The 115170-nt window shown below is 41.5% G+C and overlaps 6 protein-coding genes and 1 long non-coding RNA gene across 11 annotated transcripts; 5 read left to right on the top strand and 2 right to left on the bottom strand.

Annotated features, from left to right (window-relative positions):
* Positions 1-13276: 13276 nt before the first annotated feature.
* LOC103709134 (zinc finger protein ZAT10) lies at positions 13277-14320 on the bottom strand. Its single transcript, XM_008794342.4, has one exon. The coding sequence runs from the start codon at positions 14197-14199 to the stop codon at positions 13462-13464; it is 738 nt and encodes a 245-aa protein (XP_008792564.1). The 5' UTR covers positions 14200-14320; the 3' UTR covers positions 13277-13461.
* A 14915-nt stretch (positions 14321-29235) lies between these two features.
* On the top strand, positions 29236-41445 carry LOC103709135 (adenine phosphoribosyltransferase 1-like). The gene is made up of 6 exons (XM_008794343.4): positions 29236-29536; positions 29660-29770; positions 33087-33179; positions 33297-33446; positions 34666-34724; positions 41074-41445. Exons 1-6 carry the CDS (start codon positions 29326-29328, stop codon positions 41122-41124), a joined length of 675 nt encoding a protein of 224 aa, XP_008792565.2. The 5' UTR covers positions 29236-29325; the 3' UTR covers positions 41125-41445.
* Positions 41446-53986: 12541 nt separating this feature from the next.
* On the top strand, positions 53987-55617 carry LOC103709176 (transcription factor bHLH84-like). Its single transcript, XM_008794406.2, has 5 exons — positions 53987-54577; positions 54697-54957; positions 55099-55164; positions 55283-55348; positions 55522-55617. The coding sequence occupies exons 1-5, from the start codon at positions 53987-53989 to the stop codon at positions 55615-55617; spliced, it is 1080 nt and encodes a 359-aa protein (XP_008792628.2).
* Positions 55618-57220: 1603 nt separating this feature from the next.
* On the top strand, positions 57221-63665 carry LOC113462858. 2 transcript variants are annotated; one of them, XR_005506464.1, is made up of 6 exons: positions 57221-57690; positions 61133-62051; positions 62683-62734; positions 62833-62939; positions 63084-63148; positions 63376-63665. It is a non-coding gene; the product is annotated as an uncharacterized LOC113462858 (long non-coding RNA). The 2 variants fall into 2 exon arrangements; XR_003386095.2 differs by lacking the exon at positions 61133-62051 and having other exon boundaries at positions 62833-63148.
* Positions 63666-64405: 740 nt separating this feature from the next.
* On the top strand, positions 64406-87107 carry LOC103709136. 3 transcript variants are annotated; one of them, XR_604404.4, is made up of 9 exons: positions 64406-64977; positions 68232-68968; positions 71391-73273; positions 74710-75047; positions 75134-75785; positions 75870-75951; positions 77291-77338; positions 84637-84751; positions 86702-86833. XR_604404.4 is itself a non-coding variant. In XM_026805433.2 (8 exons), the coding sequence occupies exons 1-8, from the start codon at positions 64674-64676 to the stop codon at positions 78287-78289; spliced, it is 4053 nt and encodes a 1350-aa protein (XP_026661234.2). In that variant the 5' UTR covers positions 64406-64673; the 3' UTR covers positions 78290-80911. The 3 variants fall into 3 exon arrangements, 2 of the variants coding, with proteins under 2 accessions (XP_026661234.2, XP_008792566.2); XM_026805433.2 differs by lacking the exons at positions 84637-84751; positions 86702-86833 and adding an exon at positions 78281-80911; XM_008794344.4 differs by lacking the exon at positions 84637-84751 and having other exon boundaries at positions 64415-64977; positions 86702-87107.
* Positions 87108-89020: 1913 nt separating this feature from the next.
* LOC103709137 (glucan endo-1,3-beta-glucosidase 4-like) lies at positions 89021-93590 on the bottom strand. Of its 2 annotated transcripts, none has more exons than XM_008794345.3 (3): positions 93475-93590; positions 92216-93385; positions 89021-89237 (listed from the first exon to the last, which is right to left on the bottom strand). In XM_008794345.3, exons 1-3 carry the CDS (start codon positions 93536-93538, stop codon positions 89206-89208), a joined length of 1266 nt encoding a protein of 421 aa, XP_008792567.2. In that variant the 5' UTR covers positions 93539-93590; the 3' UTR covers positions 89021-89205. The 2 variants fall into 2 exon arrangements, with proteins under 2 accessions (XP_008792567.2, XP_038970290.1); XM_039114362.1 differs by having other exon boundaries at positions 92216-93379.
* A 14621-nt stretch (positions 93591-108211) lies between these two features.
* LOC120104132 lies at positions 108212-112046 on the top strand. The gene is made up of 2 exons (XM_039114670.1): positions 108212-111940; positions 112035-112046. Exons 1-2 carry the CDS (start codon positions 108212-108214, stop codon positions 112044-112046), a joined length of 3741 nt encoding a protein of 1246 aa, XP_038970598.1.
* Positions 112047-115170: the final 3124 nt, after the last annotated feature.

Raw genomic sequence — 115170 nt, 5'->3', positions numbered from 1 at the left:
ACCTTAATGGGGGACATGAAATCATGGAAAACAGTGGAACAAAATCCAAACGGTGGGATATCCCGTGGGAGGCTACAAACAGTCCAATATCCTCCACATGGATTCCTCCAGCCCCATCTCCGGAAACTCAGCTTATGAACTCTAATATTGATTCATTTGAGGGACCCTCGTTTTGGGCATATATCCATATCTCATCATAGATTCGAGTCTCATGGATGGAACTCCAAAGCTTTATAAAAAGGGGGAAATAATAGAGAAAACAAGAGTCCAAACAAGAAGGGACCGGGTTGGATTGGGGCAATCCAATGTATGTGGCCCATTCTGGGTGGGGATTTATACCTTCGTGTACCAGCCATGGCTCATGAGAGGGACTTGGCACGAAAAGGAAGGAGGCAAAGCGCCATGCTTGGATGAACTCTCGATCACAACTAAATTGGGTAGGTGGATGTAAGGTAAAAAGTATTATTTCATTCATTGCATCTAGACAATGGAGGACCCTGGATCTATGGTCCCATGAGTCCCATTCTTCCAGCCTACGTGGGCATGAGTCGGGTGAAATTGGACCCCTTAGACTAGACGCTACCTAATTTCATAAATTGTGCTCGAAGTGACTCGAGCACAGATCCTCTACAATGCATGAGCCACACTGCAGAATGTTGTGCAGTCTTGGATGGCCACCATCAGGAGATGGATGGTCGTTAAACTATAGCAGCATCATGAGATCGATGGTCGGTTATCAGAAGATGCACAGGCTACACTGTAGAATGCTGTGCAACCCTGGAGGACCTTGGCCTGATCTATAGACCCCATGAGTCCCATTCTTCCAGCCTGGGTGGGCATGGGTGGTGATATTGGACCCATTAAACTAGATGCTACCTAATTTCATAAAGTGTGCTCAAAGTAAGTCCGACATGGATCCTTTGTAATGCACAGGCTGCATTGCAAAATACTATGCAACCTTGGATGGATGGCGGCCATCCAGCATTCTGTAGTGTGGCCTACATACCGTAGAGGAACCTGGTTGAAGAATCAAAGTAACTTCGATTTTAAGCAATCTAGAACAGATCCAATCATGTAATAATGTCAAAGAAGATAACTACAAGTTGGATCTATATAGTTGATGCTGCTGTAGTTTTCAAAGAAGCGCTTGTGTACGTTGCAATCCTTTTTCTCCAACTAATCAACAGATGAGTATTAATGAGTCGACCAAATGAATGGCACAAGCTTTTAAACTGACCCAGCTGTTGGGTGAGCTCTCCTTTTATATTGGTTCATCTTCTTAATGAATTCGATGGCTTACCATTTTTTTTTCTTTCAACAGGAGAACTTGGTACGTAAGCCATCCATAGTCACATATGCCTGTGTGCAAACACAAACAAATAGGAAAAGAAGAATAAAAGGGGTGCAAGAACTTGACCCCAGTCATGATGATCAAAAATCTTCAATAGGAAAATTCTATGGCACCTGCAGTAATGATAGTTGGGTTATGCAAGCAAGGTTACTTTGGGGCTCAAAAGCAAGGCTATTTGTTCAACGCAGCTTTAATTGCAATACCAAAAGCTAGTTGTATCCGACTGTACTCCCTCCTTAAGTTAAGGCAACAATGGTGAAGTTGGAAATATTTAGCCAAGGAAAAGCTCCTGTAGGCTCCCTGCCGTAACTGGAAGTCTGGAACCGGCAAATCTACAGCTTATTTCATAACATCGATGAACCAATCAATGGATGCCAAATTCTGAGATAAGGGATGCGAAGATCTGCTAACGTGAAGTGGATTCAACACCTCGGATTTAATAATTTTCAAGTGGAGGTGTGATGGATCCCATACAGAGAATTCACTGGTCCTAGACCGTTATTAATTTGATACGTGATCTCTGTTATATAACTAAACAACTAAGCACCTTGGAAGCTGCTCCTCAGGATGAAAGAAACAAACAAAAAACAAATAGTGGCCGGTTTCAGTTAGGCCCGACCAACTTTATTTTTTTTTTCTTTTTTTTTTTCTTTTTTTTTTTTTTTTGCACCAACGTCCCACTGCATTCAGCCGTGAGTACGCCCAAAGTAATCATAGCACAAAATATGCTCTAGTGCCACCAGCACGTGCTCCAAACCTCCCATGAGACGGCCCCAGAGTGGTGTGCTGCAAAAGAGGCGACTCGGTCCACCGCACTGTTCGCCTCGACTTGGAATGAGTCCAACTCCCTCATAAGATGACAGATGTTATAGACTAAAGGGTGCAAATCTGGCCTGGCACACTAGCTCTAGATTCAGTCAACCACTATAACAGAGTCTCTCTCGAGAAGGACCGGGCTCCATCAACTTTACCTGCCCTCAGTAATTGACTAATTGTCTACCCAAGGACAGACCTATAAAATCTTCATAGGATGCCATGATGCATGGGATTAGATACGCTGACACCATGTGCAATGGGATTATTTTTAAGCAGAGCCTTCCCCTTGGCAGGTTGAGTGCCCAACAAGCCCGTTCCCGGCGCCTCGAGGCACATGGTTGCCGGCGGGGACAAGGCGGCATCGAATCGCACGGTTCGATGATGATTCCTCGCCTTTTCTTTTTCTTTTTCTGAATGAACGAGCTCTAAATCCCGACTAGATGATGAACCGGAGACAATGCACCTGCTATGTATGATCTTAAGCAATGCAAGTGTGACTCGAAAATCTCAGTAACTCAATAATGTGGGACTTTTCTATTGCAAACCTTCATCTTGCATTGTACGATTTGTTGGATGGCATGTCGGATAAAGGAGTAATGGAAGAGCCCCACAGCAGCAGAGTAATTTGATAGAGCCAGATTTCCACGTTGATTATTTTTTGATGGATCTTTGGATTGGGTACTAATTCTAGTCTGTGGATCTTGAAAATAAAACTGGGGTTGGTGCATGAGAAAGATTCACAATTAATGCCAAGAGGAGTTGAGTGGTTTAAAGGCGATGCACCTCAAGGGTTGTGGAAATAAAAAATGCAAATATTAATATACCGTGGGCATTCGTTGGATTGCTTCCTACGGTGCTGTATGGTAAAACGTTCAAATGCAGTGATGGTGGTACGTCGCAAAGTGTGGGAGTATGTTCAAGTGGAAATGAGCCCAACTTGGCTGGGCTACAAGTCACCTAGCCATAGTAACTATCAAGGAATAATAGTTCTATATCGGATAAATTAAAATTTTTTATAGTACTTATTTATTCTTTGAATTATTCTAGTATTATTGGTTTTATTAGTCAAAAAATATTCAAAAGTTCATAATTTTGTAATTTATACTTTAATTATTTGTAAATTATATTAGGAATGCTTATGATCTAGGAGGACCCCTCGATATGGACTATTTTGGCCATTAAGAAGAGAACTAGATAGAATCCAGAGGCAAAATTCTCCACATCGAGATGTCAATTGCATACTAAGCATTCGGAGACCATAATTTGCCTATGACCAATTGAGGTGCTTTTTTTTTTATTTGAAATCCGGCAATTTTCAAGAGCTCTTGACATGGCACGCGTCTTAAAGGATGGTGCACCCGAGCGATCAGGGCCAAATTCCATTATTTCGATTCCAAAATGGACCAGCTAATTCAAAAATTTTACGTATCTCCTAATCTAGGAAGGATTTAATGTATTGACCAAAAAAAAATCGATATAGAAGTCAAGATTTATCTTCAATAAGATTTTAGCTTTTTCATAATTATTTTATTAGTCATGTTTATTTCGAAAAAGTTGCATCCTCTTTTAATTAGAAGATAAATTCGACCAAAATTATATAAATATATACCTTATTAGTATAAATAGAAACTACATAACTCAATTTATTATTCATTAATAAAAAATAAAAAAGAGAGCTAGATTCTACTTTCACAATTTTTTTTTATTTTCCTAAATTTTTTTAGGAAATTTCAGTCGAGTAGGTTGAGAAAATTACTTCCCCCTCTTCAATTAGATAAGCTCATGCATGATGTATTAGGAATAATTGATACCATCTATTATTTAGCAGTTGTACTTATCACTCTTGTTTATTGTTTTTATGTCCTCTAATATTTCTTTTCACATGAATGTATACTTAAATATATCAATAATTAATCTTATATCATTGTATCTTAAGTCTTTCTTGATTATTAGTTATCTATTTTTTTCACAAACTTCTGGTTGTATTAAGATTCTCTTCTGGAATAAATTACAAAATTTTTTTTGAGATTAGAGGCAAATTACACTTACACCCAATAGTATGATAATCTTATGGTTACCTTTCTGGCATTTATTTTTATCCAATACTTCAACTCATAACTTAATAGAATGTTAGTCAAACCGTTAACTTTTAATAGGATCCAAATACCACATAAGAAATTTTTTTTGAAAATGACCAAAAAAACTTTACAAAAACCTTCCTGAGATTTATGTTTATTACACTTACACCTAATATTTTGTAAAAACCTATACTTACACCTATTCTCTATAAGAAAATATGGCACTTCTTTCACTTTTTCAACTCTCGAAACTTTTTGAAGTATTACATCTTCAAAAGTTTTCTTCTCTTCGAGATTAAATGTCTAGGGGTTCTTTTCCACTTCGCCAACCCACCACGAGTGTCCCTTCACAATGAGCGACCAACGACAAGCTTCCTTTCCAACTGACATCCGACGACGAGCATTTTTTCCGACCAGCCTCTGTCCTTCCCGGTCAAGTTTTGTTCTCACTTCCGGCCCACCACATTATAGAGATCGAGATGCCAATGCATTATTTGTTTGAGTTCTACTTGTCAAATACTGTAGATATGATTTTTTAATATTGTCGCTGTGAATAAAGATTCCTATATCTACTTATAGAGCTATAATAGCTCTGGCAGCCTATCATCAAAAGAATCTAAATCAATACGTGCGTGAGAACTCTTCTTTTTGGATGGCGCATCAGTTGTGGTTCCATAGCCTGGCTTAGACCATGGACAAGCTAGCTCAAGCGATAAAACTCTTAATATTAGTTCCCTACAACAGAAATTTTAGAGGCATTCACTTACTTGTGAAACCTAGATTGCTTTTTTTCTTGGTACATGGTTCTTTTCTGATAATTCATTGAGATCAAGCTCAGACCCATGGCACATCACTCCTGATATCCTCCTTGGACGGATGTTATATCACTTAAGGCTAATTTGGTCATTTTTCAAATTTTTTCTTATGTGGCATTTAGGTCCCATTTAAATTAATGGTTTGGCTAATATTCTGTTAAATTATGGGTTAAAGTGTTGGATAAAAACAATTTCAGAGGGATAAGTGCGAATTTTTCAAACTCTTAGATGTAAATATAACTTACCCCTAATCTTAGGTACTTTTTGTAATTTACTCATCACTTAGGAGCAATTTTAACTTTTTATATGAAGTAAATGGATTCACTTACACCATTAATTTAACTGGGTGTAAGTATAAGTTTTACAAACTAATGGGTATAACTATAATATACGTAAACCTCAAGGAGATTTTTGTAATTTACTCTCTTTTTTAGTTATCCATTTTTTTCACAAACTTCAGGAGGATTCTCAATCTCTCTTCTATATTTCAAAATTTTGCCCCTTGTTGAAATTGATCTACAATGATGAACTTATGACTAATGACCCACTTAAGCTAGTAGGGCTGGAAGTGGGCCGGGCCATACACCCAACCCGAAGCCAGCCCAAATTTTTTTTTTGGGCTTCGGGCTAGGCTTAGGCTCGAAAATTTTTAGATAATACAAGCCCGAGGTCCGACTCGAGCCTAGACCCCAACTTGATTGGGCCTGCCCAAATTACCCATTTAGGACAAAAATATATTTGGCTCGAATCCGATTAAAGTTTAATATTTCATAATATTGCTTAATAAGTAAATAAGCTAGTTAAAAATTATGTTCTTTTCTATAACACAAGTAAATTATACATCATACATTACTTTCAGCTAAACCCATTTTAATTTGTCCTTTACTTCCTTATTATTCTCTCTAAACAACAATATACAAAAACAAATTAATTTTGCCCTAAATTTGGGCTCCGTGTCAGGCCTTATTTGGGCTCAGGGTTGGGCCAAGCTCGGTCTGGTCCAATGACATACTCGAGCCCATCCTGAAAAACAAATGAGTCTATATTCAAGCCTAAATCCGATCTAAACTCTTTCGGGCGTAGCCCGAAGCCCAACTCGAAGTCAGCCGAGCCTAATGGGCTTCAGGTCGGTCCAAGCCCATTTTCAGCCCTGTAAGCTAGAGAATTGATTGGAATTCCTTTTTTTCTTTATTTACTTTTCTTGAACAGCAATACATATAGGTCCATATAAACAATTTCTCCACTAGGCATGAACAATGGCCTGGTGTCAGCCAGCCCATCTTATTTGCACCCAGGTTTGTGATGCCAACCGAATTTGAGCCACGGCAGCTCCACTTCATGGCATGTTATTTGAAACCGAGGTCAATTTGAATCAATGCAAGTTGGCTCAGCCAATAAACATTCCCACGTTTACTTATGGTGGGGAAACATTGTTCCTTAATTTCAGAAAATATCTCCAATGCAGCCTCAGGTAATGGTATTAAATAGCAAGTAGCGAGGCTGAATTTATGCTCTAAACCTTGTTGCTGTATTAACTATTTGAATATTTCCAATTGGAGCCAGTTAGGCTGCTCAAGTGGGTTGAGTTTGGCCAGAGCCCACTCTTCAAATAAGAAGGCCCAGGACCGAGATATGTCTGTAACTTTTAATTCTAGGTCTGCTTTAAATTAGATGGTGCGACCAATCTGAAGCGTAGTGAACTAAGTGAAGCTCATAGGAGGTTTTCATGGATCATGCAGGCCAAAAAAATTAAAAAAAAAAAAAATCTCAACCTAATTCTCGATCCATGCAAGATCTTCGGTTGCTCGCCCGAAGATTCAAAAAGATACTCAATCGGTCCAACAGAATCAAGTAATTCATGATCTTTATAGCCAATTTTTACAGCAACAGTTGGAGTGGATATCGTGAGTTTACCAGATACAACTCTTTTAAGTTTGGTCCCTATCAAAAGCTTCTTTAAGTTCTCACCGGACAAAGGGCTCAATCAAGTAGGACCAATCCATAGGGCGGGCACGCTATAGTTCTACTTGGAAAAAGAGTCCAATCCGATTGGGCTCATTGGATCTAGTTAAATACGTTTTTCTTCACCAAAGCCAAAGCTTTAGTCTCCACCATCTCGATGCTTAAAATTTTTTGTTGGGCTCTCCTTTTACAGCAAGGCTCTTCTTTTGTAGCTGTAATTTTTTGGTTGAGAGGACGTGGGTATACTTTAATAGCGTTTATGGCAGTAACAATGCTCTCGAAGAAATAGAGCCCACTTAATTGTAACCCTTCATACCCAGCATTTGCATCTTAACGTGTCGCATAGCTGTTTGTCTTTTAAGGGGAGAGTATCATATCTTTCTATAATGTCTGGTAATGTTTGCAATGGACTAGGCCGGGAGCTGATTTAGGACTTATCTCAATGGTTAAGCAATTAAGCAAGTGACTAGGTAGCCGGGACATCCAAACCCAAGGCTAGAAAGAAATTCTTGGAAATAAACGCAAGAAGGAGGCTGTTACCAAAATAAAAAAAAATTAAGAAAGTTGTAACCACCTATGATCTCACTCAAAATGGCTAGCCAGAAGGTATTATTTAGGCTCCTTAGTCCTGTATAAGTACCCCAAGATCTCCTCGACGAATAACCGATATGGGACTAAATACACGTCTACACGGATCCTCACATACTTCCCTCTTTCAAGCCCTGACATCCTTTAGATTTCTCATAAATCTATCCCATTTTTCTTGGGTTAACAAAAACAAAAGAAGTTAATTACATTAAGTTTCAAACTCTTATTTTGATCAATAATTAGTTTTCGTCAGGCCAAGAATTCAAATCTATTCAAATCTAATCACATGCACCATAATAGGCCTGTGGTCAGCCTTCATGAACCCAGCTGCAATATCTCCTAGTCCATATAGACTAGGAGCCGAATTTGCTCTGATAACATTTGTAACAATTTAAAACTTCACACAAAATAACTAACCGGAAGGCATTATTTAGGCTTCTTAGTTCTGTACAGGGCCGGCCCAACCCTTAGGCAACTGAGGCGGTCGCCTAAGGCCCCGGCCCAAAGAAGGCCCACTGCAGGAAATGCCTCAAAGATAAAATGGAAAAAAAAGGCCCCCTGTGAATTCGCCTTAGGCCGGCCCACTGTAGAGAAGGCCTCAAAGACAAAACGGCTTTAGGCCCCCAAATATATTGGGCCGCTCCTGGTTCTGTATAAGTACTCAATATCTCCTCGATGAATAATTAATGTGGAACTAAACATACGTCTGCACGAGTTCTCGAAGTGACTACTCACCACCCTGGCCAGAATTCCTGCTCTCATTTGCTTAGCCAAGGGCTTAGCAAAACAGAAAAGTCATCAAATAAATATTAGAGTTTACCTTTGTTACAAAAGAAATCACTAAATAATTAAATAAAAAAAGAAAAATGATAGATTTTTTACCAAATGGCTTAGGTCAGCTCCCAGTAGGCCTCTTGAATTCTGCTGCCTGAGTCTGGACTTTTCCGTGTGCGGAGCTGCGGTCTCTCCAGTTCAAAGCAAGCTTTTCCAAATCCACGACCCGGCGGCCGCGGAGGTTCGGACCACCGACTGCCATCCATCGGACTTGGAACGCGCTGACCAAAGAGGGTCAAGTTCCATGAACCTTTCTTTTTGTTTTTTTTTCCTCTCTTTTTTTCTTTTTTTGGTTGACTCCACGCAAGATCGACGTGTACAAAATATGAGATTTTATTACAAGGCCTTTTACAAAAATTGTTATCTTTAAAGCAAACGAACTATTTATCTTCTTTTATGATATCAATCGGTTGGATCCATAAAATTTATTTTGATGTCGCGAAAAATAATGAATTATTCTTTTGGGCAAAAGATGTTACAATACTTTCGGAGGTTGCACCCGATTTTATATAAAAATAAAATAATATTTTTAAGTTAGATTATGTATTAACTGAAAATTTATTTTTATTAGATATATAGTTATTTGACCAAATAACATTGTCACCTTTTTATTATTCTATACAGTTTTCTTGCTATAATGACAAAAAAAATAGATCTACAATAACCGCTAATTCATTACCAAATTAGTGCAATAAATTGATGAATTGTTGAGTAATGAGCATTATATAGCGCTGCTATCTATACATGTTAAATTAAATAACATTTGCTACTTGTCTAATCTACTCCTTGTTGAAATTTTTTGGGAGTAAAATGTTACCAATAATGGTTTTGATAGCAAAATATTTAGTTATACCAACAAATGCAGTTTGGAAAGTTCTCGGAAATCGTTACCAAGGATCTGGGTTTGAATCCACCCATCATCCAGATTTCAGCCAAAATCTTTCTAATCATTTTTCTCAAAAAAAAAAGATAAATCTAATTGGATCAAATTATAATTAGATTAATGCTAAATATATCAAATTACGTCCGCTACATCATTATTACGCATATATAAGATTTGGTCAGGATGAAATTAGATTAGTCCCGGTTACAAGTTATCGCAAGGGCTAGGGCTTGGTTTCAATTTAAATTCATGGAAACCTTTTCTTTAGGCCTAGGCCAAGGGGTCGGAAAACCTGAATATGAATCGAACCAATCCATTACGTTAGTTTGTTTTTTGAATGTTTGCCGGGATTTTAGGTGTCATTATCATCTTGTTGAATTTATTTTATTGAATGCATGCATCATAAACCAGTTTCATTTTTTTATTGTTAATTCTCATAAATACGCTCACGATTTGCCTTTTTGTGTAATATTTCAACTTTTTGCTTTTTGTAATTTATAATATACAATTAATAAGTATTTGCTTGGATGGTATCATCTTTTGTCATTTGAGCAACCGATGGGGATTTCGATTCCACTTGGAACCAAGGGTGTCTCCAAATCCAAAGAAGCTTCCAAGAAACAGCGATGCAATTAGCAAGACTAATCCAATATCGCCCTGGCTCGTCCTTATGCCATGCTCCAACGTCCAAGCCACGCGGCCCAGGCCGGTTACGTGCCGCACCTTCCTTCATTTGGGAATGCACCCATCCGAGAGGGACGGCCATCTTTCTTTAAAGGTGTTGGAAAAGAAGAATAAAAAAAGAAAATTATATTCTACCTGTCATTATAATATATAGAAACAATCTTTATATAGAATTAGAAGGCTAACGAAATTTGGTAAGGTAGACTATATTTAGTACAATCAATCACAAACCAATTAAGATAAAGTTTAGTAAGGCCAACTAAGTTTGGCACAATTAGGTTTTTATGGAGACAAGCGTTTGGCATAATCAATCACAAATCAATCAATAGTTCTACAATGATTCTAACAACAAAAAAAAAAAAAAAAAAAAAAAAATCTATCACATGAATTTAGGAGCTCTAATAGCTAGAGTCGGGACGGTTTTGCAGCTGATAGCTAGTGTAGTTGGCTATTTTAGTTCATTTGCCAATTGGCATCATGCAAAATGATAAATATTATATATACAAGTGAGTCTGGATGGATTTGGTTGAGGTTGCTATCAGCTTCTCTGGATTCTGCTTGTACCAATTTATGAGTTTGGTGGTCGAACTCCAAAATACTAGAATAATCTAGGATACGAAGTTGGCAGGGTCAAGTTTAATCTCTAGCCAAGTTCAAGTTGGAATTTATCTATCAGTTCGGTCCAACTGTTTGCTGTTTTTGTTCTTTCTTAATTATCCATCTTTATAAACAAATCAAGAGGCAATGACAATTACATGCCGATGCACATACGTAATATAAGAATTATCTAATGTATATGGTATGCCACTCTATGGAAGCTGGTAACAAATAATTGCACTGTCATTCTAAGAAAGAATCTAGCATGATGATATGCATCAATATATCTTGAACTCCCAATTTTTTCACAAAAAATATATCTTGATTCATTAGCATGATCCTACAAGCCTTTGAATACTAGGTTTTTCATAAAGAAAACTTTATATAACATAAATACATAGGATATGGATATATAAAAGTCCTTGAGTAATTGCAAAGACTTCCTGAAGAGTTATTTATTTGCCTACAATTCAATCGCATGCAATTCAATTATAGATTGCAATTTAATTGTCTCTAATAGGAATTGCAGTTGTAGAAGACGTCTAGTTTGATTGCGCATAACTAAAACTATAAATTCAAAACAGTTGTTTGTTGTTTCATTTGGAAAGAGGTATGGATATCTTGTAATTTAGATGGTTACCTTCCTGGGAAATATCGAGCTATTTACATTTTTCATTACAGCATAATATTCATCATATTATTTTATAACAATAAAAAAATTCTAATAAATTATTATTGTATTTGTATAACAATAGTTACAATAGTGCAGCAACAATTACATGCTCGATCGAAAAGGATTTTCTAGATTATAAGAAATATTGTAATTGGAACTACAACTGATTTTGATTGCAATTCTAGTTACAAGTTTCAGGCCTCTTTTTGTTAATGAATTGTGGTTTCCATCTATAATTATAAACATTCAAACAACATATAATCAGTTGCCGATTGCAAGCAAACAAACAACTCCTAATTAGCTGAATCAACAATTGACCTCATAACTTGATTAAGTTTCTAAGTCAAAAGCGCCAACTTACCTACTGGGATTACATTGATCTAGTGAAAAAACTTACATCCAAATCAATTGTCACCAAAATGATTCCTCGCAAATGCCACATTTTTTCGCATGCGCACCGAGCATTTATGTGCATCCTAAAATTGTTATCATCTAATTACAGATAACCAACTAATTTTGGCTAATAAATAGTGCATCCCTGATTAGTTAAAGTAGTTGAGATGCCTTGCCACTTTTATGATAGGGCTTTCATTGGGAAGACCCAACCAATACATGGCTGCAATGAAGTAGTGTTTGCAAGCCTAACTCCCTAGTTAGAACTTAGAAGGCATGCAGCTCGTTTTTATTTAGTGTGTTTAGTGGGAAGGTTGACTGGAATTGGTGCTATACAAGTTGTATGAAAGGGATTTAACGTTTACAAAATCTCCTTAAAATCACTTTTCTTATTGTTGTAAAGCTGTTGCTTGGGATTAAGTAGGTTGAAACCATATACGTTGAATCTTCCTAACCTACAATAGTAGCCATGGAAGCCCCAAGTCAAGCCAGCCAAGCCTGACACGGAAGATATGAAGCTCCGTCAACTAAACCGAGCTCGTTAGGCATCAGGCAATTAAAGCGCGTCTTCCGTGCCAACTTGCTTGAGAAAAAAAAATCCATCATTTTCTCGCAAAACAGGCAAAATAATAATTTAAAAAAAACATCTTTTTCTAGCACCAATAGTTCTTTTCTTTTTTAATAAGATAGATGGTTCATGCATATCTAGCTAGCATGATGCATCCCATCTAGTCAGAAAATAGAATATCATCTGACAAGTCGGTCCAAAGTACTTCTTTAGAATGCTTCACTACAAAAAAGGTAACTCAGTCGAAAGCACTGTTCGCTTTAGGATAGATATGCCTGACCATCTAGGAGGTATAGTACTCTCTCGAGCTCCTCCAATAATCCAGTAAGAGTGAGTCCCCCCAAACCAATCCGACTCTGGATCGAGCTAATCACTGTCGCTGAGTCCCTCTCAGACCGCCCTCAACTCTGCTTCTGGAATTGAGACATCAAAAATCAATGATCCGCCCGCTGCGATCAACCTCGAGTCCGAGTTTCGGATCATGAACCAGCTCCATTTCTATTGCCTCTGCTTATCATACTATCTTCAAAACCGACCTTAAAAAAGCTCGAGGATAAGATCTCCTAGATGATATAAATCAACTGGGACACTATAGGAGCAGAAAGAAAGTCCTAGATGCCCCAATCTATATTAGTCTCTTTGGCCGTGAAGGAAAGGAAACCTCAGTAGCCTGCACCATCGCCCTCTCCATAGCAAACCTGTGTCCTCTATAAGTTGCCCCCAAAGATGAGTGATATAGACGGCCCTAATTCCCCACACTCTAGAGAACTCGCTGCCGTCACTCCCCTGTAGATATTTTTAGAAATATCTAGACGGATATCGAAGGTTGAACAAATATCGGAAAGAGATACGCATGGCTCCAAACACAAACCGCCCTCCGGCGCTAAAACAGAGCATTGTCAATAGTCTCCACCGTTGGGTGACGGCGAGGGCAAATCGAGAGATGTTCATACCTCGACCACTCGACACTATCCTGATAGGCAGATGACCGCAAGCTAATAGTTAATACTACAACAGCGATAATAAGTGTAGGATTTCCAGAAAAAAAACCCAATTCTAATTAATTTCCAACTAACAAAAACAAAATAATAAAAAACACAATGAAAACTGATCATGCCAGTGACAACGAATGAAAAATTCTCTGTACACAAACAAATAAAAAATAACTGAAGAAAAAAAAAAACAAATTAACGTCGCGATAACTTCGAAGGTGTTGCCTCTAAGCCGGTATGAGGAAGCGAGGCTTCTTGAAGGCCAGAGGGCTCTGCACCTCCTCCTCCTCCGCCGCCACGCACCGCCTCGCTGCATCGAAGGCGAATTCCGGCACCGGTGGCAGGTTCAAGTCGAATCCCCTATCACTCGATCCTGCCCCTTCCGACATCGACGCCGCACCGCCGGCGCCGGCGGAGGCGGCTCCCCCGCCGAGGTTTCCTTCATAGTGGCGCCTCTTATGCCCCCCGAGAGCCTGCCCGGACGGGAAAGTCTTCAGGCACACCGAGCACTGATGGACCCTCCCGCTGCTGGAGGCGGCAGCTGCCGACGACCCGCACGCCGACGCCGCCGGCGAGGTGGTTGAATCCTCGCCGGTGGTGAGCTTCCGGTGGCTCGCCTTGTGCCCGCCGAGCGCCTGGTAGGAAGCGAATGCCTTGCCGCAGACCGAACACTTGTACGAAAGCTTCTCCTCCAGTCCTGAAGCGGCGGCCGTCGTCGTCGCAGTCCCCGAGCCAGAATTCAGAAGCGGATGACGGTGACCGGAACCACCGCGAGCAAGCATGACGAGACAGAGAGCGAGATATTCCTCCTCAGTCGGCGGGTGGTCGAAGAAGCGGTGGTGGCGCTTGGAGCGCTTCCTTTTCGCCCATCCTTCCAAATGAGGAATCTCCTCGTCGCTCATCTCATGAGTCGTCGTCGGGTGAATCGGTGCCGCCGCCGTAGTCTCGAGAGCATCCACAGCCATCGGAGCAACAAAATCAAGATCAACTAGAAAGAGATTCAAAGAGAGAAGGAGAGAAGAGAGAGAGGTTTTTTTCAGGGGCTCTTGGGTTGTAGATTGGGAGTGAGGAGTGAAGGGGTAAGGGGGAGTGTTTCATATATATAGAAGGTAGTAGGGAGTGGAAGGTGGGAAGTTGCGTCAGAGTTGGGTAGCTAAAGGTGGGGTCAGAGTAGGATAAGCATTGCGAGCCACGTTAAAAGGGTAAAGACTAGAGAGAGAGGTGTGAGGAGTAGCGGCAGTTGTTGAGAGGGTGGAAGGAAGCAAAGAAGAGGCATGGGTCAACGAGGAAGCGTGGAGTGAGTGGTGGAAAGGGGTGACTTGGTGGAGAAGGCTGGTGACCGATTCCATAGTCAAAACAATGCAAAGCCGGACTCTTCCTTCAAAGAGTCCATGGACTTGAATAACTTGTTTGTTAACCTGCACCACTTCAATAAGGACACGATTTGGAGGTCGCGAGCGATGACGTAATATGGGATGGATTGGGGTTCAAGCGTCGGCCCTTGGTCCTGGCTACTAGATTCGCGGAAATGACATGCCGCGTCGACGGTATCAGTTGGAGGCGGTGGGCGTGTAGGTGGACTTTCTAGAACGGCACTTGGCATCTTCGTCGGAAGCAACGACGTGGAAACCACGTGTTTCTCGCCTTGCAGCTGCTTTTTACTGGTACTTTTAGTATGTTTATCCACACGCTTTCGCAAATGAGACAATCGTAGGTTCGTGGATGGCTGCTTACCATGTGCTTTTATTCGGAATTTTCTAAGTTTAGATTTTTTTTTTTTCCCTCAAGATATTTAATTTTGTAAACCTAAATTTATCATTAAAACTAGTAGGTCCAACTAAGATGAGGAATTTAGACTACCTTTTTCTCTAAATTAAAAAAGTTAGACCATATTTTAGGATCAATTAGTTTTAATTTTTGTAATCGAATGATACCTTATCTTATTAGCGTGAACAGTATGTATCCAATAATCAACATTTATATTCTATACCAAGTACATTAATTAGTATGAAAATAAACATTTTTTGAGTTGCACTAGGGTTGCAAATGAGCAAGGTTGGGACCATGACTGCTTAACTCTAATCTGACTTGATTTTATTTTTGGTTTTTTTTGATTTTGGACCGTATAACCTATTAACTAATTGGATTGGTTTTACGGAAAAATTTTCGACCCAACATGTTATTCAAGTTGTGTCATGAGATCAGGTTCAATTGTCATTCATATCCAACTTGAAATGTTGGGTTCCGATCTCAGATTGGGTTAGAACAGGTTTGTAGGTAGGATCAATCATTTAGCTTTTTTTTTAAAAAAAATGTAAACCACATAACTAATAAATAAAATATAAAATTACTGAATTTTTATGAAAAATTAAAAAATTGTCTTAAATATCGATTATCATTTAAAATTTTTAGTTTCACTTAAGGTATAAGTTTATAAAATACAATTTTTAAAAATATATCCCGAAATACTTGAGAACATTATATATAAATAAGAATATATGAAATGTAACAAATGTTTCAATATAATTAAATGAAGCTAGGTGAGAGGAGATGGGATTATTGTGATGAACAAAATCTTCAGTTTATATGAGGATTCATTCAATAAATTGGAAAATATATTTAAGATGGGAGAAGAGGCTATATGATTCAAGTTTCAAAATGGATTGGGCACATTATTGGTTAACCTAAATTAGACTCTAATGATATAAGGATAGAGTTAGATCGAGTCGATCAGGAATACAAAAACATATTTGACCAAGTTTTCAAATCGAGTCTAATTTTTAACTCCAGCCTGACCTATGGGTCTTCGAAATGGAATGGGTAGAGTTTAATATATTAGGTAATAAGCCAATCTGACCAATTTGCAGCTCTAAGTTGTATGTAATGATATATATTCATGTGTCTTAATAAATTTGTGCAGGGCTACCAACTATTATAGTTGGTAAAGTCTTTAGGGTTTGAGAAGGACTTAGGTTCGGCTCTTGCCCTACCCCAGTTCCTGCCATGATTTCTCTTATCCCAAATCTCAACAAAAAAAAAAAGTGCATTTGTTACTCCTAAATGAATTTATCATAGTAGGAATAAACCCATTTATCTAAATGTGTGTGGCATAGACTGCCTACTTGTTTATTTATGTGTACTAGATAGTTTAAATGTGTTCAGCTAGTCCTTTTCGATATGAGCAATTTGTTAAACATACTTGATCTGATAGTCTGCATTAATTAATTTAAACATGTTAGGTGCAAAATACTTGAGGAAGTCTCCTTAAGTTTGTGCATCGCATAATATGGAATCGACAATAACTCAGTCAAAACCATTGAAAAAAGACCATTTTCACAAATTTGAAAATATGAACAACTATTGATGCAAATTATTTCTTAAATATTTATAGTATTTTAATTCGACAATTGATTCAAACACAAGATGTAGTATCCGAGTTGAACTTAAACTTGAATGTGACTGTATTGGATCTACTTGAGAGAAAAGGTTATTGCAAGACTAGTGCCCCAATAAAACTAAAAAAGCAATGGCATGTGGCTGCCAGTGGGTTGGATGATTGGATCAACTGGTGCATGAAACTTGCAATTTGTGACTATCACATGCTTGTGATTCTAGGCCTCTTTTGTTGCATTTCTAGCTTAATGATTCATGAATAAACTAAAGCATACCGGAACAAAATACACTTGTTTAGCTTTGTGCTGCCAAGCAATCTCTTGGGTGTAAGAATATAATTAGTTAAAGAATGGTAACTAAGTAATTTCCAAAAAAAAAGAGAAAAATTGAAAAACTACCTTATTCCCCATTTAATTCAAACTAGCACCTGTTGCATTTGATTTGTTGCAATCATGCTAAACACATTAGCGTGATTAGGTATCATGTCTAGTAGCTTATCATAGGGATCCTTCGTTACTGGATTTTCTGTTGTTGAAATCTCCATCATATAATCTTGTAGCGACGGAACCTCCAAGCTGCCCAGAGCAAACCCTAATACGTCTGCTCGAAAAATCTTGATCTTCTTCCCTTGCTTGAAACCCACTCTAATGCGCCTACCGACATCATTTTATTAAGTTTTGAGTTATCGCTTCCAACAATATGTCTTTGGGTACCTATTGCAAGCACATCCACAAGCTTTGTATCCTCAAGCTACCATCAACACCATGCACACTGATACCTATAGCCCCATAAGATGCAATTACCAAGTAGAATTGTGCAGCCTCCTCGAACCCATACAGCATTGTGCATCAGGATAATTCACGCATTTTAAATGGGCAACCCTTAGTTGGAAAAAAAATACATTGACGTAAATGTAAACATAAAAATCATGGTTCTTCACTCCTGCTGCATGATTCATTCGAAACTCATGATAATTAGGAGTTATATGTGAAAAAAATTTTACGAGATGAGAGTAGGGTTGTTTCGATAGTGAAATTAAGGACTTTAGCATTTATTGAGATATTTCTGAGATATTAGATGAAAACTGAATGGATATCTAATTTTATCCATCTTTCTTCAAAATCCGAGATTTTCATGGAAGTAACCCGAGGATTTACTGATGATTGAAAAATCTCAACTGACCTCAGATTTTAACGTTTAAGACTTTTTGTGGGATGGTTGTTAAGTACATGTGGAGTGGTGGGCTATGCAGACAAGGGCGGCCCAATGCATTTGGGGGCCTAAGGCGGACTCATTGAGAGAAGCCTTTAATTTTTTTGAAATTTTTTTTTAATAAATACAAAATACTTTAAAAAGTCTACTAAGATTGGTAGGCATAAGCAGCAAATTAACAAACATCTAGTGCGCCAACAGTAGACTGCTATATAACAATTTCAATTTTCAAGTCTCCACCGGCAACAAAAAACAAGAGATGCAGCCGATCTAACCCATACAAAGAGCCAAGAGAGGAGAATGGGAAATTACTTTAATGACAGAGATGATTCTTTCTGAAACAAAAGGCTTTTGATTTTTGCTATCAAAAAAAAAAATTCTTGAGACGAGAGAGAAGTCGTGATATCTGATTTTTACCTTACTTGCTTACCAGCTTTACAGCCATGGCGATGCCGCGATGGGATTGAGAGGCTACAGTTACAGCTATTCAACTATTTCTCAGCGATAGGTCGAGGTCTTTCTTTGGCCTCGGGCCTTAGGCGACCGCCTCGGTCGCCTAACGGTCGGGCCGGCCCTGTCTGTATGCAGTGAGTCTTAGTAGATTAGTTTCTAAATTACCAACAAATATATCAAGAAAGATATTAAACAAATCAGTGAGCGAGGGAAAAGAAGGAATATTGGAGTGCATATCAAACCAGAAATATGTAGTAGGTCAACCATTAAGAGTTTTAAATATTTTAATTATTAATGATATTTTCAAAGAAAATGTACTTTAATTATTTATTGCAAGTATATTTTTGGAAAAAGAGTATCTTGAGAATGAAAAAAATGAAACTAAACATTGGTATATTTATAAAGTTTTAGGGCAACTTTTATTTAATCAAAATTTGGTGAATGGTCAACATTTTATTTAGATTAATTCAAGCCCAGTCACACTAAATAACAGTTAAATAGCTTATGTGATCCAATTAGGAAGAAGAAAGAACTTGCTCAATCCACTCAACTTTAATCTCTTTAAAAAAATTTAGAAAAATATCAAAAAATTGACGAAAATAGGTTTAGATTTTTTTTTCATTGAATAATTGATAATACAAAAATTGAAGTATATAACCTGTATTTATAATGGTGAGATCCGCCTTTACATAATTTGGATTGGATTCCTCTCATAATTCAAATAGGACTATATTTCAAAAAAATAGATATAACTAGTAGAAATAAACACGAAAATTTATAATTCTACAGGAGGTAGATTTTGACTCTTACATAAGAATGCAAATGGGTCGGGTTGACTCGTGACCCGACTCGTTTTGGAGGACCCGTGAGGCTGGTGGGGTCCTAAAATTGGACCCATTCCATTTTTTGGATCGGGTCTAGGTTTACTGATTCAGACCCGATCCGACCCGACCCCATTTGAAATTTGAGTAATTTTGAATTTTCAATCCTACGACCCGACTTAACCTGAATTTATAAAATTATTTAGGCCCGCGGGCTGCATCTCGCAGGAGTGCAAACAAAAGTTTTGCAGCCATGGATGAGTTGACACGAATTGGACCCGACCCGGACCCGAACCAAACTCGATTTTTTTTGGTTAGGTTCGGGTTATACATGGACTCGATCCGAATAACTCGTTGAGTCAAAAATTATAGCAGTGGATCCGACCTGAGGTCTGGGTCCAAAATTAGGACCCGAACAAAACATCGGGTTGGGTTGAGGTCACTCATGACCCGATCCGACCTGACCCATTTGTAACCCTACTCTTATATCAATTTTGTTTTCTGTTTCTCAGCTAAATTCTTTCGAGATTCGAAAATATGCCCGGTCAAATTCCCCCCTCCCCCAACCCACTTTAGGGTTCAATTGATGGATTTTGGAACTGATTGCTAGGGACACAATCCCCTTTAGGAGTAGGAGCCACACCGTAGATCTCGAAAGTTATTGGATTAGAAAAAAATTATCTCAATCAAATATTATATAACCAAGTTATGGCTTTCAAAATTTCACTGTTATTCGGCTTTTCGATATAGCAGATTTTTTTTTCCTGATCCTATCTAGCTCTATACATAGTAACAAGATAATCCACATCGAATCTGATGATCTTTTTTGATCATTATAGGAGTCTTGTAGACTACAAAACCTTGTGAGCACAGTGTATCAGTAGCCAAGTAGTAACAATGATGGCCATTGGCCAGTCTCCTGCCACATAATTTCATATAAGGTGTGGGCTCGTGCAAAGGAGTGCACCATATTTTGCAGTTCAGCTGTTACTTGAGTTCTATGTACTCGGGACCAATCGCACATAAGAATCTATTTTGAGCAAAATTCACATAAAAATAAGGGACCTTTTTCTAGTCGGATGCCAAAAAAAAAAGTTAGAAGGAAAAAAAAGCACTCCCACGTTTATTTCATTTGGACAAATTGGACTTGGTCGCCGTAGTGTCGTGCTCGCCACCTAAATAAAGCACTTCAAAAGAAGGAATGCCAATGACAGCCCTTTGGACCAACCAGCTTCCTCTATTTTAGGGTTTTAAAAAAAAATCGTCAATCACTCACATTCATTGTGCTATTTCTTGAGAGCAATTGACATGAATGGTATGATACATACGACAGTGTTCAAATTTTCCTTCTCTTTCTTATAGACAAGATGCTGTTCAATCTTAACCCCTTCATTGACTGTCTATGCCACCTGTTTTAATTTCGCAAGCAGGCAACCTAAAAAGATAGGTGGGATCCATTTGGATGGGACGATGGTCCAATGTTGTGGTTTACAGTGAGGGGTTCGAGTTGTGTCTTTTTCATGAAAGAATTATTCATCCTTTTTCACAACATCAACTATTGGATCATGCAACGCTCATTTGAAAATCCATACAGATGGATTGAAAAAATTCCAGTGCTTTGAGATCTATGCGATGCATGATCTAATGGTTGATGCCGAAAAATAAAAAATCAATCATTCTTTTGCACGAAAGAAACAATCCGGACCCTACAACAAGCACAAATGTTATTCTGTAAATCTATCGGCATCTCGAATGTTTTGCGGTGAGCTACCATGCTTCATGAGATAGATTAGGCTTGGGTTGTTGGTGAACCACCGGCCTACTGTGCACATGTGGAGATTATTCCTAGCTTTTCTGGTAACGTGAGAAAGTCTGGTGCCCACTTAAGAAGATTATTAGCTTCTAGTGGGAAAAGACTATGCATCACAGCTAATTAAATGCTTTGGCTCTTGGCGAAAATAATACGCAAGTCTTTTATATTAGCAGCAGACAAAATGGCTGACATCTACGGGATTACAATGTAACTAATACAATGTAAAAGTGATACACAAGTCATGCAAGCTATGTTCGTGAGTGCTTCATCAAGTGCAGGATAAGTGTTGGGTGTCTATACTGATGCACTGGTATGGAGCCTGGACTAGTAGTCTTTGTTGAGCAATGCTATGGTAACATACAAGTCCGGACATGAAGGTCACATAATAGATGTAGAGCCTTTTTCTTTTATTGATCCTATTGCCGCTGAGAACCGGCCTGTCCAAGTGTTGAGCAGAAGAGATGCTGGAGTGCTCGATGACGAGCCGTTCGGGTCGTTCAAAATTGCGATTCGAAGTAAAAATTTGCAGTTGGGGTCCTGGTCTGCGATCTAGCTTTGATCTAAAACAATAAAAACCGAAGAAGTTCTCTTACCAAAGTGTATCCGGTGGAAAACCCTCCGATGCCTAAGTCAGAACGATGCTCAAAGAACAGAGAAGGTTCTCAATAGTCTGTTAGGACATGTGAGCACTTATCTGGAAGGTCCCTTGAGAGTGGATTGAATAGGCAAGGGCAAGCACCTGTCGCCTCATAATTCGAGCACGTGGGTCAACTGGGATTGGCAAGCCTCCTCATATTTCGAGAATCAAGCACACGACGTTTTACACGCGGATCACGTCCTGCCTGTTTGGCGGGCATGATTTCAGAAACTGCTTGAGATTACGGCCAAGGTATTACCAGCTATAGAAAGTTTTTGAAATTTGAAATTAGTCGTACGTTTCAGGGCTTGTCACATGGCGGGTTTTAATTGTCAATTCAAAGACTTCGTGGCGGACTTTGATTGGTTGGCCCTTCGTATAAAGTGTGATCGATTCCGAGACACATTAGATCTATTTATCAGTATACTAGTGCGATACTAATACAGTCAGTAACCAGATCATCTAGAAAATACTGATCAATTATAAAAGTTTTTTAATTAAAAGGTGAAATTATGATTCTACTCCAGTATTTCTTGTCTCGAATTCATCAGGGGGTGGAGATAAGTGTCTCTGGTTCTCATCTATTACTTGGTAGACATGTTTTGAGCCATATATCCAAACTAGTGTGCACTTACGAGTGTCTTAACACTTTTATTATCCACTTGTGTGATTCATCATTTGAGTATTATTATTGTTATTGTGGGATGGGTGCTCCAGTTTAGTCCCACATCGGCTAATCAGCGGAAAGGTCTGTGCCTTATAATGAGGAGGTGCAAACCTTTCCTCCAGAGGGCCCTTTTGTGGGACAAAACTGTGCGGGCACGGAGATACTCATCGGGCGAGCCTCCGGAACGGGGATACTCATCGGGCGAGCCCCCGGGACCCAGAGCGGACAATACCTCTGGAAGGGACACGGATGCTTTCCCTGCTCGGCCGGTGTGCGGGCTGGTGCCGGGGTGCAAACCCCGCATCAGATGGCGCTAGAGGAAGGGCCCCGCCCATGCAGAGACCTTCCCACTGGGGGGGCTGTGTTGTGGGATGGGTGCTCCAGTTTAGTCCCACATCGGCTAATCAGCGGAAAGGTCTGTGCCTTATAATGAGGAGGTGCAAACCTTTCCTCCAGAGGGCCCTTTTGTGGGACAAAACCGTGCGGGCACGGAGATACTCATCGGGCGAGCCTCCGGAACGGGGATACTCATCGGGCGAGCCCCCGGGACCCAGAGCAGACAATACCTCTGGAAGGAACACGGATGCTTTCCCTGCTCGGCCGGTGTGCGGGCTGGTGCCGGGGTGCAAACCCCGCATCAATTGTTGGATGCAATTAATGTCAAAGAAAAACAAACAATTATTTGATATTTGATATCGCTAGAACCCAAGGCTTCTAAATGACATTTTATCCCAATTAATGGATGGTTCTTGTATTTGAAAAAAGGGATAGTTCTTGCATGCCAATGATAAAATGTGAGGTAGATATTTATCCAAAGTGGGTGCATTAAGCACACTTTTTTGAAATTGGCCATACATTTCGAGACATATTTGCATGACTTTTCTTTATACAACATATATTTGTTCTATATATTTATATATATTGAGTACTAACAACTGACCCATATAATGCAATTTATAAAAAAATAAATTAGGCATACAAGCGGCAAGGTGCATCGTACAATGAGATGGATCGTGACATATTGCACATACCAAATCAAGATATATTTGCATGACTTTTATTTATACAATATATATTTGTTGCATATATTCAATATATATGTGTAAATTCGTTGGAAATTAAAGCAGAATAAACAATTATTTGATATTTTCTATCCCTAAACCCCATAGCTTCTAAGTGACGTGATTCCCAAACAGGATGATTCTTGCATGCTAATGGCATCCTGTGAGCTAAGAATTTGTCTAGAATAACTATATTGAGCAGATTATCAGAAAATTTGATCATCCTGCAGCAGAGCATGTCCTGTACCAAGATGTGTATATATGTATAGTATGCCATATCGAGACGTATCGATCGATGAATAGATACAAAGATCGATGTAGGGGATACTTACCGTTTTGGTATGAGCAGGATGCGCCTGCATCGCTATAATTCAAAACATGATAAATATAGAAACATGCAAGAGAACCCAAAAGAAGTTTCTTACTGGATTCTTTTCTCCTGTATATTCTTGCAAAATTATTCTAATTTTTTTTTTAAGGATGTTGTTGCCGCTATATTCGGACCGAGGTAGGAGCGCGACTCGGACAACCCTGAGGTTGGCAAGAGACGAGCTGAGCGGCAGGCGTTGAGCGCTGAACTCCTCCGTTGGGTGGTCTGCAAAAAGTCCATTTGTCGGAAGATTTTCTGCAGGGACCCTCCGATACCTAAGTCAGAATAGCAAGGCAACAGTATGGAAGGGATAGATTTTAGTAAAGTGCGCACCATAGGTTCTTTGGTTGTTCTTCTTATATAGGGGAGCCAACCTTGTTGTTAGCTAGACTGACGTGATGTGAATTAATGCTAGGTGGCGGTTGGTGGTATGGCCGTAGCATGGGGGTCAGTCGTGTGGGCAGAAGTGATGTAGGTCTGATGCGGGTCGTGGGGCTACCATGATCATAGACTATCAGGACTATCGGTTGTTGGGGCTGTCAGCCCTTGTCAACACGTGTTGATTATTTTTTGTGGATGGCGACTCCTCGATTGGAGCCGAAGTCGTTTACCTTGGTTTATATTCGAGGACTGAAAGTCGGTCAGGTCCGAGGTCGAGGTGTCCAGTATTTTCCTCACCAGATGCTATCATAATTGTCACAACAGTAAAGGCTGACACCCTCTTCTCCTTAAGCAACTTTTAAGCAAAGCATGGTTAGATAGATGTTTTTTTTCAATCCTATGCTAATGTTAATTTAATTTAATGTGTCTATGCATCATTTACACACCTAAGAAACTTGTTGGTAGAACTTTCACTAACAACAACTTAGATTATTGTACTATATCTTTGGTGGTTTGTGCGTGGCAATGACACGTCTCTTATTAAGCCCATACATCAAGCTTACACGACTAGCTAATTAAAAAAGAAAGAAAGAAAGAAACGACAAGGCAAGGCCTTATTCAAGCTTCCAAATGCCTCTGAAGTCATTGCTTACATAATGTCTTCATTGCCTCCAAAGTCCAAAGCTAGAGATAACGAAGCAAAACTTTGAATAACAAGTTAATGACCTGGGGCCATTCTAAATTAACTTCAAACTGGTCTTCCAACGAATAGTATATCCTTGTAAGAAAGAAGGATCAAATTCTTTGAGCTCGAACAAACTTTAAAGGAGCAGCCAACTAGTTAATTACTTGGTTTTGTGGGTGCTTGGCGCTCATGGAAGGTTAGCTGAAAGATTAATACGGAATAAATTTTTAGGTGAAGCTACCAGATGCTAGCTCGTGGAATTGCGTAATGCATACGACTAAGCAAAGAGCATGCAGTATCAGATGGTTGATCAAAATTTAAGATTGCTTGTAATCATATTAATTCTTCCAAATCATCTTTTTTTAGAGTGTAGATGGAGGAAGTAAGTCACTTCCAAACAATTATTTGTTGCAACCAAGGGGCTCCCGAACGTTTGATAAGTTTCCATGCCCACTTTGCTAAAAAGGCAAGATTCATTTGCCTGATGCTTCTAATGCCCAAACTATCTTCTTCTTCTTCTTCTAACTGAAGCGGATATATCATACATATCGGGTACAAATACGCTCACAAAAATCAAAAGATAACAAGTCTCAAAGTACACTGAGTAATTCATCCTCCCCTAGCCGCAGGGTCTCTTCCGAATGGTTAGCCACATATGAAGCTACCCAATTTGCTGCCCCGTTGGCCCTCGATACACATGCTTTGCCTGCAAGGCCATCTCACTATTAATCATAGTCTGGATATTTTTGAGCAGCCGGTGGTACTTGCCCACCCCTTCTTCTTCTTTGGAATGATAAACACTGTCCCAGTTAACTAAGCTATGAAGTTCACCAGCGCTATCCTTTCTTTTCACTTGAACTTTAGTTCGACTCTTAGCTTATAAACGGAAGGCCTAGGTTTGAGTTCTAAGAAGTGTTTCCTGTGGCTGCCAGTTGTTTGATACATCGGTCTCCGGAGCAGAGTTGCGTGAAGCCTGGGCAGGCCTTCGTCATGCACGGATTGTGCTGCGGGCCAGCTCGATTATGTTAGAGGGTGACTCGGCCACTGTCATCGGGTGGATTCAAATTTCAAAGGGGGTTGAGGGGTGGGGGCACAGACCACCCCTTGATCCGCAATATTGTGGTGATGATGAGAGATGGGATGGCCATCCAGGCCAAGCATGTATTCAGGGAGGCCAACGGGGCAGCCGATTGGGTAGCTGCCTACGTGGCCCACCATTCGGGGTATGCTCTTTGGTCGGGGGAGGGGGAGTTGCCATTGGCACTCCGTGAGTTACTGTATTTTGATCTTATTGGATGTATTCACACACGTACTGTATGAAGCACCTGTTTTAAGCAAAAAAGAAGTGTTTCCTGCGATCTTTCCCGGGTAATGTAGTACTCCCGTGTTGTACTTCCTCCTATTTTCAGAAAGAATATGCTTTCATGTTTACGCACAGAAGTGGTCATAGGGAAATATATATATATATATAGAAATTGCAGCTCTCATATAAAAAAAGGGATGTGAAAGAATTAAACTTAGAAAAACGGTTCTGGAAGTATCCCCTGATCTTAATCTTTCATTGTAATTGATTGGAAGGAGACTCATTGTGAAGCAATCTTTATGTGACCCGGCCCTCACTCCGACAAGTCTCCATGCTCTAACACCGAAGGTTACCGTCCAATCCCTCTAATTTTTTAAATAAAAATAGCAAAACAACAAATTACATATAAAAAAAAGGGGTATTAAAGAATTAAACATAGAAAAACCGTTACGTAAGCTCTAATTCATTTACTGATAAATTTTCATCCTCTAACTGTAACAACTCAAAACTTCATCCGAAAAAAGCTACCCGAAAGATATTATTTGAATTTCTTGATCCTATATAAGTATTCAAGATTTACCCACCAATTAACCGATGCGAAACTAAACACACACACGTACGAATCCTCGCATATTCCTCTCATTTAAGTCCTGACGTCCTTGTCAGGCTAAGAATTCAAATCATTCAAATATATTCAAATTTAATCACAAACATCATGATCGGTCCGTGGTCGTCCTCAATAGATTCGTGTTGCAGTATTCCTTAATCCACATAAGTTATAATTCGGGTCTGCTCTAATACTGTTTGTAATAATCCAGAATCTCACCAAAAAAAAAAAGTTAGCTGGAAGATATTATTTGAATTACTTGATCCTATATAAATGTTCAAGATCTATCTGAAAAATAACTGATATGTAACTAAACACACGCTCACACATGTCTTCACCCTAACACTAAAGATTACCTTTCAATTCCTCTAATTTTTTAAATAAAAATATCAAAACCCAGATCCCATGTAAAAAAAAGGGAGATGTGAATGAGTTAAATTAGAAAAACAGTTCTGTTACAAAGAAATATCCCCTGATTTTTTTTTTTTTTTATAATTGTTTGGAGGGAGACGCATGGTGATGCCATTTTTATGCAATCCAGCCCTCACTCATTTAGTGATAGGTCTCCATGCCCTGACGCCAAAGGCTACCATCCGATCCCTCTATTTTTTAAAAAAAATAAAATTAGCAAAACTATTCAAATCTTTCTCTCTATCTTCATCCATCCATGCATCCATGTTTGGTAGGCTGCTTCTATTTGTCAAACCGCTTTAGAAAAAATAGTTTGTAGATATTTTAAGGATAAACTATTCCATTTCTTTGATATAAAAATTAGCAGTTTTATTTTGATGCTGCGGGCTTTAGAAAATAATAACAGATAATCAGACCAAATCTCCATGTTGCTAGGCTTCCCCTAACTTAGGGGTGGCAATCGGGTCGGATCATAAACAGGTCGGGTCACATACAGATCGAGTCAAAAAATCATAAACATGAACCCGTCCTATTTATTAAATATGTCAGAAATTACAATCTGAACCTGTCATTTTTAATAAACAGGTAACCCACCGACTCGTTTAACCTGTTTAATTAAAAGGTAGTTTGTTTATCCAACCCGACCCGACCTATTTAACCTGTTTACCTAATCTGACCCGTTTAACCTGTTTAGACTTGTTTAACCTGACCAACCAAATCTTTTTAACCTGCCCAACTCGATCTGTATAGACCTGTTTAGACCCATTTAACATGTTTAACCCGTTAACCTGTTTAGACTTGTTTAATCTGCCCAACAGTTAAACGGGTTCAATGGTTTAAATGGGTCAGACATCTAAAACTCGTATCCGATCCAATTAATAAACAAGTTAAATGGATCGATCTGTTTACGATCCGAATTTATTTAGGCCAAACCCAAATCTGTTTATGGCGAGTTGAACACGAGTTGGATTGGCGGGTCGGATCATATTTTGCCACTCCTATCCTAACTATATATTTCACCATGCTGTCCAGTTCAAGTACTGCAAGTAAATCAACTTGCTGACATACTATGGCTGGCCCTCCAAGAAATGTTATTCTCTTGTGCATCACACCATCGCAGCCCTCGCCAACCTAAGTCCAATTGTCTCCCTCCCAGAATAATTTCCACCGCTTGTTTTATCCGCCCCAAGTCGCAATACATGCTGTCCAAATGAAGAGAATCCGCCGAATCAAGGGTCCTTGATTGGTGACCTCATCCCCACCATGCCGCCAGGACTGCTAAAAGGCTGGTCTCCTCATGGCCGATGAAATAGGGAGACAGCTGTAAGCACTTGATATACTTTTTCTATTAAAATTTTTTATTATTAGAAGTTGGGAGCCCTTGCAAGACATCTAAAAATTAGCCACCTCTTTTTATGTCACTTACATGCCCATCATGCGATGAATAAAGTTGAGGATTAGATTGTTTCTTGCATGGTGTAGCATTTAGGTAGAGTTCCATGAGCTTTTTTTTCATTATTTTGTATTTTTATCGGATGCATCCAAATTAAGATATTACGACTCTTTTTTTTTTATAATAATTTATTTTTTAATTTTGTTGAATATATTAACAAAAGAGAGACAGCTTGAGAGATCTTTGAGATTGTGCATGCCTTTTTTGCTTGAGAGATCTTTGAGATTGTGCATGCCTCTTTTTTTTTTTAGAAAATAGGAGGAGAGAGAAAGAGGCAGAACTCCATCTGCATAGCAGCCCCCATTCGACTCTCCTTCCACTAAAAAATATTCGATACAGGTCGCAAGTTTTCGCGTGCCCTTTCCAATTTGCGAAAAATTCTACTGGGTTATCCATGCGTGAGTACGTTACCCAGCGCTGCTTCAGTACTGATAGAAGGAAAGCATATTCACACAAAGCCATTCGAACATGGGGCATGTGGTTTTCTGATTTAATCGACGTTTGCATATTTCGAATTTGGACAACTTAGATGGAGTCCAAGCCTTCTTATCATCGAGCCTTGGTGGCAATTGTGCATGCTTCTGTTCCTCCACTATTATATAGCTTTTTTTTCATTGATTTATGTTCTCGTGCGGGATTAGTGCGAGTAGTTAATAATAAAAAAAGAAAACAGCTTAGAGAGAGCAACGGATAAAGACAAACAGGTTAAGAAAAATAAAAACGCCACTGGGTTCAGAGCACCGTGGGAGCCAAAGTCGGAGCCACTTGAACGCTGCTGGCCTTCAAAAACAGCGACGCCTTCAAAACCCAATCGCCTTTTAAGCATGCCTTCTCCCCTCTCCATCATTTTCCAAGCCCCTTCTTCGCCCCGTCTTCCCTCTTTCTTCCTCCCCGTCTTTTCTCCCCCTCCTCCAAACCCTGTTCTGCGCCCTCGCTTCGTCTCGTTGAAGGCCATGGCGTCGGAGGACGGCAAGGACCATCGCCTCGCGAGGATCTCCTCTTCGATCCGCGTCATTCCCGACTTCCCCAAGCCTGGTAATCCCTCTTCCCCTGATTATGGGGCGTAAATTTCTAGGGTTTTGAGAACTGCTTTGGTTCCGGGGGTCTTGATTTGGTGTCAGGTTTGGATTGTGATTCGTTGCGTTGGGTTGGGTGCAGGGATCATGTTTCAGGACATCACGACGCTGCTTCTCGATCACAAGGCGTTCAGGGACACCATTGATATATTCGTGGAGAGATATAGAGAGAAAAACATCTCTATTGTCGCGGGTAGATCTCATCCACTGTTCTCTGAATTTGTTTGATGTTGGATTTTTAGGTTCTGTCATGATGTTTTTCTTTCTAAAGTAACTCTCTTACTTTAGGTAAGAACTGGTTTGGAAATCTACGTGTTCTACCAAGGGAATCTAAATAGAGAGAAAGAGTGGGTGTTTCTACGCTTTAACAACAAGCAGTCTCATTTAAAAAAAAGCAAATGTAATTCAGTTGTACAGTGTGAAAGTTACATTTTGGTCGTGATTACTTTGATGCATGAAGGTATGCAAGTTATTCTGAACCGATGTCTTACTAATATAGAAGCTTTTTTGAGTAACCATGCAATTCATCTGCATAAAAGATAACTTTGGGCGCTGAGCAGCTTATTGTTGTGATCTGAGCATCTGAGGTGAAGATGCTACGCTAATGGGGTAGGATTGCAATAAGAAGACTGAAGGTGCAAAGAATACAATGTGAGGAGAGGAACCTGAGTGGAACGAAAAAAAAAAACTACTGCAAAGCAACTAATCAGACACAGAAAACCCTTGTTTTAATCTGCAGGTGGTTGGCTTCACGGATCATGGCACATTCTGTCAAATTTGAGAAATTGTAGCTAACTATGCAAAATAATGATTCTCATCTGTTGCATATCATGGAGATGGTCCTTGCGACACATTGAGGTTACTAGAACCCTAAAACATCAATTCAATTTTGATCCCTAATGAAAACATTTGATTCAAGTTTATTTTACACAAAAGCAACTTCGAATGTGTTTACAGCATCTCAAATCCCTAGATTGGTCCTTTGTTTGGACTTTGAGCATTAGGAACATTTTTTTGCCCCTGTAATGGCTATTATTAGAAAATATTAAATTGGAAGCCTTATGTCCAAAATTAGCCTTTCAACAAACAACCACATTACATAAACTATTGAAATTTATTGAGCTATAGTTGTGAACAGGTAGCTTACTCATGATATCTGAAAATTTTGTGAACTTTATCATGCATCAGTCAATCATTGCTTGGAGCTTCTCGATGACAGTATTGAGGACTCTAGATATAGAGATCTAAACCTTAAAGAAAAATAGAGAATACAATATATGAAATAGTTTATATTTGTCTGCAACACCGGTACTGAGAATCATACCAATATAGTACAGTGTGCATCTCATAATGACATAGGCTCCCAACACTCTTCTCACTCCCACTCATGGTATTGCTAGAAACTAGCCGGTACGAGTTGGTGCTGAGCAATGTAGAGCAGTTCTGCTTGGTCAGACCACATGATCAGCCATTCCAATTTTGCACTGGTAGGGTATGGTATGCTCCCACACGAGCGGTTTGGGACAGTTCGGTAGACCATGGTCTCTAATACAAATAAGTAGTCCTCTTGGCTATAGAGGATGGTTTAGATTGCTTCATGTGGCTTGGTTATGGAGTTTGCTAGTTCTATCCTCAATTGAAGATTTTGCATGCCCTGATACTAACTTTGTATTGAAGCCACTTTTATGAATCACTTGTAACCCTGAATCAGGTTGTAAATGTATTCCTTTCTACCTCAAGCAACATGCATTTGAACAAAAGTCTCACCTATCTTCCCCTTATTTGGAGATAAACCGGAATCAATCAATATGCAGAATGCATTCAAACCCATCCTTTTCTATCTAAAATCATCACTTATCTAGTAGACCGATTATCCTAGCCATTGGGAACCCTAGAAGATTTACTAACTATGCTCTTGCCCTTGATTTTGAACTTCTATCCTCAGTTTGTGCACAAAAAGAACTGGACATCCAGCATGCAGAATGCACCTAATCTTAGTTATCCTTAAGTATATCCTTACACATACCTTGATTGTTAGGCAAGTGGATATCGAAATACATTTATACATAATGTATTGAAAATGTTGGACTAAGGGAAACTTTGTCACATTCCTCTGGCAAACATATGGATTCTTTTAATTTTCTATGGGTATCTACTGTAAACATCATATTCATCTTGTGAAAGCAATTCAAAATCTGCCAGAAAGGTATCTGATTAACTTGAGCAGGCCTGCTCTTCATGTTAGATTGGGTCTGCATGATCTATTGATCATTTTCAACGTTGAATATGTTACATTAGCAATTCAAAGGAGTCGATGGTATACCCAATTAGGGTATTGGAAGGATGCTTGCAGATTTGTCATACCCCTTTCAAACTATCTTTCATGTCATGCTACTAAATAAAATTGTGGTATATGATATTGAGCTGATGAGCTACACATTGCTTGTTCATGGTTGTTATGTTTGTTAGGGGTACAGAAGAGCTATTCCTTCTTTACTTGGTTAATTGGACCTTCTATGAACCCCTCACTTATTACTTGAATGTTTTACTGAATTTTCTTTTTCAATAACCATCAACTAATGTCAATTACTATCTCTATGAATCACCCAACATATTAAAGCTATTATGTGTTTATTTATTTAAGTGTCATGAAGGTGGGCAATAGTTCTGAGCACTAATTATTTCCCGAGCACAATATATTGTCCACAATTAGATTAAAACAGCTTTTAATTGCCTGAAATGCACCATTTGTGATTAGAGTTCGTTGTATCATAATAGACCATGCATATCAACTTTGTTATTTTGTATGACCTATGAGATTCAGTTATGTGCTAAGTGTGAGACCATTTTATTGTTTTTTGGTCATTTGGTTGATTAATTTTTTATTCTTTCTAGAACTGTGCCTTGTCAGTTTTAACTTTACAATGATATATTACAGATTTACTTACAACACTTTATACAATTATACAACCAGCCTTATCTCAGCTGGTTGGCCTTCCTCTCCCCATGTGAGAGGTCTAGGGTTCCATTCCTCTCCCCACCGTGTTTCTCAAAAAAGAGATTGAATTTTCTCCCAAATATATTTATAAGTATCCAATTGGAATTGTTAATATGTTCTGTATAACATCACTTGGAAGATTTTTTTTTTAAGCAATAGAAATTTTTTTTCTTTTAATGTTCCAAGGAAATTTATAAATCCTAAGCAAATAGACTTGTAAGTTTTGTTTTTCCCCAGTGATGTGGTATGTGTTCTCTTTCCCCATTTTATCCCTTTTTAATCAAACTTTATTAGATGATTTAAATTTTGGAGGTAAATTAGTTTTGAATTTGGAAAACGTTCAATTTCCATGTTGAAAGTGGGACCATGTGGGACTATGTTTGAAGATGGAATATCAATCTCCGTTCAATTCTTTGATTGAAACTGTTTATCATGAACCTTAACACTGTTATACTTCTAGTAAGAATATGTTTGTGTATTTTCCTAATTGTGAATTTTGTGGTACATAAAGGTATTGAAGCAAGAGGCTTTATATTCGGTCCCCCCATTGCCTTAGCTATTGGAGCAAAGTTTGTCCCTATGAGAAAGCCAAAGAAGTTGCCTGGTATCATTTCTTTTACCATTCTTTTCTTTGTTCCTGTTTTACCAAGTCTTTTTGTTTCTATCTGACAATGGTAACTGATGCTATACTTAGTAACTAATGATCTTTGATGACTATTAGGTGAAGTCATTTCGGAAGAATATGCTCTAGAATATGGCACGGACAAAATGGAGATGCATGTAGGAGCTGTCCAGCCAGGAGATCGGGCACTTGTCATTGATGATCTTATTGCAACAGGAGGGACCTTATGTGCTGCAGTCAGACTTATTGGTGAATTGCTAGTGCTTGGTTTTAAATTTGTGAATATTTTGAATACTATAGCCAAAAGGTCACTATTAAGGTCGCTATAGATTCTTCCCCCAATTTCATTAGTTATTTTTGTTCTGTGTGAAGGTGTGAAGGCATGCTAAATAGTAGAACAATGACAAAAGTGTTATGATTGTCATTGAATTTTGAACATGTATGGATGTTCTGTAGCCTGTTTTGCCTATCTCTGCAATTTCTATTGCTTGTTGATGCCATCCCATTTTTATTCTGAGTCAATCATTTTGCTTCCGGGATGAGTATTAAAAGTTTTTGCTTTCAGAATGTAAGGTCAGTGATTGTGCTTGGTTTCCTTTCTCTCTCTCTCTCTCTCTCCCCCTCCCTCCCTCTCTCTCTGTGGGTGTGTGTGTGACTGACTGAATAGTCCATATTTGATGGTCGGTGGACCATAGATAGTTTAACCATTGTGGTTGTGTTTCCGGGGGTGGAAAAGTTCTTTCTTAGAATTGGTTAAAACTAATAGTCAAATATAAATAAATATGTTTTCCTTGATGTAACGGAATTCTATATCTTGGATGTTTGATCTTTATTCACAACAAATTGTATATGTAACTGGGAGTTCTGATCCCTATAGATATCAGCTACTATTTATGTCCTGGTGTTGCTGCACATTGTGCTACTGCCATGTTAGTTTTTAATGTTTGAGGTACCCCTCGAACTTCCATTGAAACCTTATTGCTTTGATAGAGAAATTAGAAAAGAATGAGGATTGCTGAATTTATGAATTTAGCAATTAGCACAAGAAAGTTTTTAGATGTGTTTGCCTATTGCAAAGTTTGCATGGTATAAGGTTTACATATTTTGGTCATCTGGTCTAAATTTCTGAGTTTAGAAATTTGGACCACTGCTACTTGGATGTACTTCCATGTTTTTCTGATTCTGTGGTATTTAATTCTGGTATTAAATTTTCCGAATGTGCTATATTAGTCAATTTATGGTGCATGCCATACTTTATTTTGAGGCATTACTGGGAGGTCGTGGGGCATAAAAGAGTGGATTGCTTATAAAAGGGATGCAAACACTTGGTGGAACATGTAAACCTGAATGCATGTCTTATTTCTTCCATGTGTATCAGTTTTTGGTTTCTTAATAAGGTTGATGTACACTCTATACGAATCCTAGTTACCATTGTCAATCTTACTACTATTTTATTCTTTTTCTGCAGAACGAGCTGGAGCAGAGGTGGTTGAATGTGCTTGTGTTATTGAGTTGCCAGAGCTAAAGGTGGAATAACTACTCTTATCTTACAAAAATGCATTACTATTCTCATGTCAGCTGCACGGCTGAAATTATAGTGATAAAATTTGAAATTGGAAATTTTTGAAGGACAAAACTTCAAAAGATGTAGTTCTTTTTTTTTCTTTTTATTGATTTGGATTGGCTAATCCCCACATTCCACCCTATACCCATCCCACCCCTCGAGGACCAAACGCAGCTGGATTTTAACCCCCATCCCCTGGCTCAAGTGGCAAAAAGTGATACTATCCTTGCAAGTGCAAGGTGGTAAAAAGTTTCAGTATATTCAGAAGAATCTAAATTGATAGGTAGAGTTGCAATAATTCATGAATGTGGGCAAATGGTTGTCAAAAGTTTCCAAGAAAATTCACTGCATGTGTTTTCCTTTTTATCAAGTTGGGGTCATCTTTAGGGGAAAACAACTTTCATCAATTTTTTTACAATGAATAGAGAATTTTCAAGAGGCCTCTTATGTCTTAATTATATTTCACGACTTGAGCTTGGAAATTGTTGTCCAGAAAATGTGTCTTTATTTTTGGTTTATATGGTATGTATGCAATTTAATTAAATAAATGTAGTTGACCAGAAAATGTTTGTTGATATGACATATGATATGAAAACAACAGTAGTATTTTTAACTAAAGTTTGTCACTATTTTGCTATGAACATAGGGATATCTGGATAATGGAACATAGCGATCACGGTTGAAACCATAAAGCACTATTTATTGTCTTAAAGATTGACTATTAGCTATAACATTGCATCTTTCGTCTCATCATCATAGAATTGTAATTGTTTTGCTCGCTTATCGAAGTTAAGAGTTAAGATCTTGCTTGTTTGGTTTTATCCTCTATGGTCATGGATCTTACATAAATTTGTGTCAGAATTTTTAGGCAACCAATATAAGAAAGGCAAGAACACATCCATGATATTGCTTCTATATTTCACTTTAGGGTTTTTTGCATATTCACACCAATATTTTGCCAATATTGTGTTGAAACTTCTCCTTATCCCTATTTGCAAATCAACAATAGTTATACATATTTGCAATATGCCCCTTCTATTAGCCTATTGTCTCCCCTATGAACTACAATCTCTGGTTAACCATGAGTGGTAGTTGACCATTTTGTCCCTGGTCAGCTTCAGCTATGTTCTAGATCAAGGTTCGCTGTTTCGGTATCAGACCCCGTACCGGTGCCATGCTAGCACTATATCGGTATAGTATGGTATAAGATCTTTTTGGCATACCGACGGTCAATACGCCTCTTGTACCGGGTACTGATATCGAAACAGTATGCTTTGTATCGCCTGGTTCGGACTAGTACGACGAACCATGTTCTAGATCATATGAAAGTAAAAGAGAAATGGGCAACCATGATAATTGAGAAAAGAGAGTGGTAGATTGATTTATAGTATGACGGAAATATTAACCAGCAACCATGGCCTCCACCTCCTGTTCATATTTGGTTCCATCTCTTCTTTCTCCACCCAACACCCTCCTAAAGCTCACCACTATTTTCCCTACAAACCAAAACCTCTTCCCTTTATCATCACGTCCTCCCCTGGAAAACCCCCTCCACCAAGACCGAGCCCTCAAGCCACCTCCTTTTCAACCTTTCTGCCATGCTCGATGAACCACCCCTCAACCTCATCGCTGACATATTCCTTGACCGGACCATCCATGTCACCTGCTTCCTTGGCGTGTTGCATGTCCTCCAAACCTCCGGCCCTTCACCATGTCCATTTATAACTATATTTGTAGCTAGCTACCCCATGTTGCTTTAGATGCCGACAAGTTCCTCTTCTTGGACCTCCTCAGTGTAGCCGTCCACATGTCCTAGCTCTCCTACAATATGCTCTCTGTCATGTCTCCTGACCACCACAACTCCGTTTTTTGTCCATGGGCAAGTTGTCTGCTGCTGCTTCGATGCCACCCTCTCAAACACCATCGACATTCTCAAGAAGCCCTTCCTCGTCCCAAATGAATTGGCTTTTCCGTCTTTGTGGCATGCCCCCTTTTTGCTGCCTCCCCAAAGCCTCTTGCCAAATGTTATATAAAGGATGGAGGAGCCCCAACTCGATGACCGGGTTCTGGGCATGGCTAGACCACCACCCACCAGGGTTGATGGTGTATGTGTCGTTTGAGTTGCAGAACCAACTGCCAAGCAGTGATGCTCATAGTGGTGCTGGAGGGGCAAGGGCGATCGTTCTTTTAGTTTTTGCCAATGATAGACTAGATGCTAGAGGAAGTTGGAGATGGGGTGGGAAAGCTGTGAGAGGGTGGTAGATCAAGCTCTTGGTGTAGCAGCGACAAGGGCGTTCATGAGCCACCATGGGTGGAACTTGGCATCATAAGGCATGCAGCATGGGTTATCAGTGGTGGGTTGGTCGTTGGAAAGCAATGTGGAGCTGATGGTGGAGGAGCTCAAGGTGTGCGTGGCAATGGGGAGTGCTATTGAGGTGGTGCTGGTGAAGGTGATGGGGAAGGGTAGAGGGGGAGGAAGATATAGGCGAAGGCGAAGGAAATGGAGACAAAGTTGGAGGTGATGGTGTGAGAGGGTCGAAGAAGAGAGTCTTGAATGGCTTGAATATGGAGCAAAATATGCCATGGCATTGAGGAAAATGGAATGTCTGGGATGAGGAAATGGAGCGAGAAGAAAGAAAGAGAAGGGTAGGGTAAACTTAATTTTATCCCATAAATTACAATGGTCCCATCCTTAAACAAATGCCCACTTGTAATCTGTTAAACTTAATTCAAGTTGGTCACTGCAAAATAAATATAAATTATCTAGGTCGATTTGTAAATAGTGATAAGGAGAGGCTTTATATACAATATTGATAAAATATTAGGTATGAAATGCAAAAAAAATTCTTAGCTTTATTTATGTTCTTCGGTAACTAGAAATGATTAGATCCATTAGTGGGTTGGGTACTTGAGTCGGGCCTAGGCTTGAAGAAGCATGACATTGAAAGCTCATGCCTATGCATGACCCAACACGGACTAGGCCAAGGGGTATCTGGTAGGGGTGTACAAAAACCGACTGAACTGTGAACTAGAGCTGATCACGAGCCGGGCCTTGGGCCTAAACTCTATTCATTTTTAATCGAGTTTTGGATCGGGCCATTGTAAAATTTGATATTTTCTGTGCCCAAGCCTAGCCCATGATCAGCTTTACCGTGAATCTGACCCGAACCAGTCTCTTTGGTTTTGTTTATACCTGTTTTTTAGAATCCGCTTTGGTGTTGATTTGAGAAAGGCTCAAACCAGAAAAGTTCAATTTTTGGTTTGAGTTTTTAGAAAACCAATTCAAACCGAACTAACCCAACCCGATATATATATAGTATATATTTTTTATTTTTTAATTTTTTTTATTATTGTCTTTTATATATAAAATAGAATTTTTATATTTAGACTTAGCTCAGTCCATTGAACATCAATCCTATAAAATGGAATTTTTGTGTTAGACTTAGTTTAACCCATTTATCCCAACTAATTGAACATCAACCCGATAAGACGAACTGAACTGAATCAAATTGCTTGGGTCAGTTTCAAATGATTTTTGTAGATGATTGGTTTGATTTCGATTTTAGAAAACTAATTTAAATTGGTTTGGTTTTAGATATATTTACAAATCGATCCGATCTGTCCCGACTCGTGCACACTTCTAGTCAAGGTTCAACGTCTCGATACCGGACCCTGTACCGGTGCCACACTAGCACAGTGTCGGTATGGTAGGATACGTAATTTTTTGGGTATACTGGATATCGGTACTAAATCGGTACAGTACGGTACGCTCTGTACGATCCGATTTGGACTGGTACGACATACCATGCCTCTAGTATTAAGCCTGAGCTTGTCCTGACCTAATATACCCTTTCAGGCTAGAACAGACTCAAGCTTTGGAGTTTATACATTTTCTTATTAAACTTGCAAGCAAGGCCTGAACCGAAAATTATTTGGGCATGTCTCTAGGCTTGAGCCTGGTGCCCTAAAGTCTAAGCCTGAGCTTATATTTCTTTGGCTATTTGTGCTGGCTCCACCCAGTGATAGCCCTAGAAATGATAAATACTATATTAACTTTTTGAAAAAAATGTGTTGACAAAAATTCTGTATCATCCCATTAAAGAAATGGCTGGGCATTTGGGCCGTTTCTTTTGTTCTCTTTATTTTTTGGTTGGACGTTTCTTTTGCACTCCACATCTTATGTTGTTGATAAATAATTGTTCAACTCTTATACCCCTATCTCATACAAATCCAATCGATTGGATTTCAAGTTGGACTCGGTCAGGTGAAATGATATGATAGCGGTCTAACACTAATGATTTAAAATGTGATCTACTGCTTCTAAACTGCTTGCAAACTAATGTTCGTGAAATTTTGGAGACCCTTAACCTATACATCATGTGGTAAAAAAATAGTTATCATATAATTTTATTTAAAATTTGCCTATTTTTGGCTATTGTATGTATAGGCTAGAAGTCTCCAAATTATATGATTTTTGGTCTATAAGCAATTTAGAGTAGTTAATGACATTCAATAGCTTGGATCGTAGGTGTTGGATCCCCATCTTTCGATTTCACCTGACTAGATCTGACTTGTAATATGGTCAATTGGATCTTAGTTCACCTTCGATGTGCGCGCGCGCGCGCGCAGAGAGAGAGAGAGAGAGAGAGAGAGAGAGAGAATATATTCGAACGAACTTCATCTTCACCAATGGCCAAAATGTACAAGTGACTATGCAAGATTGGCTTTATTTGCATCATTTTTTGGATGCATTTAATATTTAGTTTGTGGATAGCCAACTTTTCAAAAAAATAAAATAAAATTTAAGTAACTTATGCATGCTAACAATTGCAGATGCTGGCACAATTCTAAGTTTATTTTACCTGGACAGACTTCAATGGCATTGGCAAGAGTACTAAATCATGGGAGTAGTAAATACACATCCTTTGTCATAGAATGATCCTCACCTAACCTGTAGACATCCTTTATATAAATTTATCTATATCTTAGCTTTGCATCTGGTGGCTCCTAGTTATCCATCCCTTGTATCACATTTGCATGGTCTTTGGTTCAAGGAAATTGATCTCTCTTGTTCTCCCCTGCTTCCAGGATTTGATACATTTTTAAAAATATGACTTCGTGTGCAGTTGATAGTTGTGTTACCGCTTAGTACAAACTGAATATGGAGTATGTTAAAATGAATTAAGTTTCTCTACCACGAGTTGATTCCAGTAGCCTCTTGATCATTGGGAAATTTAAGTTGGAGATGAAGATGACAATATTGATTAATGTTAATAATTGCTATACTGTTGCTTTCTATGTGCTGCCACTGAAAGATGGAGCTGAGTATTATGAATTATGGCTCTGATTGGATTTGGGGAATTTAAATGAGATGGAATGAAATGAGAAATGGGAGTTTACTGTACATGGATTGAGGGAAAAAAATCCACCAGACTTATTTCGGCTTCCAATTTTGTTTTTAGATGTGGTCTTATGCGTGTTTGTTCTTGTTTATCTACTCCTTTCTACACTTTCTGTGCTCTAAAAACCAAGGTCCTTGCTTATTGTCTTTTGTTTTTAAGACATAGCAAACATGACCTTTTTTAGCACTTGAGAAGATAATTCTGAGTTTTCATCCTTGCAATTAACAGGTATTAGCAAAAAGTATGCCTTAATTTTGGTATTTTAACATGTAAAATAGTGAAACGTCTGCCCCTGCCCCCACCCCCAAAAACGAGAAAATAAAGAGAGCAGAGAAAAGGAAAATACTGGGTGTAATTGACCTTTATTGTTCAGTGTTGTTTCCAAGGTGTCTAAGTTTGGAAATTCTTTGTTTCTATTTTTAGAAGAATTATCAATTTTTGGATGTTTGTACTCTATCTCAACATACAGTCCTGTTATTTAATAATGTAGGGCCTGTTTGTCATTGTCGTGTATCGTCTCTGTGTCTTTGTTTCTTAACGGACTAATGGAATGCCACAGGGATATTGATGTTGAAAATAGCTGCTATTCCTTGCTTTTACCTTCACTCTTTTTTTGAAAGCAATAGATCCTTGCTTCCAAAAGCCCGAAAAATTTTACAATTTTTGTGCATTCGTATATTTCCTTTTTTTTCCTGGTGTACACCATGTGTCACACCATATGACTTGTTTGCCCATCAGCTAGAGGTCTATTCTACAGTATATTGTATTCTTCTTAGTCAGCTAGAGGTCTATTGTAAATATATTGTATTCTTCTTAGGATAATCATTCATATTGTAAGATATCATGCTAATCTTCCATTATGCATTTCCTGTTTCCAGTACTTGTAAACTAATGAATTTTGCTGGTTCAGGGCCGAGAAAGACTAGGTGACAGACCAGTGTTTGTACTTGTGAAGGGCTAAAACCAGTCTGGTACATGCTTATTTATTTCAAGGTTCTTCATTTTGCTTCCTCGGATAATATATGCTACAACTTTTGCTGGATCACCTGAGCTAAATAATCTGAAATGTCATTATTGACATTTTTCAGAAGGGCTTGGTAATACTAGTTGCTTCTTTAATTTGACCAGAGCGTTCTATGGCTTTTGTAAGTTGTCTGAAGTATGGTATCTTTTTTCTTCTTTTTTTTTTTTGTTAAGGAAGTATTGTACCGTTTACAATCATGAACTAAAAATTTTATTGGATATCTCCAAACGAAATAGAAATTTCTGCTGGTAGCTGAAGTCTGGTATTTGCATATTTGTATGCCTGGTTTGGCCAAAAACTAGTTCAAGTGATGTTTGATGAGAGGATCCTTTTCCTTTTCTTTTTTTTTTTTGGTGGCTTTTGTAAGATGCAAGCTTCTTGGTTAGTAATGTGTCTCATGTCGGCGCGCGGCAGATGGGAATATGTATTACTTTAGATATTCTGTTAATTGTAGTACTCTTCAGCATCGTTGCGAAACCTAATTCTACCAGTCCTCCCATCTCCATTGTTTAGAAGCCTCTGGGAACCCTTGTATGCGCGGAACTGATGGATATGGCATCCCACATGTTTGAGATCATGGCATCTTTGTATGTGTGATATGAAAAATCTCTGATGCTTTGTGCTCCTGGAAATAGATGGGGTTTGGCAGCACGTCGTTTGCTGCTGACTAGCTGTGATGCGTGGGGCTCATATGGTGGGTTTTTTTTTTTTTATTATTATTATTATTATTTAAACAACGGTGGTATCATATATAACGTATATGGATACAACCAAGAAAATCAAAAAGTAAAATATCACGAAGAGCACTACGTAATTCCACCTCGTCCACCCATATATGGGCCCTTGAGCGGTTAGCAATAAAGGAGGCCATCCAATTCGTAGCCCTATTTGTTTCATGGAATATATGCTTCGCCCGAATGACCATCTTACCACGAACCAAGGCTTAGATTTTCTTCAGCAGTGGGTATTAGTCGCTGACCTCTCTGTCACTTACAGAATCCGTCCAATGATCGTCATGGAGTCATCCTTCAAAAGGACCCTTTTAGCCCACAGAGCACGCATGACATAACCCAGTCCAAATCAGGTCGCTCGCAACTTGTTCCCGGCACCGAGGTGTCAAACAACTAGGATCTCTCAGCAGCAATCACCCTCGAATCTGGGCCTCTAATAATAAAGTATGCATCTTCCCTCATGCTGTCCTGCAGGATGCAATCATCAAAGTTGACCTTGAGGAAACTCGGGGGTGGGGGCTTTCAGGTAAAAATCGCCATGCGGGGTGCTCTACGAGCAGAGGTAGAGTCCTAAATGTCTTAAACTGTCAAAGGTCTATCCTAAGGAGCAAGGTGGCCACAGTAGAAAATTTTGACGTGCGACCTCCGCTGCAGCCTTGCCCTCTCTGCCACCATCTCCGGAGGGGGGGCTCGTCTTCCCAAAGGTCCAAGCATTCCTCACAAGCCAGATCTGGTAGGCAGTGTAGATCGCCTATACCGCGGTGGCTTATATGTTGAGGAAGTAAAATTGTGAGAGTAAATTTATCTTTCAAGCTTTGGTCATGCTTAGCAGGTTTACAGAAGCAAAGTAGCAATCTCACCGGTAAAGATGCAATCGGGAGTAAGTCTCTGACTTCTGCAGTAACGTTAGATCTTTCATTCTCCTCTGCCCTCAAACTAGCTCGGTTCAAAGTAATGCTTGACCTAGTGAAAGTGCCATGACAATAACCGGTGAATGCAAGGCAGTCTGTAAGGTACCGCCACCTCTACTGGAAAATAAATGAACTTTGGGCGACAGTGACCACCACAAACTTTGGACTAGTCCACTGGACCTGGTCCATCCGTAAGGCCTGAAAATGGGAAGCAAGAGTGAGCTGAAACAGCAGCAGGTCTATGCTGCAATGATGGACAATGCTGCAACGCTGGTTGGCTATTTCGCATAATGGAATAAAACTGGGCGAGGGTTACTGAAACTTGGATAGCTTCTCAATGGACTATGATCTGGAATATATGTATATATATTTTCTGATGGATAAATGATGTGGAATATCGTTACTTTAGATATCTTACCTGATAGAGTCTTTTCTTGTTGATGCCATCCCATACGCTCACACATCCATCGCAACCTCCAGTGGCAAATGTCATGTTGTTGCGACATCCAAATTTTTAGCTAAATGGATCCAAGAAAGACGGCAGACGCGCAAATTACTCAATTCTGACACGAGAAGATAGTGATGATAAATAACAATATCGAGCTCATCCAGTCTGGTAACTGGAATGAGTACAATCTAAATTCCTTAATGAGAATCTATTGAAGGGCAAGTCTGGTGCCAGCAGCCATGGTAAATCCAACTGTCAGGGCCAAGCGGGGGAGAGAGAGAGAGAGAGAGAGAGAGAGAGTTTATGTCTTGCCTCAAGAGGCAGTGCCTTCTCCTAAGACGAGACAAGAAGGAGATCGGTGGGGTTGGAGAAAGGGAGGGTCATACATTTGCCTAATTGAAATTTGCTTAATTTATGGGCACAAGCATCCAACAATTGCATAAGATTTGATTCTACCAGGGAAGAGTAGGGTCATACATTTTATCTGATGAATTGTCATTAATCCTCCATTGTCAAGAAGTGCAATTTTCCAAGTCATGTTATGTGCAGCATGGTGTGCTCTCTGTCCCATTTTGATATAATCTGTTCAACTTGGATATGGGACCTTGCAGAAACAAGTCAATCGAGAATTAAGATGCCAACATATGAAAAAAACAATATTCTATATCAAAGGAGACATCTAAGCTCTCACAATAAGAAAAGATTTCCCCTCCCTTGGCTCCATTTGAATATTTTTAATTTCAAAATCATGGTATGAACATTTTCATGAATTCAAAATCTTGATTTCGTTTGAAAGAAAATTGAAATTCAAGATTTTTAATGTTCATATGGTCTGCATTAGCATAACGCGAATCCTTCGAAACACTAGAGTAATTGGTTCGTACATTTTTTAAAATATTTTGAACATGGAGAATAAGTAAGACAATGAGGAGGGAAAATGCAAATTATACAAAGTATATAATTTCAAATTCATGATTTTGGACTTATATGTGATTTTGTTGCAAAATGACACCCGATGATGCAAAATCATGACCAAAAGTTTCAAAAATTCATGAAATCAATTTTTCAACATAATTAATATCCTTAATAAGAAAACCATTTCAAAAAATTGTTATTTTTTGTTAGTGGCAGTCATTTCCTAGCAGAGGCAAATAGATGTTATAGCAGCCACTATAAGCTACTGTGACAGAAAAATAATAGATGATAACTAAGAAATGGCAATGTTACTTGATCATCTTACTGCTTATAAAATAAAAGAAATTTTCTTTCCAAATGGCAATTGTGGCTGCTATTTTTATTATATAACAGCCAGTACAACATAACAGCGACCATTATTTTAAAGCCCAAGACGACTTGATGTAATGCCTCCAATCCAATATAATGGTTGTTACCACAAACCCTTTTGTTGGGCCTAATCGGATTAGATTAGACTGGTTTACTCCAATACTACAAAATGATGAGTAATGTAAGAGGGCACCATTTTTTTAGCACACAAAAGAGACTTTTGTCCCATGTCCAGGAGATTGGTGTAATGTGGAGCCAAATATTAATTACCAAGCTAGCATTAGTAAATGCATATAATGGAATCCCAAGTCCATATGATGTAGGTTTAATCACAATCCTATTTTACTGATCTGAGAAGTCTATTAAGAGCCTAATTAAGATATAGTTAAATTATTATGATATGAATCTAATATAAGTATAACGAGTATATAACCCAAACGATGCATGAGGTACTTTTTTTTATTTTAAAATATAGTATGCAAAAAAATATATTTTAATTAAGTATATAATTATTTAGAAAATAATATTTTTATTAATTTATATAATATTTTTTAACAAATACTTCGATTAGTTTTTAATAGAAATATAATTTTACTAATAATTTAATATATTATTCAAATTATTAATTCCTTAAAATATTATTAGTAAAAATATCATTTTTTACTAAAATATTTTTGCAAAAATATTATTAGTATTATTTCTCAACCATATACTAAAATATTTACATTAATAACCATCCTTTTCTCATGTATGAGCTTGGCCATCGTCCAATCTCTCCTGCACTGAGGGCCCGGATTCAATGACAGTCGAATTATACCAAAAAATAAAGGCAAATGTAAAAGAATTAAAAAAAATTATTGTGGCATCAAACCCCACCACTACGAATCCTTGCACGAATCCTACCCATCGAATGTATGGGATTATTAGAAATACTATTGAAATAAACATCTTGTAAATATAAAAAGCTAATATTAAAGAAAAAAAATACATTAAATGACCTAAAATGTGGCACATTTTCAGATTACTAGTTTAAAAACATGCATTGAAGAGGACATGAATGCAAATATACAATAAAGATGAGGATATAAATGAGTACAAGTAATAAAGGCAGCGGACATGTGGGGTGGTTCTATATACACCCCCACCCCCCCCCCCCCCCCCCCCCCCCCGCCCCGCCCCGTTGCTAAGGACACCCCCCAAAAACCAAAAAAAAAATACCCAAACTAACCTTTAGTGTAATTACCATATTGCCCTTGAAATTTTCTTAGTACACCCCCCTTCCTCCTCCTCCGTTTCGTTTTGAAAAGAAAAAAAAAAAACATCCCTCAAACCCCCCCTTAAACCCCTCGATCCATTTACATCGTTTAGGCGATCTTTGAAGGAGATTTAAGCCCCATTCGAAGCATGGACAAGCAACTAGTGATTTGGGACGAAGAATCGGCCGCAAAGGTACGTGTTCCACCTTGTTTCGAAATTTTTTTTTTTCACGGTTCGTGCTCCGTTCGGCACTGGATCGCCGAACAAAAGGCTTCTGTTCGGCTGAACAGTGCCGAACAGAAGCCTTCTGTTCGGCAACCCTCAACCGAACAGAAGCCTTCTGTTCGGCTGCACAGTGCCAGAAGCCTTCAGAAGGCTTCTGTTCGGTTGAGGGTTGCCGAACAGAAGGCTTCTGTTCGGCACTGTTCAGCCGAACAGAAGCCTTTTGTTCGGTGATCCAGTGCCGAACGGAGCACGAACCGTGAAAAAAAAATGCCGGCGGGGGGAGGGGGGGGAGCTACCTCGAGGTGGTCGTGGAGGCGCCGGCGAGGTGCTCGTTGCTCGGGAGATGGCCGGGGAGGTGGTTCCGGGAGAAGCCGGCGAGGTGGTCGGAGATCGCGAGAATGCCGGCGACGAGAGGGAGAAGGGGGAACGGGGGGGTTTTGGGCGTTGCCGAGGTGCTTTGGGCGGAACAGTTCAAAGGGAGACGGAGGGGGTTTGGCCGCCGGCGAGGTGCTTGAGGCGAGGTTTTTTGGGCGGAAGGGAGAAGCCGGCGGGTGTTTTGGAGGGGAAGAACGGGGTGGGGGGGGGTTTGGGGGGTGTAGAGAGCAATTTAGGTGAGGGGGTGGGGAGGGTGGGGGGTAATTTATGAATTTTTAATTTTTTAGGGGTGTCCTTAGCAAATGGGGGGGTGTAGAGAGTATTTAATTTTTTTTTAATTTTTGGGGGTGTCCTGAGCAATAGGGGGGGTGTATATAGAACCACCCGGACATGTGGCTTGGGAATGATCAAAGCGGGTACAGATGATGGAGCATTCATTTATATATATATATATATATATATATATATATATATATATATATATATATATATATATATATATATATATATATATATATATATATATATGGGGAGTGATAACTTACTTCCGTTATGGTAAGTTATTAATCTACCAGATTTTTATTGAACAAAAATATCTTTACTTTTTATAACTTTTAAGAGTATTTTATGTCTTATTAAAATCCCATATTAACTCACCCGCTCAGCCCCCCAATGAATACTCACACACACACTCTCTCTCATGTATATATATTTGGGTTCCTTGATTCTGTATAAATACTCAAGAGATCTATCCAGCGAATAACTGATGTGGGACTAAATACACGCGTGCACAGATCCTTACAGTATAAGTGGTCTTAGAATTCATACTTTCCAAAGTTTGGATATCTGTATCTCTAATTATGGAAAGTTTTGGCACTTTTTCTATTTCTACCTTTAGACTAGAAAGAGTATTCCGGCAACTTTTTTGTAGCTTCTCCAGCCATATGCTTGATGCATTTGATTGCTATCTATTGTTCATGTTAGCCGGTGCATTGTATTAGTTGAATCTTCACATCACTGAAAAACGCTTATATGCTGTAATGGGGGAAAAAAAAGAGAAACACTTGCGTACCAATATATAATTGGATATTAGGAGACCTGATGACCACTATTTTATCATCCCTAGTTTTTTAACTCTGGCTTCAGTTACATTTGGAAGAGCTAATACATGCTTAGGAAACTTGTGAATGGGACTAGGAACCTGTGCATCTCAGAATGCATAAAATTGAAGAGCACAGATCGAAGAATATCAGTTTATCCATAACCACCGTAATGTTCTATTTGTCTTCAATTCCTGGTACACCTGCACTGCAGTGCAGTCAGCAAGTGTTGAAATCGCCTAAATTCTTCAGCTATCTGTGTGAAGTATCTATAACTGCACCTGATACAGATGATAGATACCAAAAGAAATTTAAATTTTACATCTCAAGTTTTTACTGCCTGAGATGGCACATGTTTCTTGTTTATACATAGCGGTTAGAACATGATTGTTGCTTCGTAAAAAACATTTTACTTCTCAAATTATCAGTGCATGACCTGTCCCATTATTGTTTATACCTTCGCCCTGGAACATGCGCAATAGCTTATAGAGAATCAAATTATATATCTGAATTTATCACTGCTTGACCTGGCATGTGTTGCTCATTATTTCTTCAGTGTTCAATGAAAATCATGTTTTTGTGTAGAGGAATATTATGACGGTGCACAATATGATGAATCCTGATGTCAAACCATGTTATTGCCCGAGTAATTTACATTAGGAATGAAAGGCCTTGTGCCTGGGTGGCAGGCATCCATCCTGAGGACATTTGCAGCAGGGAATGAGCCTTTCATGTTCTCATAGCATTGGTGTTTCATACCATACACATCTATAGATTGCTATTGTTATGGTAGTTAACAACAGGATATTACGATGATGCAATTTTTTTTCATCCGGCATCAAAGTTTTTGCATTTGTGATGGTCTTAGTGGTATATATGAAATTATACTGGGAAAATTTGTGCAGTCATTCTTCTTTGGGAGGTCAGTGTTGATGTGCAGGAATGTTTGATGACAATCTGCATACTATCGAATGGCACAAAGCATCCTCGGTGTAAACGTGCATGAAGATGAGCCTCAGTAAGTGCTTTTTTTATTTTCCATGCACATGTAACTTTCTTTTGTATAGGTGCAGTTTCTGGTCGGATTACAGGAGCTATCGAAAGAACTACTAATGCCTTCTTAAACATGGTCAGATCATCTCAAGCCATTTTCCTCAATTCTTGTTGCCACATGCAATTTACGTCTGATATGAAGCTTACGGACGATCCTCGAATTGCTTCGATCTGTAATCTGCGTGCATTGCAATCTTCATGTCGTGGTTTTGACCATGAAGTAAAAGAGTTCTAGGAGCTATATAGATACATATTTGATCATGTTCTACTGTTCGAGAAGGGGCCAGGATTCAGGTTATTTCAACAACTTGACCGTGTCTTGTATGGGTTGGTGATGTCGACATAGCTGCAGGCTCGAGGCTTTACAGCAGAGGCACTGAAGATTCTCTGAAAAAACTAAAACCATGGAATGGGAAACGAGCTGTTCGGTCAAAAGAACACGGCCTACCAGCTTGCAGCATTTAAACAATAGCTCAGTTGAGTTCTTTGTAGTGGATCACAAAGATTGTTTGCTTTTTTTTTTGTCAAGGCTGGATCAAAGATGCTTTGCTGGTCCTACTTTCTGAAAGTAGTGTGGTGAAAAGAAACCGTGCACTGATTTTGCTTTGTTTTGACTTGCATCTTCTCTATATATATCTTCTCTATTTTGTGGCTTTTCCGGCGTTTTATAAGGTTCTTTCGTTTTTTTTAGGTGGGGATCATGGAGTCCTGCAGCGTGGGCCTGCATTAATAGCTCTTATGTAATCTTTTGAGGTCAACAGGCTTCAGTTTTGCAACTCGGGGAACGTTTCCTTAATCAGGGTGCAGTCTCTGAGCCCAGGACCGATACATAATTTTGGCTTTGGAGATCCTTCCTGATGAGGCAAAATTTTCAGTTCGTTGGATGACTACTTTGTTGAAGTGAGTTTCCTGGTCAACAGGAGAAAGTCGAACATTTTTTTGCAAATAAAAATAAAAGAAAACATAAGTCGGACATTTTTAATTGAATCAAACATTTTTCTTTCTCAAATAAAAAGAGAAAAAAATGAAAGTCAAACATTTATATTTGCTCAAAGAGAGAGAGAGAGAGAGAGAGAGAGAGAGAGAGAGAGAGAGAGAGTCACATTTTTAATTAGAACGTGCCTGTCAAAAATAAGTGAACATAATTTTGAATATTCCTGGATGCAACTCAGCCTAATTTGTGACCTTAAACATTTCATACTCCAACAGCTGCCTTATTGCATTGTCTGCATGGGCGAGTTACATATTTAAGTGCCACTAACACTGGTTACAAAAATAGATTAAGTTGCCATAATTCTTGAAATGGCACGACTAAAAGCACGAATGGAGTATTCTTTGAGAAAGGAAGGAAAATCGATGATACAACAAAATGTGCTTATTAATTTCTTCTTGCTAAATAAACTATTTTTCTTAGGAGTACAACATATTGATAGGGTTGGTAGTTTGATGCGTGGCTTCAAACTCATTTGAATCCACATGAAACAAATGGGGTAACATGGAGGTTTCTGATATCGGTTTGTTTCATGCCTATGCTTGTTACTGAAAAATGGTTTTGGTTTAGGTCCACTTGTTTTAACCTAATGGCATGGTTTTAGGTTCGGGTTTAAAAGATATTAGAAAGGGGAAGGTCAGCAGCCCACTCAGATTTGATTAAGTAGATGAAATCAGGTACAAAGGAAAAGTGTAGGAAAAAAATAAGTTGAAGTAAGGAATGTATTGAGGATACAGTATCTCCTTTTCAGGTCCTTTTCTTTTGGTTGTCTAAAACAACTGATGTCTCATAAAGCCAAGAATAGCAGGTTGGTTATGCAAGAAAAGCTTAATAAGCTAGGTAGTACATGATATGTTTTCTAATAATTTATGATGATTAATTCAACAAAACTCCTGTTTTACAAATTTTAATAAAAAAAGTTACTTTTTGATAGAACAGCCATTATGACATACTTGCAAAGACCTCTCATTATTTTTGGAAAATGATCAGGAAAATTTTAATATTTAAAATAAAACATCCTCTACTCTAGCCCTATCTCTAATTATACAGAGCTTTGCAGACTTGTTTACATATTTACTATTGGTGCGAAAAGGCAGATTTATCCCTTCTCTAATTTATGTAACCTTTTTTATTTAGAAAAATGTAAATAAACCTTACATTTTCATAAAATTCCGTAGAGGGTTAAGTTTACACAAATAAATAAACCTAAGCTAGTTTGTCTAAGTGAGGGAAGGTGTATTTTTTTTCACATCCACAGTTAAACTGTAGCATGCAATTAAATTCATCTAACTCAAAATGTAGCTAAGGATGGTGCAGTGTTTCAACTGTTCTGATTTTTTGTTTGGGTTATTATGTAAATATGAATAATAATAAAAAAAAAGTAGTTCTGCCAATATGTGATAAGGTAGGGGGTTATATATATGACTATACGACTGTATGTTATATATACAAGGAGAATGCTTCGCGGCATTTTTTGTGAGTTTTTGGTCATTTTAAAGCAAGAATATAAATTGATGTTGAACTTAATAAACTTACATGTACCCCACGTCACAAAGGAAGGGCGTAAGTTTTGTGTGTTGTTAGAGATAATTGAAGTATATTCTTATTGTTTTGCGCTAGATCTAGTCATTAGTATCATAAATAGGTAGAAGAATTCTGTAATTCCATTATTAAAGTTACAGTGTTCTTAGCCATTCGTTCCTATCAAGGGATACCTCTAGTAGGTTATAAATGTCTCTCTCCTCTAGTAGGTTATAAATGCATCTCTCTTTCATTATCTTCAATTTCCATCATCTTCAACCCACTACTCTTTGCATCAGTTCCTTTATAAAACTAATGCACAAGCTAATCTCATGTATATTGGCCCACATCTACCGTCATTAATTGTTTGGACCATTATAGCTTCAATAATGCTGTCAACATTCTCATAAGTGAAACACCATAAGCCTATTGAAACTACTGATACATTGCAAATGTCAATAGTGAGAGTTTCAAGATAAGCATGAGGTTTTGCAGAAAACATGTTCTATATCTAATGGCAAATGTGACATGTAATACTTGCTCAGGGATAACTATGCTAATATTCTAATCTAGATTGTGAACGCTAAGAGTTGATTATGAAGATCTTTATGTCATGTTACTTGTTAAAGATCGATAGACTCTAATACTATATTAAGATTCTACCTACCTATCCAAACATTTAGATAGATATATAGGCCTAAGACTATAAGCACCGCGAGAGTTCTTAACCTATTCGATGTGGAACTATTATTTTTCGACATTACTAATTGATTAATGTACAAGGCACAAGATGCAGTAAGAGCTTGATTTTGTTATTGATTTTCCACTAATAGACTTCTCTCACCACATGATACATAATTAAACCAATCTTAAATTTTGCAACTGCAAGTCAAGAAGAAAACAGTAGTCCTCCATGTATCTACCACCAAAATGGAAAGGGCAGTTATGAGAATCCACTGTTAAGATATATGGACAATCTCCATTGAGCAAAATCATGAGTCCCCAAGTGTCGACTTGCAAGGGAGGCCAACAATCATCATCTATAAAAGCAAACACTCCAACTTAATAATTTAACATTGTAGTTGGATTAAAGTAATGCCTTCCATATTGTTTAAGATATAAAAGCTCTTCAAAAATCTCATTCCAATGAGAAGTTGTCCTTTGGTTCATTGTTTGAGGAGCTGCCAAGCGGGTGACAGCTCTCAAATTCTGTCATTCCAACAGTCGTGCGAGCCGGCCGGCCGGCCGGCCGGTATCAACCTCAACTTCTGAGCCCCATTCTAATGGTGCTGGAGAGGCAAAAAAAAAAAAATCATAAAGAAGGACTTTGATTCGCATCCTGCTGTGTTTGAGTTTCTAATGCCATCGGATTGTGCTCTTGTTTTGTATTCTAAATAAACGTCGTGCTGCTCACCATTTGAACCTTCCTCGATTCTCTCTCTCTATCTCTCTGTCTCTGTCTCTCTAACACACAGCTAATTCTCTCTCTCTCTCTCTCTGTGTCTCTGTCTCTCTAACACACGGCTAAAATGTAAGAAAGATGGACCAATCTTATCCAAGTAAATCACGCGGAAATCAGCCCGGAGAAATCGCTGGCATGGCATCTTAGTTTATCTTCCTTCTATTCTCTCTAGCCTTTTATCCAACCTCGAAAGGGATACATATAGGGTGATGAACCTTTGAGTACTGTAAGTTAACTTGACTATTAGTGCCTGTACAAGGATCGCATTCGGCGTATACGCTATCCTGTCCCCTTTCATCTACTTAGGAATGTCAAGAACCCCTCTCCACGATCATGCTGACCTCTCTCCTATCCTTTCTTAATTTATTCCTTCGAGCAAAGAACCTTCACGTTCTACCAATTGCCATATCCTGGACTTCTCACTCCGTACTATCTCATTCTCTCCCAATAGTTTTTGTTCACGCCATGCTAATCCCAAATCGATCGTCCTCTGATGATGTAACCTGCCTTCAGAATCCCCTAATCAGCTTCTTAACCAGGATCTTTGGATAAGTGATCAGTGTATCTACCCACAGGGAGATCCAGTTTTTGCCAAGCTTTGGTGCAATGCTGGGCACCTTGGATTCGAAATATAAAACTAGCCTCTCTTTTTTTTCCCACTAAAGCGGATGATTCATATAGTTTGAGTACAGATACATCCAATAAGATCAGAAAGCAACAAGTCTCGGGGCACTCTAAGCAACTTTCCCTCCCCATCCCATAAGGGGATTCTAGAGTAACTGGCCACATACAAAATCACTCAGTCTGCGGCCCCATTTGCCTTTCTGAACATATACATGCTGAGCCTAAAAGGCCACAATAATACTCATTATAGCCTAAATATTCCAAAGCTGGGGTGGCTCCCTCCACGACCACTAGAGCCACTCTGGATCCAGCTAATTACGATGGTCAAGTCGTCCTCCAATATGACTAAACTGGCCTGCAGCACACACCGAGTATAGCTCAGAGTGGCCCTTGCTGCCTTCAGCTCTATTTTAGAATTAAGGTGTCGAAAATCTAGTAGCCACTAAGAACCACTATCTTGGAGTTAAAAAAAAAAAAAAAGATAGCCTATTTGTATGGGGCAGCCCTGCAGTGCCACGGGCTTTGTGCATTGGGATGGTCGTTTTTAGGAGCCCCAATTTTTCTAACCTCATAATTGTCCTTGTCTGAGGTGTATTCCTTGGTCGACCCCACCAAGGGCTCATAATTGTTGATGATCATGGACTTTAAAAAAGCTTTAACTGAAGTCAATTCTACGTTGTTCGCATTCTTTCCAGACCCTCCCATACATATATATGAACACGTTTCAAGCTTTGCTATGCCTCGCCAAGTTACACTCAATTTCTCCTCCGGCCAAAAACTCCCTCCTCTTCGTATCTACCACCAAGTCCTAACAACAATGGAGCCTGCAGAAGTGGTTCCAGAGGCGAGTTGGAGCTCATTCAATTCAACCATGCCAATTAAGGAGTCTGAGATAATGGCACATTTGCTCGGTACCTACAACTTCCCAATCGAGCATGATCATCATGACCCAAGCTTTGGAAATCCATCAATATCTTGGTCTTCTGATCATGTTTCTGATTTGTACTATTGTCTGGATAGTGTTAATGCCGACGCTAACACCAGCTCTTACTACTGGCCTCAAGGGGATGATAGTAGTATGAGTACTAGTAGCTTCTTTGCTCCCCCTTCTGGATATGAGGGCTGCTATCTTAGTGGATCCAATGAGGTCCCTGGGATCAATGCTAGCTCTGCATCCATGGATTATTACTTGGTGGGGGAGAAACTACCTACCTCATCAGTTCAGGTGGCTTCCATTAACCCTCCAAATGTAGATCCCATAAGCTTGAATGACATGACTAACAGTGATGATATGGGAGACTCCGGCATGAATATCTCAGAATTCACTATTCCTGATCATTTGTCACAACCCAAAAGAAGGCTCCATGTGAGCGAGGATGATAAGCCTGCTGAAAGTCCTAAGAAGAAGGTCCGGGCTTCTGTTCGACTGAGTAGAAGCTCTTGTAACTAGTTCTAAGATTTTTTTGGATTGGTAACTATATAGAGATGCACTTGCTTTACATTCTGATTGATATAACTCAAATGCAGGTCCCTAAGACTTCCAAGAAGGTGCAATCAAAGAGAGCTGAGAAGAGTACTAAAAGTGGCGATGAGGAAGAGAGCAATGTTGTTGTGAATGGGCAGAGTTCCAGTTGCTGCAGCTCCGAGGACAACTGGAATGCTTCCCAGGAACCCAATGGAGGGGGCTGCACAAGTCCCAGCTCAAAAGGTCCTCCTGCTCTTAACTTGAATGGCAAAACAAGAGCTAGCCGGGGGGCGGCGACCGACCCCCAAAGCCTCTATGCAAGGGTAACGTATATATTTATTACTCCAGTAGACCTATTGACTCGATCCAAATCTACTTGAAAGCAACTCTCATCAATCCCTCGGAAAAAAAAAAGAAGACAACAACATCATCATCAGTCTAACAAATTTGTTGCTTGATTACAGAAAAGGAGGGAGAGAATCAATGAGAGGCTGAGGATATTACAGAAACTTGTACCTAATGGAACAAAAGTGAGCGTTTTGATGGCAATGCTTGTTTTCATCTATTGCATGTTTCCTTCTTTTTGTGAAAAAATCCTTAGGAACAAACTGCTGATAGCTAAAGTGTCTTATTGCCATCATCTGACAGGTAGACATAAGCACAATGCTGGAAGAGGCTGTTCAGTATGTGAAGTTCTTGCAGCTCCAGATCAAGGTAAGATTCGCATCTGAAGAACAACTCAATTGAATGGGTGTTGGTTGGATCTAGATCTGCACCAAATTGTATAATTCAGTGCAGTTACTCTGCAATATACCAGTATTCCTATTGAACACTCACCTTTGGCACATGATTAATAATATTTCTCTCTTTTTGGTTAATGTGTGCAGCTTTTGAGCTCGGATGAACTGTGGATGTACGCTCCCATAGCTTACAATGGGATGAGCATTGGCCTCGATTTAAGGATCTCTCCTCAGCAGCAATGATGGCAGATATATATGACTCAGATATCAGTTGCTACTAACACTTGAAAGAGAGTTGGTGCTGGAGTTTGCTGTTAATTCCAATTATTTATTTCAAGAATTCATTACTATCATGTATTGGTTTGTTAATTCTAATAAGCCACTGGGATGGTGATCCTCATAAGATTATATCAATGGATATTATGTTCCGAACAGCTTTTCTTTCTTTCCATAAAAATTTGCGGAAGGAATTGGTTTGTAACCAAGCCATAGTGTATAGAACATACATGGGATGAAGTCCCAAATTTACCAAAAAAAAAGAAGAGAAAAAGGGATAAAAGAAAAATATAAATGAGCTTCCTTGAATTAGAATTTTCTCCTTGAATGTTCTAAGAATTATATATTTTGTTTCCAAACTTTCCATGTTAAAGAATAACTATTCTATCCAAACTGCCTTCTAATTCTATGTGCCCTCTGTTTTTTTTTTTTTTCCTCAATGTTGCCACTACCCAAGTGTGATTTGGTGATTCACATGCTAACCAAAACGGTGTAGGCCAAATTATCATCCTCATTAAAGACTCAAGGTATTGTAATCTAGTCAACTTTGGGAAAGTTGAATGGCCATCTATAACTAACCGAGAGGTTAATTATGCTAATTATGCTAGACTGACAGTGTTGTTAACCAAAGCATTATTGTTATTGACTAATGCATGCATTATCCATGCATGTGTACCTTGAGATAACTTTCTTGTCAGAGCCTAGAGGTGAGTCAAAATCATGGATTGAAAGAATGTGCCTTGTTCATGCTCTCTATAATTTAGAGATAGAACAATTGGTTATATATTGCTTAAATTATAGCTCAAATCTCAAGTATTCTTACAACTAAGATAGAAACTAGATTTTGTACCAAGATATTGGAAAGCTACAGCTAAAGGAAAAATAAGCACTAATCCGAATAAATAACCTAGATAAAAGATTGTGCTGCGCCGATGCATCAAGGACTCTTAATTTGCTTCCTCAATATGTCTGCAGCATTTCATTTCATGATCATAGCAAGCTTTAGCATCTAAGTTGATACAAAAAATTTTATAGTTCAATCTTGCTAGCACTTTGATATTCTGTCGGGCTTTCAGCTATCCTAGTTCTCAATAAAAAGAAGGAAGAATCTAAATGCTTATGTAGAGCTGTAAAGCAAACCGAGCTACTCATTGAATTAATTGACTTGGCTACAGCTTGTTCAAGCTCTAGTCGATCAGCAAAAATGCAAGTCCGAACGTGAGCCAGCAGCCAAACTACAGGAAACTCGGCTTGCCTCAATAAAACCCGAGCTTAGGGCTCATATAACCGAAGCTTGAATAACTCAAGCTCAGCTCGAGCTTGAGCCAAGCTGGTGCATCCTAAGCGGATACCAAGCTAAGCGTTTTCAAATCCATCTTATTTTGTTGGTTCCTTCTCTTTAGACATAAATATAAATTATCCATTTGTCATCCATTTCAACCTCAGTTGAAGACAAGGTATACGTGCTATCTCTTGTTTTTCATCTTGGAAATAGACGATTGTGGCCCATTTCTCAATCGATCATGCTTGGTTTGGGAACTCACACTAATCATAAGTATGGCCAATAAAATCAAAAAAAACAAAAACAAAAAAAAAAAACTGATTTGTGATTCTTCTAAAGAACTCTACTTAAATATTGGGCGCCAAAAAAGATGACCTATTGCAATCCTGTTTGCTTTTTGGTAGACATAAGTGGCCCGAAAGTAGCTACATTATTTTGAAAGATTATCCCGTAGCAGCGGTTGCCTGTCGTTATTTCTGTATTGGCTTTGAATCTATTCGAACATGGCAAAATTTTTTTCAAGATAATTACAATTCACAGCCAGGACAGACCTAGCATAAATTAGATTTTTCTAAACAGATCCCAGCTCTGCTGTGATGTGATGGTAGTAGCGTCGAAAATATGTCGTCCAAAACATATCTCAGCTATGTGGCTTCTACGTATCTCGCTCGCTTGGCGTCCTCATCTCCATTTTGTAACCGCGAATCCAGGCAGGCCGCGGCAGATACACTTAAAGTTGACGGAGTCCACTTCTTTAGGTGCCTCTTCTCTTTTCCATCTCTCATTATGGGGTGTTTCACTGCTGCCTGCCTTTCACGTGTTCGATTATTTATCCCTTTGAGGGCTTACTCTTTTTATTTCATCGGTGCATGAATTATATGCTCTCATGATTAAATTTTCTTCTCTACTTTGCTTAGATAAGCATCTCTCTCACACAAACACACACAACCTTTGTTTTTAGTAAGGTCTTTATTACTACTATTAGTAATACCATACTCCTCTCTATTCTTCAACAAGATATCACCAATGTTTCATATGCAGAATTTTTCTTTGAGTTCCTTTTCTGAAAAAGCTGAAATGGTTCAGTTCCGCCTCTTTGTTTGCAATGAACTAATCATACTTTACAACCATGGCTTTACTGCAATGGATAGTTCAAGAATAATTTTAAAATTAATTACATGAGAGGACCTCAAGCTTGTTCAAGTGGTCATACCGCTTTGTCCAGCAACCAGAGATTCCGAATTTGAATTTTTGAATGGTGCATTCTCAAGTATTGGGACCTAAATAATTACAGTAAGGATGATCTCTCAAAAAGAAAATAATTTCATGAGAGAGGTCATAGTAAACAATCACATATGGAATGGAACAAAATGCAATCATATTCAGCATGACACCACCCATCCCTTGCACGTTCCTCAACCTATCAGGTGGCGCATCAATGTCGTTTTTGTATGAAGCGGGAGATTGTTATTGGGTAGCAGAGAAGTCTTCTTGTTGATGAAAAAGAGCCTTTTGCATACTTTTCAGTATTAACTTGTTGCATGTTGATCCTTCAAAATCACTATTTGTATATATTTCTCAAATCTTCCTCCTTTTGCAAGGATGCACCTCCTGTTAAATTTGTAACTGGTAGTCTTCATGAATACTTAATTTATGTACAAAATAATTTTATTACTTTTTTGCATTAATATCCATGAAAAATTTATACAAAAAAATATAGCTCTTGCAGTATAACTTAAATAATAAATTTTTCAAGAGCATTCTTGAAAAAGTGTAATAGGGTCCTTTTATACTTGAAAGTTGAAAATGATATTTACTAACACTGTTGATCAAAAATCTGACCAAAGGTGTCATTGCAAAAACAGGATGATGTGAGGCCTGAGGGGTATATATGCAAATAATGATTCTCGGAGAGTAAATATGCAATAAGTCATATATACAAAAATCCCTAAAAAATTAGAAAGGCATACCATTAGAACTGCTATGTAGGCTTTTGTTTATTGAGGGCTTGAATCCTTTCTTTCCATTTATGTTAGTTCACCAAGATTACCAACTAGAATGTATCAAATCAAATTACTGTGGTACAAAAAATACGAATATTGGAAAGAGCAAAAAAGGAAAAGAAAAAAAAATTACTGCCGATATGTTTGTGATATATGAATGGAAAAAACATGGCTTACATGAATGAGAAAAATGCGGATCAAGGCCCTTAGATTGATTTACTTTGTCAAAAAGAGGGAAAAATTCTACTTACCTTTCTTTGTCATTTTCATGAGGTTCAAGTCTGGTGGGACTGCTGTGGAAAGAAAAAGGGAAAGAAAATATGTTAAACTATGATTAGAATAAGTGAGTACACTGGATTATAAAGCTAGTTAAGTGATACTTATGAAACAGAGCACTTGGAGTTTGCAAGCGCCAACTGAAATACTGAAGAACTAATGTTCACCTATAAAATTTCAAAGATTGATGCTCTGCCTTACCACCTGATCATGAGATGGTAACTTGTTTCGCAGAGGCCTAAAGAAAATTAATCCTGGTATTTTTTTGGCAAGGAGTGTTTAAGACTGATGCTCTGTGTTAGTACCTATCATGAGATGGTAGGTTGTTTCTTGGAGGCTTGTAGAAAATAAATATGGTCAATGTTGAATGGTTTTTTATTTTGGATCATATCTTGGAGTAAATAAATGTGCACGTGATGTTTTCAATCCATGGCACATGGTATTTGTTGCAAATAGACATACCAGGCCCATGAAAGGAGGTTTCTCTTAAGATTAAGTTGCTTCAATGAACAACCAGAATTTTTTTTCCCATTTTGAAGGTAATGCAGAGAGGGTTACATCAACCATGTGAGAGTTAAGTACATGTAACTATTGAATTGGCACATGGCCTAACAGTAAAATCCGTAATTCATGTCAAAACCAATTCCCTATTTCTGTATGAATTTTTAACAACAAGCCATGCTTGTCATTGCCTTTTAGTTTGAATGCCTACATGCACCCAACAATCCTGTGAAAGGTTAGTGACAGTATTAATGATGAAGTATATCATATTCTCCACATCTTCCTCCTCTTCCTCTCTTTCTTCTTCTTGCTTTCTGTGAGCAAAAAGGGGAGGGTTCTTGTACAGATGAATGCAAGGACCCCTGGCTTCAGCTGAAACCAAATGAAGTTCATCAGGGAAGTCTATTCTTTTATTCATTTCATTGCATCAAAAAGGCTGAAAGACTGTCTCATCGTACGAGAGAAAGTTAAACATGTATTGTTTTGAGAAAAAAATTAAACAAGGTTGAAATAAGGAAATATGGAGGTATAGGGTGTTTAAAGATGATAACAACTTTGAAGAGAAAATAATTAGATCTTTTGATTTAATGATTATTATTTGGGTAGGTGAGATGATCTAACTTGTTTCAACCATTTAACCCGTTTAAGTTGTTTCAACCTGTTGTCGATCGGGATAGATTACCTGTTCTACAAAATGGTTAGGTTCGGGTTTGGATATTTAAGCCATTTAATAAACTTGTGGGGTTTGGGTTGACAGACTTTTGATCTATCATGCATCCAACCTGACATGATTGTCACCCCTACTAATTTGGCATATCAAGAGAAATGCCAGATATAGCTATTAGGTACTTCTTTTTGGCTAGCAAAAAACCTCAAGGCATTACATTATACCATCACATACTTTACAACGTAATCTTCCCTTCTCAGGACTTCCAGATCCCATCTTAGCTAATCAAACATGTACCAAGTTTGCTGCCATCTCTCTAGAAATCCTACATTAGGGCAGCAATTGCCTATGTACTTGTTAGTAGCAAGAAGACTCTCAACATACCATGGTGGTTTAGCCCTGGTCCTAGAAAGTCCAGTAACCAAATGGTGAATATACATCTGCAGGGCACATATTTGACCCTTTCATAAGTGAGTTTACTTCAGCTTCCAGCATATACTTTGCCCAGTGTAGTTTCTGAGCAAGCAGATAGTAAGTGACCTCTATCTTACTGCACAAGCCCGCTAATTCCTTCTTTATAAGTTGTGGATAAGGATCCATACAATTTAACTTCGCAGTGCTCTTCCTTCCTTGGAAGCAGCCATGTTATGGGCTGCATCATATTTTACTGGATAACCATCTGTTGAATTCTCATTTTCCTTGCAAATTTGGCATCAGAAGCATCAGTCTTTACCTACTTGTCTTTGTGTTCAGGAACTCCCGAAGAAGACTTAATGCGGGCAACGAATTCAACTACTTGGTAAGAGGGCATTCCGGTGCACAAGGGTCTTGTTGCTACAGGGTCTAGGAAGGTTCCGATGTACTCAGCCTTGCCTCCGGTATGGAGAGGCTATTTCTATATTTCAAACTTATGACACCTTGGTCACAATGGAGCAAGTTTACCATGGCACTAAAGCCTGCCCTCTAATGATTTTAACTATTAAGTACATGACAAAATACAATGGAGCCTATATAAAGGTCAAAATCAAGTCAACATATTGAATTAGACTGAACACATGCTAGATAAACTTGTATGGTAGATATGTGGTCACAACAAAGAAGTACATCTTCATGGAAAATTCTACGTTGGAATTTTGACCACTCCTAATGTGATCTCATACACAAAAGGCTAAATGGGTTTATAAGTATCTTGGTAGCCACACCATCAATTTAAGTTGGTTTGTCGACACCTGTGCTCTTTTATCTCTATGGTGAATTTGTAACACCAGCAAAAGATCTTTTGAATTTGAGTTGACAATACTGAATCCTGACGAAGCTTTGAACCGTGTATGGCATCTCTATGATAATGAGTTGCATGGTATTGATTGCTTAACTAGAATTTCAGTCGCTTTTGATAAAGAATACAACCTCAGTGATTTCCAGCTCCAAGGAGAGCAGTTCAAGGGTCATTGACAAGCTGTTGAATCAGTTTGAGTACCGCCGAAGAAGGGAATGGACTGCGATTGTTGCGCGGCTGCGGAACTAACCACATTTTCAATGATAAGCAGATGCCCATGAGGCTGGTTCTTCACTTGGCTGTGCAGTTGGCTAAGGAATGGGCTGCAAGTGCCTCATCAATGACTTTGATGCCCATGTCTCTTTCAGGTCCGGCTTGATGAATTTCATCAGGAAGGTTTGTGGGACTTTCTCCTGATGTAGGTATTCTTGGTTAAAGGGGAGGGAGGGGTAGAGAGGGGCCATCTTCTTCTCCTCTTTCTCCTCTCCTTCTTTTTCTTTTTTTCTCTGTTCTTATTCTTTCGTCTTCTTGCTTTCCTCTGTTTCCCATTTCATTTTTCTGACTGAAATGTGAGGTGGCGCTCCCACCATTTGATTCCCACAATAAAAAGGGCAAGCTGTTGAATCAATTTCATCGTGGTGGCCGCATGAATCTGTAAATTATAATGCCTTCTTTCATTTCACTGACGAATGCATCATTATGGCCTTATAACATTAGTCTCATTATGATTTATGGTGATCAAACATAAATTAGTTAATAAGCTGGGTAGGAGGGAGGAGGGCGAGCAGCAGAGAAGTCCGGGGAACGATTTCTCTATGCTTGCTTTTTATTTGCTTGCATTGTTGGTTCTGTTTCTCTTAGGCTTATTGTATGATTCAAAATTTTCTTGTTTGCTTACATTATTTAATGAATGTTGTGATTCAATATGTTTCCTTGTGCTTATTCAATCTTCTGAATTGTCACTGAAACTCTGTTGTTGCTAAAACTTCATATTATGACTGAATGATATTTGTGACTTTCATTTCAGGTTTTCTATTTCATCTGAAAATGGAAGCAAGCCACTAATCTGAAATGTTCAGGTGACTGCTACTCAAAATTTCTGATGTTCTAAAATTCTAGATCCCTATTTGGGTTACTAGCCTTTCATAGTTGTTTTATGTTACTTCATGTTATGCAGACATGGAAAAGCAGAGTGAAGTCCTTATGGAAACGTATCATATGAAATCCCACGAGTTACCTAAACTTCAGACAAAAGTTTACAGTGCTGTACTCCTGTTTTTGAAAGTTCGTTTGTTGAAAAATTATGATGCATAGACTATAGGTTCATGCATTAGATCTATGGAAACAATTTTACATGGAAAAAGAAAGATATGGAAATGACTAGAGTTGCTCATTATGCTGACTGTTTTTGTGCCTTTTGATGTGAAGGCGAAGAAGAAATGCTTACATGCAAAATTTACAAGCTCATGTCAGCTGAAGGGCTGATTAGAAAGGTTTAGAAACTTTAAATGTTTGGAAACTTTTGCAAAACCTGAACAACATGGGTACCGTATTTTTCCCATTTTTGAGTTCTAGGACTATATATATTGCAACAAAATCTTCAAGGAATGTATAAAAAATGCCTCTGTAACTGAATTACTTCTGTGCAATTTGCCTTTCAATGAATCGGTATTATACGGTTTACTTCAGTCAATTTAGTGATTCCCCATCCTTTCTGCAGGTGAAGAAGGAACAAACTGTTCCCAACATCTCATCCTCCACATGATGATCGCTTGACAACGCAACACGTGTTCGCATCATCTCAACCCACATATTGTTTTTCACTGGATCTAGCAATCAACTTCACAATTCTACATTGTTAGGAGATACCCATTTAAACAAACATGTTTCAGACTGGAGATCCAATTAAACAGCTCAACTTGACACTTGAAAACATAATGCTTTAGGACTAGAAACAACATTCTTGTACTGTTGTAGACTTCAAGCATTTTAAGTTGAAAATAGTTGATATATGTTTGTTCATGTGATGGTTTTTACTTTTTCTTATAAATTATTCAAAGACTCGCAGGTTCAAATCCTCTCCATGCCAATTATTTATTGAAGTAATCTAGCTCCTACATGTGCAATTAGGGCATATTTTTCTATATATATTCTTCATTATTTTTAAAACATTAAAGCATTTTAAATTCAAATTAATTATTGATGCTTATATTAGTAAAATATTTTTTAGTAATTTGTAAATGTTGAGTTGTTTGTTTTTGAGACGAGAATCTCGTAAAAATAACATGATTCATTCTATAAGAGTTGATATTAACATGAGATCATGTAATATAATAATATTAATTTTTTTTACTATTTTTTATTAAAAATAATTGAATTATTTTTACTGAATTTTGATCATTTTTATTATATTTTTTAATTGTATGAATATTCTTGCAAAGTTGCTATTTGCATTAATATTCTTATAATATATTTTTTTTTGCGTTTACTTGTAAGGGTATTTCAGTTATTTTAAATTTAAATCGTTTATTTTTTAATGACATTAGATGGTATGGGTATATATATAATGAAGGATATATATGTAAAATAAAAGTATATATATAAATAGTAATTTATGGGGGTGTTTATATAATTTTGTATAGTTTGAAGGATATGCCGGTAAAACATCCTATATTATAAACTGGTTTTGCTGCGAGGCTCATCGGATGAACTGTTTTAATTAAGCCTCAAACTACCAATTTTACCATTGACGTTTCGTTGGTGCGCTGAGTTGTCGACTGGTATTAATCCTCTCCCTTTCCGATTATGATTGCATGAGTGGCCACTTGGATGTTTACGAGGTAGACGTGGCCGGTTGGATACTTACAGGGAAAACGTGGCCGCTTAAATCGTCCTCGCGGAGCATCGGAGATCCGCTTGGAATAAAAGCCCTAGCGCGAGCCTCCGGCCACCGCCTTTACCCCTCGCCGCTCGCCCCCCGACGCCCCCCACCCCGCCCCGGCAACCCAACCTCCCGCGATGTCGTCCGCCGAGCAGCCCCCAAAGAAGCGCAAGCACTACGACGCCTTCTCGGAGCCTCCGAACCCTCCCCCCAACCAGAGCTTCGCCTCTCCGCCCCCTCCTTCTCCCGCTCCTCCTCCGCCAGTGGCGCCGCCGCCTCCCCCCTCTCAGGAGGAGATCCTCCGGAAGAGGAGGAATAGGGAGGAGATACGGAACCTATACGAGTGCTATCGCCGGATCACGTTCTGCGTCGCCCAGAAGGACCCCCGTCTCATGCCCGACCTCGAACAGGCCTATCTCTCTCTCATCACCGCCTCTCGAGGTTAGATCTCTCCTCTTTGTTCTCGTTATTTATCTATTTCTCGCTGTACTAAACAAACCCTAAAGCTATTAGGTAAAGGATTGGGGTATAGCACTACTAGAACTTGATGGGAAGACAAGAAACGGTGAAACCTCACGGGGTGTAGGAAATAATTCACGGAATCTGGAATAGGATTTTGATAGGAATCAATTTTCTTTCAATTGTATTGGTGTCTCCTTTGCCTCTTCTTGTTGCAGTGTCCGGCATGTGCCTTTTTCTGGTCAATCCTTGGGCTACTTCTGAGTGAGGTGTGTAAAAGAAGATTTTTTGCTGGTGTGGGAGTGAAAATTCCCTCGCTAGGGTGCTGAACTGGTGGCTTTGGCAGGGTGGAAGTTTTTGTGCCCTTAATAAGTGCCCTATCATCTTTACCTCGCAGTGGATTTCTGGAGGTCTATTATGATTACTACCGATATGGTGATTTTGAGATCACCTGTGTCTATTAGTGCTTGGTCAGTCTGGACTTTAGAAGTGATTCATGCCTCTAATCATTACTGTGGTTTAGTTAAATTAAAGAGGTTATTGACAATGGTTGCAGTTGTGGCCCTTGAAACCACGTGAGGATTATTCTCCAAGATTGATGCTTGGATGCCAAGGTGAAAGGACTTGGGGTTTTTACTAATGACAATCAGAAGTAGAATGTAAAATAATGGAGAAAAAGAGGAAAAGGGATATTCAATAGCTTTTAGGGGTTCAAACCTCTAAAGCCTTAGGCTATGTATTAATGATTTCTTGAATATATGGCCTGTAGGACATTGCAGTATCTAGGGTCTATAGTTCCCTGTCTTACTAAGATAGGGGGAAAAAATAAATAGGAAACATTGTCAGTCAATCTTGCACTTAAAAAGTAAGGAAGCATTTGTGAGCCAATTTTTAGTGGATTGGAATTCTGAAACAAGAGAACTCCTTCCATAAATCAGACCCAAAATAAGAAACCAGATAGTAAGCCCATCAGGTTGTTGGATAGGCCTAGATAGAGGAAATAGTTTGTCCATAGATGAGTTTTTAACTGCCAATAAGGAAAAATGAGGTTGCTCATTCATTTTTAATGGAAATAACACTCTCATTCAACATGTAAACTGGAGGTATGCACTTTTGATATATTAAGGGCCTTTACATATTTTTCAGAAGATGAAGCAATGCTATGGTTACTAATGTAACGGCAGATAATCTTGATAATTGTTCTGAGTTTGACAGAAATGTCAACCCTAGTGGGTAGGCCACTAAGCACATGGTGCTTTTTTTTCTTTTTTCTTTTTTTTTTGAAATAGGGAAAGTTATGAGGGCCTTAGTGTTTGTAGTTGTGTTATAGCTTTATATAAAGAAACCATTTGAAGAAAACTTGTTCTTGATTCATTCAGTTTGGACAGACAAATGGTGTTCTAATTGACAATATTTATTTTAGTACTTTGGTGTGTGTGTGTGTGAATCATTATTAGTTGCGTAAAAATGGTAATAGTTATATAAATAGAGTAAGAACCATTAATAATATTCATAATAATTGCTATTTTGGGATTGAGCTTTGGTGCAACGGTAAAGCTGCTCTATTGTGATCTAGGTTTGTGTTTAAAATACAGAAATAACCTCTTTGCACGCAGGAGTAAGGTTGTGTGCAAGGTACGCCGAATCAATACTGGTCGGCATATCGGTCGGCTACCAGACTGGTTTGGTACTGGTTCGGACCGAATCAAATCGGTATCGAACTGGTACCTTAGTTCGTCCGGCCACAGATTAAACACTGTGGTCAAATCAGACCATAGCGCGCCTGCGCTGTGGCTGCTCCGCGTGGCCAAAAAGCCACGGCACGCGCTATGGTCAAATCAACCACAATGTGCACGCTAAAAAAAAAGGTGTGAACCAATCGGTTCCGGGCTGGTACGCCTCAAGTACTGGCTGAGGCCGGAACCATTTTTCACTCTTGAACTAAACCGGTCAAGGATCGTACCGGTCCAGTACGGGCTAACCAAAGATAAAGAAACCACTTTGGCAGTTGAGATAAAAGATCAAAGGTCTTTATTTCATTTCTCTCTCTCTCTCCATTGTCAAGATTAGAATGGTAGAATCCCAGCTGAATATCGGGGTGAGGGTAGAACTGAACCCAGGTCTTTAGTATTAAAGCAAGAGACTTTACCAACTAGGCCAGTTGGCACCCTTTGATCAATGATCTTTATGGATATCTTAAAATAACAATTTTTTTCAAAATGTAGGGAGCTAATGTGCAAAGACCATAGGGACCTCAGAAGAATGAATGCTCATTAAAATTGATGGTCCAAAAATACTACTTCTCACCATATTTTTTAAACAATAGTTGATGCAAAATGGATAAGGTTTGTAGGCATTTAAAGGGTTTTGGATGATTTACTTACGTCTTGAAATTTTGAGGGAAGTTTCATGTAAGTATATTGTTCCAGAAGTTGGACAGTAAAGAAGGTTCAAATACAAAAGATTACCATGATGAGGATGAGGGTGCTAGATAGATTTTGTCATAAAAATAGGCATAAGATGAAGAATAGTATTTCAGAGAAAATATAGAAGTTGCATTGATTGAGGAGAAAGAGGGGAGAACTGGTTGAGATGGTATATGTGCATTCAGACAAAAACTAATGTCATAATATGAGGAGGTGCATGGAATTCCCTTGAAGGGTCATGAAAGAGGAGGGGGAACCTAAATAACATAGTGAAAGTTGTGATGATAGATTTTGAATCGCTTGCCATGAGAAACGAGTGCAATCCTAATGGAGTTGCTTGTAGGAGGAGTTTTTAGAGATGACCTGGAATAATCAGGGCAATGCTTGAGGGCTAAGTTCTATGGTTTCACTTTTGCGAAATGAAACTCAATGCCTAGAATTTTACCTTGGCATGTTTTAGAATATTTTTGGCAGAATATCATGGTACGATGGAAATCCTCAAGGAAGTTGACAGCAGGCCATTATTGGACAGCTTGACAAAGAGAATTGCAATTTTGTAGGTGGAAAAATTAATCATTCAGCTTTTTAGCGTTTCCAACTGCTCAACAATTAATAATAAAAAGTGCCTGCTGCTTTTAGAAGTTCGACTATATATATACGCACATATATGTATTTATTTATATATATAATTTTTATTAAATTCACATTGTGAATCATTTGCATTACCTTTTTAAATGGTTTTCAAAGTTGTCTGATGTTCCTCTAACTATTTTTGGTTGGCTATGTGCTACTCTTTTGCTGGATTTATAGGTTGCACAAGTGTACAACGTATTGTAGCCGAGCTTATTCCTCGATATGCTTCATACTGCCCTACTGCTCTTGAAGCAGCAGTTAAAGTGTCCATCAATATGTATAATTGGAGCTTAGCTATAATAATGAGAGGAGAGGATGTAGATGGGGTGGCATTCCAGATTTCTAAGGCCTGCATTTTTGGGTTAGTTGATATATGTTGCACGGCATCATATGAGGCACCGACGTCATCTGTTATCCGGGGCATCTGCAATGCTGTTTTCCTAAATGTCCTTTCCTTTTTCACTTCAACTTTCGAGGGCAAGGATATCTATCCAATAGGTAGTAAGGAAATTCTAAAACTGCAAGAACCGATGGAGTTCTTTTATGAGCTGAAGCAGGAGCAAACAGATGACAAAGAACCTGCTTTACATAAATTATTTGAACTTCGAGCACTTAGCTTGCTCTGCATATTTTTTTCTTTTCCAAAGAATTTACTTGCAGCTTGTTTTGAGCTCTTTGTTTCTGGTAAAACTGATGTTGTCATTCATCAAAGAGGGCAGTATTTTCTAAGGCAGGTGACAAGACATCTGAATGTTGGTGAGACGAATCATGATTTGGAGAAGACAATCGATGGGACTTTACTATGCGCAGATTCAGCAGAGCCTGGCACAAATTTCAATGCAAAACCTGTAGCAAATGAGAATACCATACCAGAAAAATCATTGCAACAATCTAACAGCTCTTTTATGGGAATGGTAATGCCTGAACAGTGTTGAATATCTTCACAAACCTATGGATTATCTATCTTCTTGTTCTTGGTTTACATGAGGTATCTGTCCCTATTATTCTGAGTATTCAACCAGCCAATTTCAACTCGGGGTCTCTCACCTCAGACTAGCTCATGTTTTCATGCTTTACTCTACTAATGGATTGAATTAAATGCTAAAAAATTCATGTTTTGCTTTACATTCTATTTGACATGGATCATTTAGAATTTAGTTCTCTGTTTTGTTATAAGTGTGTGTGCATGCATGCCTGCACATGTATGCATGAGCATGGGCATGCATGCACTTTTGCATGCCACGTGTATTAATTTTAGATGATATAAATGAAGCAATTGTTTAAAGCTGACAAATATTTCATTTGGGGTGTAAATAGTACTTGTGGTATAGGTGTTTATTAGAGTTGTAACTATAGCCATGAAGCCTTTATCCTAACAAGTTGCTTGTATGCGCTTAAGAAATTTATGTAATTATTGAACTCTAGCTTTTGATATTTTATTAGATTCTTTTTCCCACGACACGTTCTGCTTTTAAATCCCTTTTTCAGGAAATGAGCTCCACTTCTCCTGGGGAAAAGTCTCAAATTTGAAAAGAAAATCTTTTGAATCAAGAAAGAGGGGAATTTTTGTTGTGAATGTAAAATCTCATGCGTACAGCCTTTAATATCAACTGATACTTAGTTTGTCTACAGTCTAAAAAATATTCTTTTGTTAACCAATTTTAATAAATTTTGCACTTAACCAATCAAAATCGCAATCTTGAGGAACAATGTAATTTCCCACTGCAATGGCTCTTAACTCTTTTTTCCCCCTCATTATTTCATGAGCTCTTCTAGTCCTAGAAGGCGGGATAATTCAATTAAAGTTGTAAATCCAAAGCCTTGAGATGCTTTGACTAACTGTTTCTTAGGCTTTGATTTGCTTACTACCATATGAGTGTGATGATCTTCAGATAGCAATCTTTACCATCTTAATTGCTGAAAAAGACATCCAGTTCATTGCTTGTTATTGATATAATCCTAGTATTTTTTTTTTCAATTAGTGATGAGTTCTCGTCATGCATATATTAGTGTTGCCAATCAACCTAGACTAGGAGTTAAATTTCATATTATATCAATCTGCTTTTCTTGCAAGCACAATGATTTCCAGTCAAATTCACATTGCATGAATAATTAATAAATTCATTTTCTGTTCAATAGTTTTTTATTCAAGAAACTAAAGTATGTACATTCTTTTGTCTATGTCATATCATATATTGGTAAAACTTACTATTTTCTTTCTTTATTTTTTTAATATATTGGCATGAGATGGTTTGTCTAGCTGGCTTTCTTTACTTCCTGTTATTCAATTAGGCGAAGACCAAGCTTCTACTGTTTTGTTCGTTTGTGTGCTATTCAGAAATACATCTCTTTGTTGTCCTTAAGAAGGCTTCATATCTCTTGATACATGGATTTGCAGAACACCCCTCATGCCTAGTAAAACACAAATTGTAACTTGTTTAGTTGTTCACATTGATACATCAAGCTAGAGTGGAGGGGCTGCCAAACCTGAGTCTATTGCTAAGGTCCTACATGCTTCTACGCGGGGATAGCCTGTTACTTGCACTAAGCATCTAGAGAGTCCAAGTTGTTTCCAGGTTGTCAGGTTCAATTATCAAAGCCTATGCTATGTACATAAAGGAAATACAATGGTTAGATATTATCTGATAGTCTACTTTGTCCAACTGCTTGCCAAATGGTGTCTTGTTATTTGGTAGAACTTACCAATCATCATTTGAGCACGAATAGCATGTTGTTACAATATAGCAAAGTCAATCTTATATCAGTTATTATATTTAAGTCTTTTTTTTTTGCTAACCATATCAGCACACATATTTCATTTAAAAAGTGTTATGCTGATTATTGTTTAAAAGGCAATCATTAGGATTATCTGTTAACAGGAACTAATTCCTATCAGTATGGAGGCCTCAATGTACCCTAATATGTTCATCTTTTTTAATGTATTAGGTGGATATCTAGTTGAAACTGCTGTTAACAAAAAAGCAAAAAAGATTGCTGCATTCCCTCATATCAAGATATGAAGCTTAGTCAATTAGTTTTTAAGGTAATGTACAAGTTAAACAATGTTCTTTAAAGATTTATTTTTTATTTATGGTTTGAACCTGTAACTTAACACTAGAAGTGGCCCTAAATATGGTGAATGAGAATCCAGAAAGGCTGCTCCAAATAGTTTGGACAAGGCTTGATGGTTATATTTATGGTTGAACCTGTAACTCTTTTGTTTAGGAATTATCCTTTTCTTAAATTTTATTCATAGTCATCTCATCATTTAATGCACTACCTTGATGAATAAACCCAGCATATGCCATGTATATGACGGTGGCTTTTCATATGCAGGCAATTAATAGGGATTCATCCTTGAGAAGTTGGATTCTTTTGAGGTATAAAAAACTAAGTGAATCACTTACACAGCAAGCTATTTCAGAAATATCATTCTCTTTGGAAAAAGTTTTGGGTTCTTTGTCAGAACAAGTCAGAGAAGTAGACAGTGAAGAGAATGATGAGGATAGTTTTGATCCATCAAAATATATCAACCATCCATATTTGATCCATAAGATCCAGCATGATAACCATGTTGATGTGTCGAAGAGGGGCCATTCTTGGAGAATGCATGAAGCATCCATTCTTGATGCGCTTCCCAAGAATAATGATTCTGCTGAAAAAAGTGCAGGTCAAAATGCGAAGCCTCTCCACTCGGTGTTTCCACATGAGATTAACATACAGTCAGTAGGTGAAAATTCTACTAATGAAGGTGAAAGGGTGGCCCCTCCAAGTACTTTGGAGATGGGAAGCCATGAAGACATATGCCTGGAGAAAATCTCTGCTCCAAAGGAATCAACGACCAATCAGTTTCTTCGTTCAGGCATCAGGAAGCAGCTGGATCTCCGAAATGATGATTGTAGGGAGGAAAGCCATGTTGGGAACCAAAGTTTGGATATTGATCTTGGGATGCCAGCAAGTCCTGGAGGTGAAGCTGGAATTTTGCCATCTCCTAAACAAAATTTAGTTGTACAAAATCATGTCTCCAATCAATATCTTTTGCACTATGATGGGGATCCTCCAGCTCTGGATGTGTTCTCAGCTTCTAAGCAACTGTGGTTAGGTTCACTCGGCCGTGATGCTTCTGAAACATTAGTTAGGTTGCAGTTCGAGGATTTTGGTCCCTTAGATAATTTTTCATTTTTACCTGGGAAAGATTTTGCTTTGCTTGAATACAGAAACATACTGGATGCTGTGAAGGCACGTGAGTATATGCAGGGTTCCTCTTTATGGGGTGGCTGCCTTCATATTAAATTTTTGGACCAAGGATTAGGTAGCAGAGTTGTTAATGGTACAGCTATCGGTGACAGCTGTCATGTTTATATTGGGAAAGTGTTAACTCAGTGGGCGAAAGATGAGATAATGCATCAGTTGATGGCATTGGGATTGAGGAACCTTCATGTGGTTGCTGATCTTGCAAGTGAGCATGGTTTGCTGTTGGAGTTTGGGACTGCAGAAGAAGCGGCTCATGCAATTGTGCACATCAGGTATCAGCGTAGGGAGAGTGGGTCTCATTTGTACCCAAATAAAGGCTTAACACTGAATGCATGTACAGGGGATAAGTTTGTTTCTGGCTCTCAGCTTTTTGTGAGGCAAATAGATGCGTCTGTCCCTGATGTAGAATTAGTCAATGCATTTTCAAGATTTGGAGAGGTTACTGGTTGGCATTTTGATAGACCGAGTGGCAGCTGCTATATAGATTTCCGATCATATGAAGCTGCAGATCTTGCAAAGTCCCATTTGCATGGTGCAAGGTTTGGGCCTACAGCAATTCATGTTGAATTTAGGAAAGATAGCTTTACTGACAGCAACAGGATCAGAATATCTCAGTTATCTTCTTTATTTTCATCTCTTTGTGCTAAATACAAAATTAATCAGAGTACAAGTTTCTCTGATAGTCATAAATTAAAGAAATGTTATCCATCTGCCATGAGAGATGAAAAACCAACTAGCACCCTTTGGATTGGTTTACCAGATATTACTTCACCAATCTTTACAGATGATGATTTGATGGCATTGTGCAATGTTGCTGTTGGAAATCTTGGGTCTGTAGTTGGATTGGCACGAGCAGGAATGCAAAGTTCTAGCTGGTTTGTTGAGTTCAGCAGTGTGGATGCCGCAGCTACAGCTTTAAAAAATATCCGGAATTGTCCAGGCATCTTCCTTCAAATTGAGTTCAGGTCTGAATCAATACTTGTTTTCTCTGGTCAATATATATGTATAGACACACACACATATACTTGGTGTCCTCGTTTAAGTACTTTTCTGAAGTCTGGAAACTTGGAAAGGCATGCATTATGCATAAAACACTTGAATGAGCTGACACCGGCAAATATCATTTCTCACTATGGCTCAAAACTATTTCTGCCTTCTTCCAACTTGTATACTAGGAAGATCATACATAATTTTGTTTGTCCAACTTAGTGTCAGAAATTGACGTCTAATTCTTCAAACATGCAAGTGTTGTTGCCATCATTCCCAATTAGCTAACCACTGGAAAAGAAATCTAATAATTAAACCTACTGACTTGAGGGAAATCAAAAGCACAGAACAAGGGGATGCAATCCATAATGGTATTATTTAATGCCTTCGAAGGGCTCATATGGGTCTCAATTAAGGCCAAGAGTGACGGTTGAAATTTCACCAACTATGAGGGAAACAGACTTGATAGGCCCAATAATGAGTAATAAGCAAGAGAAGTTAAGCGAGTTAAAGACAAGTTTTGGGAGCTTGGAAAATGAGTTCGGTCTTTCAGACTCTTAATTAAAATTTAGAACTTTCTTACATGACCTGCCTTTCTGAGTTTGGGGCCAGGTTTAAGAGTGCTGACTTGGGAGAGTTTGAGGGAGTAAAAGAAGAATCGAACTATTAATATATGCCCCATGTCTGCTGGGGAGAATCTCAATGTTGTTCATATTCTTGAGTTTCTTGGTGCTATCAATATTTTTCCACATGCCATTGTTTCTTGTGCATTGGAAGTGTTGCCTTCATTACATTTTTCTTAAATAACTAAAAGATATATTTCCTTTCTTTCCCTGTTCATATTGGAATATTTATAGTCTTCCTCATAGGATACCATTCTAAGCTGTGTCCAACGGTGTGCCCTGTAACCTTCATATTCTTTCTTGTTCCAGAAGGATTTTATCTTCTACAAGTGGGATAAGGTTTGCTGCTGATTACACAAACACACATGCCCACACACATTTACTGATCTGTGACCTGTGCATTGTAGGTTCTTCATTCTTCTTATGTGAAGAAGTATGCACTATGATATGTTTGTGTGATAGACAAAGGGTATATAAACATTGTTACTGTTTTGATTAAGTCAAACTCAAAGTTGGTCATACCTGTTCTGTTAAATATCCAGTGAACAGACATGTGGTATATTCTAAATTCTTACCCTGATTTCAAGATGATGCAAGTTATTCACATTCATGATCATCATTTCAGTAAATAACCACTGGCGCTTTGGCTATATATCCTATGGCTTATTTGGAGCGATCTCTATAGTCTGTACACTTCAAATTTTAGCATTAACTTTGTCTTTTTCATAAATTGTAATCTACTGGAATTGATCATCTACAAATGCTTTTTCTGTTAATTTAATCTTGTGCAGGAACTCCAAAGCTGGCTTTTATCATGATGAACGACAACCAACTCCAAGGAAATTGAATGCTTCAGGATACTTTTCATCCCAGGGGGAACTCTGCTCTGCTGGTTTGGAAGGTAAATCAGGGAACCCCTGTGCTGGTCCTTTCACAATTAAACCTGATAGTGGCATCCATGAACTTGTATCCCCAAGAGTAAATGTGGAAAAGCTTGGCACTCAAGTACAGAGTGGGCAAGCATTTCAGTCGAACTGGACTGTTACAGGCAATGCAGACACGCTGGAAGTCGGGTCAAGAAAGGTAGATGATTTTGGCAGCAGTGTGCCGATGGATTTATCATTTGTTGGTAAGACGTAGGAATAGCTATTTTTCCCATTTCCACACGATAACTGTATTGCATTCTGACCAGTTTTTGTGATGAGTTGTCAAAAGGTCCTTCCACTTCTCATGCTGGTGAACAAATCTGGCAGTACAAGAAGCAGGAGATAGAGCCACAAATATTGGCACAGGGAAGCTTACCATGCCCACCCATGGCTTCGCATGGCGTCTCTATAAGACCACCACCAATTCAAACAACATCTTTTGTTCGTCCTTTTTATCATACTCCAAGCAATTCCTGGGACAATTCTGGTCTAAATGCTCTGAATCAAATTTCTGCTGGCATGATGCCTAACGACAATCGTCATGTTAATGCACGCCCTGCTGTTCCTTTTATACCTTCTTCTATAACTCCACTTTCACAGCTGCCTGGAGGTCCCATTCAACGTTTTGACCAAGTGGTTACCGTTCCAGGTTTACCAAGTGTAGCTCCCCCACCTCCTCCAGCTCCTGATGTGCCACCTCCATTACCTTCTCCACCTCCATTACCTCTTTCTCAGCCTCCCTCCATTCCACCCCCTCCAACTTCTCCTCCACCACATCAACTTGCTGCCGAATTTTCCAAGTTGCAAACAGGTATGCCATGTCTACATCATCAATGGCAAGGTGCTCTTTCAAAAAGTGGGGTTCACTACTGTATGGTATATGCAACTAGAGAGGACTCTGTTGCTTGCAAATATTCAAATGTTCTATCTGAACCAGCTGAGTAAGTACTTTATCTTTTAATGCTAAAGTTTACATTGTGACATATATTTGAATTCCTAAGTGGTCTTTTCACATAATATTGCAGCTGGCCTTCTAGATTAGATGTAACAAAACGGACAGACTTTCGGCATGTGAAAACAACCTTTGCTAACACTCCTCCTAGTAAAGTGAGTTCATGAAGAGCCTTGCTATGAACTTATTGCAGTTTTTTTATGCTAGTTCAGTGCCATTTATTGCTACTCTCTGATTTTGGATGGTGTTATTACTGTAGATTCTGTATTATTTTTTCAAATGTCCTTGTCCATGAATGCCTTCGTAACATGATTTATGCTTTTTCAATTGCCTTACAGTGATTTGATCACTACAAGATAGACTAGGTAGTGATTTTCTTAACAATGAAAATTTTTATAGGAGTTGCTTGTACAAGATGCTGAAAAGACAGTAGAAGAAGGATGCTGCTAAATGAATATGTAACCTAGATGGCTTTTGGCAGGTCGGGATTTTTGCCTTACCGATTATGCAATTCAAACTCATGGAGACCAGGCGTAATTTTTCCAGGGTCTCTTAGAAAATTTAAATGAAGAAGTGTTAGAATAGGAGCCATAGCCTTGATGGTTGAAACTCAAAGGAAAAAACAAGCTGGTCACTCAAACTCTAGTTCAGCTTAAAAATAGACTGTAACTCCACCTTAATCCAGTATATTATTTCTCCTAGACAATAGGGATGAAAAGGTGGAGGGAACCTGAAAGGATGAAGAACAACCTCTATATAAGCTTCAGCTTTTAATGAGCAATATTGGCCAGATCAACATTCCAAACTCCCATGGCTTGCATAATTGAAAGAGACCACTTTTGCTTCTTAGGCATTTCTTGCATTTATATACTTTGATTTCATTCCGATATAGAAGCCCAATAAAAATGTGAGATATAAGTCAATAAAAGAATGCTCTGTGATGTGAGTAGGATTAAGGCCGTCCAGAGTCTTTAGAGCGGAATTCTTTCACCATAAAACTCAAGGATTTAACTAAAACTTCCTTGTAATGCAATAATTTTCCATATTGTCATTTGTCAGTATTATATTTAAATTGCTAGATGCTGCTAGTGGTCTTGTTGGTTTTGAGGCTGAGAATGAAGCTGTGGGCATGGTTCTAAACATGTGATAAAATTATATGATGATCTTATTACGAATATGATTCTGATCTTTTCCAGTTGATTGCATATGCAGAATGGTAAATTAGAATATTTAATTATTAAATTTGAGTCATCATTGAGTTATATTTGGTGGTATTCCTTGTTATGGTATAGCTGATGGACTAGTTTGGATTTTTATTAATATATTCTAATTCGGCCTTTTCAAATGCAATTTTTGCATTTTTGAGGCAATCAACTTAGTTGCTGATCCAATAAACATGTTATTTTAATATGTATTTGTTCTCCCCAGTATATATTAATTTTGGTCATATTATGTGCTATTGGCTAACTTCGATAACACGTCTCGATGTTGTAGAGAGAGGTTTGTCGGTTGCTACCCTCTACCTCAGGCGACCACAAAGGCGTAAGTTTCCTTCTTCCCTCAATTTATATATTATCTTTCTAAACGAGATTGTGTTTTTAAGAGCATTTTGGCAAACTCTGTTAGTTTTTGTATTTGGTTGCTTGATTACACATAATTCTCTATTGTGATATTTGATTCCCAAAGCAGTATTAACATGTAGTGGTCATTTCAATAACTGACAAGCCCTGTTGCACCCATCAGAGTCAGCTTTTCATAGCCTTGTATTTTATATATAAATGCAAGTCCTTTTGTGCAAGCTGCCGAAATTCTTCCTCACAACTTCCATTAAGATTGTATAGTTCTTCCTCATCCCCTGTTCCTCACGCATTTGAGGCCATCTCTTCAAAAAGACCTCATTTGTTTTCACCGGTTGTAGCCATCACATCATAATAATATTCCCATTGGCATGTTGTCCCTTGATTTTTAAGCTTCATTCTTCATGTGCTTAGACCTGCCTTTGTACTTTCATCTTTGTATGCAGCTAGTGAGCACGTGTGCTCTTTACAAAATGTTGTAACCCAAGGAAGATAATTGATCATGTTGGCTCCCTTCAAGTTATACTAGTATAATGTTATGATATTGCAAAACATCATCTTCACTTCATCCACCTGTGTCTGATTCTGTTTGAAATGGTTATCTTTATTCTTTTATACAATCTCTATACAAAAACCATGCTTTGTGGAGGCTAAAATCTTGTGCCTAGGTATTGGCTTTGTTTTTAATATGCTAATTTATATATGCATTACAAGAAATGTATCTTGTGATTTCCTGAAGCATTGATCCACCTAGAGTATGTTAGTATAACGCAAAATGCAATTGTGGCCTTTTTTTAGATGCCATATCTTTTACACAGTTCATATAATCTCTCATATTTTTTACGCTTATCTTGAATATTGGATTTTTTTAATATAGTTTTAACAATATTTCTTTTTAAAGTTTCAGCCTGTCTAGTAAAGAACCAGTTGGAATGAATTGGAATGCTAAAGTATTTTGCCTAAGACTGAGCTAATGCATGTTCTAGATTCAAAATCTTGTACCTTTCTTGTACTGGTCAGTGTTGACGTGCTTGAGCATTAATTTGCTAGCTAGTTTTGGAGAATGCTTTATGTGCTCTCATAAGGGGGATGAATATATAACTTAAACAGAGTAGCTTGTGCTTTGGTTTTCTGTGTCAGTTTTTTCTGTCTTACCTTTATCAGCCTGCATAAATACTATTTTATTATTTGTGTTATCTTTTTTGGCTGATTTTTTTTTGCGATGGAATTATTATTTGTGTTACCAAGTAATGAATGCAACATTTCTTAACTAGCTGGGTCGTTAAAAATAAATTTAGATTGGAGACAAGCTTTAGTACAAGAATCTGTCAAGAAGCCTGTAAGCTAGACAATGGAAGGCATATTGTTGGGAAAAATGGTCCAACGATGGAGGTGCCAATTTTGTGCAAAGCCAGCTTTTGGTAATTTAAGCATAATCTAGCCACTCAATGCTGTCAGGTTAGTGGCGAGGATAGTGAAAGAACAACTAGTTAAGCAGTTGTATATCTCCTTTGTTATTGTAGGTGTCAATTTTGTGCAAAGCCAGCTTTTAGTAATTTAAGTAGAATCTAGCCACTCAATGCTGTCAGGTTAGTGGCGAGGATAGTGAAAGGACAACTAGCTAAGCAGTTGTATATCTCCTTCGTCATTGTGGGATGCTTCCCCTCGACACTCAATGGGAAATATATTGCATAATTTTCAAAAGGTGACCTCTTTAAGAAAGATAATTAATCTTGTAGTATAAGATCAATTAACGAACATTTTTAGCCATAAGATCAATTAACGAACATTTGTAGCACATGACATGCTAAAATGAAGGCTTCATTATTGCGAAGTGCCTTTGATTGCAATGCTTTTGACTTCTGATGGAGCATCCTCAAGTCTAATCCCATCGATAAGAGTTGCTTTGGATTCTCAAGATAATACTTATGTAAATGGCAGGGTCGGCGGAACTATCCTGAATTGGGCGGTTTTGGCCGTCCCGAGCCGTACCGGTGGCATCGGTACGGTTCCGACAACAGATACGAAACCTGTTGCCGAAGCCGAAGAAAGAGAAAGAAATAGAGCGAGCGGGGGAGGGAGGGTGAGGGAGAGGGCGGGACGCCGACGGAGGATTGTTGGAGGCCCATAGAGGCCGGCCTTGGCTGCGGGAAACGAGACTATGGCCGCTCCTTTGTTTCGAGCGACACAGGTGTCCGGCCGCGACCTCGCTTCTCGTGGCCTCGGCCAACCGTCTACCAGGCTCCCTCCCTCTCCTCTTCTTTTCTCTCTCTCTCTTTTCCTCTCTCCCACGGTTTGCATGCCAATAAATAAAGTCCTTTGAAGTATATTGCGACATTTCATATTTTTTAATAATTAATTCTTTCTTAAGAAATCAATCCTTTTTCCTTTGATAAAAAAATGAATATACTTCATTTTATTTTTTAAAAAAATTGTTATTTAAAATATCTAAAAAATTGATAACTTCTACATATTTCTACATTTATATATAATTTTTTATTTTTCTTACAAGTTCTTTAAAAAATAAATAGTTCATGATTATTTTTTATTTATATTGGAATAAAAGAGTAATGTTGGCTTTTAATGCAAAAATTTATCAATATTTTTATGTTATATAATTATTAAGTGATTTTTAATACAAACCCGATCGGATTAATGACCTAGACTCTCATTTGGATTAGTCTCCTTATAGGCTTGATAACTATGCTTTATAGTGTATTTTGTCACTATCTTTTACGATTATGTCAGTTATGTTAGATTTTTAATACAAACATGATCGGACCAATGACCCACATCCTTGTTCAGGTTAGTCTCCTTGAAGGTTTAATGACTGTGTTTTATACCCTTACCTAGTTACCCTTGCATTGCGTGCAATTAAATAGTGTATTTATCCTCATCATGTTTGATAAATCATTTATGTTAGATTTTATTATTGAATTTCGTTCAAAATCTGATATATATCTAATAAAATGTAATTTATATCCATATTTGGGAGGGTGAGCCTCGAGCAACGGTAACGTTGCTCCATTATGACTTGGAGATTATGGCTTTGAAACATGGAAACAATCTCTCAACATACATAGGTAAGGTTGCATACATTTGATCCTTTTCAAGCCCTGCAGTAGTGGGTGCCTCTTACATTGGGCCACCATTTATTTTATCCTTATTAGGATAGAAAATATGGATATAATTGATATCCAACTTGTATCTGTAATTATTCAGAATAAATATGAAAATGCTTAATATCCGATTTGCATCTATATTTGTATAGAATAAATATGGATACTAATTATGCTATTTCTTTTAATATTTGTATGCATATTCACATCCACTAAAAGAATATGGATATGGATATGGATATATCGTTATTTGAACTGTATGTAGTCTGCTTTTAGCTCTACCACCTAGGCACTTCAACTTTTAGGAATCTCAAATTCCTAGGCAAGGTTGTTTGCCTAGACATGTATGTTGGGGGTCTAGGCATGCACTGGGTACTTAGGGGTGTAACCTAGTGCTATAGCTACTTTGATTGTATTTACAACTAAAAGTTATCAAGATTATATATATATATATGTATATATGTAGTATATATGTATGTATCTATATGTATCTATCTGTATATGTGTGTGTGTGTATATATATAGACATATAAATCTATACATACATACATACATACTTACATATATATATATATATATATATATATATATATATATATATATATATATATATATTTATATGTATGTATGTATGTATGTATGTATACGGATAATGTAACTTTATGTATGTATACATACATACATACATATATATCTGCACGTAACTGTATACACACATACATACATACAGATACACACGCACACACAGATATGTATGTATACATGCATCTATATGTATCTATATATATATACACATACAGATGTATGTATATATGCATATATATATATATATATGTATTTATATATATATATATATATACATATATATGTGTATATACCAAGGTCGGAGGAATCAGTATCGGACCTCATATCGGTTTTGCGACGGAACGGCTCGGTACGGGTCCGTGTCATGCCGTGCCGGGCCCGCACCGATACAACGAACAAACGGAGTAGAGGCAAAATGAAAGAGGAAAAGAGAGCGGGGGAGGGAGGGAGAGAGGGAGAGGACGCCAGAGGAGGGCCGGCAGAGGCCACGAGGGGTCGGCGCCGGGGAAGAGGGCCGATTAAGTGGCCGACCCCCTGTTTCGTTCGAAACAAAGGTCGACCGCTTAAAAAATTTGCGAATTCGTAAGTAAAGTTGGCATATCGATTGCCGACTTCACTTACAAATTCGCAATTTTTTTAAGCGGTCGACCTTTGTTTCGAACGAAACAGGGGGTCGGCCACTTAATCGGCCCTCTTCCGCTGTTCGAAACAGGGGGTCGGCCACTTAATCGGCCCTCTTCCCCGGCGCCGACCCCTCGTGGCCTCTGCCGGCCCTCCTCTGGCGTCCTCTCCCTCCCTTACGAAGCAGCAATTTTTTTAAGCGGCCTTCTTCCCCGGCGTCGGCCCCCTCGCGGGCTCCGCTGGGATCCGCCGGCATCCCTCCCTCCCCCTCTCTCTCTCTCTCTCTTCCTCTCTTGTTCTACCTCTCCCAGGGGTCGGCCGCTTAAGCGGCCCTTCTTCCGCGGCGTCGGCCCTCTCGCGGCCTACGTCGGCGTCCTCTCTCACTCGCTCTCTTTCCTTCTCCTTCTCTAGCTCCGGGAACGCATTTCATTTTCTGAGCCAGAACCATACCGGTGATCTATTGGTACAGTTCGAAATGGGCTGAACCGGCCTGTTCGAGTTGGTTTTGCCGACGTTAGTATATACATACATATTTGTATGTATATATGTATATATGCATGTGTATATATATACATACAGACATATATATATATATATATATATATATTTATATGTATGTATGTATATATATACGTACATATATATGATACATATATATGGTGAGCGAGAGAGATGGGGGGAAGAGAGGGGTTAAATTTGTACTCATGATGTTATATAAACCCTTCCTTTTGGCACCTCCATATAATAATTGATTACAAAGAGAGAAACGTAAAAGAAGTGCAAAAAATTTTAGTTAGGAATGTATCAGTAAATTTACGTAGATACACTCTTCTTTGGTAAAGACACTCTTTAAATACTCTCCAAAAATTATTTTGGAAGAAGAAGCAGGTTTATATCAGCTAAAATGCAAAACCCATTTCTACGAACATTTAAGAGGTTTATGAGACCACCACAAGGCCTGGGCTGCACGAGCCGGGTTTAGGTTAGGCTTAAGTTCAATATCAAAGCTTATATGCTGGCCAGACGTGGCCCGCCTAACCATGGTCATAGAGGCTTCAGCCTAGACTGCTAGGATCGAGTTGATAAACCTAGGGTGCGGATTGATCTCGTTCCATGATAGATGGAAGGCAAGACAAGAAGGCGCCCAAATATGGGGTTTCCATGACACCGAATAAGAGGAAAGAGAGAGGGAGAGGAGGGCCAGAGGGCATGGATTGATCTCATGCCATGATAGCTGGAATGTGAGACGAGAAGGTGGTTAGATATGGGGTTTCGATGTGCTGAATGAGTGTAGAGAGAGAGAGAGGAGGGCTGGAGGTGAGATGAAGAGGTGTCTTAGGACTGGAGAGAGGGAGGGATAGCATAGGATGGGGATGGTGATAGGTTTTGGTCATGGACAAGGGGGAGAAGGGGTGGTGCAACCTATGGGATAGAGGTGGGAAGGGGAAGCTATTTCTGTGGTGGAGAGGGATGAGGGATGGAGCACGAGGAAGAGGAGAAAGGGATCAATATACCTAAATCACGAAGATGAGCAGTTGTGGTAGAGGTGGGTTGACTGGTAGAGGACGATTGAGAGGAACAAATGTTTTTTTAAGGAGAGGAATGGAAGATTTAAGAGATTGGGATGTCGAGATAATGTACATACAAATTTATTTATCAACTGATATAAAATGATAATATATTTTTATATTATTCTAATTCCAGCAGGCCTATTTACATTTTTCCCTGGTTGACTTGACCTGAAATTCAGTCAAGCAGCAAAATTCTCCAGCTGGCCTAAAATCCTTACTTAGGCCCACCCAGAATTGAGCCAGGTGGGCCCATGAATGAGTCATGAATAATGCCTATGTGTAAAATGCATTTTCATATATGATTTTGATGCATTAGTGGGAAGTTATAGGCACCTTTTCACTGGATAATCACAAGGTTCACAATCTTGGCCCATATCGATAATATGTAGTTAAGGGAAGGTTTGGTATTATACCGACACTCAGCATGCACCTTGTATTGAGTATCTATTTGGTACCAATATGGCACAGTATGCATCGGTGTTGCAAACCTTGGATGATCATGTATCTTTCTAAAAAGATATTGTTTACTATCTTATAAATACTTATTGTTGAAGTTCATTGTATGGAAACTTTGGAATCTATATCTTGAACTATAAATTAAGAAAATTTTATAGATACAATGGATACTTGTAGAATTTTAATTTGAGGTACTCACTTTTTCGATTAAACATTCTGCCAATGCCTCTAAGGATATGGCTGTTTAGGACCGCTAGCTGATATGATAACCTTGAAAGCAAGGTTTTGAAACTCAAGATATGCCCCCTATTGTTCATGTGTCAGTAGAATATGAGATGCGATATCTGTGTATTTAATCATCATTTGCCAAACTGGATAATACTCCCAAGTTGCTTGAAAGTGGGAATCACCATTAATGATATAAATCAACAATCTGAAAGGGGGGCATTTGAAAAACCAACTATCAGAAATTATTTATTCAAGTACCATAAAATCTTGAGACCAAAATGGTAATGCCTGAAACCTTTCCTCTTTAGAGGCCTACTTCTTCTCAAAAGATGTAAACTTAAAAATTTCTATATTTATAATCAAGATTAAAGAGAATCATCCTAAAGTTTGCACAAATTGACAAACAATAGTCTTTGACAGAAATGTCTTTTTGGGGTTCTTAAACTACTTGCCAAACTGGGTTTTCCTTCTCCATCTACTTGTGTATGTATTCAAGTCCCCTTGTGCTTATATATATATATTGTCTTTCCGTCTCTTCACTTAGTTGCCACTTTCTTACTAAATGTCTGTCATAAATTTCGTCACAAATAGTATGACAAGCAAGATTTTTAGTCTCGATATCAGGCCCCGTACTAGTATCTTATTGGCATGAGGCAGTATGATATGCCCCTGTACTGGCATAGGTATGGTGGTAGAACTGGAATGGCACCTCAACCATAGGTTGGTATGGACGCATATCGAGCCTCCCTACCATGCTGACATCATACCAGGTTGTTGCAATACACCCATACCGGCCAGGTATGGATTGGTTCATAAAACCTTGTTTAGAAGGAAATTAATGTTAGTTAAATATTCAGATTGTATGTAAGCCCTTTATTTTTTTAAGTTCAAAACTTCATACATAGTTTATTAAACCTTGACTTCAGTATTAAATGTTTGTGTGTGTAACCTCTTCATCTTTAAATCCATTTAAAAGTAGTTTATTAACTTTTTAAACAAACCTCTTGCTTTTTAGTTTGTACCCACACCCAAGACTCGGATTATATGCCCACCTGCCTTTCTGTTGGTACTCATAGCCCTTGCTTTAGCTCTTGCTAAACTATATATAGTGGACAGCAAAAAATAGGTGTATACAGCAGATGTTTCCTATTTTCTCTTCCACGGGACTTACCTTATAAGCTTCAATCCAGTTTTCTTTAAAGTGTGCGTTGCATATTTCTAACTAATCAGCCTCTATATTACAAGATTTACATTATCCATGTTTGGGATTTTCTGAAACCATGAGAGGCTTATAAATCCAACCAAAAAAGTGGACAACTACTTGCCCTAATATGGTTGTTTGAGTGCCATAAATCCTGTGATTTTGACTGACAACCCTTGAAACTCTGCTTTTAAGTTACGTCTCTTAACAAAAGCTGCATATTAAGAATTTCCAAAGATAAGTCTTTTGGACTAGAAAAGATACTCCAGAACTGATGCAGGGCGAAGGGTGAAAGGCGATTTGATCACCGGGATTAAATTTTGAAGATTAATACACAAATTGAAGTAAGTTGGATTGAAGAACCCTTCGTTTGGTGAAGGAAGTTCATTCCGAGAAATTTTATTAATATGTCAAAAGTCTGCCCCATACAATGTATTAGACTTATATATATATATATGACATGGCCCTTTAAGTTAATTTGGGCATTAAACCTAATACAAAATCATTCTCGAAATAGGACTTAGTAATAAGGGAACATGCTAGATTTATTTTACCATAGATGTAGAAACTGAGCTAAATTTCTATGTTGTCTTTAATGAAAAATTTATAAAAAAATCCACCAAATTTGGTTGTCGAAGTCTTCGCCTGCGAATGCACTGGCTTTTATTAAAGCTTGGCATATTCTAGCTAGTTATAGCACCTGCTCGTTGCACCTTATGCTGCATCAAGAACCAAGCTAGTCACCTAACTAATTTAGAAACTGATCATAATAAAAAAAATCTTTGATAGAAGATTGGGTCTTATCGAATTCAAAACAGCCATAAAGTTATTAAAAAAAAATCACCACATAGAAGTAACTCAATAGTAATGAAGAAATACTTTGTCAGTTGCTGCATCAAGTTTCCTGAGACATTGTGGTTATGTGTCAGCTGTTGTGTATCTCATTATGTGCAATTGTAGAATCTTTTCTAGTTTTCATTTATTTTGTCGCTCCACTGACCTGCTTGTAAATCTTTTATGCCCTACTTGCTTCTCCATCAAGCTTTCCTTATGAGTACTAGTTGACCCAGATCCCTGCTCAGAAAATTTTCTCTTAATAAGATTTACTAAAGAAAAGAAGAAAGATGATCTGCTAATCATTCTTTATGTGGATTGTTGGTAGATTTCCAAAATCATGATACATGGTTCTTGTGTTGTTCAGTATAATGCTTAAAAATGGTTTTTTTTTGTCAATTCGTAATGCTGGGCATGGCTTTTGATATTGCTGTCTATTTGGACGTGCTTTTCTCCTGAAGGTTTTTCCCTTTCTATGAGTACTTGGGTTTGTATTTGTGGGGGATAAAACCTTCTGTTTTAAATACAATCTATGGTAGAACTTCTTTTTTTTCGAACATTGGTGGTCTGTCTTTGTTATTGCTGACAAATAGTTTGATGAATTTATGAAAATTTTGAATATGTAATTAATTAATTATGTAATGTTGGGCAAATCCAAAATTGAACAATTTATTTGATGGCGAACTAAAAGGTTCTGATTACTTCTTGTGCAGTTCCATGATTTCATATCATATTTAAAACAAAGGGAATGTGCTGGAGTGATAAAGATAGCTGCAGGGAATTCCATGTGGGCAAGGTTACTTTTCATTCTTCCCTATTCAGTTGATACTTGCTCCTTGTTGGCCATTACACCTCATCCATCCGAGTGCCTTATCGCTTTGGTTTTGCCAAAAGAAACAACTTCTGAATAGGCATAATTTTTTATATATATATAATTGTTGTACAGAGGCAAAGTATATGTATTCTATATCTAAGCATCTAATAAGACGTGCAAAACTTACTTCAAAATTTGTTCATTCTGCAATCCATCATGTATCAGCTTTCCATGAAACTACAAAGAGTATCTTTTGGAGACAACGGTAGTTTCAATAATGCAAGAGTAAACTAAGTTTTCAATGATATAGAGATTTTCATTTTTCATTGGCAATCCAGATTTACTAAATTTTCCTACCTCAAGCTCATAATTCCATTGTTGCTGCATAAACATATATCAAGTTCAGTTTTGAAGAAATATCTGAATAGTAACTGTCATATTCCAGTTGCAGGGTTATAGATTCTCCATAGACAAACTCTCGCATATTTATGTTCTTCCTGACTATATTCTTTTGTTGTCTGAGAATATAGAACATTGACTAAGTTCCTTTTTATTAAGATGATTGATGGCCTATCTCCTGTATTTTTTATTAAGCAAACAGGTATATTCAAAAGTATATCGTGTGTTTTTCGTGCAAATCTTCCATTAGAGAAGCACATTGAAGCTCTCTCATAGCCATTTCCCATCTTCCTAATATTTGCAAACTCTGTTCCATCTCTTCTACTCCAACATCCCCCATTATCCCGCAAGTCTATTTGTCTCCTGCATGACCTCTACTAGAGTTGAAAATCTCTCTTAGGGCGCCAGATTGTTGATTTTGTAAAATCTCTTGGTGTGGATATAAGTGGCCCGGAACCGCGCTTCTCTTATATATATATATATATATATATATATATATATATATATATATATATATATATATATATATATATATATATATATATATATATATATATATTAAAAATTCACTAGTAATAAGCAATGCAAATGTTGTCCTTGTGGTGTGGTTACAAGGGATCTAGGTTCAGGTTTTCCTTACCTCGATTATAGGTGGGGCTGCCACCTGTACTGTTTGTCAAAACAGAAGAAAATCACAGATAACTATCAATGCAAAGGTTGTCAAGGGTATCCATTGCAAACAGGCAAACTAAATGAGTGGTTAATTACTTAATTTCTTCATTAATTACTTCAACTATCATTTTAAAGGATTAATTTGCAACAAAATATTGTACCACTTCCGTGACAGTCGAGCATAAAATATATTCAAATATGATATTTAATGCGATGTTTCCAAATATTGGAAGATGTGAAGTGCGTGGCGGAAAGAATTCTGATGCAGGCTCCCAAAGATTTCGTTTTTTCCCGTCCGATAAGCCCTCAAAGCTACAGAACTTTGGCTTCGGTGAAGAAAGGAACAACTGCCAATTAAGTCTAGCTTCGCACTTACTATAGGACTCTTAAATCTCTATCTCCTATCATCTTTCTCAATCTCTATCTCTAAATGGCTAAGCCACTCTCTCCAAGCCCTCTCTCACGGTCGTATCGAGGCATATGAGCCTGGCTAGAAGACTGTTTCTTTAACCAGAATCATAGATGATGACAGAGCATATGCACTACACATTCATGAATGATGTGAAAGTACTCTATCTATATATGACAAAAATTATATCATCAGTTATTGTTTTCTTTGAGAGATGCTTAGAGGCTCATTCAAATTATAATTACTTGACATCCTAAGTTTTGAAAATGCATTATCCAAGGCAGTAAATGAAGGGGTGTGATCGCTCGACATGTCTCAATAATGAATTGTGTCATAGATATTAGATAATATAATTGGCTATAGTAGTATGCATACACTAAATCCGATATTTCAATATTTAAATCCAATTAATTAGATTCCTAATTGAATTGGTTTGTATTACATGATAGTTTGGTTTTCATTTTATATCTTTAAATATTTTACTTTTCAACTATCTTAGACCAATTCCTCTCTAGGAATCCAGTGAGCTTTCAAAAATTTCATTTGTTTTTTTTTTAACTTTTCATGCCCCAAAGATTTTTTTTCTTTTTATAAATGATTGGAAAGTAATAAAATGGCCAAGTTGCTCTAGGCATTGGCTTCATACACTCCTCTAGTCTCATTGATCCCTTTCCTAAGTACCTGTAATTAACACAGGATTGGATCATCTCATATTTAGATTTAATGAGCATGTGCAGATTATGCGTAAAGAAGGTCGGTTAAATACCAAAAGTCCCTGAACAAACTTAAATGCTGTTTGAAACTCGGTTGTCAAAATATTTTTCTCACCCACAAAACAACCACCTACTTGATTTCATCAGACCAAAAATATATGTAAATTAAAAAGAGCATCCGAACAGCATCAAGGCTCTATCACCATCATCTCAAGTGAATATGAACCGGCATTGCTGAAAGCCTGCAGGTAAACAATCCAATTAATCAAAGATGGGTTATCATCTTTCTTGGAGGAAAAAAAACAATAAAGGCAATGATGACACTACAGAATGTGTTTTATATAATACCGGCTGCTAAGCTTCAATTGCTAATATTAACACAATTAAGTTTTTTCATTATGTGCTACAAATGGTGCAACAATTCAAGGGCCTTCAAATTTGAGTTACAATTTTTAAGGGAACATAAAAGTAAACCTTTTTAAAATTTTATTTTTCAGTCTAGCACTACAAGTAGCTACATATCTTTTGTTAAACTGATAATAATGTATTTTGGCACACACCACTGCTCTTTCCTCCATGATTGATGCATTTCTAATTGCCGAACAAAACTCATATTGGACGGGCACCAGAGAAGGAAATATGGGGTGGGCTTTTTGTTTTACCACATTTCCCTTAATGTCCATCTTAAAGTAGAAACTCAAAAGTCAAAAACTTGACCTACTAACGGAGTAGTTGGTCTCGTGATTAAAAAAAAAAAATCAAAGAAGGAATGGGAATCACGCGTGGCATGCTCTTTCTTTCTCGTCAAGCCTCTCTATCCGTCCTTTTCCTCATCAAGCCATCTCTCCCTTTCATAAGATCTTCTTTCTTTTTTTCAAGTTCGTTCCTCCTCCAAATTTCCCTCTTTTTCAGAATTTTTGGATCTAAGAGTTAGGGAATCTAAGGAATAGTATGTATATAATTTTTTATGTTAAACAAAACTAAAAAACTGTGCACTGTGTACTAATACTGATGAATACTATTATGGCAACCGTATATCGATTTACCTAGAGGTGTATATTAGCTTGCTAGATAACTTAATTTGTTATGTATATATCACTTGGCTATATTAGCATGTATTGGTAAAAAGCATGTTTTGGAAACTGTGTATCAATTTATCTAGAGATGTGCATTGGATCACTGCTAGGTGTGTGTAAAAGAAGCTTGCAGTATGTATTAGGAAGTCAATGAGTGCGTATCACCTAGTCATATAATGTACACTGGTGAACATGATATTCTAAAAACTATGTATCAATTTGATAGGATGTGTACATTGGATTGCTAGACGACTAATTTATTAAGTATGTTACCGGCCATGTATAGTATACTACTAAACTCTATGTTCTAAAAACTATGAATAGATTTATCTAAAGATGTGTATTAGCATACTAAATGACTAATTTACTTAGTGTGTATTATCTAGCCATGGAGTGTGTACTGGTAAAAAGCATGTTTTGGAAACGAGGAAGCAAGAGGATGCCATGCATAATTTCTTTTCTTTTTTGGTTTTTATACCGCACATGATTTCCTTTCCTTTTTTTTTTTTTTGAATCATGGGATCGACGACTTCGTTATTAGGAGAAGTTTGTGACTTTTGGATTTCTACTTTAAGATGGGTACTAGGGAAAACATAGCAAAATAGAAAGCCTATCCCATATTTCTTCTTTTGGTGCTCATCCCATATGATATTTTTTCCTTAATTGCCAAGTCCACATTGCTTTAGCATTTATATTTTGCACCACTTATGATCCATCTCATACGATTTATAATGGAGGGTGGATGCCAAGAAGATACCTATTTCAGAGTCATGCAATTGAATACCATAGAATCTCATCTAACTCAATGCGACTGATTCTAGTATTTGAAATTTTGAATCTAAACTCTGGAACCGAGGCAATGAGAAAAGACCATAATGCTAAGATGGGTTTGGGAATTACTTAGGGATATAGCTATGGATAGGTACATTAAACAAATGAGACAATGGGGAAATAAGAAAATGCTGATGTATGTACCAAAACAATACGAAGATGTATTAAAGAAAAATATACAGAGCTGACCTTGAGCATGCCAAGGACATCATCTTCTTAGTGTTATGAGACTCCAACCAATCCAAGGTAGAAGCATGCACTAGTTAGAGGACTTGAGAAAACCTCTCATGTCCCATACCAAGTAGAAGAAGTGAACAAAAAAGTAGGAAATTGTGCAAGAAACAAGAACAGACAATATGCACAGGAGGAGAAACTATTCTGTAGGCTTAAGGTATGACTCAAGCTAGTAATTAACTTTGAGTATGGGAAGATTGCATACATAGATGAGGAAAAAGGAAAGTAATTACATATGGGACCACTTATCAAACATTTGATTAGATTTGCAGTACAAATTAAAAAAAAGGATCAAACAATTCAATTAGCTTTGCAATGCACTAAAAGAAACTCAAATTAAAGCTTAGAAAACTAAATTATGGCTGGTTATCATAAGTATAACGAACATATATCCATCCCTATTTCTTAGACTTCAACCTAAAGAAGTCTTATTATTTTCCCCATTATCTGTTTGTTTGTTTCTTATTTTTTGAGCAGAGGATGGGAAGATCCCATCAATTCTTTTCAAGAGGGATCGAAACGAATACAAGGAACTGCAACAAGAGAAAAACAGAGATGAATCTACAAAAGACATTTCATAGCAATATGCTGCAATTCCTTTATACTTAATCTCTCGCAGAGGTCTATACCAAAGACACTTTTAAGTCAAATCCCATAGCAGAAACACAAATCAACGACAATGAATCTTAAGATCAACTTCGCCATTCACATTATTCTGAAGCCAACCCAAAACAGAATGGTGTACAAATGCACAAGCAAGAGACGGGAACAAGTGAGCACATGTAAAAAATGCACTCAGACTGGAGCTATAACAATGTATGGGGCACCAATGATGAATTAATGCTGACCACCCCTTGCTAAAACTAGCATGAGAACAACAACATAGGTATAGCTCTAAACAACTACAAAGACTGCAGCACTGTCATGGTATAAATTGATAAAGATATATAAACTCAATGAATGGAGAAACATACTACTTCACGCTACTCCAGCACAGAATGCAACAATGGAGGCAGAAAAAACAGCAAGAATTTAGAAGCCAATAGGGAGGTAAAGAGGAGCTTTTTTTTTGCACATACTTGGGTCTGATGTAATAAGTATTGCAGTCCCATCAAAGCTGCAGGTGCCTCCGGCATGCTTCGTCTTCTGCCAGCAGCTATTCAAAGCATAGGAAGCATGGGCTACCACAGTATCAGGATAATAACAGCTACCATTAGGCCTAATCTCCTCGCAGTCAGCCCCACCTTCCCCACAGGCATAGTCCATTGCCTCTTGCAACTTTTCCGCCGGAACTGCCGGCTTCGCCACACACCACAAGCCCCCCTTCTGCTCTTCCCCTGGCCCTGGCGCAGGCTCCGGTGCCGGCACAGAGCAAGGCGCCAACGGTGGGAATACTACAGGCGGAAAAGCTGGGATTATCGGGACTTGAGCTGAAGGGGCAGCTGGTGAATGCGGTGTCACAGGGGCAGCGGGCGATGGTGGTGGGAACACAGACATGAGAGGACTGCCTGCAGGAGCTCTCGATGGAGAGGCATTCGGCAATGGCGATGGAACTCGTGGCGCATCAGGTGGGTTCGTGGGGATTTCCGATGGGGCAGCACTGGGCACGAAAGAGAAGTGGGAGTCAGGCACCGGCGCAAATGGGATGGGCGAGAGAGGAGTTCTAGGACTTGGAAGCATAAATGGAGGTGGCAGCTTGGAAAAGCCCAGCTCTTCCGAGGCAACTCGATGAACGGAGTAAACCCGTTCGTAGTTATCGGGGGGATGCGAGAATTCAGAAGACGAATCGATGGAGTAAACCATGGTGTTATCTTGGAGGAAGCCCAGCAAAGGATTTAGTATGCCCTGTTTCAAATCACCTCCAGATAAAGAGAAGTGAAGATGGTGGAAGCAATTAGAGGAAAAGGCAGCAGAAAGTTTGATCTTTTCTAATAGACCTCTTCTCACTAGACAGTAGTACAAATTTTTAACAGAGGGCAGAACCAAGCTCCATTGGTGTTCATGGTTTCTGTCACACAGGACCCCTTTTCCTAACTCAATGGTGGTGATCCTAGTGGAGGAGAGGGGAGCAAGGACATGAGTTTTTAGCCAGCTCTCTGCCGCTAAGACACTGGAAGAGACTACGGAAAGCTCTGCTTCAGTGACAGAGACTGCAATGGGAAGTGGGCTAGTGGTGTGAGGGGAAAGGTGAAGGCTAAACTGGTTTGGTTCCCGGAGGTTCACCGGCTGAATAGCTTCTTGACCTGCATCTAGAGCACAGACAGAAGAAAGAAGACATGAAGAGAAAGTAGAGAAGGAAGCCTATAATGAGAAAGATTTTGCCTCTTTGGCCACTCACCAGTAAGACCAAGGAGAGGTAGCGGGGAAATGAGAAGGTAGAAGTAAAACTCCACCACCCTCATCTTCTTCAACTTCTTCTAGTGGTAGGAAAAGGGAAAGTTATAATGATAGAAAAAAAACCCCGCCTTAAACCCTTGGAGAAGTGGCGGGCGGCATTTGGGTTTTATGGGGAAGAGGGAAAGCCTGGGAAAAGGTTAAGAGAAGGGAAACGGGAATCGTTTTTCATGAAGTGGATTTTAAATGAGAAACGGTCACCAAAGCTCTTTGGGAATCGGATCCTAAAAGGAGAAGGAATTTTCTTTTTCTTTTTCTTTTTTTGGGTTGATGAGAAAAAGTAAGGAAGAACTCTTTGGCCGAAGGGTGGGGGAAGGGTTTGTATATACAACAAATACGGATATACGCAATAAAATTAAAAAACAATAGATTATAAAATGCCTAGACAACTTTTCTGTCCAACCCATAGGGTGCCTCCGAAGTGATAGGTCACATAAACAGTCACTCAATCTGCGACTCCGTTGGCCTTTCTAAATATATACTTAGCCTGAAATGTCACTTCATCTCTCATAATCGTCCAAATATTCTAAAGCGGGAGTGCCTCCTTTGGGGAGATGCTGGTAAAAATGTTTTGAAAGGGAAAAAAAGAAAGAAAATGTGGGAAACTTAAAGAAAGTTTGCTCCTTACTTCTTTGAGCTCCATAGTGAGAGACCATGAAGATAACGGGCATTTCCTTTGGCACAAGAAGATGCAAAAGGTATGGACGTGATCGAGTAGAGTGGCGACATTAACCCCATCAAAGGTCCCCTTCTCTTTTGGCCCATTTTGGGGCTAGATCAATTTCTTCTCATGAGTCCTATAAATGAGTCTATGCCAACTGTTGGGGAAAAAACCCCAAGTCATACCGCCACGGAGGCGCTCGGCCAAAGAGCGCCGACCAGGAAGATGCTCGGCCAAAGAGTGCCGACCGGAAAGGCGCTCGACCGAAAAGTGCCGACCAGCAGGGTGCTCGGCTAGAGAGCGCCGACCAGAGAGAGCGCCAAGAAGAGGCGCCCAACCAAAATGACCAAGTAGGGATGCTCGGCTAGAAAGAGTCGACCAGAGAACGCCGACCAGAGAAAGCGCTCGCCTAAAAAGCGCCGACCAGGAAACCAACCAAAGAGCGCAAGTAAAGACGCTCGCCCAAAGGGCGCCGAGCAGAAGTACTAGAAGCAACCCCGCCACAGGGCGCCCCTCTGGGCGACCAGCTCGGCTCGGCACCCCTGCCGAGCCGATGCCTTGCCTAACCTTCTCGAAAGGTCTGGCGGCTATACACGCGACTCCACCACGACCCGCCACTATCTCCAAGCCATCAAGGCATAAGATCTCCGCAGGTATTCGGCACGACCTGCCATTAATGCATGAGACCCCCTCAAGTCTCCGATGCACTCAGTCATTTAATGAACACGGCCCAAGACGATCTCCGGATCACTGAACCATCAGAGCGTATGGCTCTCCCTGACCGCCGGTTCACTCGGTAATAAATGCACTTACCATCCACGGACCCCAGGCCCACCACGGCCGGCGGTTCAACCACTCCAACAGGTCCGATCGACCGTGACAACTCCCTGACTCCGGTCCGATTCGGCCTTATTCTCCACTACGCCATTAATGGGCCGAATCGTGCCCAATTATTACAGAACAGGACAAACCTCCTGTCACCTCCCAGGTAACAAAAATCCTTCTATAAAAGGAAACCTGGGGGAAAAGGGAGGGGGACCGGACCGGGATAAGAGAAAACAACACAGACACAATTGAGGACATCATCCTCTTCACCTTTATCTTATCCAAACATTCTTGCTGTCTACTCCATATACTCTCTTCCTTGCTCTCTCCACATATTGGCCCTCTCTGACTTAAGCATCGGAGGGCCGGCGCCGGGGAGCCCGGCCACCGGTTTTTCTTGCAGGACTCGCATCCTCCAGGAGGACACCACCAGCCGGCGCGCCGCCGACCACCGTCCTTACGACGGAGCCCCTCCTCCCCTGGTTTCGCGGCGGCCCCCGGGTCCAATTTCCAGCAACAGTTGGCGCTAGAGGAAGGGACCGAGTTCGCTGCCATGAAGCTAAGAAGCAAAGGGGCTTCCAACGCCTCTCGACGTCCTCCACCCAATCCTGAGCATTCCGTTCGAAACTCACCACCTCCGGCTGAGTCAGTTCATCAAGTTCGGCCGGAGCAGTTTGATGCCCTGGTGCAACAGGTGCAGGCCCTGGCTACCGCTGTCCAAAGCCTGCAGCCCAGGGGCATCCCAACGGCACCGCCTCCTCCGGCTCCAGTTCAACCGGAGCCCCCTACAAGCGGACTTCCCCTTCGAGGTCAGGACTCCCAAGTCCAGGCCTCCCTCTGGAGAGAGCACCCAGCCAGGGGCCACGGAGGCTGGCCACAGCCTTCAGAAGCTGAGTCGGTTCCAGGGCAACCTGCGCTCGAACGAACCGCTGCAGCGATCCTCCAGAATGGCGAACTCGACAAGAAGGTCGAGAAGCTGGAGCGCCAAATCCAGGCACTCCACGGGAGGAAATCAGGACGTGACGGCGACTTCGAGTTCAATACGAAGTCGCCCTTCTCCCCGGAGATTGAAGATGAACCGGTTCCACTACGGTTCAAGATGCCCCAGGTGGAGCCTTACAACGGCAAGGCTGATCCCCTTGACCACCTGGAGAGTTACCGGGTCTTAATGGCCCTACAAGGAGCCTCGGAGGCCATGACGTGCAAAGCTTTTCCGGCGACACTCCGAGGACCAGCCCGGCTGTGGTTTGCCGGGCTGAAGCCGAGTACTGTCTCATCCTTTGAGCAGCTCGGCAGACAATTTGCTGGCAACTTCGCCGCCAGCCAGCCCCAGCGACGGACGTCCGACTCCCTCCTGGACATTAAGCAGAAGGAGGGAGAGTCCTTCAAAGAGTATTTGGATCGGTTCACCGCCGCAACATGGGAGGTCCGGGAGCATGACCAGTCAATCGCCATGTCGGCGTTGAAGACTGGAGCCCGGTCTTACAGATTCCTCTTCTCGATTGAGAAGAATTTCCCTGCGGACCTCACCGAGATGTTCGCCCGGGCGCAGAAGTACGCCAAGGCTGAGGAAGCCGTGGCCGTTAGGCGGGGCGGGGCCGAGTAGAACCCCAAGAAGAGACGCCGCGAGGAGCGCGGCCAGCCCAGAAGCTCATCTCCGCGACGAGCTAAGAATCCGCCCCGCCCGAAGAGTCCACCCCGGTTGAGGGGACCACCACAGCAGAGGTTCCCACAGCGGGCCCGCACGCCCGAAGGGAGGTATGAAAGATACACTCCCCTTAACGCTCCTCGGGCTGAAATTCTCATGGAGATTGAGAGTCGGGATTGCATCCGGCTCCCACCTCCGAAGCTAGACACCAGAATCCGGCGTGATCTCCGGAAGTATTGCCGTTTCCACCGGGATCACGGCCATGATACCGAGGAGTGTTACCAGCTCCGAAATGAGATCGAAGCACTCATCCGCCGAGGGGTGCTCAATCGGTTTGTGCAAGGCCGGCATGAAGGGAAGAAGCCAGTCGAAGGAGCAGCACAGCCTGAAGGTTCAAATGCCAACAGGCCCATCGCCGGCGTCATCAATACTATCCGAGGCGGGACCTCGGCTGGGGAAGCCTCAGGGGAAGAAGCCTCCTCGAAGCGCCCGCGCACCTCTGAAGCCATCTCCTTCTCAGATGATGATCTAGAGGGAGTCGAAACTCCCCATGATGATGTCGTGGTCATCTCCATGATCATAAATAAATTTGATGTAAAACGCATCCTGGTTGATAATGGAAGCTCGGCGAATGTTTTGTATTTTGGTGCTTATTGTAAAATGGGGATGACAAAAGAGCAACTACGGAGGATGAATGCTCCGTTAGTTGGATTCACTGGGGATTCAGTCCCAGTAGAGGGCGAGATCGACCTTCTGGTCACAGCCGGGCTCGCCCCTCGTGAAAGTACCGTGGGTATGAGCTTCCTTGTAATACGCCTGCCCTCGGTTTACAACGCCATCCTCGGAAGGCCAGGACTCAACGCCCTCCGAGCAGTGGTCTCGACTCACCACCTGCTGATGCGATTCCCCACCAGCCAGGGAGTCGGTGAAGTTCGAGGGGACCAAATGGTGGCAAGGCAATGCTACCTAGCGACCCACGAGGCAAGACGACCAGCCGAGGTGCCTGCCCCAACAACTGACCAGCCCTCAACTGAAGTTATGGAGGCACGGGTCAACCCCCAGAAAGAGCGGGTAGAGCCTGGTGAGTTGTTAATTCAAGTTTCCTTACGAGAGAACTTTCCCGAGCTAACCGTGCAGGTCGGCTCTGGCCTTGGCGAACACGAGAGGAGTCGCCTCGTCAACTTCCTACGGGACAATATGGATGTCTTCGCATGGTCGCCTGCAGACATGCCGGGGATAGATCCGGAGGTCATGGTCCACCGGCTTCAGGTGAAGCCGACCTGCAAGCCCGTGCGACAAAAGAAGCGAGGCGCCGCCCCTGAACGACAACGAGCAGCAGCCGAGGAGGTCGGCAAGCTCCTTGAAGCCGGCTTCATCCGGGAGATATCCTACCCGGAATGGCTCGCCAATGTGGTCCTCGTCAAGAAAGCCAGCGGGAAGTGGCGTATGTGCGTGGACTACACCAACCTGAATAAAGCCTGCCCGAAGGACAGCTTTCCACTTCCCAGCATCGACCAGCTCGTGGACTCCACCTCGGGTCACGAGCTGCTGGCATTCATGGACGCCTTTTCCGGATACAACCAGATCCGCATGGCGCCAGAAGATGAGGAAAAGACAGCCTTCATCACCGACGGGGAACCTACTGCTACAAGGTAATGCCATTCGGCTTGAAAAATGCCGGGGCAACTTATCAAAGGCTGGTCAGCCGAATCTTCAAAGACCAAATAGGCCGAAACATGGAGGTCTACGTGGATGACGTGCTGGTGAAAAGCAAGGTGGCGCAAGACCACATAGCCGACCTCAATGAAGCATTCTCCACACTCCGAAAGTACCAGATGAAGCTCAATCCAGCTAAATGTGCATTCGGGGTCACCTCCGGCAAATTCCTCGGCTTCATAATTACACAACGAGGAATTGAGGCCAATCCAGAGAAGATCCGAGCCCTCCAAGAGATGACGCCTCCCAGGACGATCAAGGAGGTACAACGGCTCACAGGCCGAGTCGCAGCCCTCGGAAGATTCATCTCCCGCTCGGCCGAGCGCTGCCTTCCATTCTTTGCAGCCCTCAAGAAGCCGAAGAACTTTTTGTGGTCGAACGAGTGCCAGCAATCTTTTGAAGAACTAAAGCATCTCCTGGCTTCCCCTCCCCTGCTCATAAAACCTCAACAGGGTGAGCTCCTCTACTTGTATCTAGCTGTCTCCCCTGTAGTAGTAAGCTCGGTCCTGGTCCGAGAGGAGGGCAAACTCCAAAAGCCAGTATACTACACCAGCCGGGTCTTGAGGGACGCCGAGACCCGATACTCCAAGCTTGAGAAGACTGCCTATGCTTTGGTCATCTCGGCTCGGAGGCTCCGACCCTACTTCCAAGCTCATACAGTAGCTGTGCTGACCGACCAGTCGGTCAAGCAGATCCTGCAGAGATCAGATCGTGCGGGTCGGATCACCAAATGGGCCATTGAGCTCGGAGAATTCGACATTGAGTACCGGCCCAGACCGGCGATCAAAGCACAAGCACTCGCAGACTTTATAGTCGAGTGCACCATACCGGATGAGGTCGAACCCGAACCTGAGCCACCGGTGGAGCAGACCCCGAGTTTGACATGGACTCTGCATGTCGATGGCTCTTTAAACTCGGGGGGTAGCGGAGCAGGGCTCATCCTCACCAGCCCAGAGGGGGTGGTCGCCGAGCAAGCCTTACGCCTCGAGTTTCCTGCTTCCAATAACATGGCGGAGTATGAAGCGCTCGTCGCCGGGCTCAAGCTAGCCAAGGAGCTAGGAGTGAAGGACTTGAAGGCCTTCAGTGATTCTCAGCTCGTCGTCAACCAAATTGTGGGCGACTTCGAAGCCAGAGACCCGACCATGCAGAAGTATCTTCAGAAGGTACGGGATCTCGCCTCGACCTTGGACTCTTTTCACATTCAACATGTTGCCAGGTCGGAGAATCTCAGGGCCGACTAGCTATCAAAGCTGGCGTCCTCTCGCATGAGCGAGCTTTCCAAAGAGGCAGTACTGGAATATCTCCAAAAGCCCAGCACAGACGAGCCCGAGCAGATCCTCTGCACTGAGTTCGAGCCAAGCTGGATGGACGAACTCATCAGCTATCTGCAAGACGAAGTCCTCCCCACTAATGAACAAGAGGCTCGCCGAATCAAGCGCCTCGCCACCCGGTACGTACTATACGAGGGAAAGCTCTACTGGAGATCCTTCACTTCTCCCCTCCTCAGATGCCTCCGCCCAACAGAGGCTGATTACGCCATGCGCGAAGTCCATGAAGGGATCTGTGGAAATCATCTGGGAGGACGAGCATTGGCCCACAAAATTCTACGCCAAGGATACTATTGGCCGACACTCCAGAAGGATGCTATGGACTTCGTCCAAAGATGTGACCGGTGCCAAAGGAATGCCAATGTTCAGCGCCGGCCCTCGGCTTCCTTGACTTCTATCAGCTCCCCTTGGCCTTTTGCCCAGTGGGGAATTGACATCCTCGGGCCATTTTCACTGGCCACTGGGCAAAGAAAGTTCCTGGTCGTCTCCCTCGACTACTTCACAAAGTGGGTAGAAGCCGAGCCCCTCGCCCGGATCACCGAGCAGAAGATGCGGGATTTCATCTGGAAGTCCATTATCTGCAGATTCGGGCTTCCCCGCATCCTTATCTCTGACAACGGTCGCCAGTTCGACAACATCCACTTCAGAGAGTTCTGCTCCGAGCTTGGCATTGACCATTGCTTCACCTCGGTCGCGCACCCTCAGACGAATGGAGAAACCGAGGTAACAAATCGTACTATTTTGCAGGGTCTCAAAGCCAGGCTCGACAAATCCAAAGGACAATGGGTCGAAGACCTATACAATGTCCTGTGGGCTTACCGGACCACATTCCGCGTCCCCACCGGCGAGACTTCCTTCAACCTAACATATGGGACGGAGGCCGTCATTCCACTAGAGATTGGGCTTCCCTCTCCAAGAGTCGAGCACCACGACGCCAGCTCCAACTCTTCGCGGCTCAGAAGCAACCTCGACCTGATCGAGGAAACAAGGGAGGCCGCCCGAGTTCGTATGGCGAGGTACCAGCAAAGGACAGCTCAGTACTACAACGCCAGGGTCAAAGTCAAATCTTTCAGACCGAGGGACCTTGTCCTCAGAAGAGCTGAAGCCTTCCGACCAACTGAGCAAGGGAAGTTGGCCCCGAACTGGGAAAGACCATACCGAGTCACGCGCATCCGCCGACCCGAAACTTATCAATTGGAGTCTCTAGATGGGACTCCCATTCCGCGGAGCTGGAACTCTGAAAATCTCCGCGTGTACCATCAATAAAACCCCAAGGGGTCCCCCATTGTTCAACTATGAATTTCATTTTATGATGGTCTGCGTACTTATTTTGAGCTCACCGACACTCCTGATTATCTTATGGTGTCAGGTTTATTTCTCCTCCCCTGACCACGGTTGGGATGCCCCGATGCCTCGGGATGATGGAGTACCTGCGTGGACTCCCTGAAGATGTTCGTGAGTTCGTGGTGCGCTCTCCATCGACCAACGAGCTCGGCTCGTTCTCCTACCCTGACCACGGTCAGGATGCCCTGCCACAACGGGATGCCCCGATCCGTCGGGATGGCCCGAGACGTCGGGGTGCGGTCTTAAGTGACCAGACGAGCTCGGCTCGTTCTCCATCGACTTCCACCGACGAGCTCGGCTCGTGCTCCATCGACTATGAGTTGCGGTCCTCTCTGACCAGACGAGCTCGGCTCGTTCTCCATCGACTTCCACCGACGAGCTCGGCTCGTGCTCCATCAGCCAACGAGCTCGGCTCGTTCTCCTACCCTGGCCACGGTCAGGATGCCCCGAGACGTCGGGATGCCCCGACTATAGGGAAGCTCGAGACGTCGAGATATGAGTTGCGGTCCTCTCTGACCAGACGAGCTCGGCTCGTTCTCCTACCCTGACCACGGTCAGGACGCCTCGAGACGTCGAGATGCCCCGATCCGTCGGGATGCCCCGAGACGTCGGGATGCCCCGGCTATAGGGAAGCTCGAGACGTCGAGATATGAGTTGCGGTCCTCTCTGACCAGACGAGCTCGGCTCGTTCTCCATCGACTTCCACCGACGAGCTCGGCTCGTGCTCCATCAGCCAACGAGCTCGGCTCGTTCTCCTACCCTGGCCACGGTCAGGATGCCCCGAGACGTCGGGATGCCCCGGCTATAGGGAAGCTCGAGACGTCGAGATATGAGTTGCGGTCCTCTCTGACCAGACGAGCTCGGCTCGTTCTCCATCGACTTCCACCGACGAGCTCGGCTCGTGCTCCATCAGCCAACGAGCTCGGCTCGTTCTCCTACCCTGGCCACGGTCAGGATGCCCCGAGACGTCGGGATGCCCCGGCTATAGGGAAGCTCGAGACGTCGAGATATGAGTTGCGGTCCTCTTTGACCAGACGAGCTCGGCTCGTTCTCCATTGACTTCCACCGACGAGCTCGGCTCGTGCTCCATCAGCCAACGAGCTCGGCTCGTTCTCCTACCCTGGCCACGGTCAGGATGCCCCGAGACGTCGGGATGCCCCGGCTATAGGGAAGCTCGAGACGTCGAGATATGAGTTGCGGTCCTCTCTGACCAGACGAGCTCGGCTCGTTCTCCATCGACTTCCACCGACGAGCTCGGCTCGTGCTCCATCGGCCAACGAGCTCGGCTCGTTCTCCTACCCCGACCTCGACCGGGATGCCTCGAGACGTCGAGATGCCCCGATTTATCGGGATGCCCCGATGCGTTGGGATGCGGTCTTCATTGACCAAGACGAGCTCGGCTCGTTGTCCGCCGGCTTCAGCCAACGAGCTCGGCTCGCTCTCCATCGCTGGATTTCTCTGCCGACGTCCCCAAAAAACGGAGTCCGAGCAGAGAAGCGTCTTCAGTCGCCTCGGCGCCAGGACGCACACGGTACAAGGTACCCATTTACTTAATGTTTCTACGTTAATGTCTCTATATTGTCTATTCTATTCTTGGATTTCTCTGCCGACGTCCCCAAAAAAATGGAGTCCGAGCAGAGAAGCGTCTTCAGTCGCCTCGGCGCCAGGACGCACACGGTACAAGGTACCCATTTACTTAATGTTTCTACATTAATGTCTCTATATTGTCTATTCTATTCTTGGATTTCTCTGCCGACGTCCCCAAAGAACGGAGTCCGAGCAAAGAAGCGTCTTCAGTCGCCTCGGCGCAAGGACGCACACGGTACAAGGTACCCATTTATTTAATGTTTTTACATTATCTATTCTGCTTTTGGATTTCTCTCTGCCGACGTCCTCAAAGAACGGACACTGAGCAGAGGAGCATTTTCAATCGCCTCGGTGAAGGGGTGCTCACGACACCAGCACAATTATACTAAGCCCGGTGAATCCCCGTCACGAGCTGACGAGTATTCAACCCATTCATTGGAAAAGAATCCGACCCGCCCCGGCAATGTGGGGCTCGGACCCAAAGTTTACTAACTTTGCTAAAAAGTTTAAGTCCCAGTGACCGCCTTAGGGCTTGGTCGAATTCTGGGCTAGGCTCGGAAAGACTCTCCGAGCCCAAATCCCTTAAAGCACAAGCGTTGCTATACCACTGGTCGAAGGGCCGAGCAATGGAGCTCGGCAAGCCGAACCTAAAACCAAACCCTGTGGCGGGTAAAGCTGAGGCCCTAGAGCCCATATCCTCGGAACCTAATATGGATCCGAGCAGAGAAACTTGGACTACAACAGACGAGTTTTAAAGAAAGTATATTCATTTCAAAAAAGGCCCGTAGGCTGAGTACAAAAATTCGGGTTTGGCCCTTACAAGTATGGGGGGCCATCCCGACTTTACAAAAAATAACAAAAATTACATCAAGTCTCGAGCTCGACTACTTCGGCTCCAGCAGCACCAGGAGTAGCTGGCTCACCAGTCGGGGCCTCTTCGGCGGCCTCGGCAGCAGCAGGAGCAACCTCGGAGGCGACCTCGGTGACTTCGGGGATCGCCTCGGCCGCATCACCCCTCTCGACCCCTGCTCCCGGTTGGAGTAGGTTCACGTCAAAATCCGGGAGGAGCCGCCGCAATTGATTGCGGAAATTCCGGAAGCCTTGGATTAGCCCATTCACGCCCTCCTCTGCTAGGAGGTCGTGAAACTCCTCCGACTCGCGGAAGAGCCTCACCGCGTTCTGAGCTTGCTCCCGGGCCTCGAGCTCCCGAGCCTCATGATATGCGGCCTTCCGCTCGAGGTTATTCAATCCCCGCTCGAGCTCTAAGTGGCGAAGGCGGGCGTTCTCCACCTCCTGCTCGCGGGAGGCCAGCGCCAGCTCGGCGGCAGCTAGACGAGCTTCCGCGGCGCGCAGTTCGGACCTCGCCAACGTATGCGCGCCCTTTTCTTCGTCGAGCTCGGCGGTGAGAGCTCGAACCCTTTCCTCGGATGCTCCTACTTTTTCCTGGAGCACCTGACGTTCGGCCTCGGAGGCCTGGTACCTCGCCTCGGCGGCCAGGTACCTCGCTTGGGCCTCGTCATACCCACGCTGATACCTCCGGGCCCGCTCCCGGTAGTCGTGGGTGATGTGCATCAGCATCTCCGTCTCGTGCAAATGCTGTAAAAGAGACGAAAAGAAAAACATAAGGCGCTGCGAGTAAAAATTTTACAAATTACACAGATGAAAAATTTTACATACCCGGACGGCGCTGCAGCGGGTAGAGTCCATGAAAGCATTATAGCTCATGGACTGTATCAGGGCCCGGTCGGCCGGGAGCAGCGCGACCCGAAAAACTTCGCGCGCCACTCGAGGGTTTTCGAGGGCTGAATCGCCCTCGAACACCGACCAGTTGAGTGCCAGAGGCACTCGCTCCTCCGAGCCCGATGGGCCCGGAAGGCCAGCATCGGCTGGCCTAGGCAGAGCCGACCCCGAGGCTCCCTGACTGCCCCCCGGCTCGGAGCTAGGGGGCTGGGGTCGGGCAAGCGGCCGATCTGACTGCCGCACGACTGGAGCAGGACGCGCAAGCGCGGGACCTGCGGAACTCCTCTCCTGGTCGGCAACTGGAGCGTCCTGCCGACCAGGAATTTGCGCCAAGGGCGTCGGGCATGGGAGCGCCGCCGAAGCTCCCCGGGAGCCTGAGCCCCTGGAATCCGCGCCCTCCCCCCGACCAGCCTCAGACTGCGCGAGGCGAGAAGGGCCCGCCTCAGAGTGCGAAGGGCGAGAAGGACCCGCCTCGGTCACTGCTGGCGCCGGGGGCGCTGGGGTCGTCGAGACCTTCTGCTTCTTTCTCGGCTCAGTGGGCTCGCCCGAGAGCTCGGCTGCCCTCTTCTGGAAGCGGGCGTAGAGGACTTCGCTTTTCGTCACAATTTTTGCGATATCTGCAAAGGCAAAAAGGATTAGAACATTAGAACAGTAAGGAAATAAATACACCTTGTAATTACTCTTACCGTGGGGACACGCCGAGCTCAAGCCCACGTTCACCAAAGCGTCCTCACATATGAGGCCGTTCAGTAAGATGCCGTCCTCGAGGCTGCGGATGGCGTCGAGAATCCCCTGCTCACGTGGAGAAAGTCTGGGGGGTTTGTTGATGGACTTGAGCTGAGCCGGTCCCCACCTGGGGTCAAACCCCCAGGACTGTGCAGAACCAAGGAAGAAGAATTTCTCCTTCCAGCCATGAATGGATGAGGGGGCATCATGAAAAAGTGGCCGACCCGCCCGAAGGGCGATATACAGCCACTCTCCGTCTCCCGGATTCGACTTAAAGATAAAAAGTCGCCGGAAAATGTTGACAGAGGTCGGAATCCCCTGCAGTAAGCACAGCGATAGGAAACCGACCACTGTCCTCCAGGCGTTCGGAGTGAGTTGCGCCGGAACCAACTGGCACACCGTCAGCAACTCATTCACGAAGCCGTGAAGAGGAAATCGGAGGCCGGCCCAGAGCGATTCCAGATGCACTCCGACCCGGCCTACCGGAGGATCGGCTATCCGATCCCTTCGCCTGGCGGGCTCCAAGCGGAACCCGTGAAGAGGGAAAAACCACTCTTCGGTCATTTCGACCTCCAGGACGCTCATGGTAGACTCGACCTCACTGGGGAGAGAACCCATTATAAGGGAAGAAAGGGATTAAGAAAGAAAAAAGGACGACCTGGGGAAGACGCCGGAGAATAGAACTTCGGACCGTGAAATGCTGAAGGAAGAAAAGCTGGAAGAAGGCGATAAGAATGGGACAGAAGGCCAGGGGAGAGTTTATATAAACCTCCCCAACGGCCCTGATCGGCGAAAAGAAAAGCCGCATCCCGTTGAGATGACCACACGTGTCGGTCCAAAAGACAGAACGACGCATTTAATTAGGGCCAGCGTGTTGAAGACCCTCGCAAGCGCCACCGTCGGGGCCTTCAACCAAGGGGAAATACCGGCCCGGAGGAGGACCACGAAAGGACATGCCAAGGTATGAGTTTACTATTTTGCTTGGAAAGCATTGGCCGAAGCCCATTTACGCTTGGCCAAGCCTTGGCCAAGCCCCTCCATGCTTGGCCTAGCCTTGGCCAAGCTCTTCTCCACTCGGCCAAGCTCACCCATGACCGTGCCCAACCAAGGCCGCGCCCGTGCCCATGCTCGAGCGCGCCCAAGACATGCCCAAGCATGCCTCAGCCCACTGCTGGGCGCGCCCAGGCCATGGCTGGGCGAGCCCAGGCCACAGCCACACTCAGGCCACGGCTGGGCACGCCCAGGACACAGGCCGCGCGCCCAGCCGCCCGCCCGCGCGCCCAGGCGCGCGCCTGCACGCCCAGGCGAGGTTCGGGCCAGCGAACCTCGCCGCTGACCGCAGGGCCCGCGCGCCCGCCCGCGCGCCCGCCCGCGCGCCCGCCAGCATGCCCGGGCGAGGTTCGGCCCAGCGAACCTCGCCGCTTGCGCGCGCGCCCAGGCGCGCCCGACCGTCCCTGCGCGCCGCCTGCGCGAGCGCCCACGCGCGCCCGACCGGACCTGCGCGCGCGCCCACGCGCGCCCGACCGCCCCTGCGCACGCCGCCTGCCGCGCCTCGGCGCCCGTGCCGCGCCCTGCCGCACGCCTGCCGCGCCTCGGCGCCCGTGCCGCGCCCTGCCGCACGCCTGCCGCGCCCACGCGCGCCTGCCGCGCCCCCTGGCGCCCAGGCGCCCTGCCAGCCAGCCTGCCGCGCCCAGGCGCCCTGCCACAGCGCCCAGGCCGTGCCATAGGCCTGCCAGCCCCCTGCCAAGGCCCCAGCCGGGCCAACAGCCTATGTCCAAGGCTTGCCCATGCCTTGGCCAAGCCTTTGGCCCTTCTCATGCCATGAAGACCCCTATGCCTTGGCCACTCTTGGGCCACTTGGGGAGCACTATAAATAAAAGGGAATGAGGCTCTTTTGACCATCTTACATCTTTTATCTTGCATCTTAGCACTTGTTGTATTTCGGCCTTAGTGGCTTGGGAGGGACCTTGTCTCTTTGTATTCGGTCTTGGGGTTTGTCCAAGACTTGGGCTAGGGGAAACCCATCATAGTTTCCCTTAGATATTTTGCTTGTAAGCTTCATTTTGGGAAATAGAATCAATCAAGCGTTCCTCTAACTTTCTCCACAAATACTCTTAAGTTTGATTGTTTTCTTCTCAAGCCAAGGGTCGGGTCAAGCTGCAACCAGTAGACCCTCCCCTTGCCTTGATTCCCTCGGCTACTTAAGAGCTTGGCACACCGCGGCACAAGCTCAACTACCTTGGCGTTACCCGATCGGCCCTTTTCCAACAACTTTAAGGCATCCGCAAGGTGCGCACGAGCAAGACTTGGTGTGGTGGCTTGGGGGCCGAAAGCCACCCTCCAACATTGGTGCTTTCATTGAGAGACTTCCGAGGGAGGTCTCTCCAAAGAGGTAACGCCCTTGAAACCAAGAAATTTTCAATTCGGGGTGGAATTAAGGAGTACTACTTTCTTGCATGCTTAGAAGTGAGCCTTAAGATTCCTACTACTTCTTGCACTTAGACTTTCTTGTTGTGAGTGTGGGAGGGTAAACTAGAAGTTCTTTACTTGCAAGTAGTACTTAAATTTTGGCACTTTAAATTCCTTGCTTGCAAAAGGGAGTGAGAACATTTTTGTTGTAAAGAGGACGGTTTGTTCTTCTATTTTGCTCATCATAGGGATAGTGCCAACGGGGAGGCTACTGGTAGTACCCGGCGCTATTTGACCCAACTATTCGGTGTTAGGGTATAGAGGGACGGCACAAGAGGGAGGCTACTGGTAGTACCTCGTGCCCTCCTAACTACACCGGGTAGGGAGCAAGTAGAGCAACAACACGTTACTCTCGGGTTGTGAGGCTTATTTGTTGTAAACCATTGTTGTAATTGGAGTTGATTGAGTGGTGTACCTTTCAAAAATATATATAAGAAGGAGGGTCGGTTCATCCCTTGGGTGACGGCCAAAGGAGGTTTGGAGGTGCATTTGTAGAAGCAAAATAATGGAGTCGGGAGCTAATTCAAATTCTCACCATGCTCGGCTAGAGGCATTGGAGGGGAGTTCGGCCCACCTAAACCGAACCCTTGAAAGCCAAAATCGAACCCTAGAAAATCTATCCAATACCCTAGCCGGGATGAATGCTCACTTGGAGAGGTTAGAGAGGAGGATTGGAGAAAAAGAAAGAGAAAGAGAGCATAAAAGATCAAATGATGAGGAGCCATGGTCGCACGCCTCACGGCGGGGTCATGGAAGGGATGAGAGGAGAAGTGATGCGGAAAGCCTACGAGCTAACCGAATGGAGGAGCTAGATCACCGGAGGCCTCGGAGGAGAGGAGGAAGAATTGAAGCCCGGGGGATAGAGATTGAGAGGTGGATAGAAGAAGAGGGACCTAGCCATAGTGAAGAGGGGAGTGAACCCGAGGGAGATCCATTCCATGACCAAAGGCCTATAGGCCGGAGGAACTTCATGGAAGGAAGAAGGAGGAATGAAGACTATGATGAAGATTATGCTAGGGGCCCAAGACACCAAGATAGAGGGCTAAGAAAACCGAAGATTGACTTTCCCAAGTTCGGCGGTGGTGATCCTTATGAATGGATGGACAAAGCCGAGCAATATTTTGATGTCTATGAAGTACCAAGGAGGGATCGGGTCACATTAGCTAGTTTCCATCTTGAGGGAAGAGCTAGCCGGTGGTGGAGGTGGATCCGTGACCTATATGAGAAAGATGGCAAGAGGCTTGGGTGGACGGCCTTCGTGAAGGAGTTCATGTCACAATGGGGGCCTTCTCCCGTTGTGAATCATCATGGCCAACTCGCCAAGCTAAAGCAAGAAGGAAGAGTGCAAGCATATATTGATGAGTTCCGGCTTCTACAAACCATGGTGAGTGGATGGTCGGAAGAAGCATTGTTGGGCACTTTTCTTGATGGCTTGAAGCCTTGGCTTGCCAAGGAGTTAAAGTTGAAGCAACCGGCAAGATTACAAGAAGCTATGAGGATGGCCGAGATCTTGGACCAAAGCTATGGCATGGAGAAGAAAATGTCCAAGGAAAGCTTCAACAACAAGGCCTCTACATCACTACCACCGAAGGGGCCTTGGAAGGGGAAAGAAGAAGTGAAGAAGTACAAGGAGCGGCCTCAACATGTCAAGAAGCTTTCTAGAGATGAGCTCCAAGACTACATCAAGAAGGGACTATGCTTCAAATGTGGTGACAAGTGGAGCCGGGGCCATCAATGCAAAACCGGTCAAGCTTTCCTTTTAGATGTGGGCTCCGAGGAGGAGGAGGCTACCTCGGAGGCTTCGGAGGAAGAAGATGAGGAGGAGCAAGACCATGGGGCTGATTTTAGCCCGGGAGAAGAAGAGGCCGAGCTATCCTTGCATGCCATGTCCGGAGTACAAAGACCGTCCACCATGCGTTTGATGGCATGGGTGGGCAAACATGAGGTATCTCTCTTGGTAGATAGCGGTTCATCCCATAATTTTATCAACTCCGGAATAGTGAAGAAGGTTGGATTGAAAGGGGCGACCGTGGAGCCCTTTGAAGTAAAGGTCGCTAGTGGGGAGAAGCTCAAATGTCAAGAGGTGGTAAGGGATGTTCGCATGAATATCCAAGGAGTAAGGGTCAAGGCCGACCTACATGTTCTTCAACTAGTCGGCTTGGACGTGGTGTTGGGCAATGCTTGGCTCAAAGGCTTGGGGAAGGTGCTAACCGACTATAGCACCATGACTATGGAGTTCAAGCTTGGAGGCCAAAAGAAGAAGTGGACCGCCATGAGCAACAAAGAGGTGCGGTCTTGTGAAGCCAACATGATAGAGAAGCTATGCAAAGGAGGAGCTTCTTGCTATGCCATTGTGGTGACCGGCCAACACCAAGAAGAAGACAAGAAAGAAGATGAGTTGGAGGGCATCCCTCCAAAGATCCGAAGCTTATTGGAGGCTCACCATGATGTTATGAAGGTACCCACATCTCTCCCACCTCCAAGAAGCTTTGATCACCCTATAAGATTGAAGAATGAAGCTACACCGGTGAACGTTCCACCCTACCGGTATGCTCATTTTCAAAAAGAGGAGATAGAGAGACAAGTGGAGGAGATGTTGAAGCAAGGGTTGATCCGCCATAGCACAAGTCCCTTCTCATCTCCGGTTCTACTTGTGAAGAAGAAAGATGGCACATGGAGATTTTGCACCGACTACCGGGCCTTGAATGAAGCAACTATCAAGGATCGATTCCCCATTCCCACGGTGGATGAGATGCTTGATGAACTACATGGTGCAACGGTCTTCACCAAACTTGATTTAAGGGCGGGGTACCACCAAATTCGAATGAAGGAGGAAGACATTCACAAGACGGCATTCCGGACACATTCGGGCCACTACGAATATCTTGTCATGCCATTTGGCCTTTGCAATGCTCCTTCCACATTTCAAGCTACAATGAATGAGGTATTCCGGCCTTACTTGAGGAAGTTCATGCTAGTATTTTTTGATGATATCTTGGTCTACTCCCACTCTATGGAAGAGCATGTCAAACATTTGGAGGTTGTGTTATCCATCTTGGAGAAGCACCACTTCTACATCAAGCCTTCCAAATGTGCCTTTGCCCAAAAAGAGTTAGAATATTTAGGGCACATCATATCGGGAGAAGGTGTGAAGGTGGACCAAAGGAAGATTGAGGCTATGGTGGATTGGCCTCTACCCAAGAACATCTCGGCTCTTAGAGGGTTCTTGGGATTGACCGGGTACTATCGGAGGTTTGTGAAGAACTATGGGTTGATTGCTAGACCTCTAACTTCCATGTTGAAGAAGGGAGAATTTGAATGGACTCCGGAGTCGAGAGAAGCATTTGACAACTTGAAGAGGGCCATGACTCAAACACCGGTCCTAGCACTTCCGGACTTCTCTATTCCATTTGAAGTCTACACCGATGCAAGTGGAGATGGCATCGGAGCGGTCCTTGTGCAACAAAAGAGGCCCCTAGCCTTCCTCTCCAAAGCCTTGGGCCCCATGAAGAAGGCGTGGGGAACATATGCAAGGGAGCTACTAGCATTGGTGCATGCCGTCAAGGTATGGAGGCCCTATTTGCTTGGGAAGAAGTTCACTATTATCACCGATCAACAAGCATTAAGGCATCTTTTGGAGCAAAAAATTGTGACCCCGGATCAACAAAAATTCTTAGTCAAACTACTTGGCTTTGAATATGACATTGTATACCAACCGGGGAAGGAGAACAAGGTGGCGGATGCACTATCAAGGAAAGAAGGAAGCCCAATGCTTTGGGCGGCCGAAGGAGAAGAGCCTACTTCCATGGCTCTTAGTGGGATCGAATGGAGGATTTGGGACCAAATCCGGGAGGCAAACAAGCTTGATGCTCGAGCCTTGGAGATCAAAGAAAAGATTGAAGCTTCAACCGAGGGGGTGGCCAACTACAAGCTCAAGGAAGGACTCATCATCTACAAAGGGTATGTCTATGTACCTAATGTCCCTAATTTGAGAAGAAACATCCTTGATCATTTTCACAATAGTAAGGAGGGTGGACACTCGGGTTGGTTTCGCACTTATATCCGAGTTAAGCACTTCTTCTATTGGGAGGGACTTAAAGCCGAAGTCAAGGCATTGGTGGCCGGATGTGAAATTTGCCAAAAGATCAAGTATGATCCAAGGGCACCAATGGGTCTTCTTCAACCACTCCCTATTCCAAGTATGATTTGGGAAGACATCTCTATGGATTTTGTTGAAGGATTGCCTACTAGCAAAGGGTATGAAGTCATCATAGTGGTAGTGGACCGACTAAGCAAATATGCTCATTTCATCCCCATCAAACACCCCTACACGGCCAAGTCGGTGGCTACATCATTTGTGGAGTCGGTAATCAAGTTGCATGGTGTCCCAAAGAGCATAGTATCCGATCGGGATAGGGTATTTATGAGCACATTTTGGAAAGAATTATTCACACTTCAAGGGAGCATATTGAAGACAAGCTCATCCTATCATCCTCAAACGGATGGGCAAACGGAGGTAACCAACCGGACCCTTGAACAATATTTAAGATGTTTTTGCCACAACCAACAATCCAAATGGGGAGAGTTCATTGTTTGGGCCGAATATTGGTACAACACTACCTTTCATGCATCTATCAAAACTAGCCCATTTGAGTTAGTTTATGGGAGACCACCTCCGGGTTTGCACCGACATGAGAGGGGGACGACCAAGAATGAAGAAGTAGAACAAACATTGGCCGGAAGAGATGAAGCTCTAACCAATGCAAGAAGGGAGCTCAAGAAGGCCCAAGAAAGAATGAAGAGGTATTATGACAAAAACCGAAGAGAGGTAACCTTCAATCCCGGAGATTTTGTTTATTTAAAGTTACAACCTTACACTCAAAAATCTCTCAAGAAGAATTTTAGCCACAAACTCTCTCAAAGGTTTTATGGGCCATTCAAAGTAGTGGAAAGAATGGGAGAAGTAGCATACCGGTTGGACTTGCCCACTACTTCATTGCTACATCCGGTCTTTCATGTGTCGCTACTCAAGAAAGCGGTGGGTGACCCTTCATTGATAGAAAAAGACTTACCCACCTATGATCATGATGGAAGATTATTACTCCAACCCAAGGAAGCCATTAAATACCGCATTTGGAGGAAAGGGAGAGAACGAAGAAAAGAATGGCAAGTCTTAATCTCATGGGAAGGTATGCCAAAAGAAGGGGCCACTTGGGAGAATTATGAAGAAATGACCCGGCGATACCCACATTTTACCCTTGAGGACAAGGATATTCTTCAAGGGAGGGAGAATGTTGAAGACCCTCGCAAGCGCCACCGTCGGGGCCTTCAACCAAGGGGAAATACCGGCCCGGAGGAGGACCACGAAAGGACATGCCAAGGTATGAGTTTACTATTTTGCTTGGAAAGCATTGGCCGAAGCCCATTTACGCTTGGCCAAGCCTTGGCCAAGCCCCTCCATGCTTGGCCTAGCCTTGGCCAAGCTCTTCTCCACTCGGCCAAGCTCACCCATGACCGTGCCCAACCAAGGCCGCGCCCGTGCCCACGCTCGAGCGCGCCCAAGACATGCCCAAGCATGCCTCAGCCCACTGCTGGGCGCGCCCAGGCCATGGCTGGGCGAGCCCAGGCCACAGCCACACTCAGGCCACGGTTGGGCACGCCCAGGACACAGGCCGCGCGCCCAGCCGCCCGCCCGCGCGCCCAGGCGCGCGCCTGCACGCCCAGGCGAGGTTCGGGCCAGCGAACCTCGCCGCTGACCGCAGGGCCCGCGCGCCCGCCCGCGCGCCCGCCAGCATGCCCGGGCGAGGTTCGGCCCAGCGAACCTCGCCGCTTGCGCGCGCGCCCAGGCGCGCCCGACCGTCCCTGCGCGCCGCCTGCGCGAGCGCCCACGCGCGCCCGACCGGACCTGCGCGCGCGCCCACGCGCGCCCGACCGCCCCTGCGCACGCCGCCTGCCGCGCCTCGGCGCCCGTGCCGCGCCCTGCCGCACGCCTGCCGCGCCTCGGCGCCCGTGCCGCGCCCTGCCGCACGCCTGCCGCGCCCACGCGCGCCTGCCGCGCCCCCTGGCGCCCTGCCGCGCCCCCTGGCGCCCAGGCGCCCTGCCGCGCGCCCAGGCGCCCTGGCACGCGCCCAGGCGCCCTGCCAGCCAGCCTGCCGCGCCCAGGCGCCCTGCCACAGCGCCCAGGCCGTGCCATAGGCCTGCCAGCCTCCTGCCAAGGCCCCAGCCGGGCCAACAGCCTATGTCCAAGGCTTGCCCATGCCTTGGCCAAGCCTTTGGCCCTTCTCATGCCATGAAGACCCCTATGCCTTGGCCACTCTTGGGCCACTTGGGGAGCACTATAAATAAAAGGGAATGAGGCTCTTTTGACCATCTTACATCTTTTATCTTGCATCTTAGCACTTGTTGTATTTCGGCCTTAGTGGCTTGGGAGGGACCTTGTCTCTTTGTATTCGGTCTTGGGGTTTGTCCAAGACTTGGGCTAGGGGAAACCCATCATAGTTTCCCTTAGATATTTTGCTTGTAAGCTTCATTTTGGGAAATAGAATCAATCAAGCGTTCCTCTAACTTTCTCCACAAATACTCTTAAGTTTGATTGTTTTCTTCTCAAGCCAAGGGTCGGGTCAAGCTGCAACCAGTAGACCCTCCCCTTGCCTTGATTCCCTCGGCTACTTAAGAGCTTGGCACACCGCGGCACAAGCTCAACTACCTTGGCGTTACCCGATCGGCCCTTTTCCAACAACTTTAAGGCATCCGCAAGGTGCGCACGAGCAAGACTTGGTGTGGTGGCTTGGGGGCCGAAAGCCACCCTCCAACACAGCGCTTCGGACGCCGAAGCGCCCCATCGGATCGTGCGGCCCATCATGAGCCCACGACGCGAGGACGCTTCGCAAAAAGTGTCCCAATAATGAGACTTTTCGGGAAGGGAGAGACGCCGCCTATTAAAGGCACCTCGAAGCGCTCGATAATTCAAAATGCGCAATAAATTAGGATTTTCGGAATCCGTAATGACCCAACTAAAGCTACTTCCCGCGCTCCAGCTGGTAGCCAACTGGAACTCGGAAGTCGGGGGTAGTGTTGGGGGAAAAACCCCAAGTCATACCGCCACGGAGGCGCTCGGCCAAAGAGCGCCGACCGGAAAGGCGCTCGGCCAAAGAGCGCCGACCAGGAAGATGCTCGGCCAAAGAGTGCCGACCGGAAAGGCGCTCGACCGAAGAGTGCCGACCAGCAGGGTGCTCGGCTAGAGAGCGCCGACCAGAGAGAGCGCCAAGAAGAGGCGCCCAACCAAAATGACCAAGTAGGGATGCTCGGCTAGAAAGAGTCGACCAGAGAACGCCGACCAGAGAAAGCGCTCGCCTAAAAAGCGCCGACCAGGAAACCAACCAAAGAGCGCAAGTAAAGACGCTCGCCCAAAGGGCGCCGAGCAGAAGTACTAGAAGCAACCCCGCCACAGGGCGACCCTCTGGGCGACCAGCTCGGCTCGGCACCCCTGCCGAGCCGATGCCTTGCCTAACCTTCTCGAAAGGTCTGGCGGCTATACACGCGACTCCACTACGACCTGCCACTATCTCCAAGCCATCAAGGCATAAGATCTCCGCA

This window comes from Phoenix dactylifera, chromosome 16, assembly GCF_009389715.1.
Source record: "Phoenix dactylifera cultivar Barhee BC4 chromosome 16, palm_55x_up_171113_PBpolish2nd_filt_p, whole genome shotgun sequence".
NCBI lineage: Eukaryota > Viridiplantae > Streptophyta > Magnoliopsida > Arecales > Arecaceae > Phoenix > Phoenix dactylifera.
The sequence above is the reverse complement of the archived record's forward strand: the minus strand, read 5'-3'. Positions and strand labels throughout refer to the sequence as shown.

Bases quoted from the DNA above. Each gene is read 5' to 3' on its own strand.
- LOC103709136 (XM_008794344.4), top strand. From the start codon at position 64,674: ATGTCGTCCGCCGAGCAGCCCCCAAAGAAGCGCAAGCACTACGACGCC. The intron at 75,048-75,133 runs GTAAGACGTAGG...AGTTGTCAAAAG, and splicing joins GATGGATTTATCATTTGTTG to GTCCTTCCACTTCTCATGCT. The intron at 75,786-75,869 runs GTAAGTACTTTA...ATAATATTGCAG, and splicing joins GTTCTATCTGAACCAGCTGA to CTGGCCTTCTAGATTAGATG.
- LOC103709176 (XM_008794406.2), top strand. From the start codon at position 53,987: ATGGAGCCTGCAGAAGTGGTTCCAGAGGCGAGTTGGAGCTCATTCAAT. The intron at 54,578-54,696 runs GTCCGGGCTTCT...ACTCAAATGCAG, and splicing joins CTGAAAGTCCTAAGAAGAAG to GTCCCTAAGACTTCCAAGAA. The intron at 54,958-55,098 runs GTAACGTATATA...GCTTGATTACAG, and splicing joins CCCAAAGCCTCTATGCAAGG to AAAAGGAGGGAGAGAATCAA.
- LOC103709137 (XM_008794345.3), bottom strand. From the start codon at position 93,538: ATGAGGGTGGTGGAGTTTTACTTCTACCTTCTCATTTCCCCGCTACCT. The intron at 93,386-93,474 runs GTGAGTGGCCAA...TCTGTGCTCTAG, and splicing joins ACCTCTCCTTGGTCTTACTG to ATGCAGGTCAAGAAGCTATT. The intron at 89,238-92,215 runs GTATGTGCAAAA...GTTTACCTGCAG, and splicing joins ACTTATTACATCAGACCCAA to GCTTTCAGCAATGCCGGTTC.
- LOC120104132 (XM_039114670.1), top strand. From the start codon at position 108,212: ATGAATGCTCACTTGGAGAGGTTAGAGAGGAGGATTGGAGAAAAAGAA.
- LOC103709134 (XM_008794342.4), bottom strand. From the start codon at position 14,199: ATGGCTGTGGATGCTCTCGAGACTACGGCGGCGGCACCGATTCACCCG.
- LOC103709135 (XM_008794343.4), top strand. From the start codon at position 29,326: ATGCCTTCTCCCCTCTCCATCATTTTCCAAGCCCCTTCTTCGCCCCGT. The intron at 33,447-34,665 runs GTGAATTGCTAG...CTTTTTCTGCAG, and splicing joins TGCTGCAGTCAGACTTATTG to AACGAGCTGGAGCAGAGGTG. The intron at 34,725-41,073 runs GTGGAATAACTA...TTGCTGGTTCAG, and splicing joins TTGAGTTGCCAGAGCTAAAG to GGCCGAGAAAGACTAGGTGA.